Raw genomic sequence first — 141,168 nt, 5'->3', positions numbered from 1 at the left:
GATGATGGAGGAGAGGAGGAGGAGGATGATGATGGAGGAGAGGAGGAGGAGGATTATGATGATGATGAGGGAGGAGAGGAGGAGGAGGATTATGATGATGATGAGGGAGGAGAGGAGGAGGAGGATTATGATGATGATGAGGGAGGAGAGGAGGAGGAGGATTATGATGATGATGAGGGAGGAGAGGAGAGGAGGAGGAGGATTATGATGATGATGAGGGAGGAGAGGAGGAGGAGGATTATGATGATGATGAGGGAGGAGAGGAGGAGGAGGATTATGATGATGATGAGGGAGGAGAGGAGGAGGAGGATTATGATGATGATGAGGGAGGAGAGGAGGAGGATGATGATGATGATGGAGGAGGAGGATGGAGGAGAGGAGGAGGAGGATGATGATGGAGGAGAGGAGGATGAAGGAGGAGAGGAGGAGGAGGATGATGATGGAGGAGAGGAGGAGGAGGATGATGATGATGAGGAGAGGAGGAGGAGGATTATGATGATGATGAGGGAGGAGAGGAGGAGGAGGATTATGATGATGATGAGGGAGGAGAGGAGGAGGAGGATTATGATGATGATGAGGGAGGAGAGGAGGAGGAGGATTATGATGATGATGAGGGAGGAGAGGAGGAGGAGGATTATGATGATGATGAGGGAGGAGAGGAGGAGGATGATGATGATGGAGGAGGAGGATGGAGGAGAGGAGGAGGATGATGATGGAGGAGGAGGATGGAGGAGAGGAGGAGGATGATGATGATGGAGGAGGAGGATGGAGGAGAGGAGGAGGATGATGATGAGGGAGGAGAGGAGGAGGATGATGAGGGAGGAGAGGAGGAGGATGATGATGATGGAGGAGGAGGATGGAGGAGAGGAGGAGGAGGATGATGATGAGGAGGAGAGGAGGAGGATGATGAGGGAGGAGAGGAGGAGGATGATGAGGGAGGAGAGGAGGAGGATGATGAGGGAGGAGAGGAGGAGGATGATGAGGGAGGAGAGGAGGAGGATGATGATGATGGAGGAGGAGGATGGAGGAGAGGAGGAGGATGATGATGATGGAGGAGGAGGATGGAGGAGAGGAGGAGGATGATGATGATGATGATGGAGGAGGAGGATGGAGGAGAGGAGGAGGATGATGATGATGGAGGAGGAGGATGGAGGAGAGGAGGAGGATGATGATGATGGAGGAGGAGGATGGAGGAGAGGAGGAGGAGGAGGATGATGGAGGAGAGGAGGATGAAGGAGGAGAGGAGGATGAAGGAGGAGAGGAGGATGATGATGGAGGAGAGGAGGAGGAGGATGATGAGGGAGGAGAGGAGGAGGAGGATGATGATGATGATGGAGGAGGAGGAGGAGGAGGAGGATTATGATGATGATGATGGAGGAGGAGGATGATGATGATGATGGAGGAGAAGGAGGAGGATGATGATGATGATGATGATGATGATGATGATGATGAGGATGGAGGAGGAGGAGGAGGATGATGATGATGATGAGGATGGAGGAGGAGGAGGATGATGGAGGAGGAGGATGATGGAGGAGGATGAGGATGATGGAGGAGGAGGAGGATGATGGAGGAGGAGGATGATGGAGGAGGAGGATGATTATGGAGGAGGATGATGATGGAGGAGAAGGATGATGGAGGAGGAGGATGATGGAGGAGAAGGATGATGGAGGAGGAGGATGATGGAGGAGGAGGATGATGATGGAGGAGGATGATGGTGGAGGAGGATGATGATGGATGAGGATGATGATGGAGGAGGATGATGGAGGAGGATGATGATGGAGGAGGATGATGATGATGGAGGAGGATGATGATGGAGGAGGAGGATGATGATGGAGGAGGAGGAGGATGATGATGGAGGAGGATGATGATGATGGATGAGGATGATGATGGAGGAGGATGATGATGGAGGAGGAGGATGATGATGGAGGGGGATGATGATGGAGGAGGATGATGATGGAGGAGGAGGATGATGATGGAGGGGGATGATGATGATGATGGAGGAGGAGGATGATGATGGAGGAGGAGGATGATGATGGAGAGGAGGATGAAGGAGGAGAGGAGGATGAAGGAGGAGAGGAGGAGAGGAGGATGAAGGAGGAGAGGAGGATGAAGGAGGAGAGGAGGATGATGATGGAGGAGAAGAGGAGGATGATGATGGAGAGGAGGAGGATGATGATGATGATGATGGAGGAGAGGAGGAGGAGGATGATGATGGAGGAGAGGAGGAGGAGGATGATGGAGGAGAGGAGGAGGATGATGGAGGAGAGGAGGAGGATGATGGAGGAGAGGAGGAGGATGGAGGAGAGGAGGATGATGATGGAGGAGAGGAGGAGGATGATGAGGGAGGAGAGGAGGAGGAGGAGGATGATGATGATGATGGAGGAGGATGATGATGATGATGGAGGAGGATGATGATGATGATGGAGGAGGATGATGATGATGATGATGATGATGATGGAGGAGGATGATGATGATGATGGAGGAGGATGATGAGGAGGATGGAGGCGGATGATGATGGAGGAGGATGATGATGATGGAGGAGGATGATGATGATGGTGGAGGAGGAGGATGATGGAGGATGATGATGATGGAGGATGATGATGATGGAGGATGATGATGATGGAGGATGATGATGATGGAGGATGATGATGATGATGAAGGAGGATGATGATGGAGTATGATGAAGAAGGATGGATAATATTTTACCAATAGACCCCTGGAAAGATTATAACACAGATTCACATACAGATAACGACCCAGATCTTTACCCTGCAAAGCCTTCCCCTCCTGACGACAATGTAGGATATTTAGAAATACTTGCTCGAGCTGCTGAATATCATAGGGGACAGTCACACAAGGAATCTCTAGAGGAAGATTTCCTATTTGAAACACTCAGTAGCTCACAAAGGGCTAGCCACATCACCTATGCTTGAAAGGTATTATGAGACATGCCGATGATATCTTTAAAGATCCAGTGCGTGCTTGCATTCTCACCCCCAGAATTGATAACAAATATAAGCCTTCTCCCTCAGATCCAGTCTTTATTAAAGGGCAGTTGCCTCTAGACTCTTTGGTGGTCTCAAATGCCCGTAAACGGGCCAATTCAGACCACAGGGGATGCTCCCCCTCCAGACAAAGATTCAAAACTATTGGATGCCTCCGGTAACAGCGTAGCCGCCCACGTAGTAAATCATTGGCACATTGCCAACACTCGGGCCCTGCTAGCCAGGTATGATGGGGCACACTGGGACGAAATGGAGCAATTGGTACAACACCTCCCAGATTAATAACAAATTAAAAGCCCAGGATTTAGTCCAGGAAGGGAAGCTCATCTCCAATTCCTCAATTAGATGCGCTTTAGATGCTGCAGACATCGCAGCTAGAGAGAGATCAATACTAGTGGGTTGTTGAGGAGACATGCATAATTAAGGATTTCAGGTTTCAAAACCCGAAGTCCAATAGTCTATTTTAAATACTCCCTTTGACTCGGAATCTCATCTGAAAGAAACAGGTTAGTGTTAGATTCCTTACCTTAGAATATCCCCAGCCGTCAGACTGGATCTGGAAAGTTCTGCGTAGCAGTACCCCTGCGCGTCAGTAGGCATCGTCTGCGGCTCTTCGTCTGTCGTCGGCGTCGTGATCGCCGGGAAGGCGTCGTCGGAGTACTTAGACGCCGCCTTGCGCGCTGACGTCAGTTCTTCTTTTTTCCACGCCAGCAAACGCAGATCCGGGAAGAGCAGTACTCCTAGTCAACTTTTGACTAACTTTTTCGATCTCTTTTGGATCTTCTAGAGTCAATTCTAGACTCCGGTGCCGATAGGGATGCCCGTGTTCAAACCCTGCGACGACTGTAACCGCATGATGTCGGTTACCGACCCCCACCATCTGTGCCTTTACTGCCAAGGGGCCGACCCCGATGGCAAGTCGTGCCGAAGGCTAGGCGGGAGCGGTCCCGTAAGCCCCTCGCGATCAGGCAGTCTGCCCCACGCCGCTTGAGGTCCTGGTCCAGGAGGAGGTCGAGGGACCGGTCGCGGGGCCACAGTCATTACAGCTCGGCGAGTCGACACCACTCGTCGGGCTCCAAGTCCTCAGGTAAGTCGAGGCACAAGAAGTCGAAGAAGCGACATCGCTCTTCTGACACCCCCCGACGCTCGTGCGACGGGGCCGGGGGTTCGGGCGACACCGCCCACGCAGCTCCCCCCCGGAGCCACAAGCGCCACGTCCAGCTCCTCACCCGCCGGTCCCTGGGCTGCACGTGACGCCGGATGAGATCAGCGCCTTCCTCACGGCCGTCGTCGCGCTTCCCTCCGTCGGGGGCCGCCGAGGCACCTTTGGGCCCCACGGGTCCGTCTGGGAGCCCAAGCGGGCCGGCTGCTCCGGCCCCGGTGCCGTCGGGTGCTTTGGCCCCGACGCCACAGGGTTCCTCAGGATCCAGGCCTGGATCTGTGACGACGCCGGTAGACCTTATGACCCCTCCGCTGGCGCCGTCACCAAGGGTGTCGCCCCTGACGCCACCCCGATCCCCACCCCACCCCAGTCCGGATCCTGAGTCGGAACGGCGCCGCCCAGGGCGGTTCTTCCACGCCGAATGGTGAGCCCTTCACCGACGACCCAGCTCCATCATTTATTCCTGACTTTCAGGAGATGGATGACGCGGGGGATCGGGAGGGGTCTGAGGACCCTCTGGCACTGCAGTGCCAGTTGAGCCAGGACTGGGCAGACAAACTGAGGGAGGCCAATGGTCTGGACACTTCGCCAGACACTGGCTTTGTCTCCCCTCCTACCGTGGCTACGGAGGAAGGGGGCTGCTTACAGGCTGTTGTGTTGACTAGGGCAGCCAAGGCCTTGGCTCTTGAGCTCCCAGTCGCGGCCGTGAGGACTAACCTCCTCACTGAGGTGCTCGAACCGCTGGCAAGCTCCTCGGAGCCTCTTCTGCCTTTCATCGAAGCCCTCACTGATGTTCCGTTGGACACCTGGTCCAAGCCCTCTTCAGGCCTCCTGTAGATCGGAACGTGGCCCGATGCCATCGCCCGGCTCCGGGCGACCCCAGTTTCCTGTCCGTGATCCAGGTGATCCAGGCCTCAACCTCCCAGACCGCATTCCCGACCGCCCCTCCGGATCGGGAATCCAAAAGGTACGATCAGTTCGGCAAGAAACTGTTTTCCTCACTGAGTTTAAGGTTGCGGTCTCAACACCGCCTGCCTTTTGGGCCGTTACTCCTACTCTATGTGGAAGTGCTGCCACAGTGCCCGGCGGAGGTCCAGGCAAAGCTTACCCAAGCCCCTGCAGAGGGAAGGGATGCAGCACGCTATTCCATTCGGTGTGGACTGGATACCACTGACTCGCTAGGCAGGGCAATGGCAACGGCGGTGGCGGTTCGCCTGGCTGAGGTCTGCCAACTTTTCGGGCGATGTCCAAGCCTTCCTTATGGACATACCCTTTGATGGCCCTCGCCTCTTGACTACAAGGCGGACAATGCGCTGGAGCGCTTCAACGACTCCAGGGCTACTGCCAAGTCCTAGGGCCTCTGCCAACGCCAGCAAACGTCCGCCTTTAGTCCCTTTCGTGGCCAAGGAAGGGGCACCCCCTCACGTCCAGCTAGCCACAGGCCGCAGAAACAACCTCAACGCGGATGTGGTAACCGCTGTGGCCGTGCCGGGGGACACCGGCAAGGTCAGTCCACACCCCACCCCGCAGCATCTGCCTCCAAATCCTCCTAGTCCGAATTTTCAGGCCCATTCGATGCCCGGGGGGGGGGGGTACAGAGTTCGCCATCACCTCCTTTACTGGCGCTCTATCACATCGGACAGGTGGGTGCTGCAAATCATCCGAAGGGGCTACTCCCTCCCCTTTGAGGCGTCCCCATCCAGCCATGCCACCACAGTACCACCGCATGTCGGGGGATAACTTGCGACTTCTCCAGGAGGAAGTTACGGCCCTCTTACGAGGGGGCCGTCGAGATCGTTCCTGGGCCAGAAGTAGGACGTGGTTGCTATTCCCACTACTTTCTGGTACCCAAAAAGGGCAAAGGCGGCCTACACCCTATCTTGGACCTACGGAGCGTCAACGGCTTCCTCCGGAAGGAGAAGTTCAAGATGCTGACTTTGGCTCAAGTCCTAGCTACCCTGGAATCAGAAGACTGGATGGTAGCGTTGAACTTTCAGGACGCATATTTCCACATCCCTGTCCTACCGGTGTTACCTGCGGTTCACGGTAGGCCACGAGTGCTTTCAGTTTACCGTGATCCCCTTCGGCCTTATCAGCGCCCCACGGGTGTTCATGAAAGTGATGGCGGTGGTCGCAGCTCATCTGCACAGATTAGGGGTTTCAGTCTTTGCCCATTGGTTGTTGAAGGCGGGCTCGCTCCAGACAGTAGTCTCCCATCTCCAGACTACGGCCGACCTCCTGCACTCGCTGGGGTTCTCCATCAACGTGCCGAAGTCACACCTGTGCCTCCCTCAAAAGCTCCTTATCATCGAAGTGGTTCTGGACTCAGCGCAGTTTCGGGTTTATCCCCCCGAACAGCGGGTTCGGGATATTCAGGCTCTGATTCCGATCTTTCAGCCTTTATCCCGAGTCTCGGACAGATTGACGCTGCGGCTCCTGGGTCTGATGGCCTCCTGCATCCTCTGGTGCATCACGCCAGGTGGCGAATGCGGGCTCTGCAGTGGGACCTGAAGTTTTCAGTGGGCACAGCATCGGGGCAATCTGCAGTGGTGGCTCACGAACCGCGATTGGGTCAGCGGCAGATCTCTCTCCCTACCCCAACTGGAGCACATAGTGGTGACGGATGCGTCCCTCCTGGGATTGGGGGGCCACATGGGGGAGAGGGAGATCAGAGGCCTCTGGTCTCCGGCGGAGTCCCGGCTCCACATCAACCTACTGGAGCTGCGGGCGATCCGGCTTGCACTGAAGGCATTCCTTCCCTCTGTCCGGGGAAGTGTAGTGAAGGTATTCACGGCAACACCACCGCCATGTGTTACTGCAACAAACAAGGCGAAGTGGGGTCGTGGACCCTTTGTCAGGAGGCTCTGTGCATCTGGACATGGCTGGAACACCAGGGCATCACCCTGGTGGTTCATCACCTGGCAGGTTCCCTGAACGCCAGGGCAGACTAACTCAGCCGCCGGTGCATGATGGATCACGAATGGCGTCTCAACTCGGACATGGCGCAAGGCCTCTTTCTACAGTGGGGAGAGCCTTGTTTAGATCTATTCACCACCGAAGAGAACACGCAATGTCATCAGTTCTGCACGTTGGAATTAACAAGGCGGCACTCGCTCAGATACGCTTTTAGTCTCGAGTGGAGCTGCGGTCTGTTGTACGCCTTTCCGCCTATACCACTTCTGCCCAGAGTGCTGAAGAAGATCAGGCACGACCGGGCCCAAGTCAGCCTTGTGGCTCCGGACTGGGCACGAAGGTTTTGGTATCCTGAGCTACTCAGCACGTCAGTCGATCCCCCAATTAGTCTGCCTCTTCAGGAGGACCTTCTGTCGCAGCAGCACGGGACGGTCCTCCACCCGAACCTGTCCAGCTTCCACCTCCCTGTGTGGAGATTGAGCGGCGGCAGTTGAGGCCATTTGACTTGCCTCCTGAAGTCTGTGATTTAATTCTGGCAGCCAGGCGTCCGTCCACAAAATCGGTATACGCCTGCAGGTGGAACAAATTTTTGGCATGATGCACAGCAAAGGCTGTGGATCCTCTCTCTGCCCCCTTTTCAGAGGTTCTCCTCTTCCTTCTTTCTATTGTCCAGCAGGGCTCTGCTCTGGGCACTCTTAAGGGCTACCTCCCTGCCATTTCTGCCTTCTTGAGGCTTCTCTTTTTAAGTCCCCTGTTTTAAATAGATTCTTGAAGGGCATCACGCACATGTTTCCTCCTATTATCTAGTATTATGGGTGTCTTTCATAGATTCACAAGCCTGAATCATTCCCCGTCGTCGAGACGGGAGTCTCCAGTACATAGAAAAGTAATGTCCTATAGGCATACATAGAGAGAAGTAGGCCTAAGGGTCTCACCTTAGTAGCCTATCTATGTACTTTTGTAAAAAGGACCAAACTCTAGAAGAGAGCCAATCCGGTAACACCTCCCTCTAGAGCCTTCCTGTCAGGAGCCTCAGTCTCTCAGATTTTCTACTGCACGTTGTGCTACGGGAGTCTCCACTTGAGTTCTCCTCAGGTTTCCTAATTATAGCTTATTTCTTCACAGATTTGGATTATTTTCTTCACAACTGATTATGGCTGATGTTCAGAAGAAGAGGGGTCTCTTCAGAGAATGTACTTCTTGTGGAAAAAAGAGGTTACATGTTGAAGATCAGCGCAAGACATGCTTGTATTGCCTGTATCCGGACCATTCAGCAAAAGACAGCAAAGTTTGTAGAACTTTTTCTACAAAATCACTGAAAGACCGAGAAGGACGTCTTTTACTCTGGCTGAACAGGCTCAAGGTCAGGGACAATCTGGAGTCTTTGGAGAAGGATGAGTACTCTTCGGTCTCCTCACAGCTGTCTTTAAAACGGCCAAAGGTGGCTTCCCCTAGCCCTACAGACGCTCCTCCAAAGAAGACCGCAAAAAAGTCTTCAGAGGTCAAGTCTTCAGCGTCTGAGAAGGAGGTTCACACCTTCAAAAAGCTGTGCCGTCGACGCCCTCATCTGCGCAAAAGAAAACTGTCTCTCGTCTGTCTCGACGACGTCCGCATCGTTTCGTCATCGACGACAACTACACCTTCGTCGACGGCGGGTAAGCCTTTGTCGCCCATCATTGTCATTAAAAAATCGTCATCGTCGACGACAGCGTCGTGGTCTGTGTCGGCGACGAGAAAAGCGCCGTCAACGCCTGTACCATAGACTAAACCCTCATCGTCGACGAGTGTGCAGTCGGCGAAATCATCATAATCATCGTCGACGAGTGTACTGTCGACTAAGTCATCCTCGTCGACGAGTGTACCGTCGAAAAAGAATAGACGACGAGAAAGATACCGTCGACAGTGCCATCGTCGACGAGAGTATCGTCGGCAAAGTCATCGTCAACATCTACAACGAAAGCAACGACGGGCATACCGTCGTCAGCGGCACCGTCGACTAGGACATAGTGGAAAGTCTCCGACGATTCCACAGTCGATGAGGCAGACACAAGACCCTCGCTCCGTAGACGATAAATAGTCTAGAATCCTGTCGTCGACGAGTCCTTCAATGGACATTACACCTGAATTGACATCCCCAAGTAGGGTGCAAAGATTACCACCGGCTCGTCTCCTACAAGATGAGGAGTCGGATGAGGAGGATAGCATGCAGGCTACCAGTCCGTCTCATCTAGTGGTCAAATGCCAAAGTACGGATGAAGAGGACAATGACGTTGAAATTACCCAGGAGCATAATGTTCAGGCACAGGTTCAGACTCCGATTACACCCATGGTATGTTAACCAGCCTCCGTTGTGTCTGATTTAAGGTTCTTAATAGAAGACTATAAGCAAAGATTTCCTGAGTCCTCGTCTCCAACGGATAGGCAGATTCCTCCAGCAGCAAGGGCACCTGCGTCTCCACGGTCCAGACCACCACCTTTAGTGCTTCATCAGGAAAGGGAGCAAGTACAGGACCCACCATCATCTGAAGATGAGGAAGAACCTCATGAGGAAGGGGAGATCCAAGATGTCCTTTCCAATCATGATGGCGGAGATGATTATATAATTTCTTCTCCAGCGTCCCCGGAGCCAACAACATCAGGTTCACCACCGGCAGACATAGGAGGATTCCACAGTATGATGGAAAGCGCGAACAAAAGGTTCCACATAACGATGGAGTCTCAGGAAACAGATTGTTTCCTTTACGATTTTAAGGAGCCACTTAAAAAGGCAACCAAATCTATTCCCATCATTGAATACATCTGGAAAGAGGGCCTACAATTGATGCAAACACCAGCCTCAGTTTCTACGGCGGTTCCAAGACTAGACCAGAAATATAAGGCCCCAGCATTGGCCCCAGCCTGTTTTACAGGGCACCTCAAACCAGACTCTGTGGTTACACAGGCAGCACAGAAAAATTCCAGGAATCCATCTTCCTCATTCAAAAGAAGGAAAAGAAATGGAGGCCCATTCTAGACCTCAGGGCGCTCAACACCTTTTTAAAAAAGCAATCGTTCCGCATGGTCACGATTCAAGAAATATTGGGCCTGCTAGAGGAGGGAGATTTCATGACGTCCTTGGACCTGCAGGACGCATACTTTCACGTCCCAATCCACAAGTGTCACAGGAAATTCCTAAAATTTGCAGTGGCTGGCCAACACTATCAGTTCTGTGTCCTCCCTTTTGGCCTCAAGTCTGCACCCCGGATTTTCACCAAATGTCTTTCCCTGGTGGCAGCATTCCTCAGACAGCACGGGCATCAAGTCTTCCCGTATTTGGACGACTGGCTGGTGAAAGCACCATCCTTGTCCGGTGCAACCAGATCCTCCAACGCCTGTCTCAATCTCTTCAAAAACTTGGGTCTTACACTCAATTGGTAAAAATCCACCTTGCATCCCTCTCGAGTCATTACCTTCCTCGGAGCAACACTAGATACAAAGGCGGCGAAGGCTTTCCCGTCTCAAGAGAGAAAACGCAAGCTTGTCTCTCTAGCCGCGTCGGTGGCTTCGAAGAAGACTTCATCAGTCCGTACCTTCAAATCCCTCCTGGGCATGATGTCCTCATGTATCCTACTCATACCGCACTGTCGGCTATGGATGCGTCCTGTCCCAGAGGCTCTGTCCAAACAGTGGGCACAGTATATGGGATTGTTCGACCGCATAAGGATCACGAGCCAGATCGTCAGGACATTGCAGTGGTGGAGGTCGCTCAAGAACATCTCTCAAAGGTTACCGTTCCTGCTTCCTGCTGCTCCTAATGTCATTACAACGGATGCCTCACTGGAGGTTTGGGGAGCAGTCTTGCAGGAATTGCGGATCAGTGGCAGATGGTCAGAGCAGGAAACACAGTTCCATATCAACCTACTGGAGCTGAGGGCAGTCTTTCTAGCCTTGCAGGCTTTCTTGCCAAGGATCAAGAACTCCCTAGTGCTCGTCAGGACCGACAACACTACGACGATGCACTACCTGAACAAACTGGGAGGGACACGTTCGCTAACACGATCTTGCGAATTGCAAAAGATCTGGAGTTGGCTCATTCTCCACAACGTATCGTTGAGGGTGGAGTACGTCCCAGGCAAGGACAATGTCATCGCAGACGCCCTAAGCAGACAGAGGTCTTCATCACACGAATGGGTGCTAGACATGGCGACCACCGCTCTCATCTTCTCAAGGTGGGGAACACCGCAAATCGACCTATTTACAACCAGGGAGAACGCCAAATGCCAAAGCTTCGCAAGTTGTCATCCCCAACCAGGGTCTCTCGGAAATGCATTTTCCATTGCATGGCGCAACATCTTTACGTACGCATGTCCGCCATTTCCATTGATTCCCAGAGCCCTCAGAAAGATTAAGGCGGAGCCTTGCACTTTAATTCTGATTGCCCCATTCTGGCCGAGGCAACATTGGTTCACAGACCTTCATTGCCTCTCACTGCAGCCGCCAATCCGTCTAGGTCAGCATCCATCTCTGCTCACGATGAGCGACAAGCAGATTCTACATCCGGATCTGAAATCTCTCAGGTTATCTGCTTGGCTCCTGAGTACCGAGAATCCAGCAAGATGAACATTCCGCAGGATTGTAAAGATATCCTGGCCAGGGCGCGAGCGGACAGCACTAACAAGACTTATTCCCTGAAGTGGAAATGCTTCTGCATCTGGTGTGCGGACAAAGGTCTACGTCCCTTCGCTACTTCTCCAGAACAAATATTACCCTACTTGCTTCATCTGGCGCAGTCGGGCCTAGCCCACTCCTCCATAAAAGTACATTTGGCGGTGATATCATGATTTAAAAGGACTTCTAGAGAGCCCTCTCTCTGGTCTAGTAGACTGATAAAACAATTCCTTAAAGGTCTCTATAGATCTTTTCCTCGACCACGAATGGTCTCTCCTACATGGCATCTGAATGTGGTTCTTAACCAACTAATGAAGCACCCTTTTGAACCCATTCACAGGGCAGAACTAAAATGCATTTCGTGGAAGACCGCTCTCCTCCTGGCGCTTAAATCTGCAAGGAGGGTAAGTGAACTGCAGGCTCTTTCCAACCAATACCCTTTCCTGCAGTTTAGGGACCACAGAGTAATTTTAAGAACCAATCCTAGGTTTATTCCTAAGGTTCCGTCGGACTTCCACTTAAATGAGCCGGTGATTCTCAAATCATTCTTTCCAAATCCCAGCACCGCAGCAGAGAGATCGCTGCACTCATTTGACCTTAAAAGATGTCTAAAATTTTACATTGATAAAACCAAACATTTCAGGGAATCCAACCAACTATTCATAGCCTTCAGTAGACCTAGAAAGGGTCTACCGCTGTCCAAACAAAGCATCTCCAGATGGATCTCTTCGGCAATTGCCTTCTGCCACGACAGAGCCGGACATCCATTGCACTCTAAAATCAGGGCACACTCTACAAGAGCCATGTCGACTTCTATGGCGATATTTTCTGGAGTGCCAGTTATTGACATCTGCAGGGCGGCGCATACCTTCACCAGGCACTACTGCCTGGATACAGATCTGCTGAAGGATGCAGCAGTGGGACAAGCAGTGTTACGCCATCTATTCCAGTGAGGTGAGCCTTCCTCCATCCCTCCATCCTTTTCTGGTATGCACATTTCTCTGTTACTGCTTCCTGTTGATATCTATTGATGGTTCATAGTCGCATGATATGCATTATCTAATGACTTGAGTATGATGTTCCATCTGAAATGTGCACGAGATATTGCCTACTACTCTGATTCAGGCATGTGAATCTATGAAAGACACCCATAATACTAGATTAGAAATGCTGCAGTTATCCAGTATTGGTGTCTTTCATAGATTCACATGCAACCCTCCCGCCTCCCTTGGAAGGACTCACCTATCTCTCTATCAGTGCTACGCCTACTTAGCTTGGTGCGTACGAGAATCTGAGAGACTGAGGCTCCTGACAGGAAGGTTCTAGAGGGAGGTGTTATCTGATTGGCTCTCTTCTAGAGTTTGGTCCTTTTTACAAAAGGACATAGATAGGCTACTAAGGTGAGACCCTTAGGCCTACTTCTCTCTATGTATGCTATGTACCGGAGACTCCCGTCTCGACGACGGGGAATGATTCAGGCATGTGAATCTATGAAAGACACCAATACTGGATAACTGCAGTTACAGGTAAGTAACGCATTTCTTCCTTTTGTGATGCCTCAGTGGGACTTGAACCTTGTTCTAACCTATCTGATGTGCGCTCCTTTTGAGCCACTTCACAATTGCCCTCTTCGTCTTCTGACTCTTAAGACTGCATTCCTTATTGCCATCACCTCTGCCAGGAGAGTGAGTGAGCTCCAGGCTCTATCTTCTAAGCCTCCTTTCCTTTCTGTCCGTCCGGACAAAGTTGTTTTAAGAACGTGTCCTTCTTTCCTTCCCAAGGTGGTTATGGTCTTTCACATCGGGCAGTCCATCACCTTGCCCAATTTTCTGCCTCCGCAATCCTCGAAAGAGGAAGAGAGGCTCCACCGTTTGGACCCAAAACGAGCGCTCTCCTTCTACCTTGATCGCACACGCCAGTTCCGGGTGGACGACCAGCTCTTTGTTTGTTGCGTGGGCGCGGAGAAGTGACGGGCGGTGCACAAACGGACCATCTCTCGGTGGGTCGTGTTGTGCATCAAGGTCTGTTACTCCTTGGCTAGAAAGGAGCCCCCTGTTGGGCTGAGGGCCCATTCCACTCGGGCCACAGCGGCTACTACTGCCCTGGGTTGGGGAGTCCCCTTGCAGGACATGTTTGCTAGACACTACTGCCTGGACAGCCAAGTCCGAAGAGATGGCTTTTTCGGTTGTTCCGTTCTCCAGGACTTTCTGGTGTGATCTTGGTTCGCAGACCCACCACCGGGGTTGGTATTGCTGGGGTATCTATTCTAAGGTAAGGAATCTAACACTAACCTGTTTCTTTCAGATGCACAATTTACTTGCCTTCGGTGACGATCTATCTGTAAGAAACAGAAGTTAGTGTTAGATTCCTTACCGCCCCACCCATCCTCCCTGTTCTGCAAACCGATATCTATGCTTAAGGTCATCCCTTTCAGGGCCCTTGTTTCATGGCACCAGTGTCGGTCTCTGTCATGGCTCTGCGTTTCTGGTGCGGAAAGCTATGTACAAGAACTGACGTCAGCGCGCGAGGGTGGCGTTTAAGTACTCAGACGTCGTCACGGCAATCACGACGACGGACGTGGAGCCGCAGACTGCGCCTACCGACGCGCAGGGGTACTGCTACGCAAAACTTTCCGGATCCAGTCTGACAACTGGGGATATTCTAAGGTAAGGAATCTAACACTAACTACTGTTTCTTAGATATATAGTTACCGAAGGTATGTTACTTGTGCTTCGGATTCGAAGTCGATAAATCATTAGAAAAAAAGACACAGAAGTAGCCAAGTCTATCGGAGCTCTGGAGTTTCCCTCTAATTGGGGATTCTTTTGTCGCTCCTTCTACCGTGGAGGGTCAAAAACCATGTCCTTTAACTTCTGCTACCTCCTACAAAGGCAACAATCAATTCCAACCCATTTGGAAATCTATTACCACAGACAAATGGGTTATCCAACATGGTTATTGCCTGGAGCTTACCAACAATCCTCCAAACATTCCACCACGTTCTCACAAAATGTCACCAGAACATTTACATCTACTTCAGCAACTGGTCATCTCCAAAGGAGCCATAGAATCTGTGCTGTTACTAGATTAAGAGACGTGTGTATTCCCTGTACTTTCTCATCCCCAAAAAAGGACACCTCCTTGAGACCCATTTTAGACCTCCGAAAACTAAACATCTACATACTTTCAGAATATTTCTTCACGGTGACACTTCAACAAGTGTTCCCACTTCTACAACAGGGACATTTTATGTCTACTCTAGACTTTAAAGAATCGTATGTCCACATTTCAATTCACCCTGCTCATCGCAAATACCTCATATTCATGATAGCAGGTTATCATTACCAATTCAAACTACTACCATTTGGGGTCACCACTGCTCACAGGTTATTTACTAAATGTCTGGCAGTAGTCGCAGCACATCTGAGAAGACGACACATTAATTTCTTCCCAAACCTGGACGACTGGCTCCTCAAAGCAACACTTACCAAATGTGTCTCCAACACACTCCAATCTCTATTCAATTACTTCACCAACTAGGGTTTACAGTAAATGCGTTAAAGTGTCATCTACAGCCTTCCAACACACACATTTAACTGGGAGCTACGATAGACGCTCAGAAAGTTCTAGCGTCACCCAATACAGCCAGAATTCACAGTATTCAGTCCCTTCTCACTCAATTACAGCCCAACCAATCATTACCAGCACAAGTGTTCATGCAACTGCTGGGGATGATTGTGTCTTGCATTATATTTTTTCCCCACGCAAGACTTCACATGCGTCCCCTTCAATAATGATTAGCAAGTCAGTGAAACCAGTTGCAGGGTCAGTTAACCAATCTAGTGTTGGTAGATGGCTGCACCCATCGCTCTCTGCAGTGGTGGAACCCACAAAATGTATCCAAGGGGTGGCCCTTTCTCGACCCTGTTACACACACTGCTAACAGCAGACTCATTGCTCACTCGTTGGGGCGCTCACCTACATACTCCTACAATCCAAGGATTGTAGAGTCTAAAGTACAAGAGCCTCCATATAAATCACCTAGTGCTACTAGCAGTGTTTCTGGCGCTCAAAGCCTTTCAAACTCACCTAATAGGCAAAACTTTCCTAGTCTGCACAGACAACATGACAGCTATGTATTATATACAAAAACGGAAGGGGACACACACACTCCCAACTGTCACGCATAGCACAATCCATTTGGAAATGGGCCATACATTACAAAATGTATCTCCTAGCAGAACATCTTCCAGGAGTACACAATCAGATTGCATACCTTCTCAGCAGACAGAGACTGCAAATCCACAAGTGGGAACTTTGTTCCCAGATTCCTCCTCCCTACTTTCTGGAATGGGGATTTCCTCACATAGACCTGCTCTCCACAGCTCAAAATGCCCTTGCTTCGACTCCAGGTTCCCACACCCGCTCCCCAAAGGCAATGCCCTATAGATAAACTGGTCAGGCACACACGCGCGCACACACACCCCAGCCCCCCCCCCCCTCCCCCGCCCCCCTACTCACCTGTCTCTTTTGTCGCGACTCCCCTGGTATATCCGCCGCATCACCTGGCCTGGATTGCATAATTCTTAACGGCACCCAACAGCTGTGCGCCGAGACAGAGTGGAAGCGGACGCCGGGTCCCCAGCGCACTCCTTGCCTGTAGCAGCCGCCTCTACATAACCCGGAAACGCTCCAGCCGGCTCCACGCCCCCGGTACCCGGATGTGGGAGGTAGCCATAAGTACGTCATTGTTTGAAGACGAGGACGCATTGTAATGGGGTGAACTGAATGGGGGCAAATCAAGGTAATATCTGGGTTTTACTTGTTTTTGTAAAATTAGTTTGCCGGCATGTGTGCTGGAAATGAAATAAATCTCAATAGCAGGGAATACTTCTACACGGCAACAATAGCCTCAACTCGGCATGAAAGCTGCAGGCACCATCGCCACCCCCTCTTCAACATTCTCCAAATACCACTTCAATAAAACTACAGACAGACGCTTAGGTAAAAAAAAAACACACACACTCGCAGGCACAGCCTGGAATACAGACTAACAGCCCCAAGACCCGACCCAGCAATCAAAAATGCAAAGAGACCTCTGGGTGTGTCCAGATAATTTATGTGCTCCACAGCTGCAGAGGACGCTACACACTGCATACTTCTGGAAACAACTCATCTCCCTGAACATGTGGAAGTCTCCAGGACAGGCGTTGATGCATAGACCATCAAAAGCACATCAGAGCTGATAACTGGTGCGCGGGTCGCACGTGCATCGTGAAAAGCCCGTACCTCGCTCGAATTTCCATGAAATAAATAGGGAGACTTCTCGATGTGAACGCATTTAGACTGTGAGAATTCTGTTAGGCCAGGGCCGCTTATCGTGGATCTAGAGGGATTTATGAGGATCGGTTACAGGGCCAATATATTCCACAGAAACCGAGCACCGGAGCAGCAGACGGCAAGATTGCTGGCACAATAGCACATATTGTACGTTCACGTGCCCTGCAGGTACTGAGTCCTGCCCCTGCTGCTGGCTCCGCCCCCAGCTTCTTGGATCCCCCAGAGGGAGGGGCCTGGGCACCGTAATGTAATCTACCTTGGGGTGCAGGGAGGGGCCTCTGACTCCACACTTCCTCTCTGGTAGTGTGCTGTTTTTAGGTCTTGCCTGCCAATGCGCTTGCGCATTGCTGGCTAGAGATATAAAGGCTAAACCAAGCTCTGAAACCATCGCGGATTTCATCGAGTGCATGTGCTCGTGCACGCGCTTGCCCGAGCCTCCTGCCTCCGAGAGCTTAGCTCCTTGTTTGTCCGGGGATAACATATGTGCTGTGTTTGCGGCAGGAAACCTTTCTCATGCTCGCTTCGCCTGTCCTCTGTGTTTGGGCTGACATTTGACTCAGTGGTGCCTGTAAGATGACTGCGGGGTGGTTCTCCATGCATTTTCCCGCTATTTCCTTCATCCATCTTTGTTTCATGGGTGTTACACATTACACAGCAATTGCAGCAGAATATCACGCTATCGCCACCGTGATCAATATCTGTGGTATTTCACGCCCGAGCTTACAGTAGTGACACGAGTGCAGGGAAATAAGGTTTTTTTTGCTTGCTTGTGTTGTGTTGTTTTTTTTTTAAGTGACTAGTTGTGCTTGTCTGCCCTCAGCATCCCCACATCACCACATCATCACTCAGCGCTACCCCAGCATCACTCGGCACCACCACATTATCACTCGGCACCACCACATTATCACTCGGCACCACCACATTATCACTCGGCACCACCACATTATCACTCGGCACCACCACATTATCACTCGGCACCACCACATTATCACTCGGCACCACCACATTATCACTCGGCACCACCACATTATCACTCGGCACCACCACATTATCACTCGGCACCACCACATTATCACTCGGCACCACCACATTATCACTCGGCACCACCACATTATCACTCGGCACCACCACATTATCACTCGGCACCACCACATTATCACTCGGCACCACCACATTATCACTCGGCACCACCACATTATCACTCGGCACCACCACATTATCACTCGGCACCACCACATTATCACTCGGCACCACCACATTATCACTCGGCACCACCACATTATCACTCGGCACCACCACATTATCACTCGGCACCACCACATTATCACTCAGCACCACCACATTATCACTCAGCACCACCACATTATCACTCCGCACCACCACAGCACCACCCCGCACCACCACAGCACCACAACATCACTCAGCAGCACCACTCAGCACCACCACATTACCACTCAGCACCACCACATTACCACTCAGCACCACCACATTACCACTCAGCACCACCACATCACCACTCAGCACCACCACATCACCACTCAGCACCACCACATCACCACTCAGCACCACCACATCACCACTCAGCACCACCACATTACCACTCAGCACCACCACATTACCACTCAGCACCACCACATTACCACTCAGCACCACCACATTACCACTCAGCACCACCACATTACCACTCAGCACCACCACATTACCACTCAGCACCACCACATTACCACTCAGCACCACCACCTTATCCCACAGCACCACTCAGCACCACTCAGCACCACTCAGCGCAACCACAGCATCACTCAGCGCAACCACAGCATCACTCAGCGCAACCACAGCATCACTCAGCGCAACCACAGCATCACCATGCAACCACAGCACCACCACAGCATCACTGGTTCAAATATGTTCTCTCAATGTTTCAAGCTTTATTACAAATGTCACAAAAAGATGTTAATATTTAGCTTCTGTTCTTGGATTTTCGTCACAATAAAATACACTGAACATAATCTTCACAAAGTTATTTATAAAAGTTTAAGCTATTGCCATTATAAATTACAATCACTTTTATTTAAGTATTCATTATTTTAAAAAGTTAAAAGCCATTGTTATTTGTAATATCAATACATCTAAGTCACGTAAATACAAAACATGTTGCATTACAAATGCTATAGGTGTCACATTTGCGAAAGTTATAACTATTGGCATTGTAAATGACAAAGCTATTTAGCTATTTTCAAAAACACATAAATAAAAAAATTGTCATTTACAAAACCAATAGCTCAAACTTTCCTAATGCGAGACCTACTGCATTGCAAATGCTTGTGTATATTGGTGTGGATCTCCTTATTGAGCGTGTGTGTATCGTTTATTGACTGTGTATGCAACAAATGTCTAGCACTCCTCCTTGAAAAATCTAAGGCTGCTTGACCACACTAACACAAAATGAGTGCCTTGGGATTGTTAAAGCAAACCCCTGTCCACTCATAAGGGATACCTGGACTCTCTATATAATATACCAATTAGATGTAGATTGTGTAAGGAGCCAGCTTCTTACGCACAGTTTGAAAAAAAAAATATTTGCATATGAAGAGAATCTCTAACGTTTTCCCCAGCAATGCATAATATTCTTAACCTTTTGATTTGACAAGAACCCCGTACCAAATGAATATTGGATGAAGTTTGTTTTCTTCTCCAATCAACGTTTAACTCTATTTAAATGAGAAGATAAAGTGGCTGTAAAATTAGGTGAACGTGTAGAATGTTAATTCTGGAAAAACATTTTACAGGTAAGTAAGCTTTATCTTGCTGACCACTGTGTGCTTAGTCACTACGACATGCTGTTTCAGTGACCCTTTCTGCAAAATTCCTCCTTAGACTGGTACTCCTAGTCTGGCTCTGCATCCAAAATGTACAAATCTTTAATGGCAGTTCCTCCTCATTGTTGCTTCACAACAATCACTGCAACTCTATGGCCTTCTTGTGCTAGCATGATGCATACTGTTGGCCAAGAACTTAGAGAGGTAGATGTGTGGCCAGACTGTGGTTTGTGGTGGGTATAATTTGTGTATTTTACTGAGTGCCATGTAGTTGATCCACAAACTGTTTTGTGCTATTTAAGGCCATTCATGCTTGCTTTCTTTTTTCTCTCCCTTCTTTTCTCTCATTGGTTGTTACTTTCTTTGTATGTCTACCTAACCCATTCTAGGCATTATTGAATTTAGCTGAGCGTCTCGGAGAAGCCAAACCCCGGGGCCTCACTAAATCGGACATAGAGCAGCTTCCTTCCTATCGCTTCAACCCTGAAAGCCACCAGTCGGAGCAGACTCTGTAAGTATTGATGCAAAACAATCTTAATGGTATCTGCAGTTCATGATGCTAGTTGAGAGAATGGATGCAGGATATTGGGTGGGCTCCTTTGTTAGTTATACTACTAGCAAGACTTGCCAATAGAGACATGTTCGAGGCATATGAGCTGCAGAATTCATACTTTTGCATAGATCGCCATCTGGTGTTGGGCTCGGATGCTTGCACCTTGTTGTTGTCTTTGAAGAAGTCTTTGTAGTAACAAGATAGGTGACTCCTCCCTTAGACGATAGTGCGCATGGGCATCGACTCCATCCTTAGATTATTTTTTTCCTCCATCTGGTTTGGATGTAACTTCAGCGCTCTGGTTCAGTACCGTGTTTCCACACCTCTTCAACGCGCAAAACATCACAAATCCACGGTATTTGTTTCATTTGCGTGCCTCGACGCGATAAATTAATCTCCCGGTTCCGGTCGTTGACGCCGGCCGCTGGTTCTATCGACGCCATTCGGGCCTACGGCTAATGGAAAGGACTCCATTTAAAAAATGCCCCCTAGTGTGGAGCTAAAGTTCTGCATGGCGACCATCACAAGGTCTGCAACCTTTGTCTCTCGCCTGAACACGAAGAAAAACATTGCCAGGCCTGCGCCTCTTTTCGATCCAAGAAAACTATCCTTGATGGCAGGGCTCAACGACACGTCATGGCACAATGATCGGCACTGGTGTCAGAAGATATCTTCAGTGAAGGCCCCAAAGTCACAGAGGATTCAGAGTGGCTCGATATCGTATCCGAGGCAGATGACGACGACTCAGATGACGACATCACTCCAGGTCAACGAGTAAGTACAACTGCCACTGGACCCTACCCCACCCAGAAAGAAGGCTCCGGTCAAAACTTCGCCTGAAGGCCCTAGTCAAAACTGAAAGAACACTTCAGAAGCCCCACCTCCAGGCCCAGCTCCGAAGACAAAAGATAAGCCTTCTGGCAGCTCGGGACCGAGCAAGCCACATATCAGTGCCCCAAAAGCACAATTTGTACTGAAAGCGGAAAAATATCCCGCTGTCGCTAAAAAGACCTCGGCGCCAAGTACTTCGGCACAGAAAAACCGAAAGGCCTCAGAACCGAAGACACCTCAAAAACCTTCGGATCCGAAAAACATTTGACTAGACACCAAAGCAGAAGGACATTAAAACCCCTTCAAAGGCACAGTCAAACCTAAACCACGTCCCAAACCGAAAAAATCGACGCCGAAAGCACAAGCCAAGGAGGAGGAACTATTTCTTCCAGATCCCATCGATCCAAAACAGAAAACACTGCATGTGGACGCTAAAACAGGCCATATTATCAGTACCCCTCGAACAAAAGAAAATTCGACACCCCACACAATCCTGAGTTGCCTGTGAAGAAGACTGCGCAACTTCACCAGTTAGACCCTCTTCTCCTGTTCTTCCTACTGATCCTTTCTCTCCTCCAAAGTCTCCTATACTTCCTCCATACTCCCCACCACAGGATGATGATGATGACCTTCGGGTGGGGGTGGAAATAATCACCCCTTCAATGATCCGGATGATGACGCTTAACATACCACAGGACACATGGGATGACTACAGTCACTCTGTAAATCTTCCCTGATCCAGAGGCATACTCAACCAGACTATCTCCCCCAGATGACAACATTGGCTTTAGTCAGCTCATTGATAGGGCTGCCCAATATCATGGCGTGCAAATGCATTCAGACCGCACAGAGGACGTCCTGGTGTACACTTTTGGACAGTCACAAAGGACAGTACAGACATTACCCATGCTTAAAGGTGTCATTAAACATGCTCCAGACATCTTCAAAGACCATGTCAGGACCAGGATTCTCAATCCTCGGATTGATAAAAATATATAAACCCGCCCCTAATGATCCCACCTTAATTAAAGGTCAACTCCCCTTAGATTCCTTGCTAGTGAACAATGCTCGGAAGCGAGCTAACTCCCAGACCTCCGGCGGTGCCCCACCTCCAAACAGAGTCAAAACTGCTAGACGCTTCCGGCAAACAAGTTGCCTCCCAAGCAGCTAATCAATGGAGGATAGCTAATGCACAAGCATTACTTGCCAGATACAATAGGGCTCACTACGGCGAGCTTGAGGGCCAAGTGCAGCATTTGCCTGACCAATACAAAGCCAATGATTTGATTCAGGAAGGCAAGTTAATAACAAACACATCCATTAAATGTGCCTTCGATGCAGCAGACACTGCATCTAGATCAATCAACAGTAGTGTGTTACTGAGAAGACGTGCATGGTTGCCCATTTCTGGTTTCAAACCACTATCCTCAAGCAGCTGTTCAATCGGGAACAACTTTTTGGCCCAGTTGTAAAAACATTAGAGAAAATGAAAAAAAGACCCAGACTGCAAAATCTATGGGTGCATTACAGTCTACACAAGTCTCCTTTCGTTGCTCCTTTTACCGGGGTGCATCCAAAAACATCAGTACAGATACTGCTTCCTCCTCTTACAAAAGTCTCACACAAACATCCCCCAACAAGGGATATTTCAGAGCTGGGTACAGGGGGAAATTAAGGGAGAGGCTGAGGTAACAATACTCGCACCTCCCCCACTAACAAACCGTGACTTCCCTCCACTCCCCCAGACCATTCCACTCCGGTCAGAGGGAGACTCACACAGTTCCTACCTGTCTGAAATTCAATCACTACAGACAAATGGGTAAGACAAATAATCCAGTATGGCTACTACCTGGAACTTACTGCAACTCCCCCAACATACCGCCCTAACAGCGTCCAATATCAATCAATCAATCAGTACATTTGTAGAGCGCACTACTTACCCGTGAGGGTCTCAAAGCGCTGGGGGGGCGGGGGTGCTGCTACTGCTCAAACAGCCAGGTCTTGAAGAGTCTCCTGAAGGCCAGCAGGTCCTGGGTCTGTCGTGGGCGGATGGGGAGGGTGTTCCAGGTTTTTGCGGCAAGGTGAGAGAATGATCTGCTGCCGGCGGTCGCTCGACGGATGCGGGGGACAGTGACGAGGGCGAGGTCAGCAGAGCGAAGCTGTCGGTTTGGGGTGTAGCAGGTGGGTCGTTTGTTGAGGTACGCTGGCCCAGTGTTGTTGAGAGAGCTTTGTGACAGTGGGTGAGGAGCTTGAGGTGATCCTCTTGTTGACGGGAGCCAGTGCAGGTCTTTCAGGTAGGCTGTGATGTGGTTGTGGCGGAAGATGTTGAGGATGAGGCATGCAGAGGCGATCTGTATGCGTTGTAGTAGTTTCTGGAGTTTGGCTGATAATCCTGCGTAGAGACTATTGCTGTAGTCTAGTCTGCTGCTGACGAAGGCCTGGATGGCTGTCCTTCTGGTACCGGTGGGGATCCATTTGTAGTTCTTGCCGAGCATGCGGAGGGTGGTGAAGCAGGAGGCGACGGCGTTCACTTGCTGGGTCATTGACAGTGAGGAGTCCAGGATGACTCCTAGGTTGCGTGCGTGGTTAGTGGGCGTCGGTGCAGCTCCCAGTGCGTCCGACCACCATGAGTCGTCCCAGGCGGACGGGGTGGATCCAATGATGAGGACCTCTGTCTTGTCAAAGTTCAGTTTCAGGCGGCTGTTTGTCATCCATTCAGCGATGGCCTTCATTCCTTCGTGTAGGTTAGTTTGGGTGGTGGCGGGGGCCTGTGAGAGGATTAGCTGGGTGTCGTCGGTGTAGGAGACTATATTGAGGTCATGCGATCTGGCGATGTTGGCGGGCGGTGCCATGTAGATGTTGAAGAGTGTTGGGCTGAGAGATGATCCTTGGGGTACGCCGCAGATGATCTTGGTGTCTATAGAGTGGAATGGGGGAGGCAGACACTGGGTTCTGCCGGTGAGGAAGGAGGTGGTCCACGGAACATCTGACACTCCTCAAGCAAGAAGTTCTTTCAATGCTTCAAAAGCAGGCAATAAAACATGTTCCTCTAGAGCGTCAAGGGACAGGAGTTCACTCCCTAAATTTTCTAATCCACAAAAGAACGGTACTCTCAGACCAATACTGGACCTCAGACCTCTAAAACTTCTATATACAGTCAGATCACTTTCATATGATCACTCTTCAACAAGTCCTTCCACTACTTCAACAAGGCGACTTCCTTGAAACATTTGATCTCAAGGACACCTACTTCCATATTCCCATACACCCCGCTCACAGGAAATATCTATGATTCACAGTGGACGGCCAACATTCAGTTCAAGGTTCTCTCATTCGGGGTAACCTCCGCACCCAGGGTCTTCACAAAGTGTCTCGCGCTGTTAACTGCACACTTGCGAAGACAGCAAATCCACGTGTTTCCATACCTGGATGACTGGCTGATAAAAGCCAAGTCACACAGTCTGTGTGTTCATCACACTCCCCAAACAATTCTACTGCTTCACCGCTTGGGGTTCACAATCAACCACGCCAATACCTACATCGTTATCTAGGTGGCACCATAGACACTTCTAAAGCTCTAGCATACGCCAATCCAGCCAGGATAGCAAGTATGCAAACCTTCATCACAAAATTTCAACGACAACACTCCCTTCCAGCTCGAGTGTTTATGCAGCTCATAGGAATAATGGCTTCTATCATTTTCATAGTACCTCACGCAAGACTTCAGATGCGCTCTTTACAAGAATGCTTAGCACGTCGGTGGAATCAGGCTCAAGGTCAACGTACAGATCTGGTGTTGGTGGGCAGCCGCACACATCGCTTTCTGCAGTGGTGGAACACACAAAACCTCTTCCTAGAGCCAATTCCACAGATAGTGCTAACAGATGAAGCATCACTCACCAGCTGGGGAGCCCATCTCTTAAACCATACAATTCAGGGCAAGTGGATCACCCAACAAAAACTGCTCCACATCAGACACCTAGATTTATTAGCAATATTTTTAGCGTTAAAGTCGTTCCAAAGACATCTTCTCAACAAAACTCTCCTTGTCCGTATGGACAATATGACAGTGATGTATTACATACAAAAACAAGGAGGAACACACTTGTTGCAGTTGTCTCAGCTAGCACAAAGTATATGGAGATGGGCCTTTCTACAAAATATATATCTTCTGGCAGAACATCTTCTAGGAGTGCACAGTCAGATTGTGATCTGCTCAGTCGTCCGACACAGCAGATCCACAAATGGGAACTTCATCGTCAAGTTCTTCAACCATTTTTCCACATGTGGGGCCACCCAGACATAGATCTGTTCGCCGCACATGCAAACTCAAAATGCCCAACCTTCACCGCCAGGTTTCCACACTCGTTGTCCAAGGACAATGCGATATGGATGAACTGGTCAGGCAGATTTGCGTACGGTTTTCCCGCCACTCCCACTCATTCCTCCAGTAGTACGCAAGCTCAAGCAACAGTCTCTCAAAATGATCCTAGTTGCTCCCACATGGGCACCGCAACCATGGTTCACAACACTCCTCGAACTCTCAGTAGTTTTGCAGCGTGAATCTGTCTGGATTCACTATGCTGTGCATTATTCCGCCATCTTGAGGTTGAGTCCGGAATTGTAGTCTTTTTTTTTTCTTTTCTTTTTTCGTGCCCCTGGTGGACGTCGACATACCACCATTTGGTGTCCTTCATGACGTCGACTTGCTTCCTCTGGAAGCTCCCACCTTTGGTCGCCATCTTCAGATTCTGGATCGTTGCCGAAGAGTTCCAGAGTTTTGGAAGAGTAATCAAGGAAAATCGAAGCTATTCGACGAAAAATTCAAGTTTCAGTTACACCAGACTACAGGTCAAGTAACCGGAGCTATGAGGTCGAAGTTTTACTAACAAAACCTCGACATTCGACAGAGAATGCGCTTGTAGGGGTTCCCTGCGTGCGGGGGCATAGACAAAACACCATTCAAGGTTTGCACCAATTGCCACCACAGGTACGACCACATACAGTCTGCAACCTCTACCTGCCGCTCGACCGCATAAGTGGAGACTGCAACGCCTGCTCGGCGTTTACACCCAAGACCCTCGGAGTAAGGGAGAGGCGTAGAAGGGCAAACCACAACATGCAGGGGCCACCTCCATCCATTGCTGTGAGACTTGGGTCTCTCCAGTGGAGAAGAGGATAACATCGCCGAAGGATCGGAGGACTGCACGGTCCTCGAGGTCCATAAGAGAACGTCGAAAAAAGTAAGGGAGTTGTCGACCCCTAAACACCCAAGCGACACTCGAAAGGGTGAATCTAAAGCCCAGAGCGATACTCATAGAAGTGAAGCGAAGTCCTCGAAGGGAGCCCTGCCGCCAAAACACTCGACAAAAGCAACAGCTACCATGGGCAGTCAACCGAGCGGATCCTTTGAAGAGGACTCCAATCGTTGAAAAACCATCAAAGGTTGCCCTCAAAAAGAACACCTCAGCACCGAGGAAAGAAGGGCAGACTTTGTCGTCGACTGCCTTGAAGAGAAGCGCTCCAACTCTCGACGCCGAACATGCCGCTGAGATGGAGAGGAAGAAGAGGAGGCTTGAGGCCGAAATGAGCATCCTACAGCAGAAAAAGGACTCCGAGAAGATGCTCCAATACACCATCCCACCGAAACACGCGGTCAAAGTCGAAAGGACGACTAGGAGGCAGAACCGCCGAGAACGCCCGAATCAGTCAAGGAACAGGGAGAAGAAGACTACTATTTTGAGGGTGAAGGTGACGAAGATCTGCAATCCTACCGGGACTCGACATCCTTGGAGGCACAAAATGTGGAATGGTAAGATATCGACGCCGAATCGGCAGACGAAGGCGTAGACACTTAACCTTCAAGGCCCTCGCTGACAGACGACATAGGGATTTACAACATGGTCGTACAGAAGGCTGCGCAGACTTATGGAGTGAAAATGGAGGAGGAGAAGCCCAAGGCATGCTTCTCAACAGAATTGGAGCCAATTCCTGCCCATGCTCTCTAATGTGCTGGACCAGGGAAGAGAGGCCTTTAAGGAGCCAGCAGTATGCAAAGCTGTGACCCCTAGAACTGAGAAGTACATTCTTCAAAGGACCCTGCATACATCCAAGGGTCAGTGCCAGCTGACTCCATAATTGCAACAACGGCTGGGAAGAGGGCTAATAATGACGGACCACCATCAGACAAGGAGTGTAGGAGGATGGATCTCACAGGGAGAAAGGTGGAGAGAAATGCGGCAATACATTGGCATTGCAAATTCCAACGCCCTAATCAACAGGCATCCATACCAACACTGGGATGAAGTGGGGAAGCTTCTAAAGCATCTATGTTTATGTTTAGGTTTAAAAGACTTGTAGAGTGCACTCACACCGCTGTAGTGAAGACAAGGAACAGATTTGAAGGGCTTTTAGTTGTATACTTGAATTCAGTGGTAGGCTTGCTTATAGAACCAGGTTTTAAGTGCTCTTCTGAATTTCATAAGGTCCGGGCAGATTCGGATCTCAAGAGGAAAGGCGTTCCAGAGGCGAGGGGCAAGTGTCACAAATCGACAGCCACCTGTGCACTTCCGTTTGAAGGAAGGGGGTATGCAAAAGTGAGAGATAGGCTGAGCGCAGATTGCGGGCAGGGGTGTGCCTAGTTATCAATTTATCAATACATTTGGGGCTTTTACAGTGTAGGGATTTAAAGATCATGCAACCTGTTTTAAAGGTACAGCGCTGGGACATGGGGAGCCAGTGAAGTTTCATAAGTAGTGGAGTTGCAGATTGCCATCTGGGTTGACTCAAGATCAGTCTGGCTGCATAGTTCTGGACCATCTGTAGTCGCTTCAGTAGGTAAAGAGGTATGCCAAGATATATAGAGTTAGCATAATCCAGGTGAGATAGAACCGTAGCTATCGCCACCTGGGTAATGGCCTCCGGTGTAAGGAGGCGGCGTACCTTCCTTATGTTCCTGAGTTGGAAAAAACACTTTGAGACCACCTGGCCCACTTGTGATTTCAGTGAGAGATCACTGTTTAAGGTGACTCCAAGTGTCTTTGCCGATGTTGAGGGAGTCTGAGATGGCCCCATGTCTACCAGATCAGTACCAACAAAGGGCAGCTCACCTGGTAGAAGAAGGAAGGAACATGGCAAACGCATGCCTAAAATCGGCATTGGATGCTGCAGAAACATCGAGTAGGCTAATGATGATAGGAGTGACGGACACGCATGGCTCAGAATTTCAGGATTTAAGCCAGAGGTGCAAAGCAACATCCTAAATACACCCTGTTCTGCACGCCAGTTGACGCAGCTCAAGAAGGACAACAAAACAGCATGGTCCATGGGAGCATTGCAGTTCAGGGGAATGAGAAGAGGCACACCCACGAGAAGGCCAGGTGGTAGAAATGGAGGCAACGTGACAACCAGATCCCACCAAACGTTCCAGCGATGCTACCAAGGGAACAACCAAGGCCAGCTACAGCAGCAGCAAAACTGGCAGCACTAAACCCGGGGACAGTCCTTTTGAGGGCGCGGAAACAGACGAGGACAAACACGAAGTTTAGGACAACAGCCCTCAACCAAGTGACTCCGCTATGCAACAGGCCCCCACCCTAGCAACACCTGGGGGTGAGCGGAAAGACAAAAAGAAAAGATGCAGATGAACGTTCAACAACAAGCAGTACCTCAAACTCAGGAACGGTAGGGGGATGAATAAGAGACTTCATCCAGGAATGAAGGAAGGTCACATCGGACAAATGGATACTAAACATCATACAATATGGATACTGTATAGAGTTAGAAAGACAACCTCCAAATAGAAAGCTAAGAAGAAAGGCACATTCAGCAAAGGAGCTCTGGCTCTTGCAACTAGAGTCGCAAGAACTGCTCAGCAAGGAGGCAATAGAGGTGGTACCGCAAAACCAAAGGAACAAGGGGGTTTACTCAACGTACTTCCTGGTGCCAAAGGTGGATGAAACGCTAAGACCTATCCTAGATCTAAGGTTCCTGAACGAATTCATAAGGACTCAAAGATTCAAGATGACTTCCGTGCAAGAGGTAATACCACAAATACAGCAAAGGGGCTTCATGGCTACTATAGATTTAAAGGATGCATACTTACACATCCCCATCAACCACAAACACAAGCGCCTGCTAAGGTTTGTGATCAAGCAAAGCCACTACCAGTTCACAGTACTGACATTAGGCCTGACATCCGCACCAAGGGTGTTTACAAAATGCCTAGCAGCTGTCGCAGCACATCTACGAAGGCAAGGAATACAGATATATCCCCATCTCGACGACTGGCTCGTAAAGGCAAGTTCGTACGGTCAATGCAAACTACGCATCCAGCAGGTCATACTAACTCTGACAGGACTGGGCTTCTCGATTCATTGGGAGAAATCGTCAACAGAGCCATAACAAATAAAGATATTCTTAGGGGCAGAGATCGACACCATACTGGCCAAAGTATTCCCCAGCAGGAAGAGAAAATTGACGATACTGAAGGAAACACGTTGTTGGACCTGGGGTCACCAGTCCACATAGGGTAGCCTGGCTCCAAGTAGGAAGGTCTAATCTAAAGGCATCAACTATGTTAAGCTTGCGACACACCCTTACAGTAACTCAGTGCCCATCCATTCAAAAACGACACTACACCAGTTTAGAAAAATACGGGTTGTTTTATAAAATCTCTGCGTAGTTCTCTTTTTACTTATTAGCAGTGTTACATTGTATAGCTCTACTTTAGTTCATTAGCAAATGCACAATAACATTTTTAGCATTAAAACCAGCAAAGTGTAGTACACAACTCTTGTTGAGGTATTTAGTGAACATGGAAGTTTCTTGTAACCATACACAACGGTGCTTTACCCCAGAGGGTTCAGTGCTATCCCTGGAAGGAAAATACAGGTTTCAGTCACTTATCAACAATTAGCTCACTAGAACTGGGATTCACAGAGTGGTGTCTGGACTGGAACAAGCAAGGTATTTCAATAACTCATCCAGCCATAAAGCTGGATCTACACCTCCAATGTATTTACAGTTTGTTCCAATGACTTTCCTGGGTGTTTAAACGACTTCTGAGGGAAAGAATCCCTTCTCAACTCAGGTTTCCCTTTTTCCAGTACAGCACTGCGAATCTAGCAGTAAATCAAACCGCCACCGTAATGGCTTTAAAATCAGATAACCTCACTATAATGAATCAGTCTTGAAGGCCCTCAGTTGCGCTTCTTCTGAAGTAAAGCCAGAAGCGCTGGATGGAAAACGAAGATTGACCCAGGCCTTACTGTCTATTTCATGCCTCCAATCACAGTCAGTTAGGTTACTCGGTCTCACCCCTCCCGCTCCCCGCTTGAGGCAGCCACAAGGCCCACTTAGTCCCAGGTCCCCCTTCTTCACTTCTCAGTCTTACCGGGTTCCTACAAGATCGGCCCAGACAGTTCCCTCGTCAGCGCGACCTTCACTGAACACGTTGCAGCTGTTTGCGGGAGTTTCCCGGCCCCGGCACCGGCACGGCAGATTCCTCTCAGCGCACCAGGCCGGGGTTTCCTCGCCTCTCTCCCGTCACTTCCCACAGCTCCGTCGGAAGGGAGGGAGGGTGCTTTCGCGGGACAGCCTCTTCCGGACCCCGCCCCCTCCTCAGCTCTCATGCGTCAGCTCCGACTGGCTTCCGCGGCTCCGTCCTTGATATCGGGCTGCTCAGCTGATGATCTCCAGGCCCTCCCCACGGATTCTCCTCAGCGGGGACCCTCAACTAGATGGCCGGAAATCCCAAAGCCGTTATTTTGGCTAGCAAGTGGGGCTCGCTTCGCGGACCCTTTTGCCTCGGACTGTTCTCGGGTTCAGCAACAGAGTCTTCACTAGTTCCCTTCCCGCCTCTTCCTGGCTCAATGAAGGTTTCACCGGAGGGGACACAAGGTAAAGGGGTCTCCCAGTCAGACTCTTCTCCCAAGGGGGGTTCCCCAGCTAGCTGCCCAAAGTTCTCCGCTAGCGCTTTAGGGATATTTCTCGCAGGCACTGTGAAGTTTAGGGAATTAGTGGCAAATTCCATCTCAACAACTTGGGATTTTCCCCCTTCATTTGCATCAGCCAACGAAGGGGTCTGTGGTCTGTCTGAACCAGACAGTGCGAGCCAAACAGGTATGGCCGCAACGTCTTCAGAGCCCAGACCACCGCAAAGGCTTCTCGCTCAATTGCACTCCACTTCTGTTCCCGGGAAAGCAGTCTCCTGGACAGGAAGACTACAGGTTGATCCAGACCCTCTTCATTGAGTTGCGATAACACTGCCCCAATGCCATGCTCTGATGCGTCTGTCTGGACAATGAACTCCTTGGAGAAGTCTGGGGCCCTCAGGACCGGTGCTGCACACATTGCCTGTTTCAATTTCACAAAGGCTTGCTGACAAGCCTCCGTCCAGACTACCCGTCGAGGTTTTTTCTTGGATGTGAGCTCAGTGAGGGGTGCTACAATAGTGCCATACCCCTTCACAAAGCGACGGTAGTAACCTGTGAGGCCCAGGAAAGCTCGGACCTCAGTTTGGGTCTTGGGGGGCTCCCAGGCCATGATTGCCTCAATCTTTGCCTGGATGGGCTGCACCGCTCCCCTGCCCACCAAGTGGCCCAGGTACACAACCGACCCCTGCCCGATCTGACATTTGCTGGCCTTAATTGTCAAGCCAGCCTGTTTCAGGGCCTGGAGAACATCTTGAAAGTGACACAAATGGTCCTCCGAAATGCTGCTGAAGACGGCAATGTCATCCAGATAAGCAGCGGAGAAAGCCTCCATTCCCGAGAGGACCTGGTTCACCAGCCGCTGAAAAGTGGCAGGGGCGTTCTTGAGCCCAAAGGGCATCACACAGAACTGGTAGTGGCCCTCAGGCGTGGAGAAGGCTGACCTTTCCTTTGCTCCATCTGTAAGGGAGATCTGCCAGTACCCTGAAGTAAGGTCAAAGGTACTCGGGTATTGGGCAGCTCCCAGCCGGTCAAACAGTTCATCCACCCTAGGGATCGGATGTACATCAGTCTTGGTCACGGAGTTCAGTCCCCGGTAATCCACACAGAACCTCAGTTCTGGAGTGGTGCCCGGTGGAGCAGCTTTTGGTACTAGAACCACCGGACTGGGCCAAGGGCTGCTAGACGGTTCAATGACTCCCAGCTCCAGCATCTTGGTAACCTCACCATGGATGCTGGCCTTCACCTTGTCTGACAGCCGGTAGGTCTTAGACTTCACTGGTGGGCTGTCTCCTATGTCCACATCATGGGTACACAGGTGGGTCCTTCCCGGGACAAGGGAGAACAACGAGGAGTACTGCTCCAAGACCTGGCGGCAGTCCTCTCGTTGCTCAGGAGTTAGGGATGGAGAGAGAATCACTCCCTCCACCGACCCATCCTTTTCCTGAGACGAAAAAAGATCCGGGAGAGGCTCGCTTTCCGCTTCCTCTGCACCATCAGTCACCATCATCAAGATGACCTCGGGCCTCTCATGGTGGGGTTTGAGGCGATTGGCATGCAGCACTCGTAGGGGCTGTCGAGGGGTCTTAAGATCCACCAAGTAGGTGGCCTTACCCTTCTTCTCCAACACCTCAAAGGGGCCTGTCCAGCGATCCTGGGGGGCACTTAGCTCCCCAGGTTCCATCACCCATACTTTCTGGCCAGGCTCCAACTCCACAGGGTGAGCGTTGTGGTCATACCACTCTTTCATCACTGCTTGGCTGGCTTCCAAGTTGTCAGAAGCTTGCTTCCACAACTTTGCCATTTGGCTCCGGAAAGCCAGCATGTAGCTCACCACATCCTGGGGAAGCTTTCTGGGAGACTTTTCCCATCCGTCCTTCACCAGGCTGAGAGGTCCACGTACAGGGTGCCCATACAGAAGCTCGAAGGGGCTGAAGCCCACTCCTTTCTGTGGCACTTCCCTGTAGGAGAACAACAAACAGGGTAGGAGGACGTCCCATTTTCTCCGCAGGCTCTCAGGCAGACTTCTTATCATGCCTTTCAAGGTCTTGTTGAACCGTTTCCACCAGACCATTGGTCTGTGGGTGATAAGGAGTGGTAAACCGGCAGGTAACTCCACACTCCTTCCACGTAGCCCGCATGTACGCTGACATGAAGTTGGTTCCCCTGTCGGACACAACTTCCTTGGGGAAACCCACTCTGGTAAAGATCCCCATCAGGGCCCTGGCCACTACAGGTGCAGTCACAGTCCTCCGAGGAATTGCCTCTGGGTACTGCGTGGCGTGATCCACCAGAACCAGGATAAACCTGTGACCAGCTGTAGTTAGTGGATCCAATGGCCCCACAATGTCGATGCCCACCCTTTCAAAGGGGGTGCTAACGACAGGAAGTGGTTCCAGGGGAGCTTTCAGCTTCACCCCTGTCTTCCCACTGGCTTGACAGGATACACACGTCCGACAGTATGTGTCGGATGCCACTTTCATCTGAGGCCAGTAAAAGTGGGGGACAAGCCGAGCAAAGGTCTTGTCCTGTCCTAAGTGTCCTGCCAAAGGAATTTCATGAGCCAGTTCTAGAAGAAAGGCTTGGTACCATTGAGGGACTACCAAGGCCCGTGATGAACCGGGCAAAGGTACCTTTGGTTCACTGTAGAGGAGTCCGTCCTCCCAGTAAATATGGTAGTTCCCTGCAACGTTCCCTGCTGCCTGGGCTTCGGCCTGTCGCCTCAGTCCCTCAAGGGTAGGGCACTCCTTCTGGCCCTTGCACAACTCCTCCCTGGTAGGCCCTCCTTCCACATGCCACTCAGCAGGGATAGGTAAGTCCTCCTGGGAGACTACTTCCCCCTCCACGGACTCCTGGCCCACCACCGCAGGTGGCCGTTCTGTCTCATGGGGCTTGGAAGCCGAAGCAGGCTTCTCCTGTCTTCCGTTCTTTCCCTTTTTGGCAGCGGGCTGGGCCAGGTTCCAGCCCAGGCGAACTTCCTCTCCGGGTAGTCGCAGACCTTATGCTTGCACAGGCCCAGTCAGGTGTACCCAGCATCTCCGAATGAGTCCGGTATTCCACCTCCTTCCAAGCATTGTGCTCCATGTCATTTCCCAACAGACAATCGACTGGCACGGCAGGGCTTACGGCAACTCGAAGTGAACCTGCAACCCCTTCCCACACAAAGGGAACCTTGGCCACAGGGTAGTGGCCCAATCTGCCGTCAGCCATCGCGGCGGGGTGGAGTACATGTGGAATCACCTGCTCTGGAGACACCAGTGGACTCCTTACCATAGTCATACTGGCTCCTGTGTCTCTCAGAGCCTCCCCTCTCTGGCCATTGATGGTGACCCATTGCCCATACTTTGTAGTATTTGAGGGCACCTGGATCTTAGGAACCATCTCCCGATCTCCCAGGGACACTAAGGTGACACCCGCCCACTCAACCCCCTTATCTAAGGGCAACTCCTCCCCGAGCACTACACTAGCTACTCCTGGGGCTTTTCCTCCAGTGGGAGGGGGTGGTCTCTTTGGGCACTTGACATCTCCTTTATAATGTCCAACACCACCACACTCAAAGCAGTGGACAACCCTTGGCTGCTGACTTTGGCCAGGATGAGGGTTTCGGGGTGCGTTAGCCTTGGGGTAAATCCTGTTCCTTTCCCCTGGAAACTGTTTTGGGGGCCTTTTGAGAACTCCCACTTTTTATCTCCCCCCCCCCCCTCCTTCTTCTGGGGGGGTGCCCTGTCCTGCCCTTTGGGAATCCCCTCCAGTCCCCTTTGAGGACACCCGGGTACTTGCCCAGATGTCCGCCTCCTCTGTAAACTTCCGGGGGTTGGTCAGCTTGCTGTCCACCAGGTGTTGACGCAGCTCGGGAAAACATTTCTCGAGTAGGTGCTCCTTGAGTATAAGGTCATACAACCCCTCATAGTCCCCTACCTCGCTGCTTTGCACACAGCCCTCTAATGCCTTCTTTGCGTAGTCCAAGAAATCCAACCAGTTCTGTGTGCTTAGTTTGTGACTACCCACAAACTTTTGACGGTATTTTTCTGGAGTCAGTCCAAACTTTCTGATTAGCGCCACTTTCATGGTGGGGTAGTGGGTTTGCTCCCCCTGCTCCAGGGCCAAGAGTGTGTCCCTCCCTGTAGGAGGCATGTACTTATACAAGCCCCCCCCCCCCAGTGTTTCTCCAGAATCCCATGGGCTCTTAAGGAGACCTCATAGGCAGCTAGCCACTTAGCAATATTATCACCTGCGCTGTAGGTAGCAACTACATCCTTGGGTAAATAGGGTCTGGGTTTCCTGGTTATCTCCTTGGTTTCGCTGCCACCATTATTAGGATTGGGAGTCCCTATTTGCAGGGCCTTGAGATTCAGCTCCTTAAGAGTTACTTCATGAGCTAGTCTCCTTTCCTCCTTTTCCAATTCCAATCTAGCTAACTCCCACCTTAGCTTCCTCTCTTCCCTCCTGTCTGTCAGTTCAGCTTCGGTTAGACTCCTCACCGAGACACTGCTGCCCTCCCTTGAAAGTGTCCTGGGACCTGTCAGTAGGTTCCCCCCCTCAGTTTGGTACAGCAGCTCTGCTCCAATGACAGTGTCTCTATCAACCTCTTCCTTTTCCAGTTCCTCCTCCAAATGAGCTTCCACCCACGCCCTCAAGCTTGTTTGCAGCTCCCTTTTCTTGGCACCCTTTTTGTAGAATACCACATTCCTTTGACAGAAATCCCTGAGTTGGGCCGTAGTATAGGTCTCCATCTCGTCAAGGTTTAATTCCATTATGTGATAGGGTATTAAATGGTACTCAGGAGAGAACAAGGAAGTATGTGATGTGAGGACAACCTCCACCCACCACCAGGAGTAAATTAGGAAACACAAAATTTTAATCAGGGAGTCCGCTTGGACAAAACTCCAGGTGTAGGCCTATGGAGTAAGCTAGGTTACTATAGAGTGGACGCAAGCACAGTTCTCATCCCACCGCTGCCACCAATTATGTTGGACCTGGGGTCACCAGTCCACATAGGGTAGCCTGGCTCTGAGTAGGAAGGTCTAATCTAAAGGCATCAACTATGTTAAGCTTGCGACACACCCTTACAGTAACTCAGTGCCCATCCATTCAAAAACGACACTACACCAGTTTAGAAAAATACGGGCTGTTTTATAAAATCTCTGCGTAGTTCTTTTTACTTATTAGCAGTGTTACATAGTATAGCTCTACTTTAGTTCATTAGCAAATGCACAATAACATTTTTAGCATTAAAACCAGCAAAGTGTAGTACACAACTCTTGTTGAGGTAATTAGTGAACATGGAAGTTTCTTGTAACCATACACAACGGTGCTTTACCCCAGAGGGTTCAGTGCTATCCCTGGAAGGAAAATACAGGTTTCAGTCACTTTTCAACAATTAGCTCACTAGAACTGGGATTCACAGAGTGGTGTCTGGACTGGAACAAGCAAGGTATTTCAATAACTCATCCAGCCATAAAGCTGGATCTACACCTCCAATGTATTTACAGTTTGTTCCAATGACTTTCCTGGGTGTTTAAATGACTTCTGAGGGAAAGAATCCCTTCTCAACTCAGGTTTCCCTTTTCCCAGTACAGCACTGCGAATCTAGCAGTAAATCAAACCCCCACCGTAATGGCTTTAAAATCAGATAACCTCACTATAATGAATCAGTCTCGAAGGCCCTCAGTTGCGCTTCTTCTGAAGTAATGCCAGAAGCGCTGGATGGAAAACTGAGATTGACCTAGGCCTTACTGTCTATTTCATGCCATCATTTGCAGTCAGTTAGGTTACTCGGTCTCACCCCTCCCGCTCCCCGCTTGAGGCAGCCACAAGGCCCACTTAGCCCCAGGGCCCCCTTCTTCACTTCTCAGTCTTACCGGGTTCCTACAAGATCGTCCCGGACAGTTCCCTCGTTAGCGCGACCTTCACTGAACACGTCGCAGCTGTTCGCGGGAGTTTCCCGGCCCCGGCACGGCAGATTCCTCTCAGCGTACCAGGCCGGGGTTTCCTCGCCTCTCTTCCGTCACTTCCCACAGCTACGTCGGAAGGGAGGGAGGGTGCTTTCGCGGGACAGCCTCTTCCGGACCCTGCCCCCTCCTCAGATCTCACCCGTCAGCTCCGACTGGCTTCCGCGGCTCCGTCCTCGATATCGGGCTGCTCAGCTGATGATCTCCAGGCCCTCCCCACGGATTCTCCTCAGCGGGGGCCCGCAACTAGATGGCCAGAAATCCCAAAGCCGTTATCTTGGCTAGCAGGTGGGTCTCGCTTCGCAGACCCTTTTGCCTCGGACTGTTCTCGGGTTCAGCAACAGAGTCTTCACTAGTTCCCTTCCCGCCTCTTCCTGGCTCAATGAAGGTTTCACCAGAGGGGACACAAGGTAAAGGGGTCTCCCAGTCAGACTCTTCTCCCAAGAGGGGTTCCCCAGCTAGCTGCCCAAAGTTCTCCACTAGCGCTTTAGGGATATTCCTCGCAGGCACTGCGAAGTTTAGGGAATTAGTGGCAAATTCCCCCCCCCCCCCCCCCCCCCCCCCCCCCCGGGTAGGGCTTAGTCGATAGGTGGGGGGCACGTCAACCAATAGCGCAGCCGGCCCAAAGGACGATCTATTCACTAATAGTGCGCCTTCCTCCCCACACTAACGCTTCACTCCTCACCAAGTCCTCTCAAGTTCTCTGGTCACTACTAAAATGGCCGCCCTACAGTTGGCCTATTTATACCCCTAGTTCCAAGTGTCCAGAACAGGCCAGAAGGTTCTAGATCCCCCATATTAGTCAATGGGCCAGTCCCTGAGGTAATCAGTTGTGGCAGTTATTGGCCACCATTTTGTGTATCCCCTAGTTTTTAGTCAGAAAAGGCACCTAAGCCTCAGGGAAAATACTATGAGGGCAAAGAGCACCTAACCCCTAGGTCAACACCTGAGAAGTCCAGTGGACATAAAAAGAAAAAGATTGAGGAGCAAAAAGGGGACAAAAATAAATAAATAGATAAGAGGGACCACCCAAAGGGCTGACAGGTCTAACACACGTCATTACCGCAAGGGGCAAGTTCTGACAATGAGGACGGTGAGCAAGCTAATGGGAATGATGGCGTCATGCATTCACCTAGTCAAAAATATTTGACTACACATGAGGATACAGCAGCAATGGTCACAGGCAACTGGGAGTTCGGAAGATCAAGTGGTTGTCACACACACAGTGCATCAGCAAATAGAATTGTGGAACAAATAAAACATATCACAGGGGAAACAATTCACACAACCAACTCTAACAGTGACCATCACGACGGACGCCTCCCAGCTGGGGTGGGGCGTGCATATGCACAAGCTCAAGGTGAGAGGCCTAGGGTCGCCACAGGATGCGGTCAAGCACATCAATTACCTGGAACTAAAAACAATGTTCCTAGCCCTGAAAGCATTTCAGAAGGAGCTGTGCAGAAACAGGGTGTTGATCCAAACAGACAACACCACAACCATATTCTACATCAACAAGCAGGGAGGAACAGTCAGTAGCGCTATTGAGGCTAGCACAGGAGCTATGGACATGGGCCATCCCACTAAGGCTAGACCTACAAGCAATACATCTCCCAGGGAAGGACAACATGGAGGCAGACAGACTCAGCAGCCAGACGTCAGCATCCCACAAATGGGAGATCAACCAACAGGAATAACAGAAAGTATTCCTGAAGTGGGGTACACTGCAAATAGACCTATTTGCAACACACGAAAATGCCAACCCTTCGCATCCAGACAACCAGACCATCGATCAAAAGGGAATGTGCTATGGATAAGTTGTTCAAAGACATTTGCATAGGCTTTTCCCCTGATAACACTGATACACAGGGTACTCGGCAAATGCAGGATCAGCAACATGTAACTGATACTAATAGCACCTCAGTGGGCCAGACAGTCATGGTTCTCGCAAATAGTGGAGATGGCGCAGGCACCAGCACACAGATTCCTAAAAGGAAGGGACATGTTAAAAATGCAGAACGAAAGGGTACTACACCCAGAGCCAGAGAGCCTCAGCCTGGCGGCTTGGCTCCTGAAGACCTAGAGTTTGCACACCTCAAACTACCTGCGAGCACAATGGCAGTGCTCAGGGAGGCAAGAAGGTTTACCACAAGGAAATGCTACGTAGCAAAGTGGAAGAGATTCTCAAAATGGTGCTTTAGGGAAAAATTGCAAAGGAAAATCACAAGGGAGTCATCAGTGCTAACATTCTTTACACATCTACTGCAAAGTAAACTAAGCTACACATCCCTAAGAGTACTCTTAGCGGCGATTGTGGCTTACACTAGAGGAGAAACTGGGAAAAGTTTCTTCACCTCCCAAGTCGTAAAGAGATTTCTAGAAGGGGCGTAGAGGATTGCACCTCCCAACAGAATACCAGCACCAGCATGGAACCTCACTGTAGTGCTGACCCAGTTGATGAAGGCACCATTCGGGCCCATGCACAAGGCTACACTGCACATGCTCACGCTAAAGACTGCCTTCTTGGTAGCTATCGCATCACTTCGGAGAGTAAGTGAGTTACAGGCGCTAACCCTTCACAAGTCCTACCTGCAGATACACAGTGATAGGATTGTAATGAGAACAGACCCACACTTCATGCCAAAGGTGGTGTCTCAGTTCCACATCAGCCAAACAATCCAAATACCATGTTTTTTCCAAAAACCAACCACAAGCACACACTGGATGCCAGGAGGGCGGTGATGCACTATATAGAAAGGACAAAGGAGTGCAGAAAGACAAAGCAATTCTTTGTTTCCTTCGCAAGCAGTTTTCTGGGACGACCAGTCACCAAAAATTCCATTGCACGATGAATTGTTCAAACCATTCAATTATGCCATAAACAAGCTGGGCAACAGTTACAAGAAGCAGCTTTTGATCACTCAACACGGAATAAATTAGAAACTATTGCGTTTCTGGCTAACACACCAATTCAAGACGTTTGCCAAGCTGCAACATGGTCTTCAGTGCATACGTTCACTAAGCACTACTGTGTGGATATCCAAATGAACAAAGAAGCACAAGTGGGACGGAAGGTCTTACAACACATATATTTAGTAACAGTGCTCATCTTCCACCCAGCCACCACAATAAGGACAAACCGCTACAAAGTCTATGCACAGCATAGCGAATCCAGATGGATTCACGCTGCAAAACGTATAATTTCTTACCCATCGGTGTAGTTTTGCAGCCTGAAGACTTTCTGGATTCACTAGCGAACACACCCTCCTCCACCAGAAAGGTGAGACCGGAGGAAAAGGGATTGAAGATGAACAAGACTTGGAAAATAAGAGGGAAAACAAGAATAACACAAGACCAGAAAAAAGAATCCAAAGATGGCGACCAAAGGTGGGAGCTTCCGGAGGAAGCAATTTGATGTCACGAAGGACACCAAATGGGTGGTATGTAGACACCCACTTGGGCCCCAAAAAAAAGAGAAAAGAGATTATAATTCCGGACCCAGCAACTAGATGGCGGAATAATGCACAGCATAGTGAATCCAGAAAGTCTTCAAGCTGTAAAACTACACCGACTGGTCAGAAACTATACGTTCCACACCAAAAAGTACATCTCTCCCCAACACTGCTAACGCAGAACCGAGCGATAAGGCACCCAGATCCAGCACAACTGAATCTAGCGATTTGGCTCCAGAAGTACTAGAGTTTGGTTACCTTAACCTTCCACCGGACTGTATGAGCATTATCAAAGAAGCCAGACACCCTACTACTAGAGCATGCTATGCAGCCAAATGGAAACTTTTCGTCTTTTACTGCAATCACAACAGAATTGACCCGCTAGATGCTTCAGTTCAGAACTTCATTTGCTATTTACTGCATCTACAAAGATGTAATCTAGCTTACTCATCCATAAAATTACATCTGGCTACCCTTGCCGCCTACCTGCAAAACAGACATTTGTCCTTGTTCAGAGTACCTGCTTTTAAAGCTTTTATGGAAGGCCTCCCACACTGCCACCCTCTCCAGTGTGGAATCAAAACATTGTAATTACTAGGCTCATGGGTCCTCCATTTGAACCTTTACACAAATGCGAACTGCAATTCCTTACGTAGAAAGTAGCTTTCCTTGTCGAAATCACCTCCCTCACAAGAGTAAGCGAGATCCAGGCTTTAACCATACAAGTACCATTCTTACAAATAAATCTTAACAAGGTGGTTCTTCGAACCAATCCAAAATTCCTTCCCTAAGTAATCTCTGCTTTTAATCTTAATCAATCTGTAGAGTTACCAGTGTTCTTTCAAAACCCAGATTCCGTAGCAGAGAGCGCTCTTCACCCTCTAGACGTAAGAAGAGCTATACTTTATTACATTGAGATGACTAAACCTTTTAGAAAGACAAACCAACTGTTTGTAGCCTTCTTTCCACCACATAAAGAAAACCCCATCTCTAAAGCTGGAATTGCCAGGTGGATAGTTAAATGCATTCAAATATACTACCAAAAAGCAAAACGCATATTAACAATTCCCCCAAGAGCACACAACACGTAAACTAGGGGCATCCATCGCATACTTAGGGAACATTCTCCTAGAAGACATTTGTAAGGCAGCTCCATGGTCTACTACACACACCTTCACCAAACCCTATTGTGTAGATGTGTAGGCAAAGCAACAGGCTACTGTAGGCCAAGCAGTTCTTAAGACACTTTTCAGAATCACTGCAACAGATACAGGTGACCACCGCTAAGGGAGATACTGCTGTACAGTCTATGCAAAGTATGGATTCTGCAGCTCCTATGCCTCGAGCGGAAAATACTGCTTACCAGTATGCATCTGTTCTTGGCATGTAGAGTTGCAGAATATCATACGCCCACCCGCCTCCCCGAGACCTGTATCTTTTCCAGTGTTATCTTACTTAGATACATTCACATGGACATCTTTTCTGTTTCTTAAAATCTCCAATATTTCCCATCATGGCGAAAAACAGTCTAAGGATTGAGTCGATGCCCATGCGCACTTTCGTCCAAGGGAGGAGTCACCTGTCTCGTGACTACAAAGACTTCTAAGACGACAACAACATGCAATCATCCGAGCCCAACACCATGTGGCGATCTATGCAAAAGTAAGATATTCTGCAGCTTTACATGCCAAGAACAGATGCATACTGGTAAGTAGTATCTTCCTTCTAGAGGGCATACATATACTTAGGTTTGTAGGCGTCATTATAGAAGATTACCCACGAGAACGAAGGGTGGTATCAGAAACCTGTACACTATTGTGATGCTTTCCCCGTTTTTACAGATGTGTAGTTTGCTTCAGTGATTTTGAAACAAGGCAACTTCTTCGGGTCCTACCCTGCAACCACGAGTTCCATGCGAAATGTGTCGACAAATGGTTGAAGGTAAGCACTTTGTCCTGTTCTGCAGATGCGAGTGCCTATTACAATAATTGTTGATCTGTTGACCAAATCTCAGACAGAACGTACAGTTGGATTTCTCAATCAATGAAATGATATCCATACATATCATTCACATTTAAAAAAATGTTTTTTTAACAAAGTAGGCTCACCAGTGGTAATTAAATGCAGCACCTTGAAGGAGCCCAACACTGCGACATACTCTGTAACAACCAAAAACACCCTTTTCTACTTTCCCCCTCAAACAGGGATGATCTAATAATATTTTGCCTCTCATTTTTAGGTCTCTTACTTGGAACCATTACTGAACATCCCCTGATATCTTTGTTCTGCAGTTACTTGTTTTGTTAGCTTCATTTGTGTTTTTCTACTTAAAAAAAAGCAGCGAACGAGGTAGGAAAGTGACCCATTTTAGATTATTATTATTCCCATCAGCAACAAAATGTAGCTGCCCCTGTGTTTTTGTGGCAGGACACAGTTTTATGTTAAGGTGTGTGAACAAATGATCACTATGAAGATTGAATCCAAGACGCTGAGATTAGTAAGAATATTCTACCACAGTATTATATAGGCAACATGGGAAGAAGACACACCTCATTCTCGGACTACAAGGACTCGCTTTGTGAAATGGCATAATTGACTTAAATATCCCTCAAGAAGGGAACGAGTAATGTTAGCTCTGTGGAAAGTGCCTTCTCTTTCTTCAAAAAGCCAATTGCTTTTTTAAACCATTTCTAACATTCAGTATTCTTGTAGAAAGAGCGAATATCCTAGATATGACAGAAATCATTACAAATACTTGGGTCGTTGAAAGATATAGTCCAAGACTAGCCATTGCAAATGCCTTTTGCACAATAGACAGTTACTCTTAATTTGTAGCAAGAAATTCCCACCTTGTTTCCAGATTCATATGCTGTGCATTATTCTGTCATTTAGTGGTGGGGCTCGAAATACTTCCTTAGTCATTTTACTGTTTTTCACAGTTACAGTTTATCGAGAGCTCCAACTTTCTCGAGGCTAACCAGACCGGCTTTAGACCCGGCCACTCTACGGAGACAGTGATCTTGGCCATGCTGGATGCCCTGAGAGACGGCGTTGACAAGGGTACCCCCCAGGCCTTGGTATTATTAGACCTGTCAGCCGCCTTCGACACAGTGGATCATAACATCCTTCTCCACCGTGTCGAGCAGGCTGGCATCCAAGGCCTGGCGCTGGCCTGGGTCAAATCCTTCCTGACCGGGAGGTCTCAGACCCTTAGCCTGGGCACTTTTAGGGCTCCTAGGGAGCATTCGCCCTGTGGGGTCCCCCAGGGCTCCTCCTTATCCCCTCTTCTCTTCAATCTCTATCTTCGACCCCTCCTTTTTTCTCTGAGGCAGTGGGACGTCACCGTTTTCAACTACGCGGACGACCTGCAACTCATCTTTTCTCTCAACTCCCCTTCTGCTATTCCTAACTTTCATGCAGTCATGTCCCACATTCTCCAGTGGATGGGCCAAAACCAGCTAAAATTGAACCCCGGTAAGACGGAGCTCCTCCTTCCCGGTAGGAGTGCCACCTTCTGGGGGCCACACTTCTGGCCGGCGGAACTTGGCCCCTCTCCCACCCCCGTGGCCTTGGTGAAGAGTCTTTGGGTCACAATGGACTCCGGTCTATCCCTTGGGCCGCAGGTGGGGACGGTGGTCTCTACCTGCATTTACCAGCTACGCAGGATCAGGAAAGTGGCTTACCTCCTTACACCTGATGCCCTCCTGCAAGTCATCATGGCCCTCGTCCTCTCCCGCTTAGATTTTTCGAACGCGATCTATCACGGTCTGCCTAAAACATCTTTGGCTAGACTTCAAGCTGTTCAAAATCAAGCGGCGAGACTGGCCCTTGGGATCTCGAAGTGGCAATCCGCCAGGCCCCTCCTTGCCAAACTGCACTGGCTCCCTGTCACCTCAAGGGCGGCCTTTAAGATCGGCTGCCTCATTTTCAAGTCGCTAGCTGGGCCGTGTCCCGCCTTCCTGAAATCTCTCATCAGGCCTTACTGCCCATCCCGGAACCTGAGATCCTCCCATCTTCACTTCTTGACCGTCCCCTCTTTCAAGCTCTGCAGATCTGGAGGCCGGAGATTTGCTTACCTGGCCCCCAAGCTTTGGAACTCTTTTCCTCTTTCTCTTAAAACCTCCAATTCTTTGATTCTTTTTCGTAAATCCTTAAAAACCTGGCTCTTCCCCCAATCTAGTTAAGTCCCTCTGTCCCCTCTGCTTCCAACCAGCGCCAGGAAACCCATGGTGTCAGTGCGCTCTATAAGCACCCCTTACAAAACAATACAATACAATACAATACAATACAATACTGGGTGTTGTCTGCTTCCATTTGTGGTGATGTCCGTTCCTTTGCGACCCCATGTGTGTGCCCAGAAAGCCCCTGTGAATGGTTGCCATCTTCAGGTTCTTTTTCTGCCTTTAAGTCTGAAAGCAACAGCTGAAGTTCCACAAATGCCGAAAAAGAGACTAAAGGATTTTGACAGATCGAGCAAATATGTTCCAATTGATGCGGCGATTGACCAAGGCTTCACAATGTCAAAAACCAATAAAATCTGTTTTTGAAAAAAAAAAAAGCCTACAAAAGACATCTGTAGTAGGAAGAGCCATAGAAAGCAAAAAAAAAACTGAAGATTAGTCGGAAAGTATGTGGACCACGTGGTCAGACTGCACGGACAGAAGACTGAATCGTTGAGGAGGATTGCAAATACAATTTTCAGGTTCTGCCCAAGTGACCGCATAAATGAACCGGAGAGACAACCAACAGTTATACAACCTCAGCGTGCCAAAAGACCACATCACTGAGGGCTACTTAGTTCTTACAGTAAAACCTTAAGCACCAGAGAGAAGCAGAGGAAGGCACAATATGCTACCATATGCTATCATGCCGGTGCTGAAGAGAGACCCTTAGGCACTGTGGGAACTCCGACTGTCTAATGAAAAAAAAAGTAAACCTCAAGAACACAGAGGTGGTGCAGGGGGAAGACTCTGATGCCGACGCCTGGCGTCATCGAATCGGAGTAGCCATTGAATAAGCATAAGTAAGGAGAACACTGAATGTTCTCAAGTAACACCTAAAAACACAGCCGAAATCAATGAACTCTAAGCAGCCTCTGTGTCGGAAACCTCATTGACTAAAGGGAAGTTGAAATGGAAGGAGTCCCAAGTGACCCGATACAAGAACACCAGTAGAGGATGCCCTCGGACAAACACTCAATGTAAAAAAATGATTGAGAGAAGACAAAGTAACCTTGCATCAACACCCGACTGCAAAGTAAAGACTGTTGATTTTTAATCGACACTGAAAGTGAGCTTGAGGTAGAGGCCGAAATATCAGTGATTCTCCAGAAGAGAGATTTTGATGCATCAGTCTGGGAATTTTAAATTCCTTCGAAGCCATTTGGAGGAGAAGTGTTGGGAAAAGGAATGACAAGGTAAACTAGAACCACCCACCACACCAAAGCCACAAAAGAGGAATAGAAGATGTTTGACAAAGAGGATCCGGTGATCTTCCAAGACACAGAAAGTGTCTACGAGTGGCAAGACCTCGACACAGACTCGCCGGAGGAGGGAGTTGACTTATACTCATCAAGACTATCCCCATCGAATGTTTGTGCCCTTTACAACACAGTAGTTAAGAGGACTATAGACAAGTATGGGGTCAAACTTGAGGAAGAGAAGGCATAAGCTTGCCTTCTGCTAGAGACTCTCCTATTCTCACAAAGCAGGAGTCAATTCCTCCATGTACTACCAAGCATTCTAGATCAAGGAAAAGACTCATTCAAGGAGTGAACCACCTCCAATTAAGTAACTCCAAGGTTAGAGAAAAATATTAGCTTTTCTCTAAGGAGCTCCTTTACATCAGGGCTGTGCAGCATCAGATTATATCATACTAGCGCTGAAATAAATAGAGCCAACATCTGCTGGGCCACTGCAGGAGGAGAGCAAGAGTTTAGAGATGTTGGGAAGAAAATTGGAAAGAAGAACAGCTTCTGAGTAGGGGATTGCTAGCTCCAGCGCTCTGCTGAATCTGTACTGCCACCAACAATGAGAGTAAGAAAGGGAAATGAAGCACCTCAAGGTGCAGTACCCAAGAAGGGCAGCCTCCCTCATATATGTGAGAACAATCATCACCAATACTTGTCTGAAATATGCCCACAACACCACAGATTCAGCAAGCAGACAGTTGGTCACAGGGACAACCCTGTGGAAGCATGCCCGACTGTGGGCATGCTTAAAACTGTACTCCCTCTACTGGCCAAAAAACGAAGTGCACAGTCCCTAGTAAACACAGTTTAAACATCTCACAGAAGCACCCTCTGATGTAGAATAACCCTGTTGCTGAAGGGGAAGCAGGGGGCTGGTCTTACTGGCTTGTGAACACAAAATGGTGGCTGGGGGTGCACTGTTTTAACATACAGGTCTTAGCACAGAGCAAAGGAGAAGTGTGGAGGGAAAACTGAAAGTCATCAGCTATAAAAGGGAAAAACTACAGAGTTTGGACTGCAAATCCCACAATTCAGCTCGTTAAATGGAAGCAATCATGGGAAGGAAAAAACACAAGTTTAAAACACAAAACAGGTGATGAAATATCCAATCACAGGCAGGTTAAATCTACAATTTTTAAACTAACAACCACAGGCAAAGACAGAAATCACAGAAAGGGAAAATCGTTTTTAACCCCTTCCATGCTGGTGACGAACCCCAGCCGTCATGCACTACGGTGCTCGTGTGCTGATGACGGCTGGGGTTCGTCACGGCCCGCCCCTGTTCGTCCGGCGGCCGCACACGGGGGAAATCGCGGCTGCACGGAAGGGGTTAAAACAACTTTTGTTTTGGGGAAGAGACAGCACTAGTCTGCCTCCTTACCACTTTCTGGACTCTGCTCACTGCAATCTGGGGCACAGGGAGGCTGCAACTCACAAGATGGGGCAGAATGATTTGGGGTGCACCCAGCAAGGCCTTAAGGGGCTGGGCTAGTGTGATGGGATGGCTCAGAGTTGCCTGGTAGTTGAATACCCAATCCCCAATCCTGGGTCGGCTGGCCAGGGGGTGGGGGGGCTAGGGAGCTGCTTTTCCTGTTCAGAATCTCCTAGGAGACAGACAGGCTCAATCCACACTTTGGACTTGTGCAGGTAAAGGGCTCACTAACTTGAAATCTAACAATACTGTTTGAATAAAACTGTACTCCCTCTACTGGCCGAAAAACTAAGTGCACAGTTCCTAGTAAACAGTTTAAACACCTCACAGAAGCACCCTCTGATGTAGAATATCCCTGTTGCGGGGGGCGGGGGGGCTGGTTTCACTGCCTTGTGAACACAAAATGGTGGCTGGGGGTTCATTGTTTTAACATACAGGTCTTAGCACAGAGCAAAGGAGAAATATGGAGGGAAAACTGAAAGTCATCATCAATGAGAGGGAAAAACTACAGAGTTTGGACTTCAAATCCCACAATTCAACATGTTAAATGGAATCAATCATGGGCAAAACAGGTGATAAAATATCCAATCACAGGCAGGTTAAAACTACAATTTTTAAACTGTAACAACCACAGGCAAAGACAAATCACAGAAAGGGAAAATCGTTCTTGTGCCAAAACTAGACCAATCATTACGCCCAAGTATATACCTCCGGTTCCTAAACAAATTTATAAAGGCTCAAGAATTCAAATTGACAACTCCCTAGGAAGTTATCCTGTGGCTGTAGAGAAAAGACTATATGGCAACAACAGACCTAAATAACATTTACTTGGACATCCCCTTGAACCACAGACACAAGAAATGTCTGCACTTTATAGTAAAACATGTTCACTAACAGTTTAGGGTGCTTCCCTCTTGCACCAAATCAGCACCCACAGTGTTTAAAAAATGCCTGGCTGCAGTAGTTGCTCAGTTGAGAAGAAAGGCGAAACACGTATACCATTACCTAGACAACTGGCTGATAAAAGCAACCTCGTTCTCCTGGTGTGGAGGAGCATCGGCATGACCATGACCATACTTCTGAAGCCAGGCTTGACGACAAAACCAGAAAAATCTTCACCACAACCGGTGAGCAAAAATAATTTCTTAGAGGCAAGGATCAACACAGTGCAGGCAAGAGCCTTCCCCACCCTCGAGGATCCATGGATTAACAGAATAAAGTTGCCGACCAGTGAGGAAAATGATGAGCATGATAGCCTCTTATAGCTCATTGATTCCCTATGCAAGACTGCACATGAGACCAATTCAGGAATGGGTCCAAAATCAATGGTCACAAGCAACAGGGAGTTGGGAAGATCTAGCGGTTATAACGTAAAAGGTACAGGAAGACATGACATGGCGAAAAATGGACAACATAGCAATGGTCAGACCTTTCATGCAACCAACTACAACGGTGACCACCACCACGAACGAATTCCACACAGGATTGGGAAGGCGCATGACATGCTCAACATGGAAAGCAGAGGAAATGTATTAGAGCGCAAGACCGTCTTCCTGGCCCTAAAGTCCTTCCAAACATAGATATGGGGAGAGTTGGTTCAAGTCCAAACGAACAACACAGCCACAGTGTTTCACTCCACAAACTTGAAGTGACAAGATCATATACACTATCAAAGCTAGCCCACTAGATTGGGAGATGGGCCATCCAGAGAAGGCTAACCTTGATAGCATTACACCTGCCAGGTGTGAAAAATGTAGAAGCAGACAGACGGAGCAGACCAGCAACCACCTCACACAAATAGGAACTAAACTAACAAGTAGTTCTAAGGGTATTTCCCCTGTGGGGCACACAAGAGGTGGACTTGTTTGAAGCACAGAAAACTCAAACTGTCAAGACTTAGCTTTCTGGTACCCACACTGTCAAATGACCTGTTGGTAGTCTGTTCAAGGTAACTTGCTTAGCGTTTTCCATCAACTCCCCTCATACCTTTAGTGATGAACAAGTGCATACAATCACAGATTTCTCTTGATATTGATTGCCCCACCATGGACAGCATGAACCTGGTTCCCACACCTTGTAGAAATGGCGCAAGGGAACATAATAAGGTTGACCATCCACGCTCGACCTGCTCTCCATACAGAGGGTCATTGTTCACTACCCTGAGCTGAGCAACCTGAGCATTGCAGACTGTCTCCTGAGGATATAGAGTTCAAACACCTAGATAATCTGAAGTCTCTGTGGACATCCTAAAAGAGGCCAGAAGGCCAAACACAAGAAAATACTACACTGAAAAATGGAGAAGATATGTGCTGTGTTGCAAAGATAGTGAACTGTTCTATATCGGTACACAAGAGACTACAGTGGTCTGGTACCCAACATACCTACTTGATGGGAGTTTAACATATGCTTCTTTAAAGGTCCACTTGACATCAATAGGAGGGCACATGGAGAGAAGTTTCTTCTCCCCGCCAGTGATTAAAAAAAAATATTTCATAGACAGAGCCAAGAGTAGCTTTACCCATGTCCTTACCAATCCCTATGTGGAAACTCAACCTGGTACTGACTTGATATAGCTAGTGAAACAGCCCTTTGAACCTTTTCATAAAACATAACTCCGGTTATTACCCTTAAAGACAATCTGCTTAATTGCCATCACTTCGCAATGTAAGAGAATTGCAAGCGCAAACCACGCAAGAGCCTTATCTGCAAATACACAAGGACAGGGTGGTAATGCAAACTAATCCGCATTTTCTACCAAAAGTCGTATTGCAGTTTCACATGAACCAGTCCATTCAGCTACCAGGGTTTTTCCAGCAACTGAAAACAGCAGCAAAAAGATCCCTGGACACCCTGAATCTCCATAGTGCAGTCATGTACTACTTGGAAAGGACAAAGGAAGTCAGGAAGTAGAAGCCAATTCTTTGTGTCCTTTGCGAATACAAACAAGGGCTAACCTATTACAGAGGACATCATTAAAAAAAAGGATTGTTCAAACAATCCAGGTATGCTACAAGAATGCAGGCATGCAACTAAGATCAAAACCTACAGCACATTCCATAAGGAACAAGCATTTGCAATGCAATAGGTCTCGCATTACTGAATGTTTGAGCTATTGGTGTGGCATTATTATTAGCAATGCCAATAGCTCAAACTTTAATAATGCGAGACCTAATGCATTGCAAATGCTTGTTATTATATGCTGGCATCCAATGCACCCCAGACAGTTATTGTTATGCACTAGTGGTGCACAGATTCCAGACAGAAACGGGCAGTTTAGTTCTTTTTACCGAGCTGCCCTAGGCTGTCCCTGCATCTAATCTTAAATGGTGTTGTCAGGATGGTTTCTCCCCTGCGTCGCAAATACCAAAGTGCTGACTCCGCCCTACCCCCCAAACATCATTTCGGTCCCTGGCAGCCGGTCTGACTCGAAGCAGATCGTGATCTATGAGACCAGTCCACTCTGCAGGAAAAGAATGAGAAGCTGCAGTGGACAGTATAAGTGGCAAACTGTGATGGATTCAGCCACTCTGAAGACTGTGTTGTATTTTTAGCTATAGTAATAGAAAACTCACAGGCACGCAAATCATAGTCACTGCTTTGATTTACTCACGAGGAAGTGCCACTCAAAGTGTCACACAATGAAAACCTATCAATATCACACATAAGCAAGTATAAAAATTGGCAGCTATGTAAAGTTGTATGTTAGAATCGTGGCTAGGCCCTTTGCAAAATGTTACAATGAGAACAGAAGGCTGGTATTTTTCTCGAAGGTGAGAGACAGATGCAGGAGGGTAAGGGTTAGGGTTGTGAGGGTAGTTTCAATAACAAGCTGACCCATGCTATAAAATGTGCTTTTTAGGCTAGCGTGTGGTCATGAACAGATCATCTTCTGAGCAGCAGCAATGCCTGCCAGCCTGCTGTCACACAGTGTGTCTCTGGTTAGTACCCTTATATTTCTGGTGCCGTTCAGCAGTTCTAAGATGTTCTTAGAGTTTCTCGTTGCTCAAATGGGTAGAATCCCTGATATTTAATATGTGCCTCTCATCTTCATTGCTTAATTTTTGCCCGCAAGATAGTGTCACTCATGGATGTTGAAATGTCACTCATAATTACATTGGAATTATGAAAATCTCACACAAGGAGTGCAGGAGTGGGCATTGGGAAAGTAGCACCGAAGTGAGAGACTTGGAAAAAAATACACTCGAGGAGGACTGACCAAAAAAGGGAAAAAAGTTCCCTAAGTGAGCAGTTTAAGGATACAAGTCAAACAATCAAAGAGATGATACAAAGGATCTGCTACAGGTGAAGGGCAAACACAAGCTGGGCAGGCAGAAACAAGGAAAGTTACCAAATGAGAGGGACACCTAAGCCAACCAGGGGTAAGGCTTAAGCCCCTGTAAGTTTTTGATAAGTAAAGTTCACAATAGGTCTTTCAAAAACAGGCAGCTTGCAATGTCTGGTTGGTGAGACCTAAAAAGAAGGTTAGAGCATGACAAATGGTGCAATTGTGCAGCTAGATTTTCAATATAAGCAGTTTCATTGGAAACAAACCGACAATGAGGTGTTACATTCATACAAGTAAATTATTTTATGTAGTCGTGCAACGAAACCTCTCCAATCAACAGGCGGTAACTGAAAACCCCCCCGATATAAATCAATATGTTTGCTGTGCTTAGACTGAACACAAAAAAAAAAATTCTAAAGAAGTTTTGCGGTTGCAATTAGTGAGCTCATAAACTGAAAAAAGATGATTTCTAGATCGATTGTTAGCATGTATCCAAGTAATTATTGGTATTAATATGGTGCAACCCTGCCGTGGGCTCGGTACAGCACAGTATATTTTGTCATAGCTCTACATGTTCACAAATTTACACATGATAGTGGGAAAGATCGAAGAATTAAGATGCGCAGGATCCTAATACCATCTATGGTAGTGGGTGTATGCAGGGTAACCCTCAAAACAAAGCAGGCCAACCTTTCAAATAAAATACATCTTTGGCTTCACTGAATAGCTTTATATCACTGGGTCAATCCAAATGTTAGAGATAAAATTATTTAATAAGGCTAGCAGAGTATCCTTTTTTCACTGGAGCTGTGTTTCCTAACCTGTGGTCTAGGGATAACCGGGGTTCAGCAAAGCCTACTTCGGGTGTCTGGGACTGCTTAGAAAATGAAATAATAGTAACAGATTAATAAAGTGTATGTAAATAAAGAAGCCAAAGGTAACATTTAAAATGTTAAAGCGGTCTGTAAATGTTAAGTAATTTCAAATTGTAAGCTAAACATTAAGTTAGTATCCTCAGATTGATTAGTGGGAGCAGTGTAAGTGCATTAAACAGAATATAGTTGGGACGCAGGTTGGCCTCAACTGAATTTAGAAAAAATATAAACTTCCCATTAAAATTAAAACATAGCTGATTTATATTAGTTTGTGAATTAAATAGAATATTTCATTTTTAGTGTTTTGCTTGATGAATACTTGTTTCTATATATTTTTGTGCTTTGTTTTGTGGTTTAAATCATCAACAAATACTTAGGCCGGGGTAACCGGCTTCCAATAATGACTCATGGGGGCCCCCTGATTCCAATAATGTTTCAGTGAGTGGTCCCCGGGTTCCAGTTATGATTAAGTGTGGGTGCCAACAAGTCAAAAGGTTAAGAACAATTGCTCTAGAACACTTGTCACAGACCATCAAGTTTTGAGCCCCTGGACTATACACGAGCCCAGCTGGTAAGATTCTGTGGGGATTTCAATGACTGTTTTTAATTATCACTACTGTTTATTTCACCTAAAGCATCACACCTCGTAAGGTTAAATAAAAAAGCATAAAACCATTATTGCTAACTAGGTGTCCATGCTTGAGCACAAAGTCGACTATCTATATTCAGGTATTTGATCACCTTGTTGGTTCACAACTTAGGTTATCCAAAACTGGAATAACTCATAATTCTGCTGAGTCACAACTGTTTGTCTTTGTTCCTTATTTGGACAAGCATTATATAGATGGTGCCCCTCAGTAACGGTTCCTAATTGATTAACAAAACCCTCATTAATACGGATGCTAAAATACTGGCTAAATTGTAGGCTAACACAGACAATAGCCAAGTTTGTGCTGCCTGATCAGTCTGCCGTTGTACCCACTAGAGATGCACTGCATAACCCACACACAATTGTTGCTATGATACAACAACTAAATCCAGATCTGGAGTCAGTGGCTGTACTATTAGTAGAATCACAACATTTGACTCCTTAAAAGCGAATTTACGTTTGACATACTGCACAGCCTGGGAATACTATTGACTTGCCTGGACTTGATAAAACTGCTCTATACCAGTCCATATGCACGTATATGCGCAAATGGTTTGATATTCAGTACAACAGGAATAACATGAGGCATCAGACAGGGATGCTGGCTGTCCCCTATATAGTTTGCTGTAGTGTTGGAGCCACTTGCTAGCAAACTGGGGCAACATTATCTGCAGTATGCTTTGAATATGACAGAGAGGAAATGATTACTATCTTTATATGCTGATGACATAGGACTATATGTTCAACATCCTAAGAACAATCTGGCTCCAATCACCTGTGATTATTTAAAATGTGGCATCCTCTCTGGGCTACTTATAAACTAGGGTAAATCTATTGCTTTCTATGTTACTCCTGGCACAAAAACCGTCCCCCTTGAACACCCACATAAATGGTGCCCTGATTCTGTGAAATAGTTGGGAATATCGGTTCAACCAGAATTCTGACAGTGTTATGAAAACAAACTATTATACAGCCTTCGCTAAACTTGAAGCACAAATCAACCTCTGAACAATCATATCTCTTTCCTTAGTGGTTAGAATTTTTTGACAATAAAATGATTATTCTGCCTAAAATTCTTTACATCATCAAGAACAGCCCTATTTCACTGTGCAGGCAGTTTTTCAAGATACTCGGGTCCTTCTTGTTAAAACTGGCTTAAATGGGAGATTATTACTCTGCCATACGAGCAGGGCAGTCTTGCTGCCCCAGATCTAGATTAGACTTATGTGCCCAGGAGCATTACTCCCACTTTTGTTGTCACCTTCCTCCGTAGCCACCGCATATGACAGCTGAAAAAGAAAATGCAGCACCAATCCTGGAGCACTACCGTACCATCCACTGAAAATAAACACTTTGAGATTGACTCCGTGAAATGCACTATGTATTCATGGGAGGGACTTAAGTGCACAGCCAGTCTACAATATCTCTGTACACCACAATTGCTACTCATCCATCACCTCGCAAGTATCCAAATTTGAGGAGAAATCATTACAAACCCTGCAGAAGGTCAAACTGAACACATTTAATGATTTATGTTGTGGGGATTAGTCCATTCACTTACAGAGGTTCACTGTAGCGAGGTTGTAAGACATAAGAAACATTTCTATATTGTAGAATTAATGCGGAATGTAGGGCAGAATTCGATACATTCCCGCAGGAACTCACTCACTTCTAAACTCTCATCTCAACCACATATTTGCTGTGGACTCAACCTAGGGCCTTATCACAGGCCTGTGCAATTCTAATCAAATAAAAGTACTAAATGGGTGACCCAAGGCCAGGGATAAATGAAATCGGGAGCTGCATGATCAGTCTCGGAGGCTGTTTGGGCTGATAACAGTCTGCAAACTGCAGCACTAAGGCCTAATAGCAGACTATGCATCATACTTTAAATTCCTTCATAGACTATCACTTCCCACTCGGTCAGCAGGGCTTCAATCTCAGGGAGGACGCAGCCTACCCTAGACGAGAGGCAGCAAACACTGGATACCTACATCTGGTGTGGGCATGCCCCAGGATCTTGGATTAGGGCCTTCCTAACTAAGGCAGTGCCAGAAATTATATGCTATCCAGTTCATCTGAACCCCTGAAATATACCTCCTGGGGCTCGTAGTGGGTATGCCGTCACGGGTGAAACAACTTGCAGGTATATAGAACTACTGCTTACGAAATGCAGGGTGGCAATGCGCTGGGGCGGGCAACCATGTGGATAGAGTGGCTTGGGGCCTCACGTACTGTAGTGAGTAGCAGGAAACGTACACATGCTTGCTTCCCCACGTGTTGCGCCCCACGGTTATATGGGTTCCACTACGCACTTACATGCTTATCTGGGGGTTTGCTGTGGCGCCCAATTAGTAATTTGGTCGCTTCCAGGGTTGAGTATGCGGTCATCATGATTTATCACGCCCAACTCATACACCACGTAATGGTTATTGATCTTTTATAATATCGGCTGTCATTGAAGAAATCTATAACAAAATGTAATACTTGCTGTAATGTAATGTTGCATTCAATTGCGTTGGGTAGATTCGTCAATGTACTTATTAAATGTGCACAATGTAAAATTTTATACGCTTAATAAAAAAATGCAGTTAGTAAATTATAAGCAAGTTAGATGGGCAAACTATTAGAGACAAAAAATGTGTTGGACTTTCGTTATCAAGCATTAACTAAAGTAAATCTGAAAGAAACACGTTAGTGTTAGATTCCTTACCTTAGAATATCCCCAGGCGTCAGTCTGGATCCGGAAACTTTTGCGTAGCAGTACCCCTGCGCGTCGGTAGGCGTCGTCTGCAGGCGTCCCCTGCGGCTCCGCGTCCGTCGTCGGCGTCGTGCGCCGTGATGACGTCGCTGGAGTACATAGACGCCGCCTCCGCGCGCTGACGTCAGTTCTTCTTTTTTCCGCGCCAGTGGACGCAGATCTGAAGAGCAGTACTCCGGTCTTTGACCAAGTTTTTCAATTGTTTTTTCCTCTACGGTGCCTGATAGGATGCCTGGGTTTAAGAATTGCGATGACTGTGAGCGCACGATGTCGGTCACAGACCATCACCGCCTCTGCCTCCGGTGTCTGGGCCCTGACCACGACGTGGACTCCTGCGTCGACTGCCGGGCCCTTACCAACAAGGCTAGGCGGGAGCGGTCCCGCAAGCTGCTGGAGCTCCGGGTGTCGGCCCCACGTCGGGACCGGGAGCGGTCCCGGTCCGGCCGGAGGTCGAGAGAGCGTTCGAGGGAGCGGTCGCGGAGCCGCGCCGGGCGCTCCGGAAGTCGACACCACTCGTCAGGCTCGTCAGGTAAGAAGCACAAGAGGTCGGGGCGTCGTCATCGTACCCCCGACTCCCCCCGACGCTCGCGCGATGCGGCCGGGGGCTCGGGTGACCCCAACCCCGCGGCTCCGCGAGAGTCGCCGGCGCGGCCTGCCTCATACCCTCCGGTCCCTGGGCATGGCGCGACGCCTGAGGAGATCGAGGCGTTCCTCATGGCCATGAGGGCGCTCGCTTCTCCGACGGGGCCTACGGCGCCTTCGGGCCCAGTGCTACCGTCTGGGGGCCCTAGCGGTTCGGGTGTCCCTGCCTCGGCGCCGTCGGGTGCTCCGGCCCCGGCGCCGCCGACGGCTCCGACCCCGGCGCCGCAGGGGCCTTCGGGATCGGCGCCGGCTGGTCTTCCGGCCTCCCCGGCGCCGTTGCCATCGGGGTTACCCCCGACGCCGCCCCCGCGCGGCGCCGGTTCTCCACTGCCGGTTCCGGCCGGCGGTGGGGTTCCGACGCCGGCTCCGGGCGGCGCCGTCCCCTTACCTTCTCCGACGCCGGACGCGGCGCCGGACGGGCGTCGCACGACGCCGGTCCCGGCGCCGATGGGGCCCATGAACCCCGAGGAGCCGGTCTTCATCATTGACTCCGAATACGGAGAGGATGAGGAGTACGGTGAAGGTTGGGAGGGGTCCGAGGACCCTCTGGCTCGCGAGTGCCAGTATGACCCGGACTGGACAGGTGACTTGGGGGATGCCAGTGGTTTGGACGACTCTCCTAACCCTGGTTTGATCTCTCCTCCAACCGTGGCATCGGTGGAGGGAGCTGCCTATTCTGTGGTGCTGATGAGGGCTGCCAAGGCCTTACACCTTGAGCTCCCCGTCGCGGCCGTGAGGCCTAACATCCTCACCGAGGTCTTCAAACCGCAGTCATGCCCACTGGAGCCACTGCTGCCGTTTAATGAAGCCTTGTCTGACGTTCTGTTGGGCACGTGGTCCAGGCCCGCTTCAGGTGCGCCTGTTGATCGGAACGTGGCCAGGCGCCACCGTCCTTGTCCGGACGACCCCAAGTACCTGTCTACCCACCCCACTCCTGAGAGTCTGGTGATCCAGGCCTCGACCTCCCAGTCCGCATTCCCGTCGGCCCCGCCCGACCGGGAATCCAAGAGGTATGACCAGTTTGGCAAAAAGGTCTTCTCGTCCATTAGTTTGGGCCTGCGGTCTTGCAACACCGCCTGCCTCTTGGGCCGCTACACCCACTCTGTGTGGGATACGGTCGCGGAGCTGCTGCCAGAATGCCCCATGGAGGTGCGGGCAAAGCTCGGTCAAGCTGTGGCTGAAGGCCGAGATGCAGCGAAATATTCAATTCGGTGTGGTCTTGATACGACCGACTCGCTGGGCAGAGCTATGTCTACGACGGTGGCGATTCGTCGCCACGCCTGGCTGAGATCCGCCAATTTTTCGGCTGATGTCCAGAATACCCTGATGGACATGCCGTTTGATGGCTGTCACCTGTTCGGTGACAAAGCGGACCACGCGCTGGAACGCTTCAAGGACTCCAGGGTCACGGCCAAGTCCTTGGGTCTCTCGACCCAGCGTCAGCAACCGGGTTCGTTTCGTCCCTTTCGTGGCCAAGGAAGGGGCGCCCCCACACGTGCTGCCAGCCACGCGCCGCAACAATCTTTCCAACGCGGTGGCGGCCGTGGAAACCGCCGTGGTGGCGGTCGGGGACAACGGCGGGGTCAGACCACACCCTCCCCCGCAGCATCTACCCCAAAATCCTCCTAGTCCGTGCTTTCGGCCCCATGTGACGCCAGTGGGTGGCAGGGTTCGCCATCACCACGCTCACTGGCGCACGATCACTTCGGACAGGTGGGTGCTGCAAATCGTCCGAAGGGGCTACTCCCTCCCCTTCGAGACCTCTCCTCCAGCCATGCCACCGCAGAACCACCGTGTGTCGGGGGACCACTTGACACTTCTGCAGGAGGAAGTTACGGCCCTCTTGGCCAAGGGGGCCATCGAGCGCGTTCCTGGGCCAGAAGTAGGGCGTGGTTGTTATTCCCACTACTTTCTGGTGCCCAAGAAGGACAAGGGGGGCCTACGTCCTATCTTGGATCTAAGGAACGTCAACGGCTTCCTCCGGAAGGAGAAGTTCAAGATGTTGACGTTAGCTCAGGTCTTGGCTGCTCTAGACCCACAAGACTGGATGGTAGCGTTGGACTTGCAGGACGCCTATTTTCACATCCCCGTCCTGCCGGCCCACCGGCGTTACCTGCGGTTCACGGTAGGCCAGGAGCATTTTCAGTTTATCGTGCTCCCCTTCGGCCTTACCAGCGCCCCACGGGTGTTCACAAAGGTGATGGCGGTGGTCGCAGCCCATCTGCGCAGGTTGGGGGTTTCAGTCTTCCCCTACCTAGACGACTGGTTGTTGAAGGCGGGCTCGCCCCAGACAGTCGTCCACCACCTTCAGATGACGGCAGACCTCTTGCACGACCTGGGGTTCTCCATCAATGTGCCGAAATCACACCTGTGTCCCTCTCAAAAGCTCCTTTTCATCGGAGCGGTTCTGGACTCGGCGCAGTTTCGGGTTTATCCTCCGGAACGGCGGGTTCGGGATATTCAGGCTTTGATTCCCATCTTTCAGCCGCTATCCCGGGTTTCGGTCAGGTTGACGCTGCGGCTGCTGGGACTGATGGCTTCCTGCATCCTTCTGGTGCATCACGCTCGGTGGCGGATGCGGGCTCTGCAGTGGGACCTGAAGTTTCAGTGGGCCCAGCATCAGGGCAACTTGTCCGACCACGTCTTGATCTCGGAGGGCACTGCGAGACAACTGCAGTGGTGGCTTACGGACCGCGACTGGGTCAGGGGCAAGTCCCTCTCCCTTCCCCAACCGGAGCACGTTGTCGTGACGGACGCGTCCCTCCAGGGCTGGGGTGGCCACTTGGGAGAGGCAGAGATCAGAGGCATCTGGTCTCCGGCGGAGTCCCGGCTCCATATCAACCTATTGGAGCTGCGGGCGATTCGTCTGGCACTGAAGGCATTCCTCCCCTTTGTCAACGGGAGTGTGGTGCAGGTGTTCACCGACAACACCACCGCCATGTGGTACTGCAACAAACAGGGCGGTGTGGGGTCGTGGACCCTTTGCCAGGAGGCTCTGCGCCTCTGGCAATGGCTGGAACGTCAGGGCGTGACTCTGACGGTTCAACACCTGGCAGGTTCTCTGAACGCCAGGGCGGACGAACTCAGCCGTCGGTGCTCGATGGATCACGAATGGCGTCTGAACTCGGACGTGGCGCAAGGCATCTTTCTGCAATGGGGAGAGCCTTGGTTAGATCTATTCGCCACCGAAGAGAACGCGCAATGTCATCAGTTCTGCGCGTTGGAGTTTCCAAGACGGCACTCGCACGGCGACGCCTTTCGGCGCGAGTGGAGTTGCGGTCTGTTATACGCCTTTCCGCCTATACCACTTCTGCCCAGAGTGCTGAAGAAGATCAGGCGCGACCGGGCCCAAGTTATCCTTGTGGCTCCGGACTGGGCTCGAAGATACTGGTATCCCGAGCTACTCAGCATGTCAGTCGGTCCCCCGATCCGCCTGCCCCTTCAGGAGGACCTTCTGTCGCAGCAGCAGGGGACGGTCTTCCACCCGAACCTGTCCAGTCTCCACCTCCATGCTTGGAGATTGAGCGGCGGCAGTTGAGGCCATTTGACTTGCCTCCTGAAGTCTGTGATGTTATTCTGGCAGCCAGGCGTCCCTCCACTAAGTCGGTATACGCCTGTCGGTGGAACAGATTTGTGGCATGGTGCACAGCAAAGGCTGTGGATCCTCTTTCTGCCCCTCTTTCGGAGGTTCTTCTGTTTCTTCTTTCTCTTGCCCAGCAGGGCTCTGCTCTGGGCACTATCAAGGGCTACCTTTCTGCCCTTTCAGCCTTTTTGAGGCTTCCTGATCAGCCTTCTTTGTTCAAATCCCCGATTGTAACTCGATTCTTGAAAGGCATCACTCACATGTTTCCACCTGTTCCGTTTGTGATGCCTCAGTGGGATTTGAACCTGGTTCTAACCTTTCTAATGTGTGCTCCCTTTGAGCCCCTTCATTCTTGTCCTCTCCGTCTCCTGACTTTAAAGACGGCTTTCCTGGTTGCCATCACCTCTGCCAGGAGAGTGAGTGAGCTCCAGGCTCTTTCTGTCCAACCTCCTTTCCTGTCCATTCATCCTGATAAGGTGGTTCTGAGGACTAGACCTTCTTTCCTGCCCAAGGTTGTTTCGGCCTTTCACATCGGGCAGTCCATCACCCTCCCTTCCTTCTTCCCGCCTCCGCATCCTTCAAAGGATGAAGAGCGGCTCCATCGTCTGGACCCAAAACGTGCGCTTTCATTTTACATGGATCGCACACGCCAGTTCCGGGTGGATGACCAACTGTTTGTTGGCTACGTGGGTGCGAAGAAGGGACGGGCGGTCTGTAAACGAACCATCTCTCGATGGGTCGTCCTCTGCATCAAAGCGTGCTACTCTTTGGCTCGGAAGGAGCCTCCTGTTGGGCTGAGGGCCCATTCCACTCGGGCCACGGCGGCTACCACTGCCCTGGGCCGGGGAGTCCCCTTGCAGGACATTTGCCAAGCGGCTACGTGGGCCTCGCTGCACACCTTTGCGAGGCACTACTGCCTGGACAGCCAAGTCCGGAGGGATGGCTTCTTTGGCCGTTCTGTCCTCCAGGACTTTCTGGTGTAGTTTGTATTGGTTCGCAGACCCACCACCGGGGTTGGTATTGCTGGGGTATGTATTCTAAGGTAAGGAATCTAACACTAACGTGTTTCTTTCAGATGAACAAGTTACTTACCTTCGGTAACGATATATCTGTAAGAAACATTAGTTAGTGTTAGATTCCTTACCGAACCCACCCATCCTCCCCGTTCTGCGAACTGATACCTAGGGTTAAGGTCATCCCTTTCAGGGCCCTAGTTTTTACATGGCACCAGTGTTGGTTCTCTCATGGCTCTGCGTCTCCTGGCGCGGAAATGCTGTGTGCAAAGAACTGACGTCAGCGCGCGGAGGCGGCGTCTATGTACTCCAGCGACGTCATCACGGCGCACGACGCCGACGACGGACGCGGAGCCGCAGGGGACGCCTGCAGACGACGCCTACCGACGCGCAGGGGTACTGCTACGCAAAAGTTTCCGGATCCAGACTGACGCCTGGGGATATTCTAAGGTAAGGAATCTAACACTAACTAATGTTTCTTACAGATATATCGTTACCGAAGGTAAGTAACTTGTTCGTTTGTGTGTATGTAACCGAAAGGGAAAGGCTCAAACCAAACTAGTCCGACTCGTATCAACCTTTAGTGACTGGGATTTGGGGTGTTTTTATATTGCCTATTAGGCGATGAACCTGACCCGGCACTTCAGCAAACAAACCTCAGCCCTCTAATGATTTCATCCTCCTCCATTCCTTTCATGCCTCGAACACCGCACTCTCCCACAGATATTCCTTCTCCTTTCTTTGTACTTTAAAACGCACAATAGAAAGGTTTTTCCCCGATTTCGCGAACTATTTTCCTTACTTCTACCCCACTCTGCCATCCTGCTCTTCTCCGGATCCCGGGTACGTTGAACCGAACGGGCTGATACCTAAGCCCAGCCCCTTCTTGCTCTCGTCCAATCAAAGATCCGTTTCTTACTACGCAGTTAAAATTGTCACATCGAGGCTTGGAACTCACGCTCTTGCTTCACCGGGAAGAGAACGGACATCGACATAAAGGATGAACGGAGTGAGAGACATGACTATCTGCTGCCAAGCGACATAAACTGGAGGAAACTTGGAATGCGCTTCGAGGATGTGAATTGAAAAAGTAGGGTTGGGTTGCCACCTTTCCTAGAACGAGGTAATGTGGTGCGGAAGCCCCGGGCTCCTAGTGCTGTGTTCCGGCCTGCCGGGCGGCGTCCGACGGGGGACTCCGTGTGTGTGTGTGTGTGTGCGCGTGCGTGCCTGCCTGCGCGTGCGTGTGCGTGCCTGTGTGCCTGCGTGCATGTGCGCGCGTGCCTGTTCACCAACGCAAAAGCGTGCGCGTTCACGAGGTCAAATCTCCGGCAGGAAAAGCGCGTGGCAGTCTGCTGTCCACATTCCCCCAAAAGTGATTACATAAGTTGTCTCGCCCTAGACAGCAAAGCTTCGCTTTGCTTTCGTCTAGGCTCGACCTAAAAAGGGAGCCAGGTGAGCCTTTCTGACAAACCTACCATTAATGAACATATGTATGGCAGCCCCTTGATAATCTTTTCAATCCTTCCTTACCATGTGGACATTCAGGTCTACAAAGAGTCGCAGATGGGTCAGACAATACTGAAGCGTTTGTAAGTACAAGCTCATTTCCACCCTACCTCCACATGTAAACAAGAATAATGCTACAAAACCAATGCACAGGATGTGAATCCAGAAAAGATTCACACAGTGTAAGAAAGTGCCCTCTTTTTGCATGGTTGCCCCTACTTTTGGCTAAACTTTTGATGTACATTTACTGAGTGTGACCTGGGTTCCTGCCAATCAGGTTCCCAGGGCCTATGTTCTTTCCCTAAAACTGCATTAAGACAAAACACAATGGGCATTTTTGGCCACAGGCCAGCCCCTTGTAAATGGTACCATAGATGCCAAGGGCACTGTGGCCAGGGAAGGTCCCTAAGGGCTGCAGCACTTATTTTGCCACCCTTAGAGGCACTGTACCTTTATATATATATACACACACACACACACACACACACACTGCCATTGCAGGCTGCATGTTTTGGTGCAGAACAAAGTGAAGAGGCGACATGGCACACATCCCTATGTGCCATGCCTACAACCCACTGTCCTGGCGTAGGTCAGCCACCCCTCTGGCTGGGTGTACTATACTAGTGATGAGGGAAGAGGAACATGAGCCCTGTACCCCTACAATGTCTAAACCAATTCTTATGAATAGCAGACCCTGCTTAGGGTCTGTCCCTTAGGTCACAGCAGTGAGGCCACTGAGGGCTAATCTTTTAATCCATATGAGCATGTCAATCAAAAGGTTTTCAGCTAAACAAACAAGTTCAGATATGTATTTTCATGAAGTTTGAAATTAATAAGTCATCCAATCATTGGTGAATTGATACAAATCATTCATCATAGGTCATGACGGGAAAGAACCCAAAAATCCTGATGCATTTCGGGCATTAACGTGCCCTTCTTCAGGGAACATCTGTAAGCCAAAACAAAAAACAATGCGTAGTTTCCAAGATTGTCAGTCAACAATTCAATAACTATCACCATGACCCCAGTGTGTATGAGGATTAAAACATGTAAACGAAAAAAGATGTAGGTTAATCGTGAAGCAAGAAGTAAAATAAGACAACTGAGGTCGTAAGAGCTGTGAACCTTCACAGTGATCATGTGTAAGAAAAAAGTGAACGGTCGGACTAAGGATGATAGCGAAGTGCTCATTGAAAAAAAGTTTGGAGGTCACTCAGTGCTCAGAAAAATAATAACAAAGGTGAAAAAATGCAGAAAGTCTTACTGTGTGGGTTCAAAAAACGACTAATTAAAAAGTGCGCCCACCCGGGCGACGGTACAGATATTTCAATTCTGCGGAAGAGACAGGGAGAATGGTAAGTGATATGATAGGTCCAAAATCAGAGATACCGACTAGCCAAAAATAGTGAAGACTCAGTACTTACGGGAAGCTTTACGGTAGTAAGCATTCAAATCACGGGTCAAACCCGGTATGAGAGCATGTGGCAAAACCGGTTTGAAAAAGTGAATGAGACCAGCATGAAGCGTGTACGGATGCCACTGTGTTTAAACAAAAGTGAACGGGACGGGCTGAGTCATGTGATTGTGAGTGAAAAACATAAACAATCGACTACGGTGAATAGGAAAAGACTGAATCTAAGATGGCGACTGAGCAGGGTTTGGTGAACAAAACCGCAAATAAAGTTGTGTGAAAATAGTGAAGGAAAAGAAAGATGAAATCCAATGGGACAAAGAGTATAAAGTGAAAAAATATAAATGGAATAAAAATGTATCAAAATTCATGCATCTAAGCGAACATGGTAACAAACAATATCCACAAATACGAAACATGAAACACATGAAACTAAGCATAAAACAGAGGATATAAAGAGCCAGGGTCAAAGAATGCAAACAAGGTAAAATGTCCAAATTCAATAATTGATATAAATATCAATTATGATGCTATCAAAAGAAACATATGGTATCAGCAAAAACATGAAAGTCATTAATGACGGTATCTAAAAGAATGTCATAGGTAGCAAAGAAACTCCATTCTGTCATTCAGCCCATTAGGCTGCATCGTGCTTAAGTAACGGATCCAAAAGTTCTCTCTCTGTAGCAGAGTGTTATTCTAATCAGTTCCCTCACAGTTCTCTACATTCTCCAGAACTAAATATTTGAGTTGAGAGACATTGTGTTTGAGGCTAGTAAAATGAGAACCTAAAGCAGATTTAGTATTCTTCAAACTGATTTTACTCTTGTGTTCTAGTATTCTGGTACGAATCTTACGAGATGTTTTCCCCACGTAGCACAGGCCACATGGGCATTTGATTAGATAAATCCCTTGAGCAGAATTGCAAGTAACGTTTACTTTGAGTTTTATAGGCGTGCCTTTCATGGGGTGGTTGATGGTGGCGCTACTTATCACATTGCAGTTACTGCAATTAAGACAAGGTTGAAGGCCTTTGTAGTTACTGTTTGTTGAAGACCGGTCCGGTTTTGTAAGCTGTCTTTGAGGTGGGAACCCCTGGTCTATGCAAACATTGGTGTTTCAGAGTAGATATTGTGGAAATCTGGCTCAGTAGTCAGTATAGGCCAATGTTTAAGAATTATTCTTTTGTATTGATCACTGAAGGTTGAATATTTTGATGTGATCACCATCCTAGTTGGGGGCGACTTGTGTTTGGGTGTCAATAGATCGGTTTGTTTCTGAAGTTTGCATCGGTCTTCAGCTTTTTTCAATACTTGAATGGGATAGCCTCGTTTTAGAAATCTGTTTTCCATTTCCTTGATTTGAATATTGCATTCAATAGGATCCGATACTATTCTCTTTACTCTGAGAAACTGTGAGTATGGTAAGTTGCATTTTAAATTGGATCTTTGGAAACTGTGAAAATGTAAAATGCTGTTCCTGTCCGTTGGTTTGCGAAAGATGTTGGTAGCCAGGTGATCGCCTTGACCTATGATCTGCACGTCTCGAAATTGAATGTTCAACTGATTTATTTCATGAGTGAGCTGTATGCGGTCATCATGAAAGTTGAGTTGTGTCAAAGCGGTAAGTAAATCCGTTTCTTTGCCTGACCAGACGAAGAACAGATCGATGTATCGCAAAAAGATTCTGCAATGTGTAACCCAATGTTGACTGTGTAGAATGTGATTCTCTTCAAAACCGTGCATGAAAATATTTGCATAAGTGGGTGCCGCACAATTTCCCATGGAAGTACCCGAGAGTTGCAAGAACCAATCGTTGTTCCAAGTAAAGTAACTCTGATATAGAGTGAAATGAAGTAATTCCATGAGTAACATCTGTAGATCTGGTGAGATAGTGGATCTGAGTAATACTTGCTCAACTGCTTCAATGCCCAAGTCATGGGGTATAGCTGACATCTGCAGTGCATAGCCAAATTTCTTCTTGAGGTTGGGCATTGTAGCAGTTGAGAATGTATTACTCAGATCTCTGGTACTTCCATGGGAAATTGTGCGGCACCCACTTATGCAAATATTTTCATGCACTGTTTTGAATAGAATCACATTCTACACAGTCAACCTTGGGTTACACATTGAAGAATCTTTTTGCGATACATTGAGTTACCGGTTTCCAGGTGAGTACTTGGCTGGTGAAGTTAAGGTTCCGGGTATAGACTCAGGGGTCCACCAGGGTCAGGTAAGTTCCGTCTCTTCCGCCCCAGCAGCGCAGGACCGGCCTTGTGCAGAGGTAGGTAGGCCCAATGATATCCAATGAGGGAAAATGGCCTTCGGTTGGTGGCTGCTGGCTAGCAGGCCATGCGGCTGTGGGAGCTGGGCTCCTGGTAACTTGCTCAGGGCAAGGGGTGAAGTAGGGTAGGACAAAGGTGGCACAGCCAGCGGCACTCGGGCGGCTGGGTGCAGGGTGCTCTTGAGCCGTCGGGCGCTCAATGTTATCCAATGGGAAAGGTCAAAAAGGAACAAAGGCTGCAGGTTCGGGAACGGAGACTCTCCAGGGGCCACCAGCACTTCAAGAGGTAAGTTGGGATCTTGGAGAACAGGTAGGTACCCCAGAGGGTGGCACAGGGGGCTGTAGGGCGCCGGGTGCAGGGTTGTCTTTGTGTGTTGGAAAGACGTACCCTCGGCTGGTCGCGGTTGGCGTGGCCCCTGGTGCTGAGTCTGCAGGCGTCTGCTGGTTCGTCGAGGAGGGCCTTTGGGCTCTGGACTTCAGGTCCAGTCGCCGGGGGGGGGGGGGGGGGGGCGGGTGTCCTTGTGGTCTTGGTTTGGGTGGGCCCGGGCTCAGCGGGTGCAGAGTGGGCTGGTCCGGAGATTCCTGGTTGGCACCAGGTGGGTTGTTACAGCAGAGCCTCTGCTGATGGGAGTCCCAGTCTTTAAGAGGGTCAAGGCAGGCAGGTCCTCAGGGTGTCTCAAGGTTGCTGTCCGCAAGAGTTGCCGGGTTTAGGCAGGAGCAGGTTCCAGGATCGACTGGCCGGTAGAGCTGGGGCCAAGTCAGTTGTTGTCGTCCTGTTAGCAGCTGCATGGCGGGTCTTCTTGATCTTCTTTTCGTATCTGGATCTGAGGAAGGAAGGTTCAGGGAGCCCCTAAATACTGAATTTAGGGGCGTTACAGGTAGGGCAAGGACAGGGACCAATGGGTCCCTGTCCCTAGCCTGCTCCTCTCCTGTGGGAGGGGGGGGTCAGGAGCCTAGCTGGGATTGGGTAGGGCTCCCCATCTACAAGATGGCCGGAGCCGGGGGTCGTGCTTCACCTAGTCTCCCCCACCTGAAGGTTGGGGTTTGGGACCGGCTGGCACACCCCCCTTCCTGACGTAGTTTTTCCCGCCAGAGGGGGGGTTAGAACGGGTGGGGGCCAGTTCCTGGGTACAGCAAATGGTCTGGAGAAGCTCACAGAGGCGGTATGCCTTTGAAGCTTCCCCCTGCCCATCCTGGGGGAGGAGACCTAGCACCTCGCCCAGGATGTGCATTGTTGCAGGCCCAGGAGAGCGGGGGTGGGGCTCTCCACCCAGGGGTCCAGCACCATGTCTGCTGTGTGGCAGCCTCTGCAGCCACTCAGCCCAGATGTGGATTGTAGGTTAGGATTTCAGAGGGCATCTCTAAGATACCCTCTGGTGCATTTTACATTAAATCCCACACTGACATTAGTGCGGGTGTAATGTGCTGAGAAGTTCGGTACCAAACTTGTCAGTCTTCAGTGTAGCCATTATGGTGCTGTGGAGTGCGTAATGACAACCTCCCAGCACCATATACTCTTAATGGCATCACTGTACTTACAGTACCCAGGAATGGCCCTAGGTACTGTAGGCATAGGGCACCCAGCTAGAGGGGTGACTGAAGTATGCTAGGACAGTGGGTTCTGTGGGCATGGCACATAGGGATGTGTGCCATGTCGACTCTTGGTTTAGTTCTGTACTTAGGCACTCAGCCTGCAAAGGCAGTGTGTGGGTGCCAGGGTACAGGGCCCTTGAGGGTGGCACAATAAGTGCTGCAGCCTTCAGGGGTCTTCTCTGGTCACCATGCCCTGGGTACCTAGGGTACCATTTAATAGGGGCTGACAGGTGGCCAGAGATGCCAATTGGGTTTTTAGTTTCAGCACAGTTTTAGGGAAGGAACACAGGCCCTGGGTACCTGGTTGGCAGGAACCCAGGACACACTCAGTCAAAGCACATCAGCAGTTCAGAAAAAAGTGGGGGCATACCAAGGCAAGAAAGATGGCACTTTCTCACATCAATTCTCCAGCCATCGCCTGCAGCCTCTTTCTGGAGGAACCCCGCAACCAGAGCCAGTAAGAAAAACCCAAACCGACGGTGTCACGGTATTCCAACTTACCTCTCCAACCAGTGGTCGCCTCCAGAAGATCTTCGTCCCCAAGCCTGCAGTGTTTGTTGCACCCGGAGAATACCTATTGAAATCAACAGAGCACTCGATGTCAAAACAGCACCCTGCACCCAGCCTCCCCTGTGACGCTGTTTAGGCACCTTGTGTACTAAGTCTGATCCCCCTTTGCCCTGAGCCTATCACCAGGAGCTTTGCTACCACAACTTTGTGGCCTGCTTGTGATCACCCACCACCCGGAAGCCCCTATCCACCTTTGGATAACATTGGGCCTCAGCAGACTGCAACCGGCCGCCCTAGTGCCGCTAAGGGTGCTTTGAGGGTGCATCCTTGACCCTGGGGGAACCCTGGGTTCGAGGCATCTGAGCTGCAAATTCTACACTTTGTATAGATCGCCATCTGGTGTTGGGCTCGGATGATTTCATGTTGTTTTTGTCTTCGAAGAAGTCTTGTAGTCACAAGACCAGTGACTCCCCCTTCGGTGCAGAGTGCGCATGTGCTTCGGATCCATCGTTAGATTGTTTTTTTCCGCCATCGGGTTCGGATGAAACTTGCTGCGCCCCGGATCGGAACCGTTTCCAGACCTCTTTGACGCCAATTACATTCACCGACTATATTGTTTCGATCACGTGCCTTCGACACGCACCTCGAAAGCTTCCATCACTCTTCGATGCCGGCAGTTGGGCCTACCCGCGCCGATATAGACGTACGTCGATGGAACGGACTCCATTTAAAATATGTCCACAGTGTGGTGCTAAATTTCCACACTCGGACCTACATCCTGTCTGCAATTTGTGCCTCTCTCCAGAACATCGAGAGGACAATTGTGAAGCCTGAATTTCATTTAAATCGAAAAAGACTATCTGGGATCGTCTAGCTCGGCACAGAGACATGCAGCGCGGACCGGCTCCATTCCGGACATCTTCAATCCAGGTCCCGACCTTCCGGAGCCAAAATACATCATGGACTCCGAAGTAGACGTCTCCGACGCTGAGGTCGAGGATGACAACACTCCTGGCCAAAGGGACGTGAGTACTGAAACCCCGACCCCTACCCAGCCCAAATAGTGGCACCGGTAACCCCTTCGCCTTCTGGCTCATGTTTACACCGTACCAAGACTTCGAACACCCCGCCCTCGGGCTCGGCACCAAAGGACAGACCAAAGCCATCCGGCTCGAGCCAACCACTCTGCGCCGAGAAAACACCCTTGGCACCGAAGGTGCAGCCATCAGAGTTGCCACGCCCTCTTACGTCTACACCGACGAAACACTCTGTGCCGAAACCAACAAAAGACCCCTCGGCACCGAAAGACTCCGATAAAAAGTCGGCGCCGAAGCAACTCGATAAAGCATCGACACCGAGAAAGCCGGATAAACCACCGGAACTGAAAAACCCAGATAAGGCTTCGGTTCCAAAACAGACTGAAAAACCTTCGGCACCGAAGCACATAGAAAAGACCTTCGTGGCATAAAAACACAAGGCACCGAAAACTTCGGAACCGAGTAAGGCTGTTGTACAGGACAATGTCCCAAATCACCCAAAATTAGTTTCTAAGGACAATTCTTCGACATCAAGGAAGTCTGCAGAGTCTGAAGAACTTTTCTTCCCAGATCCAGAGCAAACTACTATTTTTAACCACCCAAAGACTGGTCATATAGTCACCAAGCTGCCTACAAAGAGGAAACCAGAGCATTCACACCAAGTTCCAGTTCCTCCAAAGAAGATTCATATATCTACTAACACTTCTCCTCCACCTTCACCCCACCACCCGATAACCCTAACTTAATAATTTCACCACCACACTCCACATTTAGAGGATAGTGATTATTCACAAGGGCATGGAGATGTAGATGACGATGTAATGCAATGCCATTAAGTCCTGTCAATTCACCACAGGAATCGGACCCAAGGAATGATTATAACACTGATCCTGATATAACTAATGATTCAGATTTCTACCCCTCAAAGCCATCCCCACCAGATGATAATGTGGGGTGTGCACAACTTATAAATAGGGCAGCTACATATCACAAAGTCAAACTCCATTCAGATCCTGTACAGGAAGACTTTTTGTTAAAAACTTTTGCACAACCGCAAAAATCTACTCATGTCTTGCCTATGCTTCAAGGCCTTTTTAGACATGCTCCTGAGGTTTTTAAAGACCCAGTCGGAGCTAGGGTTCTTAACCCCAGAATTGATAAAAAATATAAAGCAGCCCCTAGTGACCCTAACTATATTAAGGGCCAACTTCCCTTAGATTCTTTAGTGGTAGCCAATGCACGTAAAAGGACAAGCTCCCAGGGATCCGGTGACGCACCACCTCCTGACAAAGAATCTAAGCTATTAGACGCATCAGGAAAACGTATGGCGTCTCAGGCGGCTAATTCATGGAAAATTGCAAACACACAAGCCCTGCTAGCAAGATACAACAGGGCTCACTATGACGAGCTAGAAAAGCTCATTCAACACCTTCCACCAGAGTACAAAGCCAAAGCTAATGACCTGGTACAAGAAGGCAAACTGATTACTAATACCTCAATAAAATGTGCACTAGATGCAACAGACACAGCGTCACATGCCATAAAAAATAGTGTGCTACTACGTAGACATGCTTGGCTTATAGTGTCTGGATTTAAACAGAGGTGCAAAATACAGTTCTAAACCAACCATTTGATCAAGAGCACCTTTTTGGACCTGCAGTTGAGTCATCTTTGGAAAAAATTAAAAAAGATACAGAAACAGCTAAATCTATGGGGGCCCTGCAGTCACCATCTGCCAGAGGTTCCTTTCGGCGCTCCTTTTACAGAGCAGGTTCCAAAACTACCACATCAGAACACCCTACATCCTCATACAAAAGACCAAACCTAGGTTACTTTTCTAGGGAATACAATAAAGGAGGTTACAGAGGTAACACCCGCAACTCCCCTAACAGTAAACAGTGACTTCCCTACGCTTCCCCCGATCATCCCACTCCTGTCGGGGATGCATCTCACAGTTCCTACCTGTCTGGAACACCATCACAACAGACAAGTGGGTAAGACAAATTATCAAGTATGGTTATTGCCTGGAACTCACTTCTACACCTCCCACCATTCCTCCAAGACAGCGCCCAATGTCATTAGACCATCTGACGCTACTCAAACAAGAAGTCTTGGCAATGTTACAAAAGGATGCAATAGAGCCAGTTCCTCTAATTCATCAAGGGACAGGAGTTTACTCCCTTTACTTCCGTATCCCAAAAAAGGACTGCTCTCTAAGAACAATACTGGATCTCAGACTGTTAAATTGGTACATTCATTCAGACCACTTCCACATGGTCACTTTACAACAAGTGCTTCCATTACTACAGCAAGGCAACTTTCTCTCCACTATAGATCTATAAGACTCCTACTTCCACATTCCAATACATCCCTCTCACATGAAATATCCCAGATTCGTGGTAGATGGTCAACACTACCAGTTCAAGCTGCTTCCATTCATCACTGCACCCAGGGTCTTTACAAAATGCCTCGCAGTAGTTGCAGCCCATCTCAGAAGACAACAAATTCATGTCTTCCCCTACCTAGACGATTGGCTTATAAAAGCAAACTCCCAAAAAAGCTGTGTGCAACACACGCTTCGGACAATACAGTTGCTTCACAATCCAGGATTTACAGTAAATTTAACCAAATCCCACCTCCAACCGTCTACAATGCAACAATATCTGGAAAAGATTTGTCATTTAATGCTCTAACAATAATATTGACCCACTAGATGCTTCTATTCAAAATATCATTTGTTACCTTTTGCATCTACAACGTTGTAATCTTGCGTATGCATCCATATAATTACATCTAGCAGCCATAGCCGCTTACCTACAGAACAGACATCTGTCGCTTTTTAAACTTCCACCAATAAAAGCTTTTATGAAAGGGCTTAAAAGAATAATTTCACCAAGAGCTCCACCCTCCCCAGTGTAGAATCTCAATTTAGTCCTTACCAGACAAATGGGCCCTCCATTTGAACCTCTACACAAGTGTGAATTACAATACCTTACTTGGAAAGTGGCATTTTTAGTCGCTATCAAATCTCTTAGAAGAGTGAGGGAACTCCAGGCATTAACCATACAAGAACCATTCTTACAAATTCATGACAACAAAGTGGTTCTTAGAACAAATCCTACGTTTTTACCCAAAGTAGTTTTTGCCTTCCATCTAAACCAGTCAGTTGAACTACCAGTATTCTTTCCTCAACCAGACTCAGTGGCAGAAAGAGCGCTACATACTTTTGATGTCAAAAGAGCATTGCTCTATTAAATAGAAAGACCAAAACCATTTAGGAAAACCAAACAACTTTTCGTAGCTTTCTCCCCACCGCATAAAGGCAATCCTATTTCTAAAACAAGAATTGCAAGGTGGATTGTAAAATTTATACAAATATGCTACCTTAAAGCTAAACGCACATTAACAATTCCCCCTAGGGCTCATTCCACACGCAAACTAGGGGCATCTATGGCATTCTTAGGAAATATTCCTCTAGATGACCTATGCAAAACAGCAACTTGGGCCACACCACATACGTTCACAAAACACTATTGTGTAGATGTGCAAACAACAAGCTAGTGTGGGCCAGGCTGTATTAAAAATACTTTTTCAAACTACTGCAACAGATAGAGGTAGCTACCGCTAAGGAGGATACTGCTATATAGTCTATGCAAAGTGTACAATCTGCAGCTCATATGCCTCGAACGGAAAATGCTACTTACCAGTATGCATCTGCTCTTGGCATGTAGAGCTGCAGAGTTGTACATGCCCACCCTCCTCCCCGGATACCTCTATCTGATCCAGTATTATCTTAATTAGAAACATCACGCATGGGCACTTCTCTATTGCTTACTACTCCATCTAACCCTACTGGCAAAACAATCTAACAATGGAGTCGAAGCCCATGCGCACTCTGCACCGAAGGAGGAGTCACTGGTCTTCTTAGAAAGATAAAAACAACATGCAATCATCCGAGCCCAAGATCAGATGGCGATCTATGCAAAGTGTACAACTCTGCAGCTCTACATGCCAAGAACAGATGCATACTGGTAAGCAGCATGTTCGAGGCATATGAGCTGCAGATCCTACACTTAGCAATAGATCGCCACCTGGTGTTGGGCTCGGATGATTGCAGGTTGTTGTCTTCTTGGAAGAAGTCTTTGTAGTCACGAGATAGGTGACTCCTCCCTTGGACAATACTGCGCATGGTAATCGACTCCATCCTCAGATTGTTTTTTTCCGCCACTGGGTTCGGATGAAAGTTTTCCGCTCCGGCTAGAAAATACTTTTTCTGCATCTTTCGAAGCAAGAAACTTTAGATAAACTTATTTCGACATCGAATAGACTTTTCAACATCACCAGCTACATTCCGGTGCGTCGACGCGGACCGTTGGGCCGATCGGCGCCGTACGGCACCGTACGGCCTACGCCTCATGGACAGAACTCCATTCAAGAGATGCTCGGTATGTCGAGCAAAATTCCCTCATAGCGACCATCACGAGGTTTGCAACCTCTGTCTCTCGCCAGAACACGAGTCGACCTGCGCAGCCTGTGCCTCCTTCCGATCGAAGAAAACTATTCGGGATTGGAGGGCCCGTCGACACGAAATGAGAAGATCAGCGCCAGCACCGGAGGCCATCTTTGAGGAGGAGATCGTTGAAGAAGACGTCTCTGAGGACGAAGATCCAATCGAAGATATCTCCGAAGACGAGGCTCCACTCGTCGCCGAGGAAGACTCGCCTGATCTCCAGATCATATCGGGGGCAGAGGACTCTGACGATTCGATTCCATCTCGACAACCTGTGAGTACCACTGCCCCCGCACAACATACACTACCCAAGACAAAGGCAGCGGTCGGCACTCCGCCCATGGGGCCCAGTCGAGACCGGGATTTACCCTCTAACGCCCCGCCTTCGGGCTCGGCTCCGAGGAAAAAGACTACGCCTTCCGGTGCCTCGGCGCCGAAAAAACATCACATGCCAATTCCACCTCCTCCTTTGGCACTGAAACATCCTTCGACACCAAAGGATTCTTCGACACCGAAGCTAAAACGCCCTTCGGTGCCCAAAGACTAAGACCCTTCGGCACCTGAACCAAAAGACACATCGGTGCCAAAGCCAAGAACTGTACCGGACCCGAAAGCTTCGACTCCGAAACCCTCCGGTTCCAAAAATAAAGAAGGGAAGCTAGATTCCGGCGCCGCATGCCCAACAAAACCTGTCTCCACGCCGAAATCTACAAAATCGGTACCGAAGCCTTCAAGGCATAATACAGACAAGCCTAAAACACCTTCGGCACCGAAGACATTGCCACAGGACTCGACCACTCCTTACAAGCTAAAGAACACTAATCAACTTCTATTGGCACCAAAAAAATCGACGCCAAAGAAGATTGCGGAACAAGAAGAACTGTTTAAACCAGATCCTAAACAGAACAAGCATTTACAATGCAATGGTCTCGGCATTATGAAAGGTAGAGCTATTGGCATTGCTCATGACCATTTTTTTCATTTTTTAAAAAACATAAATAAATGGTATTGTCATTTACAATGGCATTAGAGAGTACTAGAGAGTATTCGCGGACATAGAGCCGTGCACACAGACAGAGCCACTCACACAGACACACAGACAGAGCCACTCACACAGACACACAGACAGAGCCACTCACACAGACACACACACAGACAGGGCCACTCACACAGACACACAGACAGAGCCACTCACACACACAGAGCCACTCACACACACAGACAGAGCCACTCACACACACAGACCGAGCCACTCACACACACACAGAGCCACTCACACACACAGACAGAGCCACTCACACACACAAACAGAGCCACAGACAGGGCCACTCACACAGACAGACAGAGCCACTCACACAGACAGACAGAGCCACTCACACACACAGACAGAGCCACTCACACACACAGACAGAGCCACTCACACACACAGACAGAGCCACTCACACACACAGAGCCACTCACACACACAGAGCCACTCACACACACAGAGCCACTCGCACACACAGACCGAGCCACTCACTCACACACACAGAGCCACTCACACACACAGACAGAGCCACTCACACACACAGACAGAGCCACTCACACACACAGACAGAGCCACTCACACACACAGACAGAGCCACTCACACACACAGACAGAGCCACTCACACACACAGACAGAGCCACTCACACACACAGACCGAGCCACTCACACACACAGACAGAGCCACTCACACACACAGACAGAGCCACTCACACACACAGACAGAGCCACAGACAGGGCCACTCACACAGACAGACAGAGCCACTCACACACACAGACAGAGCCACTCACACACACAGACAGAGCCACTCACACACACAGACAGAGCCACAGACAGGGCCACTCGCACAGACAGAGCCAAAAAAAAAAAAAAAAAAAAAGAGTACGCAGTGAAACAAGCAAAATAAAAATAATTTTAACAAAGTTTGTTCTCTGCGTACCAAGAACAGGCATAAATGAACAAGTAGGGGTGGACAGGCCACCTTCTCTTTCTTGCGTCCAGGCCCCTTGCTGCTCTGTAGCGCCTCTGCTTTGGCCATATCGTGTATCTGCTTAGGTTCTGTACCCTGTGATGAAACTCACCATTCCATCAGGAGTGTCCCCAGCCTGCTGTGGGACCACAACTTCTATCATTTTTTGGGAATTTTCACCAAAGGTTTCTGTAGTTAGAACCAAAACTAGGCCATGCGGATGTGGTTCCCAAAAAGCAGGCTCTGGGACCCTTTGCACTAACTACAAAACATCTACAGTTATGTCTCTGCGATGTAGATAGCATTGTGCAAGGGGATGGTGTGTGGGCTGCGCACTTCATGACTGCACGTTTAGGTGGATTAATATTTTCTGCTCACTTTTATTGCATGTATGCTTATTGGGGCAGGAGTTTATACAGTTACTTTCACATGAATAGACAGAACTTTCTCATAGTTTCGCTGCAAATGCACCATGTAAGGACACAGGACTTTAGGTTCAAATCAGTTTTACAATCACTACCTCAAACATCGGAATCGAAATTGGCTGTGCGATATTTCCTTGCTAGGACTCTGAAACAGTATTAAATGCTAGAATCTCACTGCACAAGGGTACATCATTATGTGTATGCTGTTGGCTGCGAGTGCAAAATTTAAGGAGCAGGACTTCACAAACAAAGTACCCCACTGCTTGTGCTCATAGTGTAAAGCAGACAAACGAATGTAATCCAAATTACGTGCACCACTCAGCAGTCTTTCATTAAGACGTGGTAAATCTCTCTGTGCATAAAAATGCGCAAAGCATTAAATGTCAGCAAACGCCGAACGGCGTACATAACAAATAATCCAACAGCCCAGAGGAATTCTCCAGCACCCAACCCAGCCACACACACACGCCCAAGTATTTACTCACCGCTCTTGGGTTTAGTTTCCCCCGCGAGCCCGGTCGAGCCGGCCCTGGGCTGGGCTTTGCTGATGGTGCTGCGGTCCATGTCGGCTGCGCCGGCTGGGCTCAGCGGCATGGACGGGGGTGCCGGAGGGGGGAGCGGAACACGGGAGGTGCTGGAGGACACCGAGGCTCATGGCGTTTGGGCACTGCGGGAGGGACCACACCTCAACATCATGGAGACATCCTCAGGGGCTGCCGAAGCCAAACAATAGACAAACATGCTGCCTTCCGTGAAGCCGGCCAGGAACAGAGCAGTCATCGGCGCGCGGCGGAGACGCTGGTGCCGTGAGCGCTACCAAATCCGTGCGTGGATGGAGGCGAGCTGGGAGTGAGAGTGCAGGGAAGTGGGAGGTTACAGGGCAGATTGCGCGCAGGACAAGAAGCACCGAGAGGGAGCCTGCCGGAGCATGGAGCTACGGACTGGGAGGACGGGTGAGAGCGAAAGGGAGTAGGGAGGTGGGAGTCTGCAGGGGTTGAGAGGGAGGCTGCAAGGTGACTGAAGAGGCGACCTCACAGGGGACGGGTTGGGGAAAAATGGCCGACTCAAGCTTTGGATATTTTTCGGACTTGGGGGCGTGGTTTTGCTGTTCTGAGTGACGGATGACGTCACTGTCTAAAGAACAGCAAAAATGACGCCCCCAAATCCGAAAAAGACGGGGCTTGTTTGGAATGACTCACTTCTCTTCCAATGGCTGGCCTCTGTTTAGGAAGCCAGCCAATCGAAGCGAACGGAGCTGAGAGGCGGGTCTAAACTGCCCTACTACACAGCATAAGATCTCTTTACATCCGGTTTTGCCTTCGGCAAAACCGGATATACCTCGACCTAAAAAGGTCTATATTAATCCAAAAACTGGACATGTGGAAGCAATTCCATATAAGAAAAGACCAGCAGACACACCACTTTCACCTGTGGTTCCTGCCAAAAAGGACTGTGCAACTTCTCCAATGCACCCTTCCTCTCCTTCACCTTCTTCCTCTCCTAATCCTTACATTGAACCTATAACTTCTCCAGTTCAATCTCCTGCATCATCACACCACACTGATGAACAGTATGATTTAGATGGGGGCAATGACGTAACATACCCTTTAGATACGGATGTCAACACACAATATCCCAAGGAGGACGAGGAATATGGTTTTACATCAGACATCCCTGAGCCTCAGTACTACCCAACAAAACCTTCCCCTACAGAAGATAGTTTTGGGTTTAATCATTTATTAAACAGAGCTGCCCTTTACCATGGGGTGTCAATGCACTCTGATGCCATTGAGGAGGATTTCTTACTAGACACTTTTGAGCAGTCACAAAGGTCTACTCAAATATTACCTATGATCAAAGGGGTGATTAAACATGCACCGGATATTTTTAAAGATCCAGTAAGATGTAGAGTGCTAAATCCCAGAGTAGAAAAGAAGTATAGACCAGCACCAGCTGATCCGGTCTATATTAAGGGACATCTGCCACTAGACTCTTTAGTAGTGTCAAATGCACGTAAAAGAGCAAACTCCCAAACTTCTGGTGACACGCCCCCGCCTGACAAGGAATCAAAAATTATTGATGCGTCAGGAAAAAGGATTGCTGCACAAGCAGCAAACATATGGCGCATAGCAAACATACAAGCCTTACATTCACGCTACGACAGGGCTCCCTACGACCAACTAGAAAAGTTAATGGAACATCTCCCTGATCAATACAAAGATCAGGCAGCAGAGCTCTTACAAGAAGGCAAACTAATATCTAATGCCTCAATTAAATGTGCACCAGATGTAGCTGACACAGCATCCAGAGCAGTCAATACTAGTGTGATTCTCAGACGTCCTGCATGGTTACGCATTTCAGGTTTTAAACCAGAGGTACAGACTACCATCCTGAACCAGCCCTTTAATCAAAACCAGTTGTTTAGGCCGGAGGTAGACAACACACTAGAGAAAATGAAAAAGGACACAGACACAGCTAAGTCTATGGGTGTGTTACAATCCGCCCAAAATAAAGGTTCTTTTCGTCGCTCCTTCTATAGAGGGGGCGCAAAGCAAACAGGCACAGAGACCACATCATCTTTTAAAACAAACACGCAAACCTCCTCTAATAAAGGATACTTTAGAGGAGTATACAGAGGTAACAACAACAAGGGAAGAGGCAGGGGGAATAACAACAACCGCTCCTCTTCCACTCCCAAACAGTGACTTCCCTCTACCTCCCCTACAGCATTCCACTCCTGTAGGGGGCAGACTTTCACAGTTCCTACCTATCTGGAGCTCCATCACAACAGACAGGTGGGTAAGACAAATTATCCAACATGGTTGCTGCCTAGAACTCACAGCAACCCCCCCCAAACATACCACCCAGGCAGCGTCCGATGTCCACAGACCATATAACTCTGCTTCAACAGGAAGTTCAAGCACTTTTACAAAAAGATGCTATTCAAGTAGTTCCTTTAGAGCATGGATACTCACAAACTTTCTCTCAGGGGCCAAATTTACAGTGTGGTTTGTGTCCGAGGGCCGCACCGGTGGGGGCGGGGTCAGTGGGGAAGGGGGCGGGGCTAGATCAACAAAAAAAAACTGCGCCCATGAGGTTGATCACAGGTCCGTGCAGCGGACGCCTTCGTCCACTGAGCCACCAGACCCGGCATACACACATTTCTCTCTCGGTCTCCCTCCCTCTCTTTCTCACTCTCCCTCCCTCTCTCTCTCTCTCTCTCCCTCCCTCTCTCTCCCTCTCACTCCCTCGCTCTGTTTCCCTCTCGTGCGCTCTGTTTCCCTCTCGTGCGCTCTGTTTCCCTCTCGTGCGCTCTGTTTCCCTCTCGCGCGCTCTGTTTCCCTCTCGCGCGCTCTGTTTCCCTCTCGCGCGCTCTGTTTCCCCCTCGCGCGCTCCGTTTCCCCCTCGCGCGCTCCGTTTCCCCCTCGCGCGCTCCGTTTCCCCCTCGCGCGCTCCGTTTCCCCCTCGCGCGCTCCGTTTCCCCCTCGCGCGCTCCGTTTCCCCCTCGCGCGCTCCGTTTCCCCCTCGCGCGCTCCGTTTCCCCCTCGCGCGCTCCGTTTCCCCCTCGCGCGCTCTGTTTCCCCCTCGCGCGCTCTGTTTCCCCCTCGCGCGCTCTGTTTCCCCCTCGCGCGCTCTGTTTCCCCCTCGCGCGCTCTGTTTCCCCCTCGCGCGCTCTGTTTCCCCCTCGCGCGCTCTGTTTCCCCCTCGCGCGCTCTGTTTCCCCCTCGCGCGCTCTGTTTCCCCCTCGCGCGCTCTGTTTCCCCCTCGCGCGCTCTGTTTCCCCCTCGCGCGCTCTGTTTCCCCCTCGCGCGCTCTGTTTCCCCCTCGCGCGCTCTGTTTCCCCCTCGCGCGCTCTGTTTCCCCCTCGCGCGCTCTGTTTCCCCCTCGCGCGCTCTGTTTCCCCCTCGCGCGCTCTGTTTCCCCCTCGCGCGCTCTGTTTCCCCCTCGCGCGCTCTGTTTCCCCCTCGCGCGCTCTGTTTCCCCCTCGCGCGCTCTGTTTCCCCCTCGCGCGCTCTGTTTCCCCCTCGCGCGCTCTGTTTCCCCCTCGCGCGCTCTGTTTCCCCCTCGCGCGCTCTGTTTCCCCCTCGCGCGCTCTGTTTCCCCCTCGCGCGCTCTGTTTCCCCCTCGCTCGCTCTGTTTCCCCCTCGCTCGCTCTGTTTCCCCCTCGCTCGCTCTGTTTCCCCCTCGCTCGCTCTGTTTCCCCCTCGCTCGCTCTGTTTCCCCCTCGCGCGCTCTGTTTCCCTCTCGCGCGCTCTGTTTCCCCCTGGCTCGCTCTGTCTCCCCCTGGCTCGCACTGTCTCCCTCACTCACACTGTCTCACTCCCTCCCTTTACCTCCCACTCCCTCCCTTTACCTCCCACTCCCTCCCTTTACCTCCCACTCCCTCCCTTTACCTCCCACTCCCTCCCTTTACCTCCCACTCCCTCCCTTTACCTCCCACTCCCTCCCTTTACCTCCCACTCCCTCCCTTTACCTCCCACTCCCTCCCTTTACCTCCCACTCCCTCCCTTTACCTCCCACTCCCTCCCTTTACCTCCCACTCCCTCCCTTTACCTCCCACTCCCTCCCTTTACCTCCCACTCCCTCCCTTTACCTCCCACTCCCTCCCTTTACCTCCCACTCCCTCCCTTTACCTCCCACTCCCTCCCTTTACCTCCCACCTCCCTCCCTTTACCTCCCACTCCCTCCCTTTACCTCCCACTCCCTCCCTTTACCTCCCACTCCCTCCCTTTACCTCCCACTCCCTCCCTTTACCTCCCACCTCCCTCCCTTTACCTCCCACCTCCCTCCCTTTACCTCCCACCTCCCTCCCTTTACCTCCCACCTCCCTCCCTTCCTCTCCCACCTCCCTCTGTCTCTGTGCCTTTCCCTTCCTCCCTCTTCTTCACTTCATATGGTCTTGGTACTCTGGGGTGCCTTGCAATATCCTTTTAATACAAATCACAGGGTACTTTATTTCTTATAATATATGGTGACTCCATCACCCTTCCCACACACTGCTTAAAGTCCTTGGGTTGTTGCACTTTCATATGAAATCGATAGAATGTTTGCTGACCTGATGAATAAAAGTCGGACCTGTACCACAAAATTAAACACACCAAAGGGCAGTAAGACTTTTTTGCAAAAAGATATTGGAATCAGTTTGATACATGTCAGATTTTTTAAAAATGTTGTAGTGCAGAAGCAATATGCATGGACAGAAACAGAGATGATATATTTTTCCATCATTTCCTAATGCATGCATGCATGCATGCAAAATATATATATATATATATATATATATATATATATATATATATTGCCATAAATGTCTCCGTTCTACAGATCATCGTTCATTCAGAAAATGTGAGGTTTTGTTTTTGCATGTTTAAATTGCAGCTTTAATAATGCTCCATGTCCTCCCTTTCACCTTTGCCGCTGGCTCGGGCAGCAGCGTGATGATGTCAGAGCTCCGCTGTAATAAGGCATTACAGTTGATCAGCTATGTCAGTTCTTTTTCACAGGCGACTAGAGATGTCACAAGTCGCCTACCATATCGAAATCAGAGACACGCTTTAATAAAGGGATTCCAGTCTCTCCTATTTTATGAACGCCCTTTTAATGTTATACTAATGTTGGACAAAATGAGCGTGCACATTAAAATCCACCCCTGCCCCTCCCATCTTCCCCCTGAAATCTGCTCATCATAAATAAAGTGCAGGTTCTGAAATGCGGCTAGTGAGCTATTATTCAACATTAAATGTGCTCGTTAAAATGCTGCCTGATGGGATCGGAAAGTGGGCCCTGTCACAAAGATAGCACCAAATAAAATCACTGACCTTTTGCAGGAATACACTCACTTCTTTGTAGGGTACTGCAGTGGGTCTACATTAGCCAGTGCACAGAGGGTGCACAACTTCAGCCAATAGTGAGTGGGGTTGCGTTACGGCTGGCAGGCTGAGGTACTTCCATTTGTATGAGAGAAAATGTATTTGCGTGCCTAAACCCCAATTTTGTGGGTTATAGACGTGGCTGATCGCTAGTCAAAAAGGTTACTTTGCTTGTAAGCTGAATTTAAATGCTAAAACATCCTTAACCATCAGATTAGGCAAGCACTAGTTAACAAACTGGTGGTTGAGTATAATGCAAAAATACCCAAGGGCAACAACAGTACTCTCTCGCTCCAACAGATGTTTCAACAACTGCTCTTATTTTTCAGGAGTAAGGTTCAGAGCTTCATCTCTGCGAACAGCACTCCCCAAGAATTGAAGAGGAATGAATTGTAATTACACCAAACGCAAAGGGCGAGCTGTCCCCATAGACAGCCATCCATCACACCGCAGATTCCCCCAGGGATACAGAAGTCAAACATTGGTCACGAACCTTACTCTGTCCCAGGTGGGACAGTGGCACCACATTACTGAAAATGCTGAAATAGCATTGGGCAGGGTCGGCTTTAGCGTTAGTAGCCTCCCATTGCGAGAGCCTTTGTTGCCCTCCTTCCCGCCTTCTCGAAGGATGCCTTCACTATTTCCTTTCAGTGCTTCCCCTCATTTCTTTATAGCCGCCCTCTCGCAATGAATTGTTGTTATTGCGATGCCCATTCTAATGTAGGGTCACAGAGGGCTTTACATAAAACGCACATTATTCAGAGTCAATGAATCCTAAATGCTTCTCCCTCTCTTCCCCTCCCACTCTCTCTCCCTCCCTGTGTCTGCCTCCCTTTCTCTCCTGCCCTCCCTCCCCCTCTCTCCCTCTGTCTCCTCACCCGTGCTGTGTGTGCCCAGGCTGTGACAGCTTCCAGGCGCAGGCACACACACACACACACACACACACACACACACACACACACACACACACACAGCCGCACCCGAGCTCTTGGCAGATCTTTAATAGACCATTGGCATGCTAATGAGGCCTTGATCACCTCTCAGCGCCCCTGCAGCCCCACTCGTACTACGGCGGGAATCGCCCGGCCCCCACAGAGCAGCAGAGTTGCCGAGTGGCGCTCTGGTTGCAGACACACTTAAAAAAAAAAAAAAAAAAACCTCGGGTACGATATTTACAAGGTCCGCGGGCCGCCAGGGAAGGCTTGCCGGGCCGCCAGCGGCCCGCGGGCCGTACTATGAGTACCCCTGCTTTAGAGGAACAAGGAACAGGAAGTTCGAGGCATGTGGGCTGCTGAATTCATATCTGTGCATAGATCGCCGCCTAGTGTTGGGTCCGGATGATTGCACATTGTTGTCCTGGAAGAGTCTTCGAAGTATCACGAGATAGGTGGCTCCTCCCCTGGACTACAGTGCGCATGGGCATCCTCTCCATCCTCAGATTGTTTTTTTCCGCCATTGGGTTCGGATGTATATGTTAACTCAAGTTCGGAATCGATAGAAAACTTTATATTTGGCCAAAAGGCCTCTAGGTATCGTCTGTATTGTCTTTGCGATCGGTGCCGAGTGCACGTTCTGGCTCGATTCCCGAGCCGGACATCAAGAAGAAGCCGCGTGGCTATTCAGCTCCAAAGGCCCGGTCGACGCCAAAGGCCTTATCGACGATCGATAATGGAACGGAGCCCATTCAAGAGATGTCCCGTTTGCAACTCCAAGTATCCCCACATCGACGTCCACCCAGTGTGCAACAAGTGCCTGTCTCCGGATCACGATGAAGCCAGCAGTATGGCTTGTTCTCGGTTCCGGTCCAAGAAAACACTTCGCCTTCAACGCGCGGCGCGGAAGGAAGCCCAGCAGACGGCGCCTGACCCGGTGAACATCTTCGATGCTGAGGAAGATGAGGTCGAGCGGGAAGTTCAAATGAACCAGTCGGATCCTGCGTCAGAGATGGACTCCAGTTTTGACGCAGAGGATGAAGGGATGGACAAAAATGAAGACGGCGTCGACGAGGTAGGAGACGACGATGAGGCCTTTGGGGCCGTAGAAGATAGCTCGAGCGAGGAGCTAGGCCCAACCGTTGGTATGGGGGCCAAGACTGAAACACTCTAGAAGGCTCAGGTCGAGGGATTGCCACAAGGCCTTACCCAAGATCAAGCGCATAGTTCTACAGCCTCGCTTCAAGGCCCGGCTACAGACAATTCTAAAGAGCCATCGGTTGATCGATCGAAATCGAAACAAAAAACATTGGTGGCCACAAAACCGGAAACAAAATCGAAACCAAAAGTACCACTTACTTTGATCGGATCGAAGGCTTCTGAACCATCGGCTCCGACGAAACAAAAGAGTGCTATCGACCCAGAGAGGTCGCTAAAGGGTGTTGAGTCGAAGGCCGGGGCACCGAAGAAAAAGGTCAAGGACATCGATCCGACTAAGTCGGCGCCGAAGACTGTAGACACAAATAAAGGACTCGAAACACAGAACGTTATCGATCCTAAGTGTCGACTCGACAAAGCGAAAGTCAGCAAAGACCTCGAGCACAAAACAAACAGTGGCTCTAAAGATCCCATTGAGTTGACACAACCATCCGCCTCTTTTTCAAAGCAAGTGTCGGACTTGCTGCAGCGCATTAAGGAAAAAGCTATAGCTGTCGGACCGACGCCCCACGTCAACCCCAAAGTCAGTCAGTAAAACTCCGAAGGCGTCGGCACCGATTAAGTTTATACTGCCGCTGCCAGTGACACCTAAGGCGTTCGCCCCACATACAGGCATTGAAGCGGCCAAGAAGGTGTCCATGGGGCAAAAGCCTACAACTACTGAAGAGGCCACAAAGCATCGACAGCCTCTGCAAGAAGACCAGTCGAGACAATTCATCTACGCTGAGACTGGTATACTTTCCATTCACAAGCGAAAGATCGTCCCAGAACAGCCAATGGAGTCGTATAAAATTCCATTAAAGAAGAAGAGGGATTCAGCAACATCACCTCTTCTTTTTGAACCTCTACAAAACTATGGACGAGAGCCTGCTCCTTCACCCACACATTCAGATGTGGATGTAAGGGATGCTGACAATGAGGAATACAGTTATCCTGTCGACACTGATCCAGAAGACCACACTGAACCCTGGACCGAGGCTGTTGACCCAGGGGAGCCACAAAATGCCCCTGACAGCAATATCTACGCTGTTAAACCCTCACCTACAGAAGACACAGCTGCGTTTAACGCACTTATTGAGAGGGCAGCAAAAAATCACGATGTCCAACTCCATGCTGACCCTATTGAAGAGGACTTTTTATTTGACACCTTCTCAACCTCAAAGAGAACTGTCAAGATTCTACCCATGCTCAAAGGTGTCCTGAAACACGCTGGAGACATCTTTAAGGAGACCACAAGGGCAAGAGTGGTAAACCCCAGGATTGAAAAAAATACAAACCAGCACCTGTGGACCCTACATATATCAAGGGACAGTTGTCATTGGACTCTCTAGTTGTTTCAAATGCTCGTAAAAGAGCGAACTCGCAGACCACGGGTGATTCTCCTCCCCCTGACAAGGAATCTAAAGTGCTAGAAGCCTCAGGGAAAAGGGTGGCAGCCCAAGCGGCCAATGTCTGGCGAATCTCCAACACACAGGCACTCTTAGCCAGATACGACAGGGCTCATTATGATACACTTGAAACCCTGTTACAACACTTGCCAGTTGAGTACAAGGAGGCAGCAGAAATGCTAATACAAGAAGGAAAACTTATATCCAACGCGTCTATTAAGTGTGCGCTAGACGCAGCAGACACTGCTGCCAGGCCTATTAATACAAGCGTTATGTTACGAAGACATGCCTGGCTGAGAATCTCCGGCTTCAAGCCTGAGATACAAACCACCATACTCAATCAGCCAGTTCACCCTGATTACTTATTTGGCCCAGAAGTGGACACCACCTTAGAAAAAATTAAAAAGGACACAGACTGCAAAGTCTATGTGGGCTCTACAGTCACAGCAGTTCAGGGGTTGTTCTTTTCGTCGCTCCAACAATAGAGTAGCTTTCAGAGGCCAGGTGTCCCAGCAGACACAATACAGTAAAGGAGGCACGCAGACCACCTACAACAAGAACAGTAAGGGTGGCTATTGTGGCAACAGCACCAAGGGCAGGGGTCACGGAAACAACAACTCCCGATCCTCCGCCACCAACAAACAGTAACGTCTTGTCACTACCCCCTGACCATATAACACCAGTCGGGGGGAGACTACAACAGTTCCTGCCAGTCTGGAAAGCCATCACTACAGACAGGTGGGTGAGGCAGCTTATCCAGTACGGTTATTGTCTAGAGTTAACAGCCACTCCACCCAACATACCCCCAAGACACCGTCCTATCTCCGCAGAGCATATACAGTTATTACAGCAAGAGGTAGTCCGCATGCTGCAAAAGGAGCCATAGAGCTCGTGCCTATAGAACAAAGAGGTACAGGGGTGTACTGGCTGTACTTCTTGATCCCAAAAAAGGACGGGTCCCTCAGACCCATACTGGACCTCAGGCCACTAAACCAATACATCCTGTCAGAACATTTTCACATGCTCATGTTACAGCAGGTTCTACCGTAACTCAGTCAGGCAGATTTCCTCGCAACACTAGATCTAAAGGATGCATATTTCCATATACCAGTACACCCGTCTCACAGACAATATCTCAGATTTACCATTCAGGATCAGCATTATCAGTTCAAAGTCCTCCCTTTCGGAGTAACAACAGCACCCAGGGTGTTTACCAAGTGCCTAGCGACAGTGGCTGCACATCTACGGAGACAGAATGTTCACGTCTACCCTTATCTGGACGACTGGCTTATCCAAGCAAAGTCGGCCCAACAATGTGCCACCCACATGTCCCACACCATTCACCTACTTCACAATCTGGGGTTTTCACTGAATTATCCAAAGTCCCACCTTCAGCCCGCCCACGTACGGCAGTACTTGGGAGCGACAATAGACACTCTGGCAGCCAAAGCACAGCCAAATTCAGTGAGGATCAACAGCATTCAATTGCTGATACAGAAATTCAAAGCACAACACTCGCTTCCAGCACTAGTGTTCATGCAGTTGATAGGCATGATGGCCTCCTGCATCTTCATAGTCCTGCACGCAAGACTACACATGCGTCCGCTTCAGGAGTGCTTAGCACGTCAGTGGAATCAGGCTCACGGACAATTGAAAGACCTAATGTTGGTGACCGGTCGCGCATACAGCTCTCTGCATTGGTGGAACCCACAAAACCTTTGCAGGGGCCGACCGTTCCAAGAGCCTGTATCACAAATAATACTGACAACGGACGCATCTCTCTAGGGATGGGGAGCTCATGTACTCCACTACACAGTGCAGGGACTATGGACAAGTATGCAGAAAAAGATGCACATCAACCTTCTGGAACTGATGGCAATCTTCATGGCAATGAAAGCGTTCAAATTACATTTGTGCAATAAAGTAGTGTTGATCCGGACGAACAACATGACTGTCATGTACTACATACAGAAGCAGGGAGGTACACACTCTCCACAGTGGTCTCATCTGGCTCAGAGCATGTGGAAGTGGGCCATTCAGAGAAACCTCTTCCTCATGGCAGAACACCTCCCAGGCAAGGACAATCAGATGGCGGACCTGCTCAGCAGGCACAGCCACCAGATACACGAGTGGGAGATACATTCATCAGTACTCCAACCGTACTTCCAGCAGTGGGGTCATCCATAGATAGACCTATTCGCCACAAGGGAAAACGCAAAATGCCAAAGCTTTGCCGCCAGGTTCCCACACCCACAGTTGCAGGGAAATGCGATATGGATGAACCGGTCAGGCATATTTGCGTACGCTTTTCCCCCAGCACCGCTAATACCGCTAGTGGCACGCAAACTGAGGCAACACTCAATGACTCTCATCCTAGTTGCTCCAACGTGGGCACGCCAACCATGGTACACCACGTTTCTAGAACTCTCCGTGGTACCGCATCAAAGGCTACAACTCACACCCAGACTCTTGACGCAGAACCATGGCGACATTCAGCATCCAGATCCGCAACAGCTCAACCTGGCGATCTGGCTCCTGAGGTCTTAGAATTTGGCTACCTCAACCTGCCTCCCGACTGTATGGATATCATAAAGGAGGCAAGGAGGCCCACAACTAGAGCATGTTATGTGGCCAAATGGAACCGATTCGTCATTTATTGTGCCAATAATGACATTAATCCGCAAGATTCATCTACTCACAATATCTGTTATCTATTACATCTATATAAATGCAATCTGGCCTACGCTTCCATACGTATACATTTATCCGCAATAGCAGCTTATCTCCAAAACAGGCGGCATCTCTCACTTTTCAGAGTGCCTGCCATCAAAGCTTTTCTGGAAGGACTCAAAAGAGTTATTCCTCCCAGACACCCACCAGCACCTGTATGGAACCTAAATGTGGTCCTTACCAGACTGATGGGTCCACCTTTTGAGCCTCTCCACTCATGCGAGATACAATTCTTAACGTGGAAAGTGGCTTTCCTAATAGCAATCACATCGCTACGACGAGTTAGTGAACTGCAAGCACTAACTATCCAAGAGCCATTCATTCAGATTCACTCCAACAGGGTGGTACTACGCACTAACCCTAAGTTTCTTCCTAAGGTGGTTTCACAGTTCCATATGAATCAAACTATAGAACTGCCAGTGTTCTTCCAGAATCCAGATTCAGTGGCTGAGAGAATGCTCCACACACTAAATGTCAAAAGAGCTCTCATGTACTACATAGATATAACAAAACATTTCAGGAAGACAAAACAACGGTTTGTTGCCTTTTAACCACAACACAAAGGCAACCCCATTTCAAAAGCAGGTATAGCCAGATGGATCGTTAAGTGCATACAGATTTGCTATCAAAAGGCTAAGCGAACATTAACGATTCCCCCAAGAGCTCACTCAACACGAAAGTTAGGGGCATCCATGGCTTTCCTGGGAAACATTCCCATAGAGAATCTGTAGAGCAGCCACATGGTCTACCATACACACATTTACCAAACACTACTGCGTAGTTGTGCACTCCAAACAGCAGGCAGCTGTAGGACAGGCTGTTCTTAAAACACTTTTTCAGACTGCTGCAGCTGGCACAGGCAGCCGCCGCTAATAAGAGGGACTGCTATATATTCTATGCACAGATATGAATTCAGCAGCCCACATGCCTCGAACCGAATATGCTAATTACCAGTATGCATCTGTTCTTGGCATGTAGGGCTGCTGACATTCATATCGCCCGCCCTCCTCCCTGGCGCCTGTAGCGGCTGCAGCACTCAGAATTACTCTTAGCATGGTCATCACTTACTGTACTACACTCCATCTCTGCCACAATGGCGAAAAACAATCTGAGGATGGAGAGGATGCCCATGCGCACTGTAGTCCAGGGGAGGAGCCACCTATCTTGTGATACTTCGAAGACTCTTCCAGGACAACAATGTGCAATCATCCGGACCCAACACTAGGCGGCGATCTATGCACAGATCTGAATGTCAACAGCCCTACATGCCAAGGACAGATGCATACTGGTAAGTAGCATATTCGTTTACTCCCTGTACTTCCTAATTCCCAAAAAGGACGGAACATTAAGACCAATTCTCGACCTCAGCCCCTCAACCACTACATACAATCGGATCATTTTCACATGATCACTCTACAACAAGTACTCCCATTACTACAGCAGGGAGATTTTCTGTCCACACTAGACCTAAAGGACGCCTACTTTCACATTCATATACATCCTGCGCACAGGAAGTATCTAAGGTTTGTCATACAAGGACAACACTATCAGTTCAAAGTCCTTCCATTCGGGGTCACAACAGCACCACGAGTTGTTACAAAGTGCTTAGCAGTAGTAGCAGCACATCTAAGAAGACAACAAATACATGTCTTCCCTTACCTCGACGACAGGCTCATAAAAGCAAGATCGTTCAACCAGTGTGTACAACACACAAAACAAACAATTCAAACATTGCACAACTTAGGATTTACGATAAACTACACCAAGTCGCACCTAGAGCCTTCGCACGTTTATCAATATCTAGGAGCTACCATAGACACATCTGTAGCTCTAGCGTATCCCAGTCAAGCCAGGATTCAAAGTATTCAGAACTTAGTCTCCCTTTTTCAATGCCAGCACTCTCTCCAAGCCAGAGTGTTTATGACGCTAATAGGCATGATGGTGTCTCGCATCTTTATATTTCCTCACGCAAGACTGCAAATGCGCCCACTACAAGAATGTCTAGCACAACAATGGAATCAGGCTCAAGGTCAGCTCACAGACCTGGTGTTGGTAGACAGCCGTACATATCGCTCTCTGCAATGGTGGAACACCAAAAACTTAACAAAGGGACGGCCGTTCCTAGACCCTGTTCCACAAATAGTGCTTAAGACAGATGCATCCCTCACAGTATGGGGAGCCCATCTCTTGCATTATACCACATAAGGTCAGTGGAACAATCAACAGAAACAGTTCCACATCAACCATTTAGAGTAGCTAGCAATTTTCCTAGCACTCAAGACTTTTCAAATACAAAACAAAGCTGTCCTAGTCCGGACGGACAATATGACAGCCATGTATTATATACAAAAACAGGGGGGGGGGGGACACACTCTGCAACTGTCCCAGCTTGCACAGAACATTTGGAGATGGGCCATCCCTCAAAACATACATCTGACAGTAGAACACCTTCCAGGAATACACAATCAGATAGCAGACCTGTTGAGTCGTCAGTCACAACAGATTCACGAATGGGAGATACACCCTCAAGTTCTACAACCATTCTTCCAAATGTGGGGGCAATCACAGATAGACCTGTTTGGCAACCACGAAAATGCCAAATGCCCAACCTGCGCCGCCAGGTTCCCACACCCACGGTCGTAGGGGAATGCAATATGGATGAACTGGTCAGGAAGATTTGCATACGCTTTTCCGCCTCTCCCACTCATTCCACTAGTAGTACGCAAGCTCAGACAAGTCTCTCAAACTAATACTAGTGGCCCCCACATGGGCACGCCAGCCGTGGTTCACCACGCAACTGGATGTCTCACTGGTTCCACATCAGAAATTACGGCTCACGCCATCCCTGCAAACACAGAACCATGGAGAAATAAGGCACCCAGACCCAAGCCAACTGAATTTGGCTATCTGGCTCCTGAAGTCCTAGAGTTTGGTTACTTAAACTTACCACCAGACTGTATGAATATCATTAAAGAAGCTAGAAGACCCACTACCAGAGCATGTTATGCTGCTAAGTGGAAAAGATTTGCAATATACTGTAACAACAATCTCATTGATCCACTGGATGTTTCTATCCAAAATATCACTTGTTACCTTCTACACCTACAAAGGTCCAATTTGGCTTATTCTTCCATACGCCTGCATCTAGCAGCAATTGCAGCCTATTTACACAATAGACAACATCTATCTCTCTTTGGAGTACCTGCAATAAAAGCATTTATGGAAGGATTAAAACCAATAATTCCACCTAGGTTACCACCTGCACCAGTATGGAACCTAAATGTGGTCCTTACAAGACTCATGGGCCCCCCTTTTGAGCCTTTACATAAGTGTGAACTACAATTTCTAACCTGGAAAGCTGCTTTCCTTGTTTCCATCACCTCTCTCAGAAGAGTCAGTGAATTACAAGCATCCACAATAGAAGAACCATTTTTTCAAATACATCCTAACAAAGTGGTTTTTAGACCCAATCCTGAATTCCTGCCAAAAGTGATTACTCCTTTTCACCTAAACCAATCAGAGTTACCACTTTTTTCAAAAACCGGACTCTGTTGCAGAAAGGGCTTTACACGCCTTAGTTGTTAGAAGAGCTCTACTATATTACACAGACAGGGCTAAATCCTTCAGAAAGACAAAACAACTATTTGTATCTTTCTCTCCCCCACACAAAGGCATTCCCATCTCTAAAGCAGCAACATGGTCTACAATACACACCTTCACTAAACACTATTGTGTTGATGTGCAAGCCAAGCAGCAAGCTGCAGTGGGCCAAGCTGTCCTTAAAACACTATTTCAGTATGCTGCAACGGATACAAGCGACCACCGCTAGGGGGGACACTGCTGCACAATCGTTGCTAAGTGTAGGATCTGCAGCTCATATGCCTCGAACGGAAAATGCTTATTACCAGTATGCATCTGTTCTTGGCATGTAGAGCTGCAGAATTCTACGCTCCCTCCCGCCTCCCCGGGACTTCTATCCGTTCCGGTAATCATCTTAATTAGATGCACACGCATGGACATCCTTTCTCTTTACTTCTACTAACTCCATCATTTCCCATCATGGCGAAAAACAATCTGAGTATGGAGTCGATGACCAACCGCAGTATTGTCCAAGGGAGGAGTCACCTATCTCGTGACTACAAAGACTTCTTCCAAGAAGACAACAACCTGCAATCATCCGAGCCCAACACCAGGTGGCGATCTATTACGAAGTGTAGGATTCTGCAGCTCTACATGCCAAGGAGAGATGCATACTGATAAGTAGCATTTTCCTTTCCTTCTAACCCCAGAAAACCAACTCCCAAACCTAAGTACTTACCAATAAACCGATAACACTGTTTCCTCACATAGGACTAAATTGACTGCTTTTCTGTGGGAAATCTTGTGTGTAGTTGGTTTGTATGAAAACCTAAGAAACTGCATATGTACAAAAACTAATTTACTTACCTTTTCTCTAGGAAGTGTCCCAGTGTTATATCTAGGTATATCACACTGAGTAGAAAAAGTAATCTGAAAAGTAACTTGAGAAGTAATCTGTAAAGTAACTCCTAGTAATTCTAATTGTTTTCTAAATAACTGACTTCCTGTATCCAATCAAATTCAACTGCATTCAAACTGTATTTCACTGAATTATTATTGCAAAGTACTATTACACTTCACTGCACCAGGCCTGGCTTGGTTCTAGAAAATAAGAGACAACTAAATTATATATATTTTTTACGAACAATTTGTTCTGAGTTCAATCATTTCTTGCCTGAGTGTGTACAATAAATGCTTAACACTACTCTCTGATAAAGCCTTACTGCTCTCCCACACTACCACAAGATTAAGGTATTATCTCCTTATACCTTAGCCTACCTTTGGGGTTCCACTGGACTCTGTGCACACTGTACCTTGCGTTGATATAGTATATACAGAGCCAGCTTCCTACAAGTAGCGAAAAACATTTTGAGCTCCATCAATGAAGGAACCGAAGCAGGGTGTTCGAGGCTTGAGTGGCTGTAGATTCACATGCTTTTAATACTCCTACCATCTAGTATTGGTTGCAGATGTGTGCAAGTTGTTTTTGTTCTTCTAAGTCTTTCAAGTAACGAGGTATGGTGACTCCTCATGGAAATAGTGTGCATTGGCATCAACTCCATTGTTAGATTGTTTTCTTTCCACTATTTGGTTTGGACGTGTATTACAGTGCTCCGGTTCGAGACCATTTTCAGGATCCGTTCAGTGCGTCATCCACTCTACACTTGTCGGTATGGTTTCAAACGTATTTTCCTTCCTAGCATATCTAAGGTTGGAAGACACTCATTCTTTGGATCAGCACATTTCATTCACGGCCTTCAGGCCTCACACATCCGAGCTACCCTTTACTCTCATTCAACTTAATCAATTTTACTCTGCTGATGGAACAGACTCCCTTTCGATTTCTCCCCCAGTGCCATTCCAAGTACCCACGGACCGATCTTCACCAGGTCCCCAATCTGTGCTTCTCCCCAGAGCACAGAAAAGAAAATTGTGAGGCCGGTCTATCATTTCAATCCCAAAAAAGACCCTGCAGGACCATCAGGCTTGATGTAGAGAAATTCAAAGACATGAAATCAAGCACATGCCCGATATCTTCTTATATCAAACAAGAAGAGTAAGATCTGGAGGCCTCGCAACCGAAGAAAGGGCCTTTTCGGTTGGAGATTCGGACTCCAACTTGGAGATCGCCTTGGACTTTCACGATCTGCTGCCAGGTCAATGTGCCGTAGGTACATAAACCCCCTTACCTGCCCACACTAAAACTTTTGACTTCTACACAACAAAAGTCTTCCACGCCACCACTGCTATCTGGCCATGGTCGGTATCCAGATTCATCTTCAGCTGCCCCGCCCTCTGGCTTCGCACCAAAAGCACATTCTTCCGCTTTCATTCCAAAAATGAAAACTGTTTGGTTCTGAACCCGTTGGCACCAAAATTGGCTCCCACTACACTTCCAGAGCCTATTTTGGGGACAATGCAGGAGAGACTTGATCCGAAACAAAAATTGGTTCATACCCATCCCGAGATTGGCTGCATTATTCCAAAGACTGCTTCAGTGCCATCTACCAAATGGCAAACCTTTTCCAAGATGCCATTTATATACCAATCCCTATGAAGAAAAAGGACAAGGCTACCAGTCCTCTGCACCCTATTCCTCCTTCTACTCTATCTCACGTACCATCACCTTTACCTTCTATACCTCACTCACCACAGAATCCCTTACATTTTACCCCTTTGATCTCCACATGTAGATGCAGATGTGGGGCTGATGACACTGGCACAACCACCAGACCCCGGGCAGGGTTATGAAATTTACCCCCACATGGGAAACCGATGCAGACCTATACCTTGCCAAACCCTCACCTCCTGATAATACTTCCAATCAGGAGCTCATTGCTAGGGCAGTACATCTTCTGGATTTGCATGCTGTGCATTAGTCTGCCATCTAGTGTTTGAGTCCACTATGTATAAACTTTAAAAATTCTTTTCTGGTTGTAATTGTCTGCCTTTAATATTGTAGACTATGAGCGATAATCAGTGAAATGGTGGAAGGGGATTGCATTTCAAATACCAATGTTAGCAATCCAGTGCTAAGTGAGACTCTTCCACAGTCCTCTAAAAACAATGGGACTTGCTCAGACCTTACTGCCCGTTATTGTGAGAGCCCACATGGGTGTGGGTCCTGCAACCCCTTCCCTCTTCCGTGGTCCTTTTTGGATGCATTCCACTAGATTATCAGATGTATCCAAGCAACCTTCATGAACGTGCCCTTCAGTGGCATGCAGCTGCTTCGAGAGAAGACAGTCTCCTCCCTGGAGCATTTAAAAAAGAGTAGAGCCACTGCACACTCTATGGGACTATACTCATCAGCAAAACAATTCCACCAGCAGTACATGTGGTTTTGAGGCTACTCTTGGATTCCACAGTTCCGTCAGGATTAACATTTCAACATCCCTTTTTTGGGGGTGGGTTAAGGGATGCGACAGACTCCAGGGTGGCTGTGGATCCCTTCACCACGGGCCAGGACAGTTAGTGTCATCTGTTTTGTTACCTACATTTCATTGTGAATGGTTCCCTTTGGGTACCTTGAGGTTCGACTCGTTTCCTTTTTTAGGTTTCGCCTGTCGAAAGCTGCGCACTGCGCAGTTTTTTGCGCAGGCGAAATCTTATGTCTACAGTATGTGTGTGTTGTCCCGCCCCTCTATTCCATTGGCTAGCTCCATAAATGGAGGCTAGCCATTGGAAGAGAGATCTGTCCGTCATTGCCGGAGCAGATTCGTGGGCGTTCCGGCGATTTTTACTCATCCCGCCCCCTTGCGATCGTCATTGCGGCGGTGGGCGGTTCCTATTTATTATTTTTTTTTTTTGGTCGCCTTGTTTTGGTCAGTTACCAAAAGTATTCTCCAGGAGTGGGCTGCGAAATTGAAGGAGTTTATATTTGTGATCAGGTAAGCAGCATTTTGTTTGTAATTTACTTTTCCCTTTGTACATTTACCCCGTCTCATGTCGTCTCTGTTTTTTTACGTATTTGCGTGTCTCATTGCTGTACCCAGTCTCATGTCGTCTGTGCCCGTTCCCGCCCCTCCCCACCCCCTCCCGCTGTCCGTGGCTCTTTGTTTTTTTTTACGTCTTTGCGTGCCTCGTTGCTGTACCCAGTCTCATGTCGTCTGTGCCCGTTCGCGCCCCCCCCCCCCCCCTCTCCCCGTGCCCGTGCTTCTTCAATCATACAAACAAGGACATTGACCAGAGAGGAGTTGCTGCATCAGAGCGTCGGCAGAGTACGGCGGGGACAGTCTTTCATCTTCCTTTCCATTTCTCTCTCCCACTAGGCCTTTCATCTTCTCCTACTTTTCACCACAGTACTTTCTCCTGTTTTCTGCCATTTTCCCCACACTCAGCGCTCTCCTTTTACCCCCATCCCCCTTGCCCCCCTCTTTGTGGGGGCCCCTCCCTCGTAAGACAGTTCCAGTTTCCACATCACCCTGTACTTCTCGCTGTTGGGGCTGGAGATGAAGAGCAGGGGCTCGTTCTAGGGGCCGAGGCTTGTTTCTCTGCACGTAGCTATTTTGAAATGTTTTCTCCCCCCCTTACACTGACAGTGGTTCCTTCTTTCCCCCACCCCACTCCCCGCTAATTGTGGAGTTATTTTAGTACAACTTCAGGCCGGATCCCAGCGCCCCCCCTCGCCCCCCCCTTGACCGGCAGCCCAGGTGGCCCTTTGATCTCTTGTGCATGCCGCGTGTTCGCTGAGGGGTTTTCGCCCCCCCCCTCCATTGAGCGTGAGGTTTCTCCAGGCAGACAGCACGCAAGGTGCAGCCACGCACGAGCAACAGGCAGCGCTTGGCAGTACTTTTCTACTGCATATCTGCTGCTTTTTTTATATGTCTACTTACAATCTAAACCAATGAGGTCAGTAATGGTAAACATTAAAAAGTAATAATAATAATTACACAACAAACTGCACACGACGTGGCCGAAAGTAAACCCGGGATCCTACGTGTCGGCAAATGCCACTCCCGTCCCTCACGCACCCTCCACAACAGGCCGCACTTCACAAACACTCCCGTCCCTCACGCACCCTCCGCAACATGCCGCACTTCAGAGACACTACCGTCCCTCATGCACCTTCCACACTTCACAGGCACTCCCGTTCCTCACGCAACCCCCACAACAGGGCGCACTTCACAGACCTCACGCACCCTCCACATCAGGCCACGCAGATCCCAAACACTCCCCACTTCTCAGGGCAGAACTTGTTTTACAACAAACCTTGGGAGGCTTCGGCACCAAACAATTCGGGCAAGTTGTCAGGGAAGTGTTCGTTGCTGAAAACACGTGTGCAGCCTTGCGCAAGGGGCTGTCAGCGGCCTCGGGCAGAGTATTCAAAGGCCTGCATGAAAGGCTCATTCCGTACTCCTCAGCCCGAACCAGCATTGGCATTAAGACTACACCTACTCCCCCACCCCCCTCCCCCCCCCCCCCACCCCATTGCCCCCAGTCGCAATTGCCACTCTGGCTACGGCCTCGCCCCCCCCCCCCCATCTGTCCTGCCACCAGACCTCTCGCTACCTCCTCCCCAGCTGTCCAGTTTACCGCCCCTCCCCCACCGCACCCCCTGGCTCACCCCCGTCCCAACCCCGAATACGTTTCCTCCATCCTGACCACGAACCTCCCGTGGCCAAAACAGCAGAAATGCAGCCCTCCCAGTCCTACCCCTATCTTAACAATTTAACTCCTCGCTGCTTCCTCCCCAGGCTGCCTAAACACAGTGTCCCCCCTTGCCCCTTTCCACATGAGCCCCCGAGGAACCTCCTGGCAGGATATTATCCCTTAAATGATTTGGGCACGGTGCACGAGAGGGTGGCTGGGAACGCCTTATTTAATAGCACTGATGTTTCGGATCTGTCAGCGCTTCTCTATGCATGTAGTGCAGAGACTCCCCTTTATGCCTCACTTGGAAATATGAAACTGCCTAGGCTTTCAAAACCTGAAAGAGACGGCAAAGACAGCGGAGTGGATTGCAAGAAGGTACAGGGAACGGAGTGATTTATATGTAGGAGACGTGTTTATTTCAGTTGAGGAGGCACGGTAAAAGCTCACGGCTGTTCCAGGTCAATTTTTTACATTTACCAAGATGCACCCCAAACCTCCCAGAAACAATCACAATGAAAGTCCGCCATTTCACTCATTGAGTCATTCTTCCTTTTAGTCATCCATCCATCAATTCGTTCACACCATCCATCTATCCATCCCCAACTCCACTCATCTATCCATACCCCTTGCACTCACCCATCCATCCATCCTTTCACTCAGCCTTCTGCTCAGCCACCCAGTCATCCATTCATCCATTTACTCTTTCACTCATCCCTCCATCCATTCACTTTCACTCATCCATCCACGCTTTCAATCTGTCTATCCACTCTCTAATCACTACTACTCTACCACTCACTCTACTACAATACTACTCACTCTCTACTACTCTCTACTTACTTTGTACTACTCTCTACTCCCTCTACTAGTCAACTGTTCTACTCACTCTACTACTCTACTATCCACTCTCTATCTACTACTCACCCTCTACTACTCACTCTCTACTACTCTACCTCACTACTTCTAGGCGCACACAAATGCACATATATATGTGTGTGTGTATGCATTTATATATATGTATGTGCCACCTTTTATTTATGTTTTTGTTTTTTTGTTTTTGAAACCTAAATAAAACGCATTATTTGCAATGTCAATAGCTCATACTCACGTAAATATGCAACCTATTGCATTGCAAATGCAATAGGTCTTGCATTTGAGAGAGATTAAGCCATTGGCATTGTAAATGACAATGCCATTTATTTATCTGTTTTCAAAACCAACACATAAATACAAATTTTGTCATTTACAATGCCAATAGCTCTAACTTTTCCAAAGGCGAAACCATTGCATTGTAAATGCTTGTTTTACTCCTTACCATCGATTCCACTTCTGTCGATAAACCTGCGCACAAATTGAGTACAGATGGTTTTGATTGCCTCACATTTAGCAAGGAAGATTCGGTATAACAGTCAGGTTGAACTCATCGATTACGTTCCTCTGGCGCTGGGTGGATCTTCTCTCAAGCAGGCTGACCAGGTCATTCAACCCATTTCATAAATGCTGTATCCATATAATTGAAGTTTGAGCAGTGTTGGGTATAATCTTCCTTGTTACCTGAGGATTCGGACGTCTTTTTTTTTTTTATTGCCTGAAAACCTGCCATAAAATTAATTTATGTGCTGGAGCAAGTTTGTTTACTACTGCAAATCGGCTGGGGTGAATCCATTTTAGTCATGCTTATCTAATCTTCTATGCTTCACTCATCTCTGGCCCAGAAACACCTAGCAAGGGAAATTGTAAAATGTCATTTGGCTGCCCTATCTGCTTTCATGAGTTTCCCGGACTAGCCAGCTTTAGTTAAGCCAATGCTAGTGGCATATTTTCGGATACATTTACTTCACTTGTTTAATCCCACTCCATTTAATGTTCTTCATTAACCTTTGATTAATGTTTCTTAAGACTTCTCCATTTGAGCAATACACAGTTACTTGGTTCGATTCCGGACTCTTCTTACTGGCAATGACTGTGGGGTCAGTCAGCTATTTGTTCCTGCTACAAATCACTGCTTTCTACCCAGATAAATGGGTTTTTCACACCGGTCTTTTTTCGTTCTGAAAGTGTTGTCTGACTCTCACATGTACTGGTCCAACACTCTTCCAGACTTGTTTGCTCACCATCAAAGAGAAAATGTAGCTCCTGTAAGAAGCTGGGTTTCTGTTGCAGTAGCCCCCCCCCCCCCTCCCCCGACACACACACACTTTTTGCCAGACTGCTGATGCACTTTGGCTTGATGTGCCCTGGGTCCCTGCCAATCCGGTTACAGGGTCTCTGTGTTCTCCAAAACACTGTACCTTGTACCCCCAATTTGCACCTCTCTGGCCACATGTCAGTCCATTGTAAAAGGTACCATGGGTACCTAGGGCACTGTGGCCAGGGAAGGCCTCTAATGGCTGCAGCACTTATTGTGCCACCCTTAAAGGCACTGTACATTTACACACACAAACCCTGCCATTGCAGGCTCCGTGTTGTAGTGCAGAACAAAGTGAAGAGTCGACATGGCACACATCCCTTTGTGCCATGCCTACAGCCCACTGCCTTGGCATAGACCAGTCACCCCTCTAGCTGGGTGCACTATACCAGTGGTGAGGGTGCAGGTGCATGAGCCCTGTGCTCCTACAGTGTCTAAGTCCATTCGTGTTGCCATTAAGAGTGTATGGTGCTGTGAGTTTGTCAATATGAACGCCATAGTACCATAATGGCTGCACTGAAAACTGAGAAGTTTGTTATCAAACTTTTAAGCACATTAAACCCACACTGATGCCAGTGTGCAATTTATTGAAAAATGCACTCAGGGGGCATCTTAGAGATGCCGCCTGAAAAACGACCAGCCTCTGTTGGGTTCCCTAACTGGTACACCCCAGCCTGCCACCACGAGACATGTTTCTGGACCCCTGGGGTGCGAGCCTTCGCTCCCCGAGCCCAGAAACAAAGCCTTTCCTGGGAGGAGATGGTCACATCTCCCCCAGGCCAGGAAGAGCCATCTGTGGCAGGGTAATGTCAAAGGTCTTGCAGCCTTTTTAATGCGACCCCCAGCCTCTTCTGTGATCAGGAGCAGGCCCCCTTCCTGTCTCTCCTCCTTTTCGGCGGGAAGACAAGCGGGAAAAATTAGCCAGCCCAGAAGGTGTGCCCACCTCCGCCAACCCCAACCCTCAGGTGGGGGAGTTGTGGTAAAGCCCTCACTTCAGTGCCTGCAGATGGCAGGCACTTCCCAATCAGGATTAGGAATTGTGCTCTCTTCCCCCACGTGCAATGAGCAGACCAAGGGTGTAGTCAACCTAGGGTCAGTAGCTATTGGCTACTGACCTCGAGACCCCTAAAACGCCCCCTAAATACAGTATTTAGGGGGCAGCCCTGACCCAAGAACTCCGACAATAAACCAGAAGAAAAGAAGGACTTAACAGCCGTGCCGAAGCTAACAAGAAGAGGAATCCCCAGCCCTACCGGCCTCTCCCCACCTCAGACCTGCTCCAACGAAATCCTGGTGTGTCCTGCAGTCAGCAACCTCAAGAAACCCGGAGGACCTGCCTGCCTTCAATCCCAAAGACTGTCTCTCGTGTACACCAGATTTGTTCTCCAACAGACTCCAGCTCTGCAAGGATCCGCAAGTCTGACCCACTCTGCCCCCGACACCCATGGCCCAAGTTCGAGTGGGCCAACACCAAGAGGTGATCCCTGACCTGCCTTAATCCTCCAGCCAACGCCAGTAGCCTGAATCCGGAAGGTCCCCCCCAGCCGCGACCAGAAGCTGGTAAGGAGATCCGACCCTAAAAGCACCCCTGCACCTGACAACCCCTGGCCTTGGTTGGCTCAACCGACGGTGCCTAAACAACTCCCAGAATCCCAACTTACCTCTCCAAGTGGTGGTCGCACCCAGAAGACTTTCGTCCCAGAGCCTTCAGTGTGTTTGCAAACCCAAGAAACCCCATTGAAAGCTACAGTGCGCTCGTCGCCAAAACAGCACTCTGCACCTGGCTGCCCTAATGCTGCAGAGGGTGCACCTTTTGCGCTGGCTTGGACCCCATTTGCCCTGAGCTTAAGTCCAGGAGCTTTGCTCCCTAACTCAGTTGCATGCTTGTAAGCAGCCACCAACCGGAGGCCCCATACCCCCATTGGATAACATTGAGCCTCAGCACTCCGCACCCGGCCGCCATAGTGCCGCTGAGGGTGTAACAAGAGTGCTTCCTTGACCCTGGGGCACCCCCTGAGTCTAACCCCAGAATTCCAACTCCCACAGCAAAGTACTAACCTGTTAACCGATAACACTATGTTCGAGGCATATGAGCTGCAGATCTTACACTGTGCATTAGATCGCCACCTGGTGTTGGGCTCGGATGATTGCATGTTGTTGTTGTCTTGGAAGAAGTGTTTGTAGTCACGAGATAGGTGACTCCTCCCTTGAACGATAGTGTGCATGGGCATCGGCTCCATCCTTAGATTGTTTGTTTCCGCCACTGCGTTCGGATGCAACTTTTCCGCTCCAGTTTGAAAATCGACTTTTCGAAGACTTCGACACGCAAAACTTTCTAAAAACAAACTTTAACTTCAATATACATAGACTTGATCTCATCACTTCGATTCCGGTCATCGACGCGGGCCGTCGGGCCTACCCACGCGGTGAGGCCTACACCTCATGGAGAGGACACCATTCAAAAAAATGCCCAGGTGTGGAGCAAAATTTTCACACAGCGACCATCCCGAGGTGTGTAACCTGTGTTTATCACCTGAACACGATGAGTCGAGCTGCACAGCTTGTGCGTCCTTAATCCAAGAAGACCATTGGAGATCGGAGGGCCCTTCGACGCGACATGCAGAGATCAGCTCCAGAACCGGTGGATATCTTCAACGAAGGTCCATGTGTCCCCGAGGAAGATTCTGATGATCTTCAGATCGTATCTGAGGCAGACGACTCCGATGACTCCATACCATCAGGTCAACGCGTGAGTGAGACTGCCCCTACCCCAGCCCAACCACCTAAACCAAAGGCTAAGGTCAAAACTCTGCCTTCGGGGCTCAGTCGAGACCGAGACATTGCTTCGAAAAGCCCCTCCATCAAGTCCGGCTCCGAAGAAAATATTAAAGCCTTCCGGTAGCTCCTTACCGAGCAAACCACATGTGCCAATAAGACCAGCTCCCTCGGCACCGAAACCAAAAGAAGTCCCGGTTCCGAAAAAGACCCAGAAACGGTCGACTCCTAAAGACAATACTGCACCGAAACCAATGAAACCTGCTTCCACCCCAAAATATTTGGTGCCAAAACCTGCTTCCAATGCCGCCAAGCCCTCGAATCAGGCCTCGACTCCGAAGAAGATACCTTTGGTGCCGAAAAGTACGCCACAGGACTATACAACAATACCTAAGGCTAAAGACAAACAGAAACCATGCCAGGAGCCGAAAAAATCGGCACCGAAAGCATTTTCTGAAGAAGAGCTGTTTAGACCTGATCCTCTGCAAAAGAGGATATACATAGACCCAGAAACAGGACATGTTTCCTCCACACTACATAGGAAGAGGAAGTCGGATACAGCACCTACACCTCCAGTGCCTGTCAAGAAGAAGGACTCTGCCACATCTCCTATGCACCCTTCTTCTCCTGTATCTCCCTCTCCTGCTCTCCCTTTAAACATTTAACCTCAAAATTCTCCTCTTCATTCTCCCCAATATACACCTACCTCCTCAGGATGCTGATGATGATCAGTATAGCATGGGGGGAGGGAAAGACCCAGATGACCCTTTTCCCTACCCAACAGGTTCACCAGACTGGGAGTATCCAAACCCACAGGATATACCAGATATTCCTGACCCACATATATATCCATCTAAACCTTCTCCCCTAGAAGACTATATTGGGTTTGGACACTTAATTCATAGGGCTGCCATTTATCACAATGTCACCATGCATTCAGATGAGACAGAAGAGGATTTTTTACTAGACACTTTTGAACATTCCCAAAAATCTGTGCAAATACTGCCAATGATTAAAAGAGTTATTAAACATGCCCCAGAAGTGTTTAAAGATCCTGTACGGGCTAGAATCATAAACCCAATGATAGAAAAAAAGTACAGAGCAATTCCTGAGGATCCTGCTTACATTAAGGGACAGCTACTCTTAGACTCCTAAGTAGTTGAAAACGCTAGGAAAAGGGCAAACTCACAAACATCAGGAGAAGCACCTCCTCCTGATAAAGAGTCCAAAATCATAGATGCTTCAGAGAAAAGAATAGCTGCCCAAGCTAGTAATGCATGGCGCATTGCTAACACACAGGCCCTCCTAGAAAGATATGACAGGGCTCGCTATGATCAGCTAGAAAAGCTCTTACAAGATCTACCTGATCAATATAAGGCACAAGCAGATGACCTCATACAAGAGGGTAATCTTATATCTATCTAATGCCTCCATTTCATGTGCACTAAATGTAGCAGACACTGCATCCAGGGCAATAAACACCAGTGTCCTTCTTAGACGTCACGCGTGGCTACGCATTTTAGGATTTAAGCACGAGGTACAGACTACTATCTTAAATCAACCATTCAACCAACAACAGTTGTTTGGTCCAGAAGAAGTCACAGCTCTGGAAAAAATTAACAAAGACACTGATACAGCTAAGACTATGGGACAGTCCACCCAAGCAAGAGGCTCCTTCCGTCGCTCCTTTTACAGAGGAGGCTACAAACAAGCTGGAGCAGACAATTCAGCTTCCTTTAACACTAATACACAAGCATCCTCTAATAAAGGATACTATAGAGGAGGCTACAGAGGCAATAACAATAAGGGAAGAGGTCGAAGTAACAACAACAATCGATCCTCTTCCACCACTAAACAGTGACTCCCTTCAGCTCCCCCAACAGCATACCACTCCTGTGGGGGTCAGACTTTCACAGTTCCTACCTGTCTGGAATTCCATCACAACCGAGAAGTGGGTAAGGCAGATTATCCAGTATGGGTACTGCCTAGAGCTTACACCTACCCCTCCAAATATACCACCCAGACAGCGTCCAATGTCCGCAGAACATCTAACGCTGCTCCAACAAGAGGTTCTCTCATTGCTACAGAAAGATGCAATAGAGCTAGTTCCGTTGCAACATCCAGGAACAGGGGGTCTACTCACTCTACTTCCTAATACCCAAAAAGGATGGGACACGAAGACCAATCCTTAGCCTTTAGAAAGGCTTTGAAAACTTACCTTTTCCCCAGGATAGGTTGAGCTATTGCTTTCGCTTGGATCATGGGTCAAAAGCGCCAGGATGCCCTTGGTGGTGACAGGTCGCGCTATACAAGTATACCACAATACCAATACAATACCAATTCTAGATTTGAGGCCTCTCAATCTCTATATACACTCCGATCATTTTCACATGATCACTTTACAACAAGTGCTCCCATTATTGCAACAAGGCGATTTCCTCACTACACTAGACCTCAAAGACGCCTACTTTCACATTCTCATACATCCTTCTCACAGGAAGTATCTCCGGTTTGTGCTAGAAGGACAACGCTATCAATTCAAAGTCCTTCCATTCGGGGTAACAACAGCACCCAGAGTCTTCACTAAGTGCTTAGCAGTAGTAGCAGCACATCTCCGAAGACAAAAGATCCATGTCTTCCCATACTTAGACGATGGCTCATAAAGGCCAAGTCATTCAACCAGTGTGTTCAATACACATCTCACACAATTCAGACACTGCACAACTTAGGATTTACAATAAACTACACCAAGTCACATCTACAGCCCTCTCATGTATATCAATATCTAGGGGCTACCATAAACACCCATACAGCTCTAGCTTATCCCAGTCCAGCCAGGATACAGAGCATTCAAGCCTTAATTACACGCTTTCAAAACTAACACTCTCTCCCAGCCAGAGTGTTCATGCAACTAATAGGCATGATGGCATCTTGCATTTTTATTGTACCATATACAAGACTGCAAATGCATCCATTGCAGGAATATCCAGCAAATCAGTGGAATCAGGCACAAGGACAACTAACAGACCTGGTGTTGGTGGACAGCCGCACACATCGCTCTCTGCAGTTGTGGAACACTAAAAACGTGTCCAGAGGGCGGCCGTTCCTAGAGCCTGTTCCACAAATTGTACTGACAACAGATGCATCCCTGACAGGATGGGGAGCACATCTGCTCCACCACACAACTCAGGGAAGATGGACTGCCCAACAGAGGGTGCTTCACATCAATCACCTAGAGTTGCTAGCGATTTTCCTGGCACTAAAGTCCTTCCAAGTACACATGCAAAACAAAGCTGTCTTAATCTGGACGGACAACATGACAGCCATGTACTACATACAGAAACAAGGAGGCACACACTCCCTGCAACTGTCCCAGCTCGCACAAAACATTTGGAGATGGGCTATTCCACAAAACATATATCTGCTTGCAGAACAACTTCCAGGAGTTCACAATCAGATAGCCGATCTGTTAAGTCGACAGACACAACATATTCACAAATGGAAACTACATCTGCAAGTTCTTCAACCATTCTTTCACAAGTGGGGTCATCCAAACATAGACCTATTTGCCACAAACGAAAACGTAAAAAGCCCAACCTTCGCCGCCAGGTTTCCACTCCCGTTGTCCAAGGGCAATGCGATATGGATGAACTGGTCAGGCAGATTTGCGTGCGCTTTTCCGCCAACCCCACTAATACCACTAGTAGTACGCAAGCTCAGGCAACAGTCTCTCAAACTGATCCTGGTAGCTCCCACATGGGCACGCCAACCGTGGTTCACCACACTGCTAGAACTCTCTCTAGTTCCACACCAAAGACTGTCTCTGACACCATCAATGCTAACGCAGAACCATGGAGACATCAGGCATCCAGATCCAAGTCAACTGAGTCTGGCGATCTGGCTCCTGATGTCTTAGAGTTTGGTTACCTTACACCTACTACTAGAGCTTGCTATGCTGCAAAATGGAAGTTTTGCCATTTACTGCACTAACAATCAAATTGATCCTCTGGATGCTTCCATCCAAAATATCATGTTACCTTCTCCATTTACAAAGATGTAATCTAGCATATTCATTTATACGTTTAAATCTTGCAGCCATTGCAGCATATCTACATAACAGACAACATATGTCGTTATTTAGAGTACCTGCAATCAAAGCTTTTATGGAAGGATTAAAAAGAATCATTCCTCCAAGGTTACCACCATCTCCAGTGTGGAACCTAAACATTGAGCTTAAAAGGCTCATGGGGCCCCCTTTTGAACCTTTACATAAGTGTGAACTGCAATTTCTCACATGGAAAACAGCTTTCCTTATCGCTATTACCTATCTTAGAAGAGTTAGTGAGATTCAAGCTTTCACTATACAAAAACCATTTTTACAATTGCACCGTAACAAAGTGGTTCTTCGAACTAATCCTAAATTCCTTCCTAAAGTAATTACTCCTTTTCCTCTAAATCAATCAGTAGAGTTAACAGTGTTTTTCAAAACCCAGACTCTGTAGCAGAAAGAGCTCTACATACACTAGATGTAAAAAGAGCTCTTCTCTATTACATTGATAGGACCAAATCCTTTTGTAAAACAAAGCAACTGTTTGTAGCTTTCTCTCCACCACATAAAGGCAACCCCATTTCAAAATCAGGAATTGCAAGGTGGATTGTTAAATGTATACAAATATGCTATATCAAGGCAAAACGCACATTAACAATCCCTCCTAGAGCGCACTCCACACGCAAACTAGGAGCCTCCATGGCTTTCTTAGGGAACATTCCCCTAGAAGACATCTGCAAGACATCTGCAAGGCATCAACATGGTCTACAACACACCTTCACTAAACACTATTGTGTTGATGTCCAAGCTAAGCAGCAAGCTGCAGTCGGCCAAGCTGTCTTTCAAGCTACTGCAACAGATACAGGTGACTACCGCCAGGGAAGACACTGCTGTACAATCGATGCAAAGTGTAAGATCTGCAGCTCATATGCCTCGAATGGAAAATGCTACTTACCAGTATGCATCTGTTCTTGACATGTAGAGCTGCAGATTCTTACACGCCCTCCCGCCTCCCCGGCGCCTGTATCTGTTCCAGTTCTATCTTAATTAGATATACACGCATGGACATCCTTTCTTCTTTCTACAAACTCCATCATTTCCCATCATGGCGAAAAACAATCTAAGGATGGAGCCGATGCCCATGCGCACTATCGTCCAAGGGAGGAGTCCCCTATCTCGTGACTACAAAGAATTCTTCCAAGACGACAACAACATGCAATCATCCGAGCCCAACACCAGGTGGCGATCTAATGCACAGTGTGAGAATCTGCAGATCTACATGCCAAGAACAGATGCATACTTGTAAGTAGCATTTTCCTTTCCTTCATAGGATAACATTGCCTGTTTTTCAATAAAAAGTTTTTAAGTGTGGAGTTGGAAAATCTAAGAAATCCTTTTAAAACTGTACTAAATGACAAAAAGACTTTTACTCACCTGTTTACAGGAAATGTCCCAATGCAGTTTCCAGGTATACTGCATTGTGTAAGAAAAGTAATCTGTAAAGTAATTTACTGGTATTTTACTAAAAAACCTATACATAGTATATGTACTGTATTTCCAAAGCATTTCATCTTCAGTAACAGTACTGTAATCAAAACAAAGTGCTTATACAATTGCAATTCAAACTGCGTTAATATTGTAAAGTATTTATGGCTTACCTGTGCCAGGCTTGCTTGGTTCTAGAAAATAAAATAACTAAAAGAATATTTTTATATAAAACCATTGTTCTGAAGTTCAGTCTTTGAGTGTGTGAAATCATTTGCTGATTGAGTGTTTACAACAAATGCTTAACACTGTCCTCTGATACAGCCTTACTGCTCGACCACAATACCACAAATAGAGAGTAAGGTGTTATCTACGTTTACCTCTGCCTACCTTTGGGGTTCCACTGGACTCTGTGCACACTATACCTCACTTTGGTATAGGATATACAGAGCCAGCTTCCTACAGCTGCATAGACAGGACAGTCTTACTACTTCTGATAGAGACCTCTAGCAGCAGACCACTCACCTTTTGAATATTCCCCAGGTGTCACACTGCATCCAGAAAGTTTTCAACCCTACATCTTAGCCACAGTAGGTGGCGCCAATTGACTTGTGCACTGACACCATTCTGCTCTGGAAATTCCATGTGGAGCCTATGTAGGTGCCACTCCCTCGCCCTGACATTTCTTTTCTTTCCACTGCACCAGCTGCGGATCTGGAGCTGTTGTCTCTTAGAGACCCTTGTCAATTGGTTTGCGTGCGCAGGGGACTTGTCTTTTCCGAAAATAGGTTTTATTCGTTGTAAGGGCTGTCTCCAACAATTTTGCGACAGATCCTCACCAAATTAGCCTGAGGTCCCTGGGGTCAAGCCACAACTTTAAGGCCTGCAGTGACTGTGCGTCAATGCACCTGAAGGCCATATGAGACTGCAAGGTGAAACTCTACCTTGCTAAACAGAATTGTCCCAGTCCCGTTCGATATCCAGAAGTAATTCCAGAGGTCAGTCTCCCCCTTGATTCAAATCTTCGAGTTAGGCTCCTGGAACTGAGAGATTCTCCACCTGGGTTACTGCTGGCATGTTTGTCCTTGACCTCCATCTTCCCACATGGGACGTCAAGATCATTGTGCTTACAGAGGTTCTTCAACCGGGCCAGACATCTAATGAGCCTCTCTTAAAATTTAACATGTTTTTTCAGCCACCTTGTTTGGGGCATGAGCCAAACCTTTGTCTGGCCTGCTAGTTAACTACCAATTTGCACTGCGACGATGCCCTGCCCCAGGCGACCTTACTTTGTTAGCATCCCTCACCTGAAAGCTTGCTGGTGCAGGCCTCTGCCCCACCTCATAAACACCTTTATCCACCTAGTAGGAGGCAAGATCTAACAATGCTTGCCAAGTTGGCAGTTCATAACATCAGGCGGGGGTGTACCTCAAATTGTTCAAAAGGGCTATACTGAACCAATCCTTTCCGCACCACCACAACCTGGACCATGAACACACTCCTCTTACTCCCTCTCTCCCCACTCGTTCTCTCTTCCTCTGCTAGCAGCTGACCATTTTTCCATGTTGCAGCAAGAAGTGCAAGCCCTTTTGGCCAAAAGGCAATTGAGCAGGTGACACTCCAGAAGTAGAACATGGTTGCTATTCTCTGGTACCCAAGAAGGACAGAGGTCACTTTTCTATTTTATACCTGCACCCTCAACGCAAGGACAAATCCACTGTGCCCAGTCTGGATCAGGTCTTGTCTGCCCTCAACCCTAAAGACTGGATGCTGGTGTTTGACCTATAGGACGCTTATTTCCATATAACCATTCTATATGCTCATCCACCTGCTACTTGCGGTTCTTGGTGGAACATGGGCATTTTCAGATTACTCTGCTCCCCTTTGGGCTCACCAGTGCCCCTCTGCGATTGACCGTTGAAGGCGGACTCGATCCACAGTCATCACCCACCTCCAGACCACTGAAAACTTCCTGTCATTTTAGATTTCACTATCAACGTGCCAAAGTCACACCTGACTCCTCAGATGCTCTCCTTCATCAGAGCCATTCAACACAGTTAGGTTTCATGCCAATTCCTCAGGACATTCAGACTACTATCACGATCTTTCAGTCTCTGTCCTGGATTTCAGGGAGGTCGACTCTGAGGCTGCTGTGACTGATGGCCTCCAGCATGCTGCTGATTGAGCACTCCAGGTGGCATATGCGGGCTCTGCAGCGGGATCTTAAGTCAGGGGGCCCAACATCACGAGACCTCTATGACTATGTTCACATTTTTGAGGAGACTGCATAAGATGTCCATTGGTAGTTGTTGGACCACCTTTGGGTTAGCAGCAGTCCCCTCCCCAACCACAGCTCACTGTACTGACCAGTGCATCACTTCTGGGTTGGGGCATCCATGCGATACTGCAAAAAAACACCAGGCCAGGTGAGGTTACCAACCCCGTGCGATGACATTGTGCCTCTGGAAATAGCCTGGACCACCAAGGGACTTTCCTGGTTGGGAACCACCTGGCAGGATCATTGAATGCCAGGGCTGGACAAGCTCAACCATCACTGCCTGGTGGATCACAAGTGGCAGTTACACCAGAAGGTGATGCAATGTGTCTTCCACGAATGGGGAAGATCTTTGGCTCGATCTGCTTGCCACCATTGAAATTACACAATGTCAGCAATCGGCCTTTTGGAGTTTCCAGGGCGCTTTTGGCTTGGGGACACGTACTGCCACGAGTGGAACTCTGGATTCCTATGTGCCCTCCCACCAATACCACTCTTGCCCCAAATTCTTAAGAACATCAGGACAGACTGGACACAAGTCATCCTAGTAGCCCTGGACTGGGCACAGGGAGTATGGTTTCAGGAGCTCTGGGGCTAGAATATCTGTCCACCAATCAGGCTGCCCCTCTGGGAAAACCTGCTGTCACAACAACCGGGCAGGGCTTTGCTCCCAGGTCTCCACAATTTCCAACTTCATGCTTGGCGATTGAGCGGTGATAGCTTGCCACCTTTAGCTATCCTCTGGAGGTGATTGATCTCATCTTGGCAGCCTGGTGTCCCTCTAGAAATACTGTACGCCTGTTCTTGAGACACAATTGTGGCTTGGCTCTGTGCTCTGCATATAAACCCCCTCCAGGCAAAGGGATATGACATTTTGTTTTGTTTAATCCTTAGTCGGGCCAGGCCTTACCCTGGAAACAGTTAAATAGTACTTTTCGTCTCTAATGGTTTTTTGGGGGGTTGCTGGAACAGCCATCTTTGTTAAAGCTTCCATTTGTTATGCACTTTTTTAAAGGTTTATACCATTTGTTTACTCTCCTCTCTAGTATCATGTTCGAGTGGGACCTTTAACTTGGTCCTCACATTTCTAATGTGCACTTATTTGAGCCACTTCACAGCTGTTCCTTGTGACTCCTCCACCTTAAAACAGTGTTCCTTTTTGCCGTTACATTGACGCAGGGTGTGAATGAGCTTCAAGCTCCTCATACACCACCTTTTCTTCAGATAAACTGGATCTGCGGACAGGGACATCCTGTTTGCTTACAGTTGTGATACTGTTCTATGTCTGTCAGAACATCACCCTGCTGGCATTCTATGCTCTGCGTCACCCCTCTAAGGAATAGGAGAAACTACCTCTTAGAGACCCCATGAGAGTGATGAGCTTCTACATAAATAGTACCAAAGAACACCAGGTGGACAGTCAGCTATTTGTGGGATTCTATGGAGTGAAGAATGGCAAGGTGTGCAGAAGGGCACCATTTCCCGCTGGATAATGTTCTGCATTACGATCTGCTATGCATCGGCTATAAAGCAGCTTTCGTAAGTACTGCATGCTCATGCTACCAGGGCCAAAGCTGCTATCACTGCATTAGCAATCGGAGTTTCCATCCAAGGTGTTCGCAAGGCAGCTACATGGGCATCCCTCCGTGCTTTTACAAAGCATTACTGTCTGGTCAGGTTTGCAGAGAGAGTCAATTTGGCTGCTCGGTCCTGCAGGACTTTCTTGTTAAAGTTCATCCACAGACCCACCTCCAAATAGGTACTGCTCTGGTATCTATTCAAAAGGTGAGAAGACTGACTAGAAGTCTCCATCAGAAGAACAAGTTACTTACCTTCGGTAACGCTCTTTCAGGTAGAGACTCTATCTAACCTCCGATTCCTCACAGACCCTCTCATCATCCCCGTCATGTCGTTGGACTCTATCCACTAATAAGATCCCTATTGTAGGAATCTGCACACTGGGATTACCAAGTTGCTCTTGGGGCTCTGCGACTGGGGGCACCGACAGTTTTGAAAGCAACTGATGTCAGTGCATAGGACTGCCCCCTATATAGGCTCTGCATGTCATTTCTGGAGCAGAACAGCATCAGTGTGGAGCCCCACAGCGCCACCAACCTGCATGTACAAGCACTGCTGAAAAGTTTCACGATCAAGTCTGTCGCCTCGGTAATAGCCAAAAAGTGAGGAACCTGTAGCTAGACATAATCTCTTCCAGAAAGAGCGTTACTGAAGGTATGTTCATTGTTCATTAAGCCTAAACAATAAGACTGAGCGGATGAGCAGCTCATTCATGTGTTGGCAGAGCTCGGAAGGGCAAAGCAGTGACTAAACTCACTATATTGTATTTGGTTATCCTATGCCGTAAGTTTGCTATGCTTTGGCCAATAAAAGTCCTCTGTCTAGCATGTGTGCTCACTGTGCCAGGCTGTGGCTACTTCCACAGCTTGTCATTCATTCAAAGGAGTACGGAAGAAGCAGAGATTCATATGGCTGCCGTTTGGATATAGTTAAAAAGTCAAAGGGGAATGAATCGCACATCCTGCTCTTACCAGGGTTTAGGGTTCTTGTACGGTAAAGACACTCATTCACATTAAGCATACAGTGCAGTATATTTTGTTTTTCCGCTCTGTTTAGGTGAGTAGAATCTTCATTGGGTCCTTTATCACTTGAGTGCTCGGTTCTCCAAGTGATCTCCTTATCCTCCACCAGGAGGTAGACCGTCTGGTTTTGCGACAGTTGTGAAAAGTAAGTGCGAAGGTGTGTTGTGAAGAGTGAGGTTTAAAATTGCCTCCAGTCCTCAGTTAAATCTTTTATTTACCAACGATGGGGCAAGGTTAAAAAGGTGAAATGGTGACTGTAGTGGAAGAGTCAATGTCTCACTGCGCCTGATTGTAGGTCTTAATAGGTCAACATGTTTTGGCCCGGGGGCGTGGCCAAGCAACATGGCCAACAGGATGTGAGCTCCACCAGCTCCGTCCCGAAGACCCGCAAATCCTGCAAAAAACTCCTGCCCGGGCTGTCAGATTGCTTGGGAATCGTGCTGGAAGTCATTCTAACTCGATTGGGACCCCCGAGTTGAAGGAGCGGTCCGAGATCCCTCCGTGAGCGGAGACAACGGCACTGTCGGAAGTCGAGGCATCACGCTGATTTACGCAACGCCGCGGTCTGGGCCTGAGTCGCGGGGCTGAGCTGCGGGCGACCCGCCCAGGAGTGACGAATTGCGGGTTCCGGGCCGGGCGAGTCCTTGGCGGACCCCGGCGCTCTACACTCTGCAACTGGTGAGCGATTGGAGGTGGGGATCGGCCGCTGGGAGACCCTGGTAATTTGCGGCGCCTGCGGCTGGAGGATCGAGGCGCCATCCTACTCGAGCTGTGCGCCTATGGCAGAGCTCCGCCCCGAGCGCGGATACTGCCGGGGATCGGCTGACTGGCTCCCGGGCTCCGGGGGACCGACTAACCACGGAGGAGAGTGAGTGCTGTTGCCCCGGCCCCTGATAGAGGCATACATCGGGGGGAGCGGCTCTTGCACTATTGGCTGGCCGGCCTGGCCTATTTCCTTCGTTGTGCCCTGCAGGAGCTGCAGACTTCTTCCCCCCCCCCTTTGAACTGCAGCCTGCATTGCGTCCTCCTACTGGGTGTTGCTGGTGTTTTGATACCCTAGGGGGGACACAGGGCGTGGTGCCTCGGGAGACGTGACCACGCTAGCACCCCTCCCCCGCTCGCCTGCCATTTTGACTGCGTGCACGGGCGATTCCTTGGTGGTGCTGTGGGTACACGTGGCGGGGGAGACCTCTGTCACAACTTGAGCTGCGGCTGTGTGCTCTTCCGGGAGGGTGCTCCTGGGACCCGGGGAGCCGGACTACTGCTGGCTGGAGGTGTGGGGATTGCCGTGGAGTGATTTGGTGAGCGTGCCGGCCGTCCCCCTCCTTGTTGCCTCGACGAGTGCCGGACTCTGACCACCATTGGACTCCCGGCATTGAAGGGGGGACGAGAACATGCTACCTCCGTTCTATCCTTGCTGTTGGGTCGCCTGGCCTGCCACGAGCACTGCCCACACTGCGTTTGCCGCGAGCCCTGGTGTGGCCTCATTGTCCCTGCTATCCCTGACCTAGGCCCGCTCGCATATCCCCTCTCTGACCGGTGGGGCCTAGGGTGAACCCTTTGGAACGCGCTGGGTAGGCGCAGCACCTACCACACACAATGGCACAAGGATCGGTCCTCGAAAGCCTCCCAACCTAATACCATCGTACAATATACTGCTCCACGTCTGCAATCACAGAGGATCACACGCCCGACGACGGGGGTGAAGGTCCTGCAGAACGTTCTAGAGCCGAAATCTTGAAGGCTATTCAGGGATCCCACTCTGCCCTGGAGCGACAGATAGAGACTGTCTCTATAGATGTAAACCTAATCCGGACCGATCTCCGCAAGGTGGCAGACAAGGTTTAGGACGCAGAGGGCAATATCACTCAATTGCATGGTGAGGTCGCATCTTTGCAAAAATCTGTTGCGCAGCTTACATCTACCACCCACGAATTGGAGAGACGTGCCGAGGACGCGGAAGGAAGGGCCCGTCGAAGCAACATAGGGGTCCTGGGAGTACCGGAGGCGGGAAACGCTGAACGCTTCCTGGAAACCTGGATCCGCACTCACCTGTGCCCGACTGGTTTGTCCAATGTCTTCATCGTGGAGTGAGCACATAGAGCCCTTGTGCCCCCTCCGTGCCCGGGCGAACCTCCTAGGGCCCTCATCGCAAAGATCCTGAACTATAAGGACCGTGACTGCATCTTGCGAGCTGCAAGGGAGACGGAGTCCCTCACGAATGAGAACAGCCGCGAATCAATATACCCTGACTATACCCAACAGGTGCAGGAACAGAGAAAATCCTACCTGGGAGTTAAACAAAAACTCAGTGAAATGAAACTCCAGTACATGCTTTTATATCCAGCCAAACTTAAGGTGCTCTCCCAGGGCCGTGCACACTTCTTTGAGACACCTGGGGAAGTCTGGGAGTGGCTTGAGATTAGAGGAGATGATCTGCCCCCAGGTGAGCGTGGTGGCCCTCGTGAAACTTGGGGAACCAGACCACAGAGGAAGCGCCGAGGTAGAGGAAGGCGCCGATCTGGATCCCGTGGTTCTCCTGAGACTCGAGTTACGACGGGAGCAGATGGCGCTATGCATATGGAAACCTCAACGTTTAGGGCGGGACCGGGGTCACCTGGGGCCCCTGTCCCTGGTGAGATTTTGGTCCCAGACACCTTGCAGGAGACACCGCTTGACACCGACTCTACAGCCCCAGTGGTCCGGGAGACTGCCCTCTCTGAACCAATGTTGGAGTAAATTATTGACTTCTGTTGTATATATCTGTGCATGCGGTTGTCCTCCGTGTTGCGGGACCTCAAATTGACACTTTGGTAGTCCACCACTGCTTTTCATTGACACTGAAGGCGTTGGATAACTAGTCACAAAAGAGGACTCGCGCCCCTATGGCCTAAGGAACGAGATGGTAGTGGGAGTTGACTTTCTTCCTGAGTAACATGTTGCCCGTACTGATTATCGATATAAGAAGACATGCCTGGGAACTGTCTTAAGACCACTGGGTCTTTGAGAGAGCTGGGGGGGAGGGTGGGTGGGATTGGTTTGCTGTGTGTGTGTGTTGAGTGAGTTGTATGGGGTGGCTTTGTACGTACTGGCACTGGCATGGGAAGGGCGGGTGGCGTTTTTCATTGTTGCTATCCTTTTGCTCGTGGGTGGGGGGGGGGGGGGGGGGGGGGGGACCTGTTCTTGTAAAAGTTCTGTGTTCTGGAGTTTTTGGGGGGTGGGCTGAGGGTCATGAAGAGGTTGTTACTGGCATCATATGCATGTTGAATCCGAATTATGTGTGGCTTTCTGACAGGGCTACTCCGCCCGGTCTGACTGGAGTGGGGGCCAAGTGGCGACAGGTCATGTTGTACATATGTTGTGGTCCGAACGGGCGTAATCCTCGACCATGGGTTTTAAATTCTTAACTTGGAATGTGCGTGGCTAGGGTACTTGCACCAAGAGACACAGAGTCATCTCTTTCTTTAAACGACATGGGGTCTCGGTAGCCTGTTTACAGGAGACCCATCTAGACGAAGACGGCTCGCAGCGGCTGTCCAAGAGGTGGAGAGGTCAGATCTTCCATTCCTCCTTCTCCACATATGCCAGGGGGGGTCCTCATTTGGGTGGCCCCAGGGATTTCTTGCGCTGTCCAATATATTGAAGCAGACGTTGACGGCAGGTATTTATTAGTGCGGCTTAGATTAGATGATAAGGAATTCCTCCTCCTCCTCAATACCTATGCACCAAACACTGATGATCCAACCTTCTGCTCCCAAATCCAGGATCTGATAGCCTCAAATTTGGATGCACTCCTCCTTTGGTTTGGGGATTTTAACTGCGTGTTGCATCCTGAGTTGGACCGTCACTCACCCAGATCGGGCACTAAGCCCCATATGACGGCGCGTCTTCGGGAGGTGATGCACAACTTTGGGGCACTGGACGTGTGGCGAACTTTTCATCCTGTCCAGAAGATCTACACGTGTTACACTCCGCCACATGGTACCCATAGTAGATTGGACCGCATTCTTGCAGCTAATCTCACCCCGTCTCTCACCTTGACGGTGACGCATCAGGCCCGGTATTTATCGGACCACGCCCCAGTGACGTGCGTGATGCAGTGGGCTGATCGGGCTGCCCGTCCTCGTACCTGGCGAATGCCCACTTACATTCTTCAGGATCAGGTGGGTAAGGACCATGTGGCGGCATCACTATCGGACTACCTAAAGCTAAACTGGGGGGGCGATAGTCTGCCCTACTCTACTAAATGGGAATCCTTGAAGTTGGTGGTGCGTGGAGCATGTATGGGCCTCACTTATGGGGTCCGGAAAACAATTGTTGTCTGAACTGCACGATGCAGAGGTTGTGCTTCAACGTGCCCAGTCCCGATCGGATCCGGACGCATTAGATCAACAGACGGAGAAGGAAGCTCAGGTATCGATACATGTCGTCCTCACCCGCCTTGACTAATTTACGTTGGGCCAATATAGGCAACGTCTCCAAGGCGAAGGTGATAAATCTGGCCGTTTATTGGCCTGGATCCTTCTCCGTGAGTTTGCACCTGAAAGGATAGTTGCTCTACGAAACTCGAATGGTGTTATGGTCCACTCAGAATCAGATATGCTTGAGGTCCACCGGTCCCACCTACAGACCGTGTATGAGGCTGACCCATTGGTTACGGAGGACTCTAATCGATCGTACCTGGAAGATCTGGACCTCCAAACCCTGCCGGAGGCAGCGGTAAAAGAACTTGATACTAAGCTTACACTGGGTGAAATCAACGCGGCGATTGCCGCCCTCCCTCGTGCTAAGACCCCTGGCGGGGACGGATTCCCGGCCGAGTTTTATCACTCGTTCGGCAACGTTCTGGCCCCCCTCTGTTGCAAGTTGATGATGAAGCCCTGAATAAGGGCACCCTTCCGCCCACCATGAATCAAGGGGGAAGTCTGCATGATTTTGAAACCGGGCGGTGATAGTAGTGATCCCGCGGCATTCCGCCTTATCACCTTGATTAATACAGATGCAAAAATCCTTACTAAGCTGTTGGCCAATCGACTCGCCCCGCACATGACTCTATTGATCCACTCGGATCAGTGCGGATTTATTCCGGGTCGTAACACGGCGATTAATCTGCGTCGCCTGAATCATGTCCTACATGAAGTACGAGGAAGAGAAGGTCCACATGTGTTGGTGTCAATTGATTTGGCTAAAGCCTTTGATACCGTACATTGGGGGTATTTAATGCAGGTGCTCCAGAAAACGAGATTCGGACCTAGATTTCGTAATTGGGTTCGAGTGCTCTATGGGGCGCCCCGAGCCAGGGTCAGGCTGGGATCAGCCCGTTCGGAGGAATTGCCATTGGAGAGAGGCACCCGACAGGGTTGCCCCCTCTCCTCTCTCCTGTTCGCTCTCGCGATTGAGCCCCTCGCCGTCTCCGCCCGCGTTGAGCTACAGCAATGGGGGATAGCGGTGGGCGACACTATTAATGTGGTCTCACTCTACGCTGATGACGCACTATTCTATCTGACCTCCCCCTCTGAGGCCCTCCCCACATTGATGCGGACCCTTGACCGCTTTAGTGCAGCCTCTGGGGTGCGTATTAATCTCAATAAATCCCTGGTCTTCCCGTTGACTGGTTGTATTCCGGACCCAGGCATAGATATGCCGCATTTGGGTCTGCGTTGTGAGCGGGAAGCGTTCCGATACCTTGGCATTCAGATGGCCACATCTGATGAGGCCCTCCTGACTTACAACGTCGACAGAGTCCTCCAGACTCTCCACAAATCTGTTACCTTTTGGAACACGCTTCCTCTCTCCCTTATGGGACGATTGGCGATCGCCAAAATGGTGATGCTCCCCAGGATTTTGTATGTATTTCAGAATACCCTATGTTCCCCCCAAGGCCCCCCCCCCCCCGAGTGTTTCGCACACTTGACTCACTCCTTACATCCCTGCTTTGGGCGGGCGGGCGTAGTAGAGTAGCTTTGCGCACTGTAACACGGTGTTGGGAAGAGGGAGGCCTGGAAGCCCCGAGATTTGATTTGTATTATTATGCAGCGCAGCTTCTCCCAGCCGCTAAGTGGTTTGCTGATGAGGACAACTGGGAAATGGCACTGCTGGCAGGTATGGCGAACGAAAAGGCTCTGAGGGAGGCCTTGATGCAGGGTCGAGGCGCTGATACAACTCTACCATATGTGGTGCGCCACACAGCAGGCATTTGGCAGCGATTGGTCGAAAAGGTACTGAGAAGGGCTCCGTTTCATAGGGAGCTCCCAGTGTGGATCTTGGCCCCGGTGCTCCGGTTGGAGGAGAACATGTCCTACTGAGAGTGGCGCTGTGGCGGATGCGAGACTCTGGCAGAACTCTACCCAGACGACTCCTTCGTGTCCTTTGAACGTGCCATGGAGTCCTTTGATCTAAGTGGGAGACAGTACCTCCACTACAGAAGCCTCCGGGACATAACCAGAACAACGTGGCCCCAATACCCGGAAGCACCTCCGCTCACCTATACTCTTGACATTATTTTATCCTGTGGGAGAGTGAAACGGCTGATTTCCCTGCTCTACTCAGCCATGCGTCGAGACTCGACCCCCCCCCCCCCTGATCGCACTGGCTTGGGCGGCCTGGGAGGCAGACTTGAGGGTGGGGCTGGAACCTGAACAACGAAAAAGAATCTGGCTTTTGACCCGTAAGGTCTCCTGCAATGCACGTTTTAAACTTATACATTTCAACTTTGTCCATCGTACCTATATGACCCCTGTCTCTCTGAATCGCATATCTGCAGATAGACAACACAATTGTCCTAGGTGTGGAGCACAGAAAGGGGGTTTTCTCCATCTGGCGTGGGAATGCCCTCTGGTTCATGACTTCTGGAGAGAAGTGGTGGCCCACATTGCTCGAGCCGCAAAAATAAGAATTCTCCTAGACCCGCTCCATTGTCTCCTGGCACTAGTGCCCAAGCCTAGAAAGAAGAAGCTGTCTTATAAATTCTTGCAACTGTTGCTAGTTTTGGCGAGGAGGCGCGTAGCTATCACCTGGATGGGTCAAAGGGCTCCTGAGATTTCCTATGGCTGAGGGATGCTAGAGAATGGGCCCTGGCTGAGGAGACGCACATGCAGCGCACTCGCAGAGATGGGAAGCTACAGGATGATCTGCTTGCTTGGAGGATGTTGTGCATAGAGGGATTGGCGGATGATGATTCGGATGCCACCAGCGCTGAATTATTCACCCCGGCTGAATCGGAGTCTGAGTGTGCTGGGGAGGGAGCCGAGTTGGAGGGTTTGGATCCGGTGGGAAGGCCCTACGCAACCACGTAAATATTCCTTTACACGCATTATTGTGAATAGCTGTGATTCCCACAGGTCCTAACTGTATTATAATGACTGTGCCTTAGATGGGCCTCGCATACATGACATGCCTTGTTAAATTCTGTGCTAATGATGCCATACTTGGGGAATTTAGTTCTTGTTAAACGTTAAATAGTATAAATGCATAAAAATGGAAAATTAGCGAATACAACGATAATTCCATATCCTTTAAGCACAACTGAACTTTTCCTTTCTACATGCTCTGATCCCAGCCTCCGGGATGTGGGCCGAGTATGGCTGTGTATTGTCATGGAACTTGCATGTTATCAACTTTTGCATATAAGTGGTCTGGATAACCATGTAACCTGTGCCTTTTTATAATTTTGCAATACAAATATTTTCCCAAAAAAAACATGTTTTGGCCCTTGGTAGCCCTCACAGGTATGTGGGCCTTCTTCTGGGCCACATCAAAGTAATCTACATTAGACTTCCAAGGCCCAACAAAGGCATTTTGGTAGTTGACACCTGTTACGGTTACGTGTCATCTTTGCCTACTTTTGCTAAATGTTAACTACCTCACAGCTCAAGCCCATAGTAATGGAAACTTTGTAAGGGCTCTTGCATCATTTCCTTGAAGAATCTGCACCTCTTAATTCCACCTCAGTATGCTTTGGGACTCATTCATAAGGTGAAGAATCTACGAGAGGTATTCATCAGAAAAAAGGTTACTCACCCTCTGTAATGATATTTCTTCTGGGTACTATATCTTGCAGATACTCACCAACCTCCCTGCTCCCCCAATCAGTATTTGCTGTGATTTATAAGATACCGAGGGATGCAAACTTAAGAAATGCTGTTTTGTTGCTGTCCTTTATGACCTTTCAATTCCTAAACACACTCATCATTGGGGTGCAGAAAATTACCAGGAACTGTAGTCAGCAAGCAGATTAGCACCTTATATAGTCCGATGTTGGCACACTATGAGCTGGCAGTCGCTACTGAAGTAGCAAAGCACCACCTATCAGAGCTAGTGAACCAATGCAGGAGGAAAAAGTTTCTATATTCTGGCCCCTGAAAAATATTCATAATCTGCAGAAAAATTCTGTATCCACAGAAATACCATTAATGAAGAGCAGTCATTTTTCCAGAAATTGAGTCTAAATATATGTACAATGCTTGTCTGCCAAATGGCTTCTTAACAGCTACATTTATAAAGGTAAGCCTGATTCATAGCGATGCTGTAGTCGCAGAATACATTTTACATGTTTTAAACATTTTACCTTCATTTACATTATGTGAGAAGACGCCCACGTTTTTTTTCTAGGGATTCTCCCCTATAAATCAGCACACATCTATTCGGTCTTAGAAGTCCCCAGCCACCATTACTCAGAAATCTGGTTCATTGGAAAAAAAAGTTACATATTTTGATATTCTAGAGTAGAGCAAAAAGACTGGCCCAGCTCTAGTCTTACAACTGAATTTGTAGACCTAAAGGGTAAGGAACCGATTTTCTTTAGATATTTGCTTTTCAAATTGTTCAAATCGTCCTTTTCCCCAGAGCCAAAAGTTAAGACTCCTAAAGGGATGATACTTTGCCCTGAAATGTATGACATGCACAGTCTTAGAACTCTTGGTGAAACCTGGGTGCTGGCTGATGATTTGTATTTCCCATGCCACTGTGTATGGTTGATATCTTTGTACTCAAACTAATGCCATTTCTTCTCTTGTCTGTTGTAACTTTCTGTAGCTGTTACTTGTAAAGTGCCTGATTTTGTTCTGATGTTCATCTCATTGTAGGCAAATCGTACTTGTCCGATCTGTCGTGCGGATGCATCAGAAGCACACCGAGAGGCGGAATGAAACTTCCGGGATTTTCAACCACAGAATTCTGAAGAGGAAGAGGATGTTAGTTGGATGACTGGAGACCAACCAGCTGCCAACACCCGACTTGTACGCTTTTGCCGTTCCCTTCCCTATCTGCAGCTGCCTCCTCTGAACACAAAGATATTACCATGTGGTCTGAGGACCTAGGATCCTCTCTGTATCACCCTTTGGGTTCTTCTGCCCTGTGATGAGGCCCCCAGGTCACTGCCTGCTGCAGCGCGGCTGCATTCCCTGGGTGCGTGGCAGCATCCAGGGAGGAGATGTTGTTACCCTTGCGCTTTCTTTTGTGTTTCCCCGACACTCCAAAGATCGCAATGTCTGTTGCAGACATTTTGAATGTTTTGTGCATTTTAGTTTCTTCATGGTGTTTGGGGTGTATCACCGTTGTTTAGAGGTTCTACCCTCTCCATCTTGTCCCCACCTTATGGTGCGGCATGGCCATCGCCAGCTTGGGCTTAAAGGTGCTCCTATGGTCTGGTAAATTCAGCAGTGGCGTCAAGGAGAGGAACTCCTCGTCCAGATTTGCTGTGACCAGCTGCTGTCTGCGTGGCTGTGTGCTGGATGGGGCATGCGAGGCATTACCTGGCAGAGCACTGTGTTCTTTCGCAGCATGCAACTCCGCCAGCTTTTAGATTCTAGCCAGTCACAAAACTGTTCTATATTTTTGCACTGAATCCTGTGGGGGTGTGATTCCCACAATATCCAATGTTTTGATTATAGTTACTTTTGCTTAAAAAAAAAAAAGAAAGCTTATTTGCAAGTACTGAGAATCTAGGGTTGGCATTCAGACCTTTTGCTTCCCATTTTTTCCCGAGGTCACAATTTCCTAACCATCACCGTCCTCCCTCTCCAAACCTGCTCAGTATTTTTTCTTCATTCATCTCTTTTCTGGCAATGCATATCTGTTTTTCTTTTTTTTTTGTCTTGCAGTGTCGGATATGGAGTTGATACCTTGCATAGAAAATGTGCAAATATCATGGGCTGCATTAGTAAATGTGGAGTAGAATGGTTTAGGTAAATGCTGGAGGTGCTTCTCAGCTTAGTGACCGAAAACACTTGCACTAAATTGTCATTGATGCTTTTGGGGGTGAAAAGATAGTGCTTGGCTATCCTAAGCATAGCTTACTTGGACCAATGTAGACAGGCTCCCTATTTTTGCTCCCCTGCTCGTTCCATAAACCTGCCAATGTGAAATACATCTCTCACTGTTTACAGAGCAGTTCAGTGGCACCTGCAGGCTGCTTTCAGATTTTGGTGGGAGGACACCTGGAATTGCTGAGCAGGAGGAATCTTCGTGTGGGACACAGTGAGGGCTAGGTTTAAGAGGCAGCGAGTTCTAATTTTGGGTAACAATGCGGACCAGCAGTCATCGGAGGGTGTTCTTCCCTGGTATTGCATGAAAGGATGTCATGTGATGACTATTATAGAAATCCATTAATACTTATTGCCTTTCTCATAATGCATGTATTCCGTTGTAATCAATTTCCTTGAAGCATTGATCATGTAATAAACCAGTAGGGAATGACTGCACTGATCGCACCCGTTGAATGGAGCAATGGCAAATGCACAATTCCTGCCCCTCTGTCTACCCTCCATCCCTGTTTCTCAATGCTCCCATGGATGCTTTGGGTAGGCTGGTAATGCCTCTGCATCACCTGTTATGTGCGATGTTCCTTACATTTGGGGAGGGTTTTTGTACATATGCCCCAGTAACCTAGCAGGCATGATACTAACACATGCCCTCTCTCCTTTGCTAGCTGAAAGCCAGAAAGCATTACCCAACGAGACATTTTTATCTGTTGAGTGAATTTTGCATGATTTATCAAAAGTCAAATATTAATTCTGTGTTTGAGTGGCAGATTGTCAGAAAGGGCTGACATGTACGTAAATGTTCACCATGCGCATGTGAGATCAGCTTAAATTTTGGTATTGGTTAAGCTCAGCCAGCTGCAGCTCTTCGGGGGCAGGTGGGTGGTATGGGGGTGGTGTTGGGATCAGCTGATTACTGCCATGCACTGTTCTGCACATGTCTGCTAATCCCAAGTAGGGTGGCCGTAAGCTTTTCAGTGAGGGAGCGCTCTTACAATGTAGGCTTAATGTAAACCACATGCACTGAACCCCATCCTTCTAAGGCACACACAATATTCTGGTTGAAGGGAGAGCAGATGCTGCTCCTGTTACAGATTTACCCCTGACTTTCAAAACAAATCCTCACCAGCAAAAGGGGGAGAGGTATTAAAGGATGTTGTGAACACTGATGAAAGCTGTCTTCATCTAATGGACCACTTGAAGCCTTACCCTGTAAAGTACAGTGGTCAGGCAGCAGCTTGTGATAGTTTTGCTCTCAAGTAAGTAGGAAAAGAAAATGGTACTCTGCATCTTTGCCTTCTGAATGGCAGAAGCCTATCCAGACCATGTCTGTGTGGTTACTTTCCTGCAATAGGGCCATTGCATACATACCCCCGGATAGATGGAAAGACACCCCTTCCGAGACACAAACACAGAAGTGGTCGCATCTGTGCCCTCCCCAACACACTATCACTTTTGCACTCTGTCCACGCAAAAATACCTTTTCCCACTCCTGCACGTTCACACATGTTTATAACGTTGTAACTACATTCTTGCTTCATCCTCTGACACGCTCCCTGTCTAAACCTACAAGACCACTGAATTGTCTCACTTGTACTCAATTCCCGCAAGCACAAGCACTATTCTCAAAGTTTCTATCCTGTGCAGCCCATCTACTCATTGTGCAGCTTTTATACGTTGCTTTTCTCCAGATTGATGCGATCCACTCGCACCATATGGCCTCTACGCTCCACATATACCCTAGTGTGAGTGTACGCATGAGCAGACGTGCAAGCTAATATGCTTCTTTCTATCATAATCTTGAAATTGAGAAAAGAATAAGAGTAGGAGCTGAAATTGTATGCGTGCATGTGATAGGAAGGTTCACATGTGCTGCCGGGGAGTGGCCACACTGCCCAAGCACTGCAAAAGCTGTTTTTTCATTTGGTAAAAGAGGTTAGGGATACTTACTATCCATGTCATGTCTGTATTACTCTGTCCTGCACATGGAGAATCAGAGGTGACTGGGATTTGATCCTTGAACAAGCTATCTGATTCTGGCATTGTCCCCTGGAGAGGTGGGAGTTTGCATTGCTGGAGGATTGATAATTCTGAGCTCTGACCAGCCCACAAATGCACAATCTTTAAGGGACCACTGTCAAGCCACTGCAGTGCCTTCTGTTGCTGGCGGCAGGATGCACTTGTAAAGAAAAGGCCCTTGCCCTACCTCATTCCTTGCCATTTCACCCAGGATTCAGGAGCTGATGCTGCCCCTCCTTAGATAGTAGCAGAATGGGGCTTTCAAACCACTTTCCCCCTTGGGATCCCTTTCCTTAAGCTGAAGACACTGGGCTGTAGCCTGCGATGCACGTATGAAGCAGCCATCTATATAAGCCATACTGTCCACTGGGCTCCCCATGCCCCACAGCGAGCCTTGCATCCTTGGGTGGGGCAGCACAGCTATAAATCTGGGATTTGCAACTTTTGGACTAAGATGTTTGCTCCCACCGTACCTTCCTTCCCTTCTGAAAAGCCATTACAACTCCTTTCCAAACTCAGCAGCCAAAGTTTCTGGGTCTGTAACACAACCATGAAATAGTTTGCAAGTCACAATAGAACAGTATTAATGTTGGTCTTAATTTTTTAAGCATATGAATGAGCTTTTTGTTGCACCCCTCCCAGCTGAAAAGCTTATTATGGCCCTGCTATGGGTGAAGTAACAAGGAGGTTTTGGGTGGAATGGGGGCACAGCTTGTGTGATGCAGAGTTTTATTCCAGTGAGCAGCTAAGAGTGTCATTTCAAATAATGAAAACACAAAAAAATGTACAATGATTTCATGTTTGTGATCACTCCTTAATACCACATTTTACCAATGATTTTCTGTGCTGGGAATAGTGGATTGTTTACTGTTAAATTATAACCCTATGGACCCTGGGGAGCGGCATGCTCTTCCCCCACCCACAAAAAAAGGTCCTGCTGTGTACGGGCAGGGGGGAGGCCTCCTCTACTCTGGGGACACAAGACATGTTCTGTGTTAGGTTAAACATATATATAAATATATATATCTATTGTGATGTATGCATAGATATATATATACATTATTTTTGCTTTTTGTACTTGCACATTCTACAGTTACCTCACTCTCCCCATGTATGTATTTGAAAAAAAATGCTAATATATAGAAACAAATGGTTCTTAAAGCTATAAAAGTGTGTTTTTTCATTCCATTGGAATCATATTGGTTTGTAGCATTTCCCATAACTCGTGCTATTGTATTATATATATATGTGTATACTGATTGAAACTTTTTAACAGATTTGTACTTTTTTTAAAATGAAAGTTGCTACTTCTGCTTGACCTGGTAGTGCAATCATTATTTTTTTTAATGTTGTGGCTGAATTGAGAGGGATGTTCACTAATAAATGTATGATGTATACAGATCTTGCCAGACTTTTGCCTCCTTCTATTTACTGATGCAATAGTGTCCCTTCTGTGAAAGCTGAAATGAAGAGGTCTTCAAATAATGGGGGAGTTAGTCATGGGAAATCTCTAGTATCGTATATTTCTGCTTCACTGCAGCAGGGAGTCTCTAGCATTCACCAAAGAGTCTGCATCGGCTTACAAACTGCTCTGCTTATATGCATTTGTAATCACATTGAAAATAGTGAAAAGCAATGATCTTAACAAAAAAATGATCATAAAACACAAAGGTCTTTTAGAAATGCAGCTGTAGCAGGAAGATTTCAGACAGCTAGCCACTTGTCATTAACAGTAGTTCATTGGTTTCCTTCTTTCTGACGTCTGGTTACACTTTAATCACACCATTGTTCGCCAACCTTGATAACACAATGGGGAGTTTGTAGTATGTTTAACTAATCTTATGAGAACATCTGTGCAGCCTCAACTTCCAACTTACCAGCTCTCATGCATTAGTGACTAACGGAGAGATTAACGCTTTTCTTTGGTGCTCTTTGAACGCGAAGGAAAACATCTTGTAGTCAGTCTTTCTTTAGGCATGTAATTCAACTAGCCTTTCCATGAACGCAGCTGCATTCAGCTAATCTAGATAGACATGTTTATCCCGAAAATAACTTCATTTAAAGGATACAGAACAGAGAGAAAAAGCAGTATTAAGAAGGATGATTTCTCTAACTTCTATTGTACCTCAGTCCTTTTGTGGGTGGAGTGGTGCAAGAGTGAAATAGTGCAAGAGTTCGGTAATTGGTATGTATTCAGATTCACTAGATTTCCCATCAATCATCTGCAGAAGAAGTGACATCATTGTTTTGCCGCCAAAAGAAGTCAAGCAAAAAGACTCCTTTCCCATTGTTCATTTGTGCAGGAAGGGAAATCACTGATTTCCTGCCGAAACTATCTTTACATAATGGTGGAAGCGCAGCAGGCTTGCTAAAGATGCCACAAAAAGGAGCCCATTTGTGCCCAGTGCCAGGATCCCTGGAGCTCATCCCACCCACTTCACTTCCCATTGCTACTCCACTGCAACCCTATAATGCCTAAACTCAGTCGCAACTCCCAGCGCAGATGCTTTGCCTCACTGCTTGACACTGAAGGTTCAGTCTGTTACCTGCCATTTCAAATGAACCCACCTTACTCCCCCCCTCACCTTACATACCCAACACACTGAACACACACTCCCGACCCCCACTACAGGACACCCCTCCCTGTAGTGCATATTATTCATCACTAGATCCCTCACTAAACAGATCACCAACATTTGGGATCTGTGCCACCACCGTTCTCCGTACCTGCTGTTCCTGACTGAAACCTGGCTGGTTTACTTGTTGCCCCCTGTCATTGCCAGGACAATCCATCCTTGTAAACAAATCCCAAGGCAGAACAAGCAGACCTGTAAGTGGAATTACTATCCTCTTCAAAAAATCCATCCAATGCTCCACTGCCTTGGTAAGCACCACCAGCAACATGGAACACTTGACCTTCAAACTCCTCTTCTCCGCCTACGACACAATAAGCAGCACCCAATTCCACCGCCATCACAGGGCCATGTACCAACGTTGGCAGCACTTGCGGACTTAAGCATGATGCCCCCTGCACACCACCCCGCAGCTTTCCGATCCCCAATTCCAGGGCCTTAATCCTCTTCAGTGACAACTAGCTCCTGGAGGACCTCATCGATCCCAACTCAACCAAGCTCCTCGAGGACCTGTCCAGCCTCATACTCACCCAGCAAGGGGAAGGGTGAAAACATGCTGCCGGACTGGACACCATCTTCAGTTTCATCAACATCACAGCAGACAAGCCCACACCGATAACCTGGTCCGATCATGCTCTTGTCCACTTCAGCATACTCATTCCACACCTTCGCAGAAACATCACCAAATCTTCACAACACAACTTGTACTCAAAATCAAAAGTATCCTGGGCTTCTGAATATGTACTGCACCAACTTTGACAGAGTAGCTTCCCTGAAACTATCTCTAACTTCAACACCTTGATCACTGCCTCTGCAGGCTCACTGGCTCCTCTCAATGCCACAAGAACCAGACAGAAAGCAAACTGGTATTCGGAAGATCTCAGGCTCACTAAACACCACTGCAAGCAACTGAGCGCAGATGGCGACAAAATGAGAATGACACCAACAAGAAGACCAACAAATCTGTTTTCAGCTGCAACAATCAGAAAATCAGAGCCACCAAACACTCCACCCTCACTGACTGCATCAAAAGCAGCACCAACAGTGCCAAGGAAATCTTCACTATAGTGCTAGACTTCACCTCTCCTGACAGTAACCTCAGCCAGCATAACCCCCTCTCAGGACCACTGCATCCAGCTGTCCCTATTCTTCAGCAACAAGATCCAGCATCTATGATGAGTGAGCTCCAACCGGACCCTCGCAGTCCTGCCTTCCATCTCAACCGTTACCCAGAAGACCATCCTGACCACCTGACACAACATCATCACTCAAATTTCAATGACCATGCAGTCTGTACAATCCAGAGGAGCCTCAGATCCCTCTCCTAACCACTTCATCAAAGGACTAGACCCCGTCAGCACAGCCCTCCCCCTGATCCTTTACGACTCAGGCAGCACAGCAACCTACCTAGATGCCATAAAAAAACTCAGTACCCCCTCTCCCTCAAGAAATCCTCAGCAAACCCAAAAACACTTGCAAACTACAGACCTATCTCCCTGCTACCGTACCAGGCAAAAGTCATGAAAAAGTTGATCAACACGTAACCACCCACCTCAACAACAGCCACTTCTTTGGTACCACCCAGTCCGGAATCAGGCCCAACTATTCTACTGAGACCGCCTTTGTTTCCTACATGGGTGACATTCGGATGATTATGGACAGAGGGGACACCGTGGCTATCATCCTACTGGACCGTTCTGCTGCCTTCAACACCATTTCCCACCCATCCTTATCCAACAACGGCACAAAAGCGGCATCCAAGGACCTGCTCCTCACTGGACTTGCTTCTTCCTGACTGGCAGCACCCAGTCAGTCAGCCTGGCCCTCTTCACTTTGGACATCGTCAACCTCCTCTACGGAGTTCAACGATGATTCTAACACAGTCCCACCCTCTTTAATGACTAGATGTACGCACTCCCCAGTATCGTCGAGGTCCATGGAATCAATGTCATATCCTATGCTGACGACACCCTCTCTACAAGTCACCAAACACCTGGGCCAATTTCTCTGCCTGCATGACCGAAGTCGCCATATTGAAGAAAACCAACTGGCTCGACAAGATGGAAGTAGTGCTCTTCAGCAAAGTCACTTTGCTCTGGGATTCCACTTCGTGAAATGCTGAACTGACCCACACCCCTCCCAGGAGCCCACGCAAAAACCTTCAAATAGTAATCGACAACCAACTCACCTCAGGTAGTCTAGTGAACAGGCTTTATCCCCGGCTTCCATGCACTCCATAAGCTCAAGAAGATCTTCAGAAGTCTCCTCACCAACACTCATAACTGACACCCAAGCTGCTCAGTTGAGCATTGATTTTGGCCCAAAATCCAGACGTCCCCTCAAGCTCTCATCCGGCACTCTCATCACTCTGCACCTCTAAGAGTTCCGCTGGCTCCCAATCCACAAACTAGCACTCTTCACACTCGCACACATTTACAAAGCCTTATACAATATTGGCCTCACACACATCAATAACTTCATAAACCTACCAGACACCTCCACTTAGTCTTGACTCCCACTCGCTGAGTAAAACACTGGAAATAGAGTAGATGGCACAGCATTCAGAAGAGAGAATGATAGGATACTGATAAATTAATCTTCTGTCAGTCACAACCAAGCAGGTGTACCAAGCCATGTTATTCTTCGTCCCCAGACCTTGTTGGGAGCCTTTGTGGGTCCCATAGAGGAGGGAAACTGTATCTGCTTCCATTGTCTGCTACAACATCAAAAACGTCACTGGCATTCTGTTCTTTGCCTGGTGACCTTTCACTATCAGTCTTACTAAAGATTGATTACTTCCAACATTGAGGTAAGCTTTTCTATTGTTAAAATCTGTGTCAAGTATGTAGATTCTCCAAATGTTTAAGATAATCTAGATTTCATTGAAGACTAGGAAAGTAGCAATATGAGCAAGTCTTTTTTTCTTTTCTTATAAATCTTTTTTTAATTGCAACTCCATGCAGCTTTTCAAAGTAACTTATAACCAGACACCACATTCCAGAATTAAAACATAGCGGTCCTTATAAACCAAAGCACTATAGGCATCTGTCTTTTCATTGCTGCCAGTGTCAGTTAAATAACCTTTCCTTTTTCCTTGTGTGTATATTTTAAATAGATTGACGTATTGTGGTTTTAACTTTGGTTTGGCTTAAAATGTAGTTCTACTTTGTGGTTTTAGGTTGAATTCCCAATTTACTGTATAGTTACTTTTTTTTATATTTTTTTTTAAAGTTTAAAAAATAAGTTTTCTAGTATCTTTTTGCTTTTCAGGGATTTGCTTCGAGGCAGTGCGAGCCCTTTGGCACTTGTCTACCAGTTGGGCCTTGAGAGCATTGCGAGGCCTGAGCATTCTTTATATTTTTTTAAGACCTTGTTTCCAGACGCATGCATGTTTACTGCTACCACATTAGGCAGGCTTGCATGTGCACCATGCCACAGCGGACATATTTGTTTTGGGATCCTTTCCCATTATTGCATTAAGCGCACACGAATGCTCGCCTCCATATTTATTCAGTACAAATAGCCTGTTATTTTGACATCGATTAGGCAAGGTTCACCATTTTTGGGGCCTTCTATGTCCGAAATCCACTCTGATGGTGCAACGGGACTGAGTCGGATCCTGCTTCGCTGTGTTGGTTGCCCTGTGCCTTGTCCCTCAATTTCATCTTGGTCTTATAACTTCAACCGGAAATTGCCTTGAAACTTGGAATGTGATTGGACCCAATCCTTGTGCTAGGCGACATAAAGCTTGGGTTCACCCTCCCTGTTGAACTTAGGATGCATCACGGTGCATGTTTTGAAGCCATACACTGTTTGCGCATAGACATCTATATAGGACACACATTTATTCTGATGTCTCCTCTGTCGCAGATTTAAAAAGAAATTTGATGTGGACACCTCACCCACTGTTGATCATGGCATGCTTCATTATTGCCGTCCACCTTTCACTCGGGTACATGAATAACACCTGAGTGGACTCTATTGTGTTCAAGAGTTCAAAGATATTTGCTGATTTGATAAACACAGGGATCCAGATTAATTAAAACTGTCTAAGGTTATACCCCCAAAAATGTCCTTCTATTGAATGTCTACCCATGACATGATTAAAAGTATAAGGTTTTGAATGCCTCTTGAAAATAACTTTTCAATCCTTCCTGTTTTTCTTGCCTACATTTTTCGGCCTTGAGTTTACCCAAAAGGGTCAACAGCGTTTATCAGGGCTTTAGGATCCCTAACAAGATTGCATACAACACAAATGGGGAGGTAACAAACTCTCCTACCTGGTCCTTTTGACCGTTTTATGGGCACCCAGTTTAGGTTGATTAAACTTCATTTGACAAAGGAGGAGAGCCAATTTCACTGAAATCACACATGTGTCAAGGGAATCAGGCCTGCTGTGCACCTAGATGTTCTCTACCCATTGCTGACACTGCATGTGTTGCAGAACTTTGAATTGTGTTTGACGTCAAGGTGCCAAAGATAAACATTGTGGTCGGTCCTCAATGTCATTTGTCTCATGCAGATGTGGCATAGAATCAATCATCTACTCCTAGAGGGAAACAACCCTACACACTCTAAAAAATGAGCACCAACGTATGCTTTGGAACAATTTCAAAAAGGTGAAGAAGCTGCAGTTATAATCTCATTCGAAAGACCTTCGCCGAAGGTAGTAAGTTGTGCTTCAACACTGAAACAGCTCAATTTAACTAGTGGCAATTGATTACTGAGTATGAGAACTTTATGGTAAACATTATAAAGCTGGTTTAAAAAAATAACCAGGAGCAGTTCCCACTGAGGAGCAGACTATTCATACAAAACAGGAACTGTTGAATGAGACTTCAAGCTTACCTACTCCTCTGCCTCCGACTTAAAATAACTGCCATAAAAACAAATTTTAATTGAAGTGGGACAAGTCCTCTCATCGTCATGGACAAGGATCAGTTTTGCAGCGAGAATCTTTCTGGATTCACTATGCTGTGCATTATTCCACTGTCTAGTGGTTGTGTCCGAAATCGTAGTCTTTTCTTTCTTTTTTTTGTAGCCCAGGTGGGCGTCAACGTCCCACCTTTTGGTGTACTTCCTGTGACGTCTGCACGCTTCCTGCGTAAGCTCCCACCTTTGGGCGCCATCTTCTGATTATTTTTTTCGCTGTTGGGTCTGGATCGTCAACGAGAGGCTCCAGAGTTTTTGGAGAAAAGAAGAAGAAAAAGGCAAAATTTTCACAGAAAAGATTGGAGAAGATACCTAGGAACAAGATCACCAAGCCGGGACGACGAAGGAGGAGAACCTCGAGATCTTAGACGTCCAATAGAGAATGTGCGCGCAGGGGCCCCCTTAGCGTAGGAATGGACGAAGCACCATTTAAATTCTGCCGTAGCTGCCACCACAAATACACGCAGAAGGACCAGCACCCAGTCTGCAACCTCTGCTTACCGGTCGACCATGAGAGCAAGGATTGCAAAGCCTGCTCCGCCTTCACCCCGAAGACACTCAGGGTTAGAGAGAGACAGAGGAAAGCCAACTACACCATGCAAGGCAAAGGCCAACCTCCGTCGCTTCGGGACCTGGGCCTCTCCAGCGACGAAGAGGACCACATCGCTTTGGGACCAGAGGACTACACGATCGTAGAGACCGATAAGAGGGCATCTAAAGAGGTAGGAGAGACGTCGACCCCTAAACCCCCGACAGACTCTCAAAAGCCCGATCAGGACTCTCAAAAAACAGAGTCTAAGTCCTCGAAGGGAGCGCTGGCGCCAAAAACCTCGACAGCCGCAGCTGCGTCCAAGGACAAACAGCCCAGCGGATCCTTCGAAAAGGACTCCCAGGCGGCAAAGGCTGGCGAAAAGCCAAGGTCGGTGAAGCAAATCCCCGAAAAGGAACGCTCGACTTTGAAGGAGAAGGACCCGAAGGTCGCTTCGACGTCGACGACTAAGTCGAAGAGATCGGCCGAAACGCTCGACGCCGAGCATGCTGCCGAGATGGAGAGGAAAAAGAGAAGGCTCGAGGCTGGAATGGAGAACATCCTGCAAAGGAAGAGCGAGTTCGAAGAAAAAAAAAAAAGAGGTTGACAATTCTGTCGACACTCCCGACGACTATCGTCGAAATAGAAGAGTAAGAGGAATTCGACGCCGAAGGGCCGCTGAAAACTCCCGAGCCTTAGGAACACCTAGAGGAAGAGGGCCTATACTATGAGGAAGAAGGCGACTATGACCAGCAAACGTCTTTTGGCTCTGCATCCTCGATGACACAGGACCTGGATTGGCAGGATCTCGACTCCGAAAACCCGGAAGAGCCCTTGGAGACTTATCCTTCGAGGCCTTCGCCACCAAATGACTTTGGGGCCTATAATATGGTCATCAAGAACGCGGCAGCGGCCTATGAAGTCAAACTGGAGGAGGAAAAACCAAAGGCATGTTTCCTTTTAGAGACCCTGCTCCCCACTCAAACAAAGAGTCAGTTCCTCCCCATGTTTCCGAGTGTCATGGACCAAGGGAGGGAGGCTTTCAAAGACCCAGCGACCTGCAGGTCTGTCACACATAGGATGGAGAAAAAGTGCAAACCCTCCTCTCCGGATTCTCCCTACATTCAGGGATACTTCACAGCGGACTCCATTACTGCGGCAACAGCCAGGAAGAGGGCAAACGTTCCAGCAACATCAGGGCCACCACCAGACAAGGAAAGTAGGAGAATGGACCTAACTGGGAGAAAAATAGAGAGAAATGCAGCAGTACACTGGCGCATGGCAAACTCCAATGCCCTTCTGAACAGACACCAGTATCAGCATTGGGACGAGATGGGGTAACTGCTCAAGCACCTCCCTGAGGAAAACCAGCAAAGGGCATCACACCTGGTGAAGGAGAGGAAAAATATAGCAAATGCTTGCCTGGAAACGGCCTTGGATGGGGCTAACACATCCAGCAGACTTATGATGATAGGAATCACAGAAAGAAGGCAGGCCTGGCTTAGGATCTCTGGCTTCAAGCCGGAATTACAAAACAACATCCTGAGCACTTTCTTCAATGGAGAGACACTGTTCGGAGCACTGGTGGATTAGAAACTCACCCAGCTCAAGAAAGAAAATGAAACTGCAAGGTCCATGGGGGCCTTACAATTCAGAGGGATGAGAAGGGGTACCCCGACACTGAGACCAAACAGAAGGGGAGGAAACTAGCCGGAAACGTCACACCAGACATTCCAGCAGGCCCACCAGGGCGACCGTCAATCCCAGCTGGGGCAGAAAAACCAAACCTGGCAGTACCAGCCTCGGGCCAGTCCTTTCTCGGGAGGGCGAATGGACGAGGACGAACGAGAAGAGGGGGCCAACAACCCACCTCAAAGTGACTCCGTCACGCAAAGCGTGCCCACCCACACAACCCCTCCGAGGGTGGAGCACAACAAGGCCAACAAGCGGGAGTTACACAGACCAAACAGCGACGACCATGTAACACCAGTAGGAGGCAGGCTAAGACATTTCTTCCAGGAGTGGAAGAAGATAACTACAGACAAATGGATACTCAACATCATACAGTTCGGAAACTGCATAGAACTGGAAAAGAAACCTCCAAACAGAAAACCAAAAAGGAAGGCGCATTCAGGAAAAGAACTGGCGCTACTCCTAGAGGAATCACAAGAACTACTCCAAAAGGAGGCCATTGAACCAGTTCCAGAAAAAGGAACAAGGGAAAAGAACAAGGGAGTGTACTCCAACTAGTTCCAAAGGTGGACGAAACGCTAAGTCCCATCCTGGATCTAAGGTTCCTAAACGAATACATAAAGACACAAAAGTTCAAAATGACATCCCTCCAAGAGGTCATTCCTCAGATAAGGGACGGAGACTTCATGTCCACCATAGACCTCAAAGATGCCTACCTGCACATTCCCATGAACAGGCAGGACCAACATCTACTAAGATTTACCATCAACGAAGAACACTATCAGTTCACAGCTCTAGCCTTCGGACTAAAGTCCGCACCAAGGGTGTTCACCAAATTTCTCCCAGCTGTGGCAGCGTACCTGCGCAGGGAAGATATTCTTGTATACCCTTTCCTCGACGACTGGCTAATAAAAGCAAGTTCACACAGGACATGCAAGGAACACGCACAGCGGGTCACAGAGACACTGACAAACCTAGTATTCTCCATACACTGGGGGAAGTCCTCAATGGAACCGGAGCAAGTGAATATCTTCTATGGGGCTGTTGGACGTGGCCCTTATTGCAGGGTCATCCCTGAACTTTTTGCCTTCCTCCTATATTTTTACGGACCTGTTGTTGGCTGTTTTATGACTCTGGGGAGACTTTGCTAGTTACTCGCTTTCCCACATTTTGCCACATTGTTCCTTTGGGGAAAAGTCTATCGGCTTCATCGCGCTGTTAGTGCTCAGACACCTCAGGCTGATTGTCTCCCCCCACCCCGCCCTGCTGCTGCCCACAGGAACACCACGCGGTCGCCGAGCGGGGGGAGCACAGACCTCAGAATCCTTTGCTGGATTTCCACACCCACTTCCGCGCCCGGAGGCGCTCAAAGGACCGGTGCTCCCTCGGTGGAGAGGGAGACTTTGCTAGTTACTCATTTTGCCACATTGTTCCTTTGGGGAAAAGTCTATCAGCTTCATCGCGCTGTTAGCGCTCACAGACACCTCAGGCTGTTGGTCCCCCCTGCCGCCCACAGGAACACTACGCGGCCGCCGAGCGGGGGGAACTACAGACCCCAGAATCCTTTGCTGGATTTCCACACCCACCTCCGACCACTTTCGCGCCTGGAAGCGCTCAAATGACCGGCACTTCCTCCGCGTCACAGGACGCGCGCGGGCGGCGCCGGATTAAGCCGGGGCAAAGGGCGGGCCGTCCGGGGCCGAGGATGCCGGGCTGGCGCATTCCCTTTACAAACAGCTGATTTGGGACATTGAAAGTAAGAACGTATCTTCCCACCAAGTGATAATATTTATTTGACTTAGTGAACATATTGTTATTGTCATTAATTGTGACCCCTATATTATCCTTTCACAAGGTCTCTAGCCCCGTAAATACACCACATAGGAAGATGAATTCAAGGCCCAGTAAAGGAAGGAAATCCTTGGTGGGAGGGTCTGTCAGAGGGACTTTAGACCAGTTCATAACTAGGGCTGCCTCAGTATTTGAACATGAGATTGCCATTACTGAGCGCCGTCTGTCCTCAGAACTCCTCCAGAATAAACGCTCATCCTGGGAGCCATTCAGTTAGCGACCACTCCACTACAAGGATCGGAAAAATATCTAAGCGATACTAGTATCTTGTCACAGACACATGATGTAATATCACCAGAGATAAGTAGGGAGTTTAGTAATAAGGACTCAAGAATAGAACCCTTATTAGAAATTATTTCAGAGGAGTCGATATCTTCTCCTGAATTGATCCCTAAGAATAAAACACAAAATGTACCATTGGCATCAGGGGCCACATTAAAAAGAAAGCGTGGGGGGATAGAGAAAAGGGCAGGCGCGCCAAAACACCCAAAACTCTCTCTAGTCCCTTAAAAGGACGAACTATAGGACCTAGGAAGCACCTGCCCAGACATTTTCCTACCCCATCTTTCTCCACCCAAGGGTTAATGGAAAACATTGAACTTTTAGTTAAATCTTTTCTATCACCACTTGTGGAGAGAGTGAAAAGGATAGGCGAACAACTGGGGTCCATGGAGGCAGCAATAGCTACAAACACTATCAATAAAAGAACTGGCACCCCACAAGCAGAATCAGATCATATGCGGGGGAAGCACAGGGCTGAAAACAACTAATGTAACAAACAAAGCGGACCCTTTACCATCAACACACGAGAATATACCGGTCCCATTGAAAATAGATATCGGCCACACAAAACCCAGGGCAGAAGGCTCTATGGGACAGACTAATAATCCAGCTAACAAACGGAAATACTGTCAGGCAGCATCAAATCTATAAGAACCCAAAAGACATCATACAACAATTAGATCTGCCCCCAGAAGCTTCTCCCTACATCGTAGTATTGACTGGGGTCCCCGAACTGGCAGCCGGGAAAATCGAAGGTTATTCAGACCTTAAAAACAAAGTAGTCCATTGGTTGAGAAACAATAGGCCTCTACCCCCTAACATAGATGGTGTAATCTTGCACATGAGAAGATTAAGCTAGGTAGGGCATAGACCAAAAGATATCCAGGGGGACGTCATCGTCAACTTCAGGGACCGCAGGGTAATCTCCCACATCAGAGACTGGTACTTAGAGAGAGGTGAGGGAGGGATATCGACACGTGTTTTGAGCTAGTTCTACCCCCGATCTCTCTTGCCTAAACCATCAAGACCACTGTACCCATATGAGAGTAATGCTGCGGATCTTAGTTGCAACATCCACACCTTTAATCGATTTGCTACACTCTCGGGTTTGGAAGGGGTAGATTGACTCGCAAATGAGAAGTCTATGCACCCGAGCATAGTGATTCACTAGCTGCCCCTAAGAGAGTTTACGATGATGAACTGTCTATAATTACCGACTACAGTATTTCTTTGGCTGAAACAAACTCCATCGCACAGGACATTATAAGGAGAGGGAGCTGGGGAAGGAAAGAAGTTAGAAATTATGCAGACAAGGCTTCCCTGTTTAAATACAATTTGCTTGCCACTGAAGGAGGCCTCGATGAACCTATGGCCAAAACCAAATCCAGGGAGACTAGAAATAAGGAACAACATCTTAATCGTCTTACTCCACCTTTGAAAAAATCACATAAGGTCCAGGATAAGGAATTTGCAAACTCTTCAAACATAAATACGGTCTCTAATATTCTCCCTATAACTGTTGACCTTAGTAATTCGAGCGAGGTGCACCTAGTCAAAACACCTGCAATTAATAACTTAATATATTTTAACGAGCATTCACTGCGCATAAGCCCCACGCCAATCCCGGGAACTGTAGAGGGCCTTAAAGCAGGGATAGATAAAAGCATCTCCGTTATAGAGACACCACCCATCCATAACCTCTTAAGTTGGAATGTGGCAGGTTTGTCTGACAAAATCACTAACTCGCTTTGGCTAGAAATTGCACTCAAGCATAGCATTGTATGCACACAAGAAACGTGGACCAGCAATGAATTACATATCCTGGGATACAAAACCTTTCATACTCCAGCCATCCCCAGCCGTCATGGTAGACATAAGGGGTGGGGGGGGGGGGGGGGCGGGGGCTATGTACATACATCTCGTCCAATGCAGGATTGTCAACTGTAAAGTTTTCTACAACAGAATTTTACCAAATCATTGTTACATCTTGGGGAGTCTTAAAAAACCTGACACTAGTGAACTTTTATAACAACATTCCAACTCCACTAATTGAGTCTGTTGTAAAAAATCTAATGGCAAATCTCTTACATATAGAGGAGTAGATGGAGGGAGATATGGCCCTGCTGTGGGTAGGGGACTTTAATTGCCCTCTTTGTTCTCGGGGGGGGGGGAGGCGGGTGTCTGTGGCCTGGGTGACTCTAAGGAAGAGGCGCCAACTCATTTTTATCATTCCAAACTAGGGGACCTTCTGAACACTTTGACCTTCCATTTCATCTTGTCTTTTGTTAATGAATTATGTTCCCCAACTAAACCATTCCGACCCACCTTTAATGGGAGGGAATGTAATTCAATTATAGACTTCACGCTCCTATCATCTAGATACTCAGGGACCCTACTTAACTGGGATACATTAGACACTGCTCTTAGTGACCATTATCCCATATCTGTCACCATGAAATCTAAAGATCTTGTAGCACACTTAAAGAATAACATCATGTATAACTTGACACCAAGGTTAGCTAGCAGTAACGGGTATTGCATTAAATGGGACAAGGTGGTGCCTGCAAATTTACTCCAAACCTTAGTCAATAATACCTATGAGGAAATTCAAACATGCCTCTCTTATAACGGTGAGCATCAGATTGTCACCGATTCCTTTATTAAAATGTCATCAGAAATAAAAAGACTTTTAACCAGGGTGTCTCGCCCTGCCCCAAAAGAGTCAAGGCTGGTTTGACAAGAGCTGCTCCAGGGCACTTACTTTCCTAAAGCAAGCTCTTCACTCCTCGCCAAGATCTCAGGGAAACATCCAGATAGCTAGGAGCTTTTATTGAGCTGCTATAAACAGCAGAAAAAAAACAACTAAAAAAGGAGGCCTGGCGGGCTCTCCACGAAGCTTCTGAGAGGAGGGACAATATAGCCTTTTGGAAGGCGGTAAATGCCCCTTTCCTGCAAAACAACAAGGGGGCTCAAATAGATCTAGTAATCTCGGGTGAAACCTGGGTTACACACTTTGAAGGTCTATATGACAAAGTAGAGCTTGCAGGGCACGGATCCACACAGGGTAATGCTGTGTGTGCTTCTGCAGATCATACATCATCCAGCTCTTTCCCCCTGGGTATCCTATTTCAATGTGAGGAAATCATCAGGGCACTGAAGGAAAGTTCTTCAGGGAAGGCACCTGGACCGGTCTGTGTCCCCATACATGCATTTAAATTAGAGATCGATCTATGGGCACCTATGCTCACCAACGTGCTCAATTCCACAAATATTACTGGATTCATTTCGACCTGGCCAGAGGCCATCGTTGTACTGATCTTTAAAAAAAGGGGACAGTAATGACCACACTTATCGTCCAATTTCGCTACTCTATGGCCTGATGAAGGTTGCCGGAAGGATCATCCTAAACCGAATCTAGGTTTGGACGGAAGAGCACGATGTCATATCAAATCTACAATATGGCTTTAGAGCAGGTAAAGGTACCATAGAACAGGGACTCAATCTGGCAATAATGGCTAAATACACCCTGGCTAAAAAAGGAAATCTTTTCGTGACTTTCGTGGATTTAAGTTCCGCATTTGATTGCGTGGACCACGAAATGCTCTGGTTGACACTTTCCGAGATCGGTTTGGATAAACATATCCTCCTGTTTATAAAAGAACTTTATAGGGGGGCAGGAGCACGAGTCAGATATGGTAGGAGGGGCGA

The 141,168-nt window shown here is 48.5% G+C and overlaps 1 long non-coding RNA gene across 1 annotated transcript; it reads left to right on the top strand.

Annotated features, from left to right (window-relative positions):
- Positions 1 to 20,270: 20,270 nt before the first annotated feature.
- On the top strand, positions 20,271 to 126,943 carry LOC147703320 (uncharacterized). Its single transcript, XR_015297572.1, has 3 exons — positions 20,271 to 20,394; positions 42,444 to 42,543; positions 122,347 to 126,943. It is a non-coding gene; the product is annotated as an uncharacterized LOC147703320 (long non-coding RNA).
- The last annotated feature ends 14,225 nt before the right edge of the window (positions 126,944 to 141,168 follow it).

The sequence above is a fragment of the Lissotriton vulgaris genome, chromosome 7 (assembly GCF_964263255.1).
Source record: "Lissotriton vulgaris chromosome 7, aLisVul1.2, whole genome shotgun sequence".
In the NCBI taxonomy this organism is placed as follows: Eukaryota; Metazoa; Chordata; class Amphibia; order Caudata; family Salamandridae; genus Lissotriton; species Lissotriton vulgaris.
The sequence above is the reverse complement of the archived record's forward strand: the minus strand, read 5'-3'. Positions and strand labels throughout refer to the sequence as shown.